The sequence below is a fragment of the Aythya marila genome (assembly GCF_965140915.1).
Source record: "Aythya marila genome assembly, chromosome: 5".
In the NCBI taxonomy this organism is placed as follows: Eukaryota; Metazoa; Chordata; class Aves; order Anseriformes; family Anatidae; genus Aythya; species Aythya marila.
The window spans coordinates 8,352,936-8,497,114 of NC_139046.1; the positions used below are offsets into that span (position 1 = coordinate 8,352,936).

The 144,179-nt window shown below is 43.3% G+C and overlaps 1 protein-coding gene across 3 annotated transcripts; it reads left to right on the forward strand.

Annotated features, from left to right (window-relative positions):
- Positions 1–5,157: 5,157 nt before the first annotated feature.
- JAG2 (jagged canonical Notch ligand 2) lies at positions 5,158–73,245 on the forward strand (the record flags this gene model as incomplete). 3 transcript variants are annotated; one of them, XM_082761610.1, is made up of 26 exons in its annotated part: positions 5,158–5,520; positions 5,745–6,068; positions 29,596–29,650; positions 36,171–36,425; positions 37,561–37,621; positions 47,907–48,037; positions 48,426–48,545; positions 50,811–50,924; positions 51,475–51,588; positions 52,159–52,272; positions 52,767–52,813; positions 53,079–53,252; positions 55,541–55,691; positions 55,957–56,121; positions 56,606–56,719; positions 58,035–58,148; positions 58,537–58,650; positions 59,152–59,268; positions 60,210–60,237; positions 61,251–61,336; positions 63,967–64,080; positions 64,254–64,369; positions 66,075–66,320; positions 66,773–66,904; positions 67,890–68,046; positions 70,956–73,245. In XM_082761610.1, the coding sequence occupies 26 exons, from the start codon at positions 5,158–5,160 to the stop codon at positions 71,426–71,428; spliced, it is 3,999 nt and encodes a 1,332-aa protein (XP_082617736.1). In that variant the 3' UTR covers positions 71,429–73,245. The 3 variants fall into 3 exon arrangements, with proteins under 3 accessions (XP_082617736.1, XP_082617737.1, XP_082617738.1); XM_082761611.1 differs by having other exon boundaries at positions 5,305–5,520; positions 29,596–29,647; XM_082761612.1 differs by lacking the exon at positions 52,159–52,272 and having other exon boundaries at positions 5,305–5,520.
- Between the last annotated feature and the right edge of the window lie 70,934 nt (positions 73,246–144,179).

Here is a 144,179-nt window from a genome sequence, read left to right on the forward strand (position 1 = left end):
AAAAACAAACACAAAAACACAACTGCTCAGTGGATGGCAAACCAAATTGAAGTCAACAATATCATTGCAAAAACCAGACAGACAAAACCCCAAGCCCTGCCTCCTCCTCCTCCTCCTCCTCAAAAAAAAAAAAAAAAAAAGTGCATTAAAGCAAGCATCATGCTTGCATGTATGGCCAGGAGTGGCTCCTGCCTGGTCTGTGATGTCTCACCTCACCCAGCACTGCTCACTGGAACTCTGTGTCCAGTTCTGCACGCTGGGCTTAAGAAAATTGAGGAACAATTGCAGAGAGACCACAGTAGGGCCATAAGAACAATCAGGAGTACATATAAAAAAAAAAAAATGATCTACCTTCATAAGACCAAAATATTATTTTTTCATTACAAAGAAGATGCAACAGACAGGGGCACAGTAGTGGTCTTCAAGTACGTAAAGGGTAGTGGTAGATGGGAAGGGACTATGCTGTGCTCCACGTCCTTTGCAAATAGGTCAAGAAGTGGGATCAAAGAGCACCATACACTTTCTACTGGTTAGCTACTAGAACAGGTTATCTCAGCTAAGAATTTCTATCTGGGGATGTTTTAAGAAGAGGTCGGATACCCATCTGTTATGCAAGAAGTGGGCACTGTTTGTTCTGCCCTGTGGAATGGGATAAACTAGATAATCTCTGGATATCCCTTCTGACCTTATTTTCTGTGATTCATGTACCAGGAAAGTCACAGGTAGAGATTTCTTGCTTTTTTATTATTTTTTTTTTGAGGATGACTACAATGAACTTTAAGAGTGAAGGGTAGCCTTTGGAGAGTGGATACAGCACCATTCAGTCACTTGAGAAGCCTTCTCAAAACTAATGGTTTTCCTGAAAATCCACAAAGGAGAGCCACTAGGCCACTAGGAGAGCAAGAACCTCACTTCTAATGGGGTGCATTGAGCTACAGAAGGCAGATCAGCTGAGGTGTCTTTTCTGTGTTTTTTTTTTTTTTTTTTTTTTTCCTCCCTATGACCCATTAACACACCCACAACCACACAAATCTTAAAGGGGGTAAAGCAAAGCTTTGGCACATGGAAGGAACTCAGAAAGACTCTGTTTGCTACATTTCCCTCATTTTATTAATATTGTCAGCCTTTCAAACCAAGCTCTACAAACCAAAACCAATTGGCTCCTCCAGCTAGATGCAGCACATGCTTCTGCTAGCAGAAGACCAGGCCCCAAAAGCAGAAAACAATCCAGGCAGCAAAGCTGAAGCATTAGGAAGCCACCTTCTTCCTGCACTGGAGCCCCCAAAGAGCAGAGCCAGCTCAGAGCTGGGCAACCACTGGCACAGGAGGAGGTAGTGCCAAGATCTCTGCTCCTTTCCTGGTGCAAGTTCCATCAGGCATAGCTTGACTTTCCTAGCAGGAGGCCAGAAGGAAGACAGATGCAAGCAGCACCTTATACCTTCTCCACCTCATCTTCTCTTGGACTGTACTAACAGCTCAATCCTCATGAAGGGAAACCGCCCCCAGGTCTCTGTTGGAAGACATCTTAAAACAACATCCTTGCAGTTCATCTGCTTGCTTCCATGAAGAGCACGCGTATGCATGTACACGCTTGTTAAACACATCACTTGAACCATCCAAATCCATCAGGACCCTAATCGGTCAAAGGAGAAGACATGTCTTTGCCCTGCCAAGTCCACAGCAAAGCTCAAAATACCTTACTCCAGCCAAGTTCTACAAAGAAGAGAGAAAGAAAAATCCTTCTCCTCTGGTTACCCTCTAGCTCTCTTCCAGAGGAGCCTTCTCCACTTGTGTTATTAGCCCCAGCCCACACCAGCATCTCATAGAGGAAGAAGGAAGAGAAATTAATTCTTCACAGCTGGTTCTGTCCTGCAATGCCTTGCTCTCAGGACAGGCAGCTGTAGCCTTTCTGGCCAGAAAGGGAGGATTAACTCCTACCCTGCCAAGTTTCAGATGGAGAACATCCAAAACGATCTTCTTGCCTTTAACTTTCCCAAGCGGACACATTCTGGCCTGGATAAATGTGATATATACGTCTATATCCATATCCACATGTGTGCTGACAAACTACATCCCCACACCTCTGAAAGTCTCTAAGGCAAGTGGAGAAACCCTGCCTCTTCCTAGCTGCCGTGATCCTCCAGGGATATTTTATGCAAATGATTTAATGAGCATACTTGCAAAGGATTTGCATAGAGGCACAAACTTAACGCAGGCGTGCAGGGAGAGCGCAAAAGCAAAAATGCTGGCCCAGAGGGCTGGGAACAAGGAGGTGCGGGATGCAGGAACTCCACCCTGCCCGGGACCGGCGGCGAGCGCGTCCCTCCCCTGCCAGAGGGACCGATGTTCTCCAGTCGTGTCCCCTGTGCAGGATGAGTAACAGCTGACAGCAGGCTCAAGCCCCCGTTAAAGTCAGGCACCGGTTTCCTCGGCCCTTTCTCCGCTCCTCCCCTGTGCACAGCCCCTAATTCCCACTGGCGACCATCAGCAGGGGTTGCAGGAGAAAGGAGAAGGAGCGGCAGAAGGAGGAGGCGAGGGAAGAGCAGTGGGAGGATACGGATAGTTTTTGAGCTGGATCTCAGTAACCCTTGTTTTGGTGGGGAGGGGGGGAAAGAAAAGAGCCTTGAAATGCATTGACCTGCATGGAGCAGTGGGCAGGAGCCAGGTGGCAGGGGATGCCCCGCTATAGGGGATACCCCGCTACAGGGGACGACTCCCAGCCCCGCTCAGAGCTCACCTCCTGATCTGGCAGCTGGCCTCATCTACGAGCTCAAAGTTCTCATATTAAGAAATGTTTTTGCTGCATTTCCTTAAAACCATCGCTATCTGTGCATAACTGTAATGAAAAAGCTTTGTATACCTGCTGAAGTACATGGTACTCAAGACATAATGATAACCCCAGCAGAGAGCTAAGGAGTTCAGGCTGAAAATGGGGCTGCAGCAGCAAGGAGGATGAAATGAATGTTTCCCTAAGCAGAAAGAGTGCCTGGAAATCGCTGCACCCTCCTCTCTGCTCCTCTGAAGTCAGGTTCTTGCAAGAAAAAAAATAAATAATAAAAAATGGCACCACAGTTTTTGAGAACCATAGAATATTTACAAAGGCACAACCAAAGGACAAAAAGACCATGCAGTGTGCTCGAGGTAACAAAGAAATTCTGTGATACAGCAGGTAACCGAGCTTGGCTCCGTAGAGCCTGAGCATATGCTCTAACTCCTGGATCATCTTTCTTCTGTATTACATTTGCTTAGCTTGGTGATAAAAATATGTCTTCCTCCAGAGGCATATTGACCACATAATGCTGAACGCAGATTATGAGGTTTTATGTTTGTTTATGATGATACATGCAAACAAAATACCTGTCTTGCAAAATATTTTGGCTGCCATCCATCACAAAATAATCATTAGGCAGAAAGCGAGTCTAAGAAACTCCTTCCCTTCAGCCACCAGAAGAAGTAATTAAAACTAAATAGCATTTGCCTGTCCATTTGCAAGCCAGTAAACGGTGCAGCTGGGCATGGTAAGGGCCCAGCAGAGTTTCTGATTAGCAAAACGAAGCAACTTTAACATATCCCATCAAACCAGCACGCTGGCCCTCCCTCAGCTCCCCTTGCCCTCTTCCAAAGGTGGTTATCCCAGAGGTGATCTTAACCAAAAAAAATGCTTGAACGCAGTTGTGTTGGGAGGCACAGTTTCAAAGAGAGGACACACAAAATAATTAGAAGCAATGTTTGCCGCTCCACTTCAGAGAGCTCCTGTTTGAGTTCAGGAGGGATAAGAGGGAAAGTAGAGGATGCTTCCCGGAGAGCAAGCAAGGTGAGTAAGGACGGCTGGGGGGTAGGCTCAGGACAGGGGGGTGATAAGAAACTGCAGCAGCTTGTGGCGAGCGGAGACGTGGGTGGGAAAGGAGACGCAGGTCCGTAGGTGGGGAAGCAGGAAAGCAAGGGGAGCGGGGCGGACAAGAGGATTTCGGCGAGCGGCTAGCCAGCTGGCACACACATAGCAGCTGCTGCTGTGTCAGCCTAGGAGAGTAGCTGCAGCTGCACGCTGGCCATGAATAGCAGAGGAGCAGCGTGCCGGCTGGCTGCTGGAGGGACGGGGGGCAGCCGGGGCGCTGAAAAGGCAGGGGGAGGCTCCGTGAAAGGTTTTCCGCGCAGGGGAACATGACAGCCCTTTGATTTCTGAGCTGTTTGTTCTCCGATTGTCCGCCCCAGTGGATGATCGGTGCTAAGGAGTTGGAACAGGGAGAGGGGGGGAGGGAGAGGAACAGAAGAAAAACCCGAGGTCCTAAATGGGGATCTGGGCTTTGATAGCGTATCCATAGCATGCAGTTGTCTGGATGTATAGCTTTCATAGTTGTCAGCAGGGATCAAAATCACAGGGTGCTTAAACTAAAGGAGAAATCTCTGCTCGCTTACTCTCCTAGCTGCTCGAGCCACCACTGGAGGAGGAGGAGGACATGATCCCACCACTTGGCCATCTGCTCTGCGTACTGCACATGTCACAGGGGGCTCTACAAGTGCTCCTGCACACCCTTTGGGTTTCTACACGAGCGCGGGCACATGCACCCCTCCACAGCTGTGGGTGCAGGCACCACATGTGCTCCTCTGTGGCTGTGCCTGCTCCTCCGTGCAGCCACAGGTGCTCCCACCCCATGCACTCCTCCACAGCTGTAGGCAATCCCACCCCGTGAGCTCCTCCACCACGGCACCCCCATGCACCAAGCGCTCCTACACGTGGCTGTGGGCACGCAGCATCCCACGGGCGACCCCGCATCGTGCATCCCCCTACATCGTGCTCCCACCCCGATCACCCATTGCACACACCTCCTCGCTGCCTGCGTGTGCACGCTCCCACAGGGCTGGGGGTGCACATACCCTATGCATACCCCCCTATAACTGCATATACCCCACAAATGACCCCCCCATGGCTACACACACCCCCCGTGGGTGCGCACACACGCGTGCAGCCCCCGCTGGCGGTGGGGCAGAGCACGGCGCTATAGGGCACACCGTTATAGGGCACGGCGTTATAGGGAGGGGCGGCTGCCCCCCACCGCCCTTTAAGAGCCGCCCGGGGAGCGGCGCTGGCCCCACCCGCCGGCCGCGGGGCCGGGCCCGTCCCCCTCATTAATATGAAGGCGGCGGCCGCGGCGGCGAATGGGTAATGAAGCTGTCACTCCGGCACCTACTTGTTGGGTGTCCCCGGAGCCGAGGCGCACAGAGGGCGAGCGGAGCAGCGGCGGCAGAAGAAGAAGAAGACGAGGAGGAGGAGGCAGCGGAGCGCTCCGGGCGGCCCCGCCGGCAGCCCATGCCCTGCGCCCCCCGGCGCGCTGCGGGCGGCTCCCCCGCCGCCCATGCCGCGAGCGGCCGCCGGTCCGGGTGCGGGTCCGGCTCCGTGGCCGGTGGGCTCGGCGGGCTCCTCTGAGGCGGCCCCGCGGAGCTGCAGGCATGGGGGGCGCCGGCCGCCGGCCCCCGGCCCCTGCTCTCGGCCTGGCGCTGCTCCTCGCCGCCTGCCTGCAGGTACGGGGGTGCTGGGGAGGGGTGGGGGGGGTGTTTGGGCTCCGCGCCCCCTTCTCGTCCTGCTCCGCGGTGCTGCTCGCAGAGCTGTTGCACCCCCTTTTTTTTTTTTTTTTTTTTTTTTTATTCCCTTCCCTTCAGGTGCCCGTCTCCCCCCTCCCTTATTTTTTATTTATTTATTTTTAATTATTATTATTATATTTTTTTTTTCCGGTTTTTATTTTTAGGTGTCCCGCTGCACGGGCTATTTCGAGCTGCAGCTTAACTCGGTGCGGAATGTAAACGGAGAGTTGCTCAACGGGGAGTGCTGCGACGGCGAGAAGAGCCCCCAGAACCAGGGCTGCGCCCGGGACGAGTGCGACACTTACGTGAAGGTCTGCCTCAAGGAATACCAGGCCAAGATCACCCCCGTCGGACCCTGCAACTACGGATTCGGATCTACCCCCGTGCTCGGTGGAAATATTTTTTATTTGAACGGCAACAAGTACTCCCATCAAGGCAGGACCCCCGAGACGGGCAGGATCGTTATCCCCTTCCAGTTCGCGTGGCCGGTAGGTCGCCGCCTCTCCCACCTCTGCTTTAATTATTATTAATTTATTTTTTTATTATTATTGCTGTGCGGCTCGGGGGCGGCAGGTTGCGGGACGCGCTCCATACCCGAGGCAGAGAGGGTGGGGAGCGGGCACCGCGTGTCCCGCTTGACGGGATCCCCGAGAAAGCGCGGTGGTGGTGGTGGAGGCGGACAGCACGAAAAAATTAATTAAAAATAATACGATAATCATGGTAACGATCCCGGCGGGTCGGAGCGCGGGGCTGCCCCCGGCAGGGGGCGCCGGAGGGCGGCGCAGGTGGGGGCGCGGGGCGCGTGCCGCGGCTCGCGAAGGGCGCGCGAGCGGCCGCCCCTCCCGGGGCAATGCTGGTACTGCTGGCACTGCTGCTGCTGGTACTACGCGCACTGCTGGCACTGCTGCTGCTGGTACTGCGCGCACTGCTGCTGCTGGTGCTGCTGCCGCTGCTCGCGGCCGTGCTGCTGGAGCCGCGCCCGCCCCCGCGGCGGCCGTTGGAGCGGGGCTGGGAGGGGCGGGAGGCGCCGCCCCGGGGTGTGTGGGGTGTATGTGTGTATGGGGGGGACACACAGCGGCTGTCCCCTCAGGGATGGGGGCTGGCAGCCGCCGTACGGAGCGCTGGGGAAGGAGGGGAGGGTGAGAGCCGCCCCCCTCCTCAGCGCTGAGGGGGGTCCCGGTGCGCTCCCCGCCCGCCATTTCCTCACGGGGCTCAGCCCCCTGCGCCCCCACGCGTGGGCATGGCATGGGGGGACCCCTCAGGTCCTGGCTGTGTGCCCCCCTGCCTCGGGTGTTTAGGGACACCCCCTAGGGCTTGTAGGGCACCCCCCCCCCCCCAGGCTCGTAGGTGGCCCCCGGGGCAGCACAGCTGCTGCCCGTAGCCATTCTGAGCAGGCAGGTGGTGGAGTGCTGAGGTGTGGGGATGGATGGCCAGGTGCCCCAGCTGGGCAGGGAGATAAGTTATCACGGTGATATCAGGGTTATCAGGGTGATTTATGCTGGCCCTGGTACCCACAGGTTGCATTGAGCACCTGGTGGCTAATAAACGGGGTGGCCCGCAGTGATCTGTGGAGGTGGGCAGGCTGCAGGAGCTTTGTTATCTTGGAAATTGCTGCTAGGAACTGTCCAGGTGGGGAAAATGCTCGCTTGTTTCATTTTGGAAAGGAAACCGCTTCACTACAGACACTTAAAACTTGCTGTGCTACCAGGGACCCTCTGTCCTGATGCTCACACACCTCACATTAACCACCCCATGCAGAGGTTGGGGTTTTGCTCAAATTAGGTGGCGAATAAATTTGCACAAACTATTAATTTCTCTGCACAGATGCTCTGTGTTCTCATTGCCAAGTTGGAGTGTTTTCATTGCCTTTGTTTGTCCAGAGGCCTGTTGAAATAAGAAAGGTTGCTGTTAACAGGTATAGTCAATACCATAAAGAAAACAGGGTGTTTGGAACTCTGCTCTTAAGTTATAAGATCAAAGGGAAAATTAAAATTCTTTCTCCTTTGTTGACCGTGTAATATGGGCTTGGTGAAATCATAAACTCCTCTTTTAAGTAGGAGATTTCAGTAACATTAGCACCTCAAACTTTACATGTTATCTGCACGAGGAAGTAGAGGCAGCTGAAGTCACACTTATAATTCGCTGGTTTCTAGCATTGCTACTTGAAACAGGAGGAGAGTTGGATAATCCTTACAGTGCAGGTCCCTAAGCCCAGCCGTCTTTGTTTTTTACTCTGTTGGAATAAGCACATTCCTACCTTGCAGCTGCCGGATATTGTTGTTCTGTGCTCATCGAGTCCTAAGAAAGGCCAGTTTGACCTCCCTCTTGCAGGTAGATTACCACAGTGTCTCTAGCTTACAATACCATGCCTGCCGTTGTTTCTGGTATTATTGCCCCCAGCATTTTACAGGAGTTGAAGTCTCTGACTGTTGTTCTGCCGTGTCTTTGCAGCTGTTGCAAACCAGCCTGTAATTTATTTAAACAGTGCCACTGCAGTCTAGTGGGTGGCTGGCTGATTTCTGGAAGGTTTACTGAATACTCTCCCTGCCCACCCTTGATTCTAAAAATAAGCTGTGGAGTAGCTGTACTTCTAAAAGCAGTCCGTGTATCGCGCTCTGCAGAGGCACTTAGGGAAAGAAGTCCCTCCTATAGGTTGTAGTTTCTTGAATTGTGGATGTTCAGTCTGATGGGGAATGCAGCATCTTTGTCACAATTGTACATAAGCCATATAGAGTCTACAAGAAGAGGCTTAACAGTAATGTTAGTTTAACAACTTGTTTTTTTTAAGTAGATGGGGTTCCTGGGTTATATTTCAATTACTGGGGCAATTTCAAAATTATCTCTTTGTAACCAAATGAGACAGCAGCATGGATGTAGTCTTTTCATAGAAGTGTGTTCTTCTCTTGTGAAACAAATTAGCTTTGGTGCACAGTAGCCAAAGGACTTAACATATTTTTTTCTAATACTGAAGAATCCTGCCCCAATGAAAAGCAGCATTAGTATATGTGAACTTCTTATGAAACTCGCCTGAGTGGTAGCTCCTTCACTTAAGGATGCTCATATAGTAATGTGCAAATCACTTGAGGGATGTCTGTTTGATAGGACATTGTCCTAAACTAACCGTATCTGTAATGCATTGGCTATCTTAAATATCTGCTTTTTGCCTTTTTTTTTCTATTACACATGGGAAAAATGTACAGCATTTTACTCTAAAAGACAAGTGTTTCTTCTGTAAAGCTGCAGTACCAGAGTTCAGTGACTTCTCCGGTTTGATACAGAGAAGGTTATCCAGCTTATTCCTATTTCCTGTCTCTTTTTAATATCATTAGTCTGATCTCTGATTTGCAAGAGGAGCTTGGGATATTGCCAAAAAGTTCTTAAAATTGCTACCTTGGGATACATCATCCACAGAAATCTGGCAGTGGGAGAGGTTGAGGAACAGCTAGAACAATACAGCTGTCGTCTTCACCCACCTACCTCACATTTTTTTCTTTGCCTCCTGCTGTAAAACTTGCAGCTTAATGCTCTTTTGAGATTGTTAACAAACAAATGATGCAATTAAAGTGTGTGTAATTTTAAAAAGAAGACAGAAGGGTTCAAATAGCTTTGAAAAATAAATTCAGATCGCTTACACAGCTTAGGTTCATTATAAAGCATTTTTTATGGCAAGAAATTCAGACACCGTTTGTTCGGACACTGCACCTTCAAGTGCTTCCTTTTGACCAAATTAGAAACACCTAACATAGCAGTAGTTATCAGTAACAGGATATTACCAAAATTTAAATTTTGGATAAATAAATGAGATTAGACAGCTCCTGAAGATGATGTTTTAAAGGTGTAGGCATTGTGTTGGGTGCATTATGTGGAACCATTTTTAATACATCTTTTCAAGATGGCATGAAATGGAGTTGTGTGTGTGTGTGGTTTTTTTTCTCCACCCTGTTCGTTCCCTCAGGGAATTCACAGCTTTTCCTGCACCATAAATACTGGTATGGCATTCATTACTTCAGTTAATTAGTCATATAGAAGAATTGTTCTGACTAGTCGTGGATGTTGAAATCATGTACAACAATATGCATAATTATCTCCCCTCAGCCCCCTTGTTCTTACTAGTCTGGTGTGACTGACAGTCAGTGCACAAGTACTCTGTTCTCTGTCTGAACTCCACAGGTGAACTTCAGAGTTCAGGGACTTGCAGATAAGTATCTGGAAAAAAAACAGCAGTTTTATTTCTTCTTGATGCTCAACAGGTGCTTAGTTAAGACCCTTTACCTATCTGAGGAAGCGGTACTGGAGGTTCAGGGGGTCCTCACAACTTGCTCTAGTAACTCTGCCTTCCCTACTGGAATTTAGGCAGTTCATTTTTTGTTTTTGTAAGTGCTGATATTAATTTTTTCCTACTTAGAGTGTGATTATTAACACTTAGCTGTACATTTCTAAAGCACTGTTAACTTTCAGGTAGTTAAAAATACACGAAAGTGTTTAAATTTAATATCCAGTCTGCATGGATTTCATCCACATGCAGTCCACATGTGAGTCTCATCCAAATGCTTGGAAGTGTTCAGTCTTGAGCTGAAACATAAACTGGAGTACGAGCCATTGAATATGTAAAGCTGCTGAAAGGATAACTTGGCTGCAGCAGTAAATGTTGGATTTCTTAGAAAGCAACCGTTCCCCCTCCCCTGCCAAAACCCAAGCAAGAATATTTGACCTTGCAGCTTTTATTGCTTAATGGGTCCAGTGCTCTGTTTGGCATTTTTAGATGGTGTCTACTTGAGTATGATCTTCTGCATCAAGTACTGTCATTCCTAATTTGAAAACTTGTGTATATTTTGGAAGTAGTGAGGCCCTGGGAGGCATTTAGCCTTGAAGCATGTTATCTAGATCCTTGATGCCTGCAGGGAGCTAGGTATTCTGACTGTAGGAAATGTGCTTGTATGTTTCTGTTTGGCTGGTAGTGTTACACTTGGTCTACCTTCTGTCTTAACAGAGACATCACTACCCAAGATCAGGATCTTGAGGCTTCGTAATGAAAACATCCTGGATTAGGTTACTCCATGCTCCCTGGTAGGGTAGATGTGCACTCTGTCGCCTTGAATGATGACCCATCGTGACAGATGTGCTCAAATTAGGCGGGTTAAAATTAGACCATTTGCAATTCAGAAAGGTACTTAGATGAAGTTGCACCAAAGAAACGTAACACACTTCATGAAAATGATCAGCATTTCACAAATATAGTATCAAGTGATACTCAGCAGCCTTTGCCTCTAAATAATTGCTCTTTGCTCTGTTGAAACTTTTTTTTTTTTTTTTTAATAAGCACATGCAAGCACAGTCCCAAGCAAGAATTGAGGGCAGGGAATAAAAGTGAGAGCATCACCTTGTGCCAAAATGTAAAATCCATCTGGTATAATGATGTGGGATGCAAGTGCATTATAACCCCTCATTAACAGAGGAAGTCAGCATGGAAAAATAATGTAGTAGAAAGCTATATGTATTGACGAATTACATGAATTATTAATGTCTTATTTGCCAGTAGCCTAGCTCTTTTCCTAAATGGAAGTCTGTGCTGATAGCACAAATTTATTTTTTTTATATCTACCCCCCTTTTTTTTCCCTCCCTGAACTTGCTGCTTGGTTACTCACTGCCAGATTGGCTTGTCAATAGGTTCTGGGACTGCTGTAGTAACTGGCGTGGCAAACTGTTCCTTGTGCTAACAGAAGCACCTGCAGTGCTTGTGTGTGCGAAGCCATTACCTGCCTTGTGTGACCCAGGGACAAATAATGCTGTGGATCAGAAAATGCAGACTTTCTGAATCCGTATTTATTTCCTCAGTCTTGAAGCAGGTCAGGGAATCATATGCTTTCAGCTGCTCAGTACTGTATTTGACTTAAGCTTTTTTGATTGGAAATAAAAGTATAATGAGGGGATGATTTATTATATAACAATATGCCTTCAGGTTTGGGCTATGCCAATGCAAAGAGTAGCTTGCAGGTTTTGCAGTGCTCTGTCTTAAATGAAGATATAATTGGGCGGTGTTTTAGAGACTGGCTGTAGCAATGCTGAGTAGTGACAACTCCAGTTGACTTCAATAGCAGCTGCAGGTGTCACCTCTAAAAAAGAATCAGTGCCTTAATGGTGAGCACTTCAGAACCACTCTTTGAAAAAGGGATTTATTATTGGCGTGCTGCGTGTGCCAGCAACTATTTGCAGCTTGCCCAGAATAGAAAGCCTAAAGACTTAAGTTTCATGTAACTATAGAAAATCTGTCTTCTACTTTTAAGCAGAAATGTTCTTTGCACTCTTAATCTTTCATGCATTGATGTTACTGAATCTAGAATTTCTTATGTCTTTGAAATAAATGTGCCCTGGAGGGTGATATTCTGGTAACTGCTTAAGCCTGTATGCCTTAAAGTTCTGGGTTTTTTTTTTTTTTGAATGTCACAGAGATGGCCAGATAGAAAAAAGAACACTTCTATTTATACCCATTGAAAGCTTCCTTAGATAAACACTTGCTTATTTATAAGGAACACTGAGGCTGAATTCAAAACTTGCAGACAAATAACCTTCCCTCCCAGACGCTGAGAGCTGTGCTTAGACACCTCTTGTCAGCTCTCTGATCTTCATTCCGGAAGGTGCTCTGACCAGCCTCTGGGTGAAACGCTGCTCTCCCCAGCACACGGCCCATGTGGGCATTACAGCTTCCACTGAAAATGGAATAGGTGTTAAAGGAGTCAGGATTACCCCTTGCTAGAGGATGCGAGGTGGAGAAGAGGGTGAGGTAGAAATGGTGTGTGTTTCATTCACCACAACATGATGGGGGCTTTGTAGCTCTGGCTTTGGGCTGTTTGAAGATGTTCCAACTCCTGTTTTCTCAAAAAAAAAAAAAAAAAAAAAAAGACTATATGAAAGGTCTGCTATAGACACGAGTATTTGTAGCTTTAGTCTTCAGTGATCTGGTTTGTCTTTAACATAAGTGGCTGGGGGTGAAACTGTAGTTAGTGTGTTTATATCGGACTTGTGATATTGGGCCTATTTGAGCTGCAGCCCCATCATATTGTAGACTTTCTGAGAGATCCAGTGAAGTTCAAGGAAATCTGTTGGTTTAGGTGTCGAGAAGCATTGTTTTGTAAAAACCTAACTTCTGGGTCTGATGCTACTGCCTGTATTCCCTGCACGAGTCCAGCTCAATTTGAGATAATGCTGCTAGAGTTCAGTGGCTGCCAGCACAGCAGCAGTGAAAAATTAAGCTTCTGTCAAACCGTAAATGTGAAACACCTACATCTTCTGGATGTAAAAAGTGCCAAAAATGGCCTAGTGCATTTTTAATCTGTTAGTTATTAATGACTTGCCTCAAAGTCTTTCTTGAATGGGAGGGATTGTGTTAAAGACAGATGTAAGGTGGATGAGTTGTCTCACTTGGTGGTGTCCCTGAAGGCTGGTGGCTCTCTGGCCCCTCTTTTTGAGCAACACCACAGTCGCTGCGTAGGTGAGATGAATGCAACTCACGCTCTCTGTGTAGTCTGACTCCTTCACTTGTTTTTCCTCTATGTGATGGTTTGTGCGAGTGTGGGCTCTGAAATACATGCAATGAACATACTTTAGAAACTATTAAGTTCATAAAGCAGCTATAATCACATCATGCACTTAGTCATCTGCAGAAGGTTTAGATTACTCTGTGCCCAGAAGCTTCCCTCCCTTCTCTTCTGAAAACAAGGCTGATGTTTTGTCAACTCTGTGTGGGTCCTATTTGCGTTGCTTTCTGTGGTTCGGGGCTGCTCGGCCTAGAGAGGAGGCTGAGAAGGGCAGGGTGTGCTGCTCTCCTGCTAGCACATCGATTTTCTGTCCTGTGGGCCACTCTGCTTCCAGCTGCTAGTAATCCTCTGAGCTGGAAGAAGCTTGTGAAAAGTGCTTTGAAAGGAGAGGAGCTAGCCCAAAGAGTGAGGAATAAGGGTATACTGACACTGCTTCTGGCCTCTTCGTGTTTATCCAGATACTCAAAGGTGGTTGCTGTGGCTCCTGGCAGTAACGCTGCCATTCTCTTCCTCTGCAGCACTCTGATACGCCTTTGTTGGGCTTCATGCCAGAAAGCTGCTCCGGCTCTGGGTCAGTAGGTATCTAAACTTGGTCAGCCTTTGGCTGGAGGTGATCATCAGCAGTGCTGTCATGTTGGTGGCTCTTGTACGGTGTGTTTTGCTGTCATGCAATTGGCGGGTTGCCGTGTAATCTGAGCACCCCATCACCCTCCCTTGCTGTCCCCAAGGCTGGGGAGTGAACCTGTGTGGATGACTAGGTCCATCTGTGCTAGTTGTGTTGGGCACCTGCTGAACTTCCACCAGTATGGTGCACTGGAGCCACTGCCTTCCTCTGCTGTACACCCAGTGAGAGCTGAAGGAACACATGTGGCTGTAGGGTTTACAGTGGCTCCCTGGTGCATCACCTTGAGCCAGGGAGGAGTGGCTCTTACTGGATCAGTCATGGATGCTTGGTGCCTTTGCTTACTATCTAAGGAAAAATTGTATATAAAACTTTACAAGTAATCTTGAGTGGAAACTATAGTATGTGTGTGGATAAGGAAGAACAGTGAAGCTGGTCCAGGACTGAACAGTTAAGTTACTCTTATTTTCCCAGTTACTCAGATTCCTCTGGGTCTGGTAGCTAGAGTTCTGTTCAGTGATGTTTGGAGAAATCCTTTGTGTGCAGCACAATAGATGCATTTCTGCATCTCCAAAGACTTAAATACCACCTCTCTCTGAGAGATAAATGCTCACTATTTACCTGAAATGTGTCTACTGCTGCTTTAGATATTAAACTCTTCTCTTGTAATTATATTCGGGGAATGGTTTATCATTATAAAACACTGCTTGGTAGTTGAGCTATAGCTTGCGCTCATTTACTAAACTTTATCTCCAAGGTGATTTTTGAGAATTGTAGTTAGCTATTACTGCGTATAGAGAGGATGAAAATTGATGATGTATTTTATCGATTGCTGTTTTGGATACTAAGTTAAAAAGCATATTTTAAATGAAGATTTCCTGGTAACTCTCAGCTGAAAAACATAGCGTGGATTTTATCTGTAGTTCAAATCACTGTGTGCTCCTCAGCAGTAGTTAAAATGCTATATTAGATGGAATGGCATCTAATGGGGCATGGCATTTGAAGGCTAAATGACAATCTTAGTCTTACTTGATTAGAGCTTGCAGAGGTTGCTAAGGAACAGCCTAATAGTCCTTGAGTAACCAATTATATGCCCCTTGGACAGATGCACAGGTGCTCGTTCTCTGAAGTTTTTTTAAATCTGAGATAAGACTGGAGTATTAGTACATAAACTGCAATCTGTTTACATCCTGCTTCGGGCTTGAAAGTCCTGATTGTATATATCTTGTTCCCAGCAGGATGTCTTCTGATGTTTTTTGTTCAGTACATTATTATTTGATTATTACTACACTTAAATGCTTCTTGCAGTGCTGCTTCTACTTCCAGATGGTCCACTAGTTCTCTAGTCTGTGTGCTTTCTAGTACTCTGAACATACCAGCTTAAGTAAAGAAGCATCTAAAGTTAAAATTGGATAAACTTAACATTTCCAGGTTTTCGATGAGTAGGCAGTATTAATATTGATGCAGTATCATACAATTAGTAGAAAATGCTAGCTTTTGGTACTCCTTAAGCAGTACATGCAAATTGTAATGAAATACTGGATGAGCTGGCTGTTAACTTAAAACACAAAGTGTAATCATTTTGGTCTTTTTTTTTCTGAGTATGTGTAATTCTGTTTATAATTCTGTAAAGTTGAAATGTCTTATCTTAAAACAGCCTACATTTTAAAAGTTAAAAGCCCTAGCTGCTAGCTGGAGAACTTAAATTCTAATTACAGAGCTTGTTGATGCTTGGAAGGCTTGACTGGCATGTGCTTTAGGCAGGCAGTAAGTTAAATACATAAGAAGCTTAATTATTGATGTATTCTAATAAAGACTGAAGTAGAAGTTAACAGTGTGCAATTTTGGGTACCATTTGCTGTTCTTTCCAATGGCTAAAGACAATTTGAATAGTACCATTTTGGTAACCTGTGCTACTGCTTTAGAGATTTCAGTGGCAGTTCCTTGCTATTGCACCTCGCACAAAGACTTTGTTGTGGTTTTGATAGTTCTAATTTTTTATGTTTAAAAACGTGATTTTCCTTATCATATGTCATGGAGTTTACTGTAACTGGCTGCATGCAATCAGCAAAGTCTCCAAATCAGACCATGTTCGCTTGGGCTGCTAAGACCAAGTATAGCCATCTACAAGCCTCTGCTAGTGACTCTTGTTCTACACAAGAAGTGGATACCATCTCTTCTGTTTATAAGTTGTTGTTTAAACCATATATTTACAATTAGGCCCAAAGTGTTGTAGTGTTGTATTTAAGACCTTTGAACTGAATATTGTTTCCCTGGTTGATCCACAGAGACCAGCAATTTCTCTTTCGCTTCCCCACTTTCTAATAAGTAGAGAAACTGTAATGTTCAGACTTGCATGCTGAATGTTGGCTTTCAGTGACTTAGTGCTCCTCAGGTGTGTTCTGATGTCACCACAGCTTAATGACAAACTTCAGGGTTGTGTAGCTTTTAGTTACTTAACATCTCCTCTTGCTTTCCAAGATAAAAGGTAAAATGGTTGCTCAAATGTAGCTGGTGGCAGCTCTTAAGAGGTAATTCCCAGAATTCAAATACCTCTTTTTCCTAAGTACACAGCACTTAGGAAAAAGTACACAGGACTTACATAGCTGTGGACTGTTGGAATATTACTGTCACCAGGCTTTAAGAGAAGAACATGATGGTGAATATCAGTAGCTGTTCATATCTGCTCCCAGATTGCTGCAACTGGAAGGTAAATAAAATAAGCTTTAACTGGCAGGAGACTGTCTGACTTGTGGCAGCCTGCTATCAGCGATAGTATGTATGTCCCCAAGACCTTGGGATGGACTTTCAAGACATGGAAGTCTGCAAAACTTTGGCTTGCCAAGGGATTTGGACAGAATGGCAGAGGAACTGGTGACAAGTGAAACTGCTAAAGAAACTGAGAATTATTCATTTGTATGCATTCTTGAGTTAGGAATCCTGGTTTGGACTAGCAAAATAAACTTAATATTATATTTAAATAGTTCTTTTAATTTTGATTGTCTTTATGTTGCCTTGTTCTTTTCTCTGTGGATATTCATCCTTACGAAGAAAGCTGTAACATTGCTACCCCAGAGAAGTAACTAGGGGTCAACAATGAAATGAATTTGAGGACTTGCTGAGATGATCTCCCTTTCATAGCTTCCAGATCTGTGTTGGGGAGGGGAGAAGGAAAAAAATGGGGAAGCACTCTTAATTAACAAGTGCCTGCTTTCATGAGTTCCATGTGCTCAAAGCTCTCCTTCCAAAGGACTGCCAATTTGTGTTTTTGGTGATCTGTAATAACAAAGCTATATCAAATCTACTCCACTATACCTTAACTTGAAAAATATGATAAGATATTGGAGTTCTGGTGCTTTTTTGTTAGTGGGGTTGATGGACTTCAGGATGCTATATATTCAAATAAGTACCTTGAATTGTAGACTTACTATACTGTTGTATGCTCTATCTATTTGCTGCTGTAAGCAGATGGTTTTTAATAGTATCTAAATACAGCATAGTGTGATTGGTGCCGAGAGTGTGATTAAGATTTACTGTAGCTACAAAATAGTGTTCATAAGATTCAGTGCTGCTACTGGAATGTGAACCAAGCGTTTGTTTCAGGAACATGTTTATAAACTAGACACTAGTGTTCCTGTGCATGCGTAACTACATGTGCGTGTCTGTGTGAAGAATCCCTGTTTAATCCTTCCTTCAAATCCTGTGGGTTGATCTCTGAAAGAATTTGTGCCCTCTTGTAGTGGGAACTTTTACTTGTCTGGTCAGATTACTTTCATATGGAGAACAGTGGGATATGGATAGAGCTTTGGTTATGTATGCAGTGTCCTGGTGCAAATAATTGAGAAGGATGTAAGGCAAGGTGAGCAGCTACCTATGGTGTTGAAATCAAGGTGTTTCATGTTCTCAGCCAGCTTTCTTAGCATGCATAGAAATTCAAATTTGAGCTGGTGTTCAGTTTGGGGCTGAAATGAAGGAAAGCACAAGCATGTTATGCCGTCTGCCAGAATTCCTGAAACTGTCAGTGAGGAACTCTACAATCAAATGGAAGTTCAAAGTGACCTGATGTATTGCTATGTCAGCTACACAATAAAACCTGGATGTTTCTTCCTTTCAGTGAAGAGGCCTATGGCTAGATCTGAACTCAGAGCAAATACTGTTGGAGGACAATCATGCATCTTGTTTGGAGTTGTATGAATGCTTGGTCAGTCACTTGTTGCCATCACTGGGGGCCAGCTAAGCCTTTGTCCATGTGTCTTTCAAATGTGGCTGGTACTGCACAGCTAGCTCTAGAATTAATAGGATTTAAAAAAAAAAAAGTACCCTAATCTCTGTGCTCCCTTAGGAACAGAGCAGAGGTTGAGCATGGGCCTCTCCTCTTCCTAGGGCAAGACATCCTGTCTCATTAGCTTGAATTGGTTTTGTGGGCACTTGCCTTTTCATAAATGAAGAAGACTGCAGTGCTACCAGCAGCTAATGTTATTTAAAAGGGTTAAGATTAAAATACTCTTTATTCCTAGGAACTTTGCATACGTAGAACTTGGGGGCATATCTATCTTTCCTGTATTTGCCTACCTTCTTAGTATGTGTATTTGCAATACAAAAGAGTGCATGCAGGTGTTCTGTGTTTAGAACAATAATTAAAGTATGTTATTACATAGTTAGTTTAATTCCCTCTTGACTTCAAGTTGAAATTATAATGATGTATGGCTTGAAGTGCCCAGAGGACACTAATATCCATGCCACATGGAGTGCAGAGGGGAGGGGAAGAGCAGTATTAATTACTAGTTCATCTCTTGAATTCTAAATATTAGCATAAAACAAGGCTTGCACCAGCCATTAATGGGTCTTCATAGTTGATGCATACACTTCAAAAGAGACAATCTAGGTACGTTTTCATTAATGCAACAAGAAAGTGTACATATAATGGGGCTTAATTTATCTTGGACTTCTTCCAGAACTTTAAGGAAGGAGTAGGTCATGGATACTTGGTTAATATCAAGTTTGCCACCTTCAAAGGTGGTAGTGAGGCTGAAAGCCTCAACTTAAATCTAATAAAATGCTGTTAAGAGGATACCTGACTGCAGTGTGTTGTGTTTGCGCACGTCTCTTTCTAAAAGGCTTTTTTCTCCATTCTCTAATTTCATCAATACTTCCTTCTGTTCTTTGCTATTGGATTAACTCAGTGAATTTCTGGAAACTCCCAGTGCTGGCTTTGGCTGTGGTACAGAGGGCTATATCTTAATAGCTGTGATGTTTGAAAGTATTTAAAAAATAGTTTTTACATAAAAGGCAAATGTATATTGGAACATAGTCCTGTGACCCTATTTCTAAAACAGTGTTTTCTGCCAAGTCAAAGACTTATTTTTTTTGTCCACTAAATTCAGGTACTAGTGGAGAAACATTTGCTGTGAAACATTCTCTTTGGTGTATAATTTCTGATATAAACTGTTTCTAATCTCAATTGAAAATAAACACCTTGTGTTCTCCTTAAGTAGGATGGAAGGGAAGGCTATGGCTTGAGGTTCTAGCAGGTTTGCTGGGTTGATTCCCAGTGGAGTACGTTTCATTTTCCTTGTGTTTTTTTTCCTGCTGTCTAGAGCATCACAAAGACATGAAATCTGGGGAGTTTACACTGGGCTCTCTTGTTTGAGAGGCAGGTGCCAATGCAAATTGTGCACATATATTGGTTGACTTTTAATCAGATTCCCCAAAGGTTAAGTGTGTTAAGTAAATTAACTGGCAGAATGGCAGTAGTAAGGGTGGCTAATGCCTCTGCTGAGCCCTGGTATGCAGTTACTGGTTGCATTAGCTCCTTCGTGCCCTGTGCTCATCATTGTTTCAACAGATCATCAGAATTAAAGCTAAACAACAGTGGGATGGTTTTAATACTACATTGTTTTGAGGAGAATTTTACTTTGTACATGTGCTTCTTGGTAGTGTAGATTGTGCTTCCACAGCTGCTATTCACAAGCAAAGCTTTGCAGTGCTATGGCATCTGCAGAAGAGAGAACAATTGGGAGAAATTGTCTCTTTTTGAGACTTGTTTTTTCCCATCCCCGAAGCTTTTTGTTGGACACAAGTCCACTCTCCAGTGGGTCTTAGGATCACCTCTTTGGAGGTGATAATAGATGAAAGCAAAAAATCTGTTAAGCTTTTGTTGCAGATTGGAAAGCATGTGGTGGGGTGGGCTTCCTTCATGTGGAAGAAAAGCAGTTTTACTGAGCTACTGAATGGTGTTGAGTTCTGGAAGTCTCTGGAGACTTTCTGTGGGTACTGATCAAAATATTGTTGTTCAGGGTATTTTTTCATTACTGGGCAGTGTGCAAAGGTTTAAATCAAATTGTGAAATAAGATCTCTACAGGTAAGGCTCTGACAGGCTTGGGATGCCCTAATTCCTACTTCCCCACCCTCTGTTCTGCTTGACTTACGTGTTTCCTCAGGTCACTGAAAATTTTCTTACTTTTGGCTCAAGTTATGGCTCTGAAGTCCCAGCCTTGGACTGAGCTTACAGTGACTGATGCTGCTGGGGCAGGTCCAGAGGGCCTTGCAGATGCATCAGAGGGAACCACCTCGTTAGGGAAACTTCTGCAGCAGGTCTCTGACTTTTTTTTCCTTTCCAGCTTTAAAGTTCTAATTGTTTTCTCTAGTTAGCTGGTATTTCTAGACTGTCACAGGTGCTTTTGCCTTCACAGCTCTCTTGCCAGTCACATGAACTTAATCTTCACCCTTTCTTCTGTGCCCCTACCTCAAATACAGGTGGTGGTTTTGAAGGCAGTGTTATTGCTTAGAGTGGTTGTTGAGAGACTGGTAGGCCCAGCTTGTAATGTAGGTGGCACTTGCTGCTTCAGTCACTGTGGAGTTAGTGACTAGAAATGGCACAAGCCTTTGCCTGTGTTACATGGAAACCAGGAGGGAATTGTTTCTGACCGGTGCAAATACAATACTTGAAGTTTGAAGATTGATTGCCTAATTATCGAAGGTATGCTTCTGCGTGAAGGTTTTTGTGTTTCTCACTGTGGCCTTCCCCCAGAAATATCCTGGGTCTTCCATAGTTAAAACAGGGTTTTTATCCTATATGTTGACAGTTTTATGTCAAAAACTGCTATGAAGTCAGTAAGCTTAGTATTTCACTTGACACTTGTCAATTGTCAGCTAGTTAATAAGTGCTTGTTTCGTTTGTGCATTTCTTTTACCTTGTGTTGGATGATAGTATGTTCTGCTTTGTACCACCCAGGCTGCACTTAATTGTTCTTAAAAGACTATCTAGATTACTTTTTTCCCCAGGAAAAGTTTTCCAGATATTGCTATCTCCCTGTTAGTAGCTGTAGCTCAGCGCATCATTTTTTCTGAGTAGCATTTCAGTGTATGTTGCAACATGTCATACAGCTTGTTACGGATGTGCTGTGTACATGGTTTGACTTCTGGAATAGTCCTAATTTGATGTGGCATTTCAGTATTGCAGAAAGGAGAATCTTAATTAGATTTTTTAATTACTACCTCTCAGATGTTATAGCTTTCAAAGAGGAGTTTTGAGGTGTAATTGTAAATCTAATTCAGAATTGTTTTCTGTTTTTTTCCTGTCATTTTTTCCTCAACTATTCCTTGGTCATGATTTTGATTACCTTAGGATAGACACTGACTTAGGCAGGCCTGCACAATTTTACATTGTAAAGGCTTCTTTAATAGTCTCTTGCTTTAATGTCAGCCATCAGAAAAAGTGGAATACTTGTTTTGGAACAACACATCTACTGGTTGAAACTAGATTTCAGGGAATGTAAGCAAATACTTTTGTAAGATAAGGACAGTGCAAAGATAGATAAAATTTTCTTTAAATTCTATTAAGCCTTTTTTTTTTTTTTCCAAACAGGAATCGTTGACTAGTTGTGACTGGTCTCTCTGAAGTGCTTGTGGCAGTTTCTCCTTGGACCCACAAAGCTTTCACCTGCTTCATCCCTAGGCAACCTATGTAACATTGCCAGGCTTTGCATGAAGTGCCATCTTGTCTCACTTCTCTGTTCCTGAGTATGGCTTATGTTAGCTTAACTGGACCTGCAGGTCTTGTTGTCTCGTCATTGACAAGAAAATGGACAGTCTATTGCTAACCAAATCCTGGGCCTTTTGTAGCAGAAGTCTACAGAGCTACATACTTCAGTCCTCTTTTCTTCCAGGCTGAGGAGTTCTGACTAACACTGTCATTGCTTGCATGGGAGTTACTGATCATTCACCTAAGATTAAATTGTTTTTTCTATGCTTTTTCTATGTTACTCTTGATGCATTTAGTTTTATAAACAAATACAAAGGCTTATATACAGGAGGTGTCTAGAGGTGACACAGGCAGAAGGCACTTGCAGTGAGATAGAAGTGTTTCAGCAAAACCAATCAGTGGGATTGGATTGGCATTAAAAATTAATATGCATTTTTTTCTGGAAAACCTTGGCAATAGCAAGGTATTGCAGGACCATTTGTGCTTGAGTCGTTAAGTATTCGCTGATTTATTTTTGCTTAATTCTGAAACTATAAGGGAAATAAATAGTTTGGAAGCTAATCATGTGGCATTTGTTCAAATTTAAGTGACTGCAAATGACTGCTTAGATTTCAGAGGTGGAACTTAATCTCTGCTGTACTCCAGGAGACTTGTATATGATGGATTCAGGGAATGAAGGATGGACTAGGGTGGGCATGAATAACAGATAGCAACTCCTGTCCATGCTTTTTATAGCTTCTATTCTGCAAGACTAGCATTACTGCTACGCATGCAATGGTGAAAGGCACTGGTTTAGAATAGGAATGGGCTCTTCTAGAACCTCTGCAGTGTCCTGTGAAGGTAAGAGTAGTAGCTAGCAGCTTTTCTTCATGCAAATCTTTGCAGGACTACTGGCTGGACAGATCTCCTACAGCTTTTCTAAATAAGAAGCTAGTGACTTGCTTCTGGCACTGTAAAAACGAGGTGCATGCTTCCTACTTAGTGGAGGAGAAGGATGCTCTGTCTGCAGCAGTTCTCTGGTGGAGGGTGCTATGGAAGTTCAGGGTTTAAGTTCAGTACTAAGGTGATGGGAACAAATACTGTGTCTGAGACTTGTCACAAAGTTAAATCAGCTGAGATGTTCTTTGAGTTTCTGCCAAAGGTACTAAGTTACCAGAACCTTGTAGGTTTTTCTGGTAGTTTTTCTGCACAGATGAACAATTTGCTGTCCTGTGATATATCAAGACTGTCTCTGAGGTTGTGTTCTGCCACTGCAGCAGGATCTAAGTACCTCCAAACCTTCACTTGAAGATTTTCCTATAGACGTATCATCTGGTAATGTACATCATGATCTGGTAGTTTGATATACTTGGGAGAGAAGCACGCTATTCTTCTGTTTCACAAAGCCCTGCGTGCTGCCAAATAGATGTTATAATATCCCTTTGAGTTCCTCCTTGAAGTTGTTTATATCTTTGCATTCATATAGATGCATACAGCTGGTTGGTGGTAGGATTCTTCCACCCAGTTGCTGGGTAATTTTCTTCAGCTGAAGGTGGTGAGTCCCTACCTGGGTGTTAAGTATTAACTCTGAGACCATTTCTAACTTACTCACCTGTTGTTGTTTTTATTTGTGCTCCTTTTCCAATGAAATGTCTTAATAGTCTAGACATCTTGATTTCTCCCTGCCACCCCCATATGCACACACACGTGTACACACCCCTCCAGTTTTGACTTTGCTGGTTTGGGGGAGGAGAGGAATGAGGTGTTTAAGCACATGTAGGTGGAGATGTCAGGCTGTTAACCATGGCAGAAAATACACCCCCTCTCACCCTTCCCCACCTCCCCACATTTTGCAGACTTCCTAAAGACTGTGAGGTGGGGCAACCCATAAACTGCTCCCCTCAAAGAGCAGTCAGGCTCCAAAGCTTGTAAACATCATCCTGCTTTTGTGACTTGGCCAAGAGGAGTATAACTTCAGTAATTGCTCTCAAATAGGAGGCTTAAAGTTGCTCAACTGCTTCTGTTCTGTGCTGCCCGTGTTTGCAGTACTCCAGCCCAGCCTTCCGCGCAACGCTCCTGACAAAATGGGATTGTTTGGCCCTGGTTTCCAAAGGGAAGGCTTTTGTTTAGGACTCACCATGCCAATGGTACTTCTCAAATGAAAAATGAGGGCTTATAGGAGGGGTGCTTTTATAATTTTACATGCTGGAATAGCCTTTGCTTGCAGCAGACAAGTTCTTGCATGCAAGCAGGGCTGAAATTTCCTTGAAGTTTTGAAAAGCAGCCCCCTTCTGCCTTCCCTCTCCCTCCCCTCAGAAACACAACCTGGGTGAGTGAGGAACACCTGCTCCTTCTGTAGAGGTCTTCATAATGTCAAGATCAACCTGCATTCTTGTTCTGTCTGTCTGCCCTTAAACCTGTGGCAGAGATATCAGCCTTGGACCTTCACTGAAGCGTTCTTCACTTCTTCCTTCCTCTGCAGCTCTGTCTTGTGCATGAGGAAGTTGTAAAGACTTGCAGAGCTCCTGGGGAAGGAAATGGAACATGTGTGCCTTTAAGTCAGCTTTTTCCAGGCAAGCAGGCTGCTTGGAGGAGGGGGACAGGCTCTTGAAAGAGCAGGGAGAAAAAGAAGAAGAAAAAAATCCCTGGACCTCTATTTGCCTTGTTTTTCTAGGAGTTAAGAAAAGAATCTGAGAGTTGGCTGTGCTGATTGACGTTAGGGACTTGGTTGCAAGAGATATGGGTGATGACTTAACTAATGGTCTAACTTTTTTAACTTCTGGAGTGAGTAGAGATATGAGGCTCTTGCTTGATCTATTTTTGCATTAAATCTGTTAAGTTGTTTGTTCTTGAGTGAGGCTTGAATGGAAAAGGCCCTGACTGGTGATGAGATCCTGTGTTCACAGTGTAGTACTCAGCAGAATGGGATGGTAGTGTGGGCCCTGGGTTTGTTTAGGAGCTGTGCTTTTTTCTAATCTGTAGCAGCTTTCTGGCTTCTTCTGGGGTTTTTGCCTATCTGTAGAAACTCCAGTCAACATGCACGTATTAGAAAATTTCAGGTGAAATTGAGGAATCATTCTTAGAATAAATATTTTAATACACAATAGCTTCTTGTAAAAATCAATGCAGAAAATGACAAATACTCATTTTCAGCTCAACCATAACATTTTCTAAGCATTTTGTGAGTTTTGGGGAGGTTTTGTGTTGTAGAATATAAATTCTGTACCCAACTGAAAGTGCAGTCAGGAGGTTGGTCATCCTACCTGGGATTAAAAATCTGACAAGGCTGTTTTTCCAAAAACACCTCTTGAGTGTTGATTTGCAGAAGTCAAGGTAATAGTAATAGTTCATGAAAAGACACTGCCAAACCAATATTACAGGTCTTGTCCCCCCCCCCTCCCAGAGAGGAGGTCGTTGGGATAGTAACGGGAGTGTTTTGTTTAGTGTAAGCAGTGGAATAATGCTTTGAAGTTGTTTTTTGTCAACACTGGTCCTAGGAAAAACACAACTGAAGCAGCATTGCCAAGATGGTTAAACAGGCTTAAGTTGTATCTTTCCCAACAGGTTAGCATATCTGTTTAGGTATCTCCTGTGAAACGGTTCTTCTGCTAAGCTGTGATTTTTCTGCAGAACTGTGCTGATGTTCTTCTCTGAGCAGTAGCCTTTAGTATGTTGTGGTTTCTGGTAAGCACAAATGCTGTATTGCCTTTAATTAAAGGAGGTGAACTGCTTTCAGTGCAGTATGTACTCTCCCCTTGCCTTCCCCACCCCCCTCCAATCTGTGCCATGGCCACTTCTAAAGTATTAGCAAAATATTTAGAAGATACTAGTTGAAATGAACAAATACTACTTCTTATAAAGTTTTTTCATATGTAAGAACAGACTGGAATGTGCATGTCCTGTTAGTGAGGTGTTAGTCATAAGCTTCAAGTCTGAGTAGTGTGCAAGTCACAAAATAAGCTGGTGTGGTGGTATGTGTGTATATAATATACCCATGAAATGCTATAAAATACGAGTTTGGGGCATTCTTAGGATGCTCACTAGTAAACAAGCTTTTTGATTAATTTGTGAAGGAACGCAAACACTTGTATAATTAGGTAAGTTCTCCACACAGTCTAACTTTTAAGCTAGCATGTTTCTAATGATACTCTGAAGAGCTCGATGATGTCAGGTATTTAGATTAAGTATGGGTAGACCTTACACTCTGGAGAAGAGCTAATTAATGCAAATTCTTTAACTGGTTTCTGAAAGCACAATTTGAAAGGAAAGTTGGCTTGTGCTACAGGAAAGGTGTTTGCATCTTGTGCTGACTGACCATCCACTAGGTAGAGATATGCCTAATGCAAGCCAATGGTAGAGCTCTTATAAACTGAGTATGTCTATTTAAGCTGAAAGTACTAATTGGCACTTATATCCATTAGCCTTAATCAGCCTGTAGCTCTTACTTTGGCAGTCAGGTAGGGTTACAGCATGGATGAGTACGTGGGTATTAGTTTTCAGTAATGGTTTTGATAGTTGAGCTGTAATTGGAAAGCTCTCGGTGCAGCATATAATGAAGGTAGTAACATGGATGCATCTTTATGCTTTTGGTGCTTTTAAAACAAAGTGGAAAATTTGAAAGAATTAAAGCAGATCTAATGTGAGACTTGATGCTTTAGTGGGGAAGAGGAGGTTTTTTGAACTGGAAGGTTAGGGATCTGTTTCCTGTGTTGAGGGACCATAAACTGGAATATGACCACTCATCACCCTATGGCAGAGGAGTTCCTTAAAGCTACTGCCTAGCAGGATGTGAGGAAGGCATCACAAGTTGGTTTGGTCTATTAGAGGGAGAGCAGCCCTTTAATCAGCTTCTTTTCTGGATCTGTTCTTAGGTCTGTCAGGCCCTTCTGGAAGTGTGTAAGTGTGAGCATCACAGAAAGCAGGAAGTTGCACAAGTGAGCTGTCGGAGCTGACATGGGTTTTTCAAGTAAATGAGCATTCGTCTATCAGTTCCATTTACTGTGACTTGAATAACATCTCTAGCTTGTAGTCACGCTTGTAAGACCTCCTAAAACATTGCACTCCATGTGTTTGTCCATGTGTAAATGGCCACCTGATGCCATTTTGAGCTTTTGAGCCCAGACGTAGATGTGAGGAAAGCAGGGATATGTGGTGCCAGTAAGCAAAAGGGTTTAATGTTCTGAGTCTCTATTGCATGTGCTCCCTTTAGGCTTTTTGTAGATGGCTGTATAGCTCTTGATTGCCCTTAGTTAGGAGGGGAAAAGCAAATGATTGAATTTGGCCTGTTGGACCCGTGGCTTGCAGGGTGCTGTCCATGTCCTGCCAGGCAGCAGCACAGGCTCTGGGGTCTGGTTGTGTGGCCAGAAACCCCATTCTTCTGCATGTTAGAAGAAGGGTTGTGGGTTAGTCATAACTCTTTGTAATGTAGTATGTTTCTATAAGGTGTTGCAGGAATGCTTTCAGCTCTAGAGTGTATGCTAGCTTGTTTGGTCAGATTTGCCACCGGAGCTATAGGGCTCCTTATTTTAAGCATCTTTTAATCAGCAGGATGCCCATTGATTCACACCTTTCAGTGCATGCATGTTGAAACAGTGTGCTGCGTGCAGCTCCCTTTCCCACAAAAACTTCCTAGCATCCTAGGTAGAGATCCAGATCTGCTTTCAAGTGGAACAATGGGAAGGCATAGCTGACCAAGACTACAGTGTGTTGCTGCCTTAGCCTGTGTGGGCAGTTAGATGGAATGGCTAATTTGCAGTAGGAAAGACCAGCCCTTAGATAAAATAAATAAGTGGACATCTGGAAGCACTTGAGCACTGTTTTGTACTTCTGATAGAAATCAGTGGAGCACAAGAAAAATGAGGGATGGGTTACAAAATCAGTTGTTAAAAGCAGGGGAGGTGGGTAAAGAACTTGGTATCATGCGGCCACTTGCAGAATTCTGCCTAGGTTATACTTATTTCATCCCCAAAATAAGCAGACTTAGAACTGCCAAAAAAAAACATTAGGGCCACTACTGTACAGTACTTACTTTCTGATATTATTCACTTTACATTTATTTCTCAGGTAACAGTTTACAAGGGTGCCAAGTAGCATTTTCAGACTACAGTAGGATCCTGTCTTGCCTCCCTGAATGTTCAGGTGGGGTTATAAAGTGGGGAGTTGGAGGAAATGCTGCACTACTGTTTGCTTTCCCTAATAAATAATAATAGGGAATTGTGCATATTGTCATCCCTCAAAACTAGTGGCTTCTTATCAATTGATCTTTATCCTTTGAGCCAGAACTGCCTTTGGAAGAGGACAAGAATGCCTCTGTCCAGTGTAGTCACTGCTGAGCTTCTTTGAGCGTAATATAACTATTTAACACTGAAGTTTTATTTTCCTTGCATTCCAGTCACGGTAAATCACTTTTTCCTAATGTCTGAAGCTGAAAGTTCAGAAGAAACTTTTTTCCAAAGGCATAGTTTGTGGTTTACATGTATATATTAATGCAACTAAGTGACAGAATAGGCACCCTATTAAGGACTTCACTGAGTAGACTGGTCCTTTGCTGTAGTCATGAGGGATGTCTAGCAAAGAGCCCTAATAATGCTGCTGCATGGATTTTTTTGGGTTGTAAAATAGGGAGATTTCAGTGTTATAATCAACCTTCCTTGGTGGGAAGTGTGGGTGTGCTAAGCACTTAATGAACTATCACAGTAAAAATGTTCGTCTCTTGATGTAGGAGTCTGAAATAGCTATGAAATATAGATGAATTCTTACATTATCCTCTTCCTAAGAGGGTGTTCTTCATGCCTCAACTGAAAATCCCCAGGTTCATGTGAATTCATAGGTTGTTGTTAGCCTGTGAATTCAGCACACACGAAATTTTCGCTCTGCTGTATTTAATGAGTTTCAGTTTTTTGGTGTGGCTTGCCTCTAAGCACAAAGATGTATATAAGAGGGTTTTAGGATAGTGGTGCAATAACTGTTTTTGTTACTGGTTTTGAATGTATGTGAGAAACTTTATTTTAACTTGGATGGGTTGGAAACTATCAAAGTCAAGATGTTTGACAGCTGCTTTTGTTAAACTTAAAACAGGTAAACATCACATCTATGCATAAAGCTGTATTTGCATTTTTCCCCTAAGTAACCTTAGTATTTAAATGTCAACATCTATCCTACATATTTGGTCATAAAACCAAAGGAAACTACTGAAGTCTTGCTTTAGTGAAGTAAAGCTTGTGTTTCTTTTGAAATAGTTTTCAATTTGTCTGAAATGATGCTTTTATTTTTTCCTCTGAGGAAAATCTACTACCAAACATGCTTTCTCTAAAAATCATGTTTCTGCTGTGTCTTTTTCAGGTCCATTCTTCACAGCTCCCCTTTCATGAGAAATAAGCCTAAATTTTTAATGGATGAAGTGTGGATTTTTTTTCCTAGAAAAAAATATATCTAAACTGACTTGTGTTTTGGGCACTTTCTAAAAAGATGACCCTGATCTTATTTTCAATCTTCATTCACTTGTCTTAAATATCCTATCAATTTCCCAAAGTTCAGGACCCTTCACTTTGTTGAAACCTTTTAGAGCTGCTTCTGAGAAGGATTTCTGTGGCTAAGAAAGCTGAGAAATAAATATAGTGGGAGGAGAAAAATAATAATTCAGTCCTTGGTGTGTGGGGGAAGATGTTGTTGTTTTGCTGTTAGCCTGCTTTGCCCCACAGTTTTTAATGCTGTTATATTTCATGCTTTTGAGAAGATGCCTTCAAGGGCTTTCACATGACAGTAAAGTGGTGAAAATTTAAACTGCTTTCTGTTGGCTTCATTGCAGCAATATCTGCTTATTCCAAATCACTGTTTGTGTGGCCTGTAACAGTGCTTTTTATCTAACTGGTGTCTTCTTTTTTTTCTTTTCAGAGATCGTTCACATTAGTATTAGAAGCATGGGATTGGGATAATGATACAAAAGGTGGTGAGTATTTATGTAAAACTGTCAGGTTTCACTTACTTTGTGCTGTATGTGCACAGATCGTGTGGGGAGAGGGGAGCATGGTATGCTGTTGCAATTAGCCATCCTTCCAAAGCAATGGGAGGATGCAGTCTAAGTAAAGGGTATGTACAAATCCCAGCAGAGAGGGGACTGTATTAGGAATTACCAAAAAAATACTAGTGATAAGAGAGAGAGAGGACCATAGCAAGTGAAGATTGTAATGCATAATCCTTCCAGTTTCAGAAAGTTTAAAAATTATGGTAAGCCATTTTTTTCCCTTAAGGAAAATGATCTGTGCTGTAGATTTTCACTTTTAAATGCTCCTGTGTTCACCCTTCACTGTCTTCTGTGGTAACTTCCATGATCAGGCAAGCAAATAAAGCATTCTTGCTGCCTGTAAATTAAAAAAGCTGGATATCATTGACAGTATTCCAAGTCATGATGGTATGATTCATTCTCCAGTTGTTTCTTTCCTAGTACTGGAAGTTACCTTGTTTCTTGTCTGTAAATACTAATCCTTGTTATCAGAGCATGGCTATTAATCTGAAGGGAAAAGAAGCTTAGTGTTTAAATACTTCAGAAATAATTTGGAGGTGTTGGTTGCTATGTTGTTGCTGAAGTAGAGCTCTCTGATCTTTGGTAATGTTTTATGAACTTGTCTCTCAAAATAAAAAATGTGTAGCTGCAAGTGCTAAGTGAACATCAAACTTGTTGCTGATAATGGACTATTTAATCTTGTCTGGGACTGTTACAGAGAAATATAAGTGTTCAGGCATTGAGATAGCGAAGATTTGTGCCCCAGATTGTCGTCATTTCCTAACTATAGGTTCTATTCTCTGCTGCTTCACTGACCATCCTTATAAAGCAAGATGCACCAAGTGCACACAAAAAAGGCAAAGCTAAAATAATACTGAGGCTATGTTAGAGTTTGAAGGCCCTCTTGAAGATTGGGACCAGTTCCACTTGCGTTTTCCTGGCAGACTTTCTTAACTTAGGTTTTCCTAACATAGTCTGCGTCTAGTGATGAAGTAATTGAGTTTGTAGTTTGTTCCTCAGTCTTCCCTCTGTTAAAATTAAGTAATTTTTGTCCTGTCTAACAGCTTCAGCCTTTTCTAATAGGTATGTTTTCTTTAGATCTCTGGTAATTCATGTTGCTGCAACCCTTCAGTTGGTCCACAGCCTGCTGAATGGCAGTTTACCAAGCTGGACATGGTATTTAAATGAGATCTTGTGTGCTGAGCAGAGTAAGCCTAAGTCTTGAATAAGTTTAGATATCCTACGTAGGAACAGATTGGAGTCATCTTATTTGGATGTTTTTTTGAAGAAGTACTACATGAAGTTCCTTTATTCAGATAGCTTCCAGCTTGGGAATAGTTTACCTAGGGGCAGCTAGTACAGTGAGTATTGAGTATTTGCTCTCCCCCTATTTCTAGGTGGCTTATCAATTCAGGAAATTGTGTAGAAAGGAGTGAGTGTGAGGACCCTATCCTGCAAAGCATGAAATGAATGCATTTAAAAGCTGATTTCTTTTTAATAAACTTAATAATGAACTGTCTCCAAACTTTTTATGTTTGTCCTTGAATCTGCAGAATCCTCTAGCGAATCTGTAGCTTTCAAACCCCAGTTTTAAGAGAAACTTTTAAAATATTCTTGATAAGGGGATAATTACTTTAGGCTTGTGTTGTTTTTCCTTTTTATGCCTTTCAGATTTCTTTAACGTGCTTTAACAAAGCTGTGTACTTCCACTGATGTCAGCTTTTTCCCGAACTTCAAAACAACCTAATGTATAATGTCTTTAGGAGTTCCAGTGGACCATCTCCTTTAAAGAATGGTTTCAATGAACTACAGAAGTCCAAGTGTCTCAAATTACAGTCTAGGTCTCCTGAGAAACTGCCAGTGAAAGGTGAAGTTCCCTTTAATGTAGGCTGCCAGAGAGGTGCTGTTAACTTGCATTACATCTGAAACTGAGAGAGGCTTGTCATGTGAATTTTGTTGTGCTTTTTTAGCCTATAATTTGACAGAGGACTAGCTAAACACATGTCTTGAGGTTAAATGTTTCAGTAGTCTGTTTACCAGTCTCATGAAAGAGATCTGTTGGCTTTTTCTTTCTCTCTCCAAGAGCAGTCTTGGCAGGCGATGCTCCAGTAGGTTTTCCCCTGTGAATCTGACAAGATGCAGGGACTGCTCCTTGTGTTTCTGTATGCTGCCAAACGGGACAGATCAGTAAGAATGCACACCTAAGGGATTAAAAGAGGAACACAACATCTCCTCCAGTGAAAAAAGGGACAATGTCTGCATCCTGGGGGGAGAGGGGAGGAATATCTGTGGAAAGCTGAATTCCCTGATGTGTACTGAACACTGAGTAAACCTCAGGCTCAGGTTTTATGTCTTCTGTTGCCAGTGTGAGAAAGCTTAAAGTTCCAGTCTCTCTCTGAACTGATTGATGGTGCCAAAGTCAGGTTTTACTTCCCTTTAAGGGGATGAGCAAGGCTGAAAGTTGATTGCAAGTCCTCTGTTCCCATTTGAACTTTTGATAAGGTATTATTACAAAAAAAGGTTTTAGAATAGTTCTTTTTCCCCTCTATATGTACCGGTATCCTGTATTCTTCCTTGCAAACATCAAATGCAGGATTGCTTATAGTAGTATTATAGTAGCGTATAGTAGATCTGTGAAGCATGCATCTCAACAACTCGGTCAGGGTATATTTATCCCCTGGTACTTACCTTAAAGTGCAGACTGTAAGAGGGGCTTTAAAACATAGATTCCCAAACTTTTCCTGTGCTTCCTTCCTCCTCTGTGCAGCAGTATTAGCAGGACACCACCAAGCTATGGACTGGGAGTGAAGCTTGTGGCAGTGTAGTGTTACCACTTGTTTGCTTTGTGAGGGTGAAGGAGGGGGAGAGGAAACTGGCTTAGTTACAGAATCACTGTGAAGGGCCTGTTTTCTGTCCTCTGTCACAGCAGTTCTCGCTACTTTCCAGGTAAGTCACTGATTTGGCAGCTGTCTAGTTGTACAGCAGAGGTCTGGGCAATGCTTAACCCAGTGCTGTTGGTATGAAGCAAGCTGGCATCTTCACACGTGAAGTAACTTTCCATTCGAGTGCTTGTCTGCTGCTGGGATGCAGATTGCCTTCCTCTTTCATCTTAGTCTGTAGGAAACTGATCTGTCCTTACAGCTTTAAAACCTTTGCTTGAAAGATGCCGAAGACTGTACCTCCTAAGATGGTACCTCCTGTTCATTTAGGCACAAAGTACATATGCTACTGTGTTAGTCCCTTTGCAAACAGCTACCAACACTGCCTCTTGTATTGCCCTGTAAGTGCCTTGTTGGGAATGTCTGACCTCTGCTAAAAGTCAGCGTGTTGATGAGTGAATTTCTTAATTAAGTGTACTCATGGCTCCTGATAGCAAGGGTGCAATTAAATACTCTTAAGATAAGAGTTCCACTTCCAAAAATCAGATGCTTTGTGAATGTTAATTAAAGTGGGAACTTTGAGCCATCACCTCCTTTTGTGCAAGTCCTCGTGCTGCCGTCTGATTTTCTAGAGAAGTGTGCAGGAAACTTCTTTCATCAAGGAAAAGAATCCTCTTGTTTCTGAGGAGTATGAAGGGGAGGTTATATCAGTTCTTTGACCAGTAACTGGATTCAGTTATGTGGCTTATTGCCTTAGTGAGGGCTAAAAGTACTGTGGGGTTGTGTTGTAAGGTGAGTTTTAATGGTAAACCAGATGCAGGGAGCAAACCTGCCTCACCACAGTAGTGACATGTAGGAGAGAATATCTTCAGAATCACTTTGGCATTGTGGGGGAGGAAGGAGAAACCCTGATAAACATGTTTCACACTACTTGGATTCACTATGAAGTCTGAAGTAAAGCAGAATCTCTTTATTCTCAAATTTTACTATATTACTTACGAATCTAGTATTAAAACTAGATGGCTTGGAGCTGTTTTTCCTGGTACCTTTTATTCGGTGAATTATTTCACTTGCTTATTTAGGCCATTGAGCTCTTTTACTGATACAAACCAAAGGAAAAGCTATTGAGACTATGTTCTCTTCAGAGGAGTTTGTGAAGGTGGAGCTTAATGTTTTTATTAAAAAAAATAATTTTGCCTATTTCATTTCCCCATTTCTTTACCCCAGGTATTAAGATGAATGTTCTGCATAGGTGTATTTGCCAATAGCTGTAATGCTTATTCCAGTTTAACTGGGTTTGATGAATCTTCTTTAACTTAAAGACGTTTGATAAGATTTTTATTAGTCACTCCTGTAATTGCAGGATGTGTTTTTCAGTCCATCTGATGCACTTTGATAAAACCCTTTTTGGGGTGTATGGCTGTGGCTGTTGCAGTCATTTCAATGAGCCTGTGTTGCTGATAGCTGGAAAATAGGTTTATAATGCATACTTGCTCTTTAGTCGAATTCCTTGACCATCCAGTGACTCGGCACTTTTTGTCAAGGCTTTTAGATCAATAGTCATTAAAGAAGAATCATATTATGAAAGGATATTGAACGTAATCATGAAGCTTTTAAAGGTGGTTGGTGGTATTTTAGATACCCTGCTCAGTTGCAAGCAGCTTTCTCTGGCTTGCAGGCTTGTTCAGTCTGCCACTGACTTTGTGCTGCTGGGTGACAGAGGACTTTGCATATAGGAATTTGAGAGTCAAAGAGTTAAAAACAGACTTCAATGTGTTTGTCTAGCCATAAAATGTTTTATGCAGACTAGTCTAGGCAAGCATGAATTATAGCCTATAGATGGCTTTTACCACTTGTAATATTAAAGCAGAGAGATGCTTTGGCTTAATTGGAGAACCTTTCAGTGCTTAATTAAAACATAGCTTTTACCTTTTACTTCAGTATTCTTTAAGAGGAAAGATTTTTATGGTAGCAGCAAGCTTGAAAAAAGATGTCAAGGTAACAAAAGCAGAGCCCACTACTTCATTACCTTTGGTTTAACGGTGGAATGACTGAAAAATTGTTAGTTGAGTTCTCTAAGTACAGCTTTGGTGGCAGATGTACAGGATACTTCTGTGCTCTCAGTAGCTTCCCAGGTGAGAAAGTCACTTTCTTGGCATTGTTTTCTATGCCTGATGTGTTACTGAGCAGTAAGTATGCAGAATGCACTAGATGAATATGAGAGTTCAATATTGCTTGCTATCTCCTTGGCCTGTTTTATATCATTAATAATCTGAAGTTGAGACCCTATCTCACTATCATTAGTCTTTCTGCATGTACAGTTCTTGGTTCTCTGTTTCTTTTAGTGTGTTTTTTAAAGAATCTTCATCCGTTAAAGAAAATGGACACCAAAGTGCTGAACTAGCAATATTATAGTAACTTCATAAATGGGTATGAAATTCATGTACACTAGTGGACTTTGTGTCCCTTTCTTGCCCTGAATAGTGCTTGGAGTTTTCAGCTGCAGCTTGTGGTCACCTAGGAAAAAATAGTAGGATGTTACCAGACTCAAATAGTGGCTTGAGAGCTTCCAAATGAGATCTCTCATCACTGAGGTCACTTGCTGTCTTTGCTTACTCTCAATATTTACTCACGCAACTGCCTCATCTCCTAGTACTGAAGCCATTGTATCAAGATTAAAATACATAAATACAAAGTTGATATTCGTAAAAATGACAATATTTGGGGTTGGTGGTTCCATAATCTTACATTTTAGAATCCATTTGTCCCATGCAACTGCTAAATACTTTGTGCATGTGTGGTCTCAGCTAACAGGCTGGCGGTAGCAGTGCTGCTGCTGTCTGTGTGGGCAGGGCAGGATGCTTGTGAGAGTGTATTGCAGCAGTGGTCATAATTATCTGTAGTTCCACAGGGGATAAGGATAAGCAGGATACAAAGAGAACGGTCCCTTGGTAGTCCTTGGTTCACGTGTATGTTTCTTCAAAAAAGCCACGTAGTAGCTAGACAAAGTATTCTATGAAATACTTGTTAAAGATGTTTTGCCTTCTCTATAGAAAATGATGAAATGGGAACAAGCTGGTTGATGTATGTAATAGTCAATGAAATGCTCTGGTAGGCTTAATTTTACATTAAATTAACAGTATACTAGTTTTTTAAAAAAAACTACTCTGGCACCAGAGAACGTTTACAGTATTATCTCAGCTACTAGATTATGCAGATTTTGTGATTTAAGAGGAACAGAAAGGAGGCAAAAAGAGTCTCAGATCAAGATAAAGCTGTTGGTTGTCAGTATGTGGGTGTGGTATGTTTGGCTGCCTTGAAAAATAAGTTATTTCCTATGGATTATGTTCCAGTTTTTTTAATATTTCCTTTGGGACACTTTTTTAAAATTGGCCTTCCTGTAATGAACTTTGCAAGGCAAAGGAAAACTCAGTTACACAGTAGATCTTTATCACTTAACATTTTTCTTTACTAGGCTTTCTCTTAACCAGTTGAGTACTTTGGATTTGAATTTACACATTTGTATGCTATCAAAATCATCACTTGTTGAATTTATCTTTTTAAAAAAAAAAAAAAATTAAAAATAGGTGAAGACTTGTTAATAGAACGAGTGGCGCATGCTGGGATGATCAACCCAGAAGATCGGTGGAAGACACTACAGTTTAATGGTCCTGTTGCCCATTTTGAAGTTCAAATAAGAGTGAAGTGTGATGAAAATTACTACAGTGCTCTGTGCAATAAATTTTGTGGCCCTAGAGATGATTTTGTCGGTCACTACACATGTGATCAAAATGGAAACAAAGCCTGCATGGAAGGTTGGATGGGAGAAGAATGTAAACAAGGTAGTATTCTTTTTTACTTCGTTTTAGATTAGTTGTATTGTTAATATAATAGAAACCCTTGCAGTAGTTGATACATGTAGTATCAGTGCTGTTGCATATTAATTTTAACACATACAGATGTTGTCCTTTGAATACAAGTCTTTTTCAAAGCATAACTTTTTCTTGTTACTTCCTCTTGAAATCAGTTTGAAAGATGGTGTTAAAATAGGAAAAACTCATCCTTTGAGTAGTGAAGCCCAGGGCAGGGTACAGTGTTTGCAGTGTGTGCTCTTGGGGGTACACAACGTATTTAGAATTCAAAACACTGAAACAACCTTATGCTAACCAACTCTCTTCAGAGGTGATGTTTCTTAAAAACAAAATGTACCATGCTTGTAACAAAGCAAAATGTACTGTTTGTAAACATGAGGTTTTTTAAACAATGATGGTAACAGTAATACTGTAGACTTTTAGTCTTGTAAAAATTCCCGTAACATCTTCACAAATGAAAAAGTTTAAAATTTAATATATGCACAGCTGAAAGCTTTTTGATAGCTCTTAATATGAACAGAAATTCAAGTGTAATAATCTTAATGGACCACTAATCTTCTATCAAATTTTTGTTTTGTCTGTAGTCTCTCAGTGAGTAATTAGTGCTAAAATTACTTGTCATACTTACCTTTCTGTTGAGGGCTTCTTGTTTTTGTTTTGTTTCTTTTCCTCTCTAGTAAAAAGCTGTTAATGAGGGGGAGACCATCTTTAGGATTTAGTCAAGACACATGTATGTGTTCTGAAGCTTGGGATTTCTAGCATAATATTAAATTGATTAAAAAAAAAAAAACAAAAAAAAAAAACAAAAAACTATTTGATAAATGTCAATTCTGATGCTCTTGTTGCAAACCTATTTAATTCGGTAGCAACTTTTTCAGTGAGATACCCTGAGTTATTTTTCACAAAGCTGCTGCGGTGGTGTTTTATGAAATAGCTAGCTAGAAGGTAGGTGTATTGGAACATGCCTAGGGAAAAAATGCTTTGCATAAGCAACAAGTAAGTTACACCACAAAAGCCCTAGCTGAACAGTTCTGGATTGCTGCTATACCAGGGGATATCTGGCTACCCAGACTAACTGAAGACTAAAACTTTTTTTTGTTTGCAGCTGTATGTAAACAAGGATGTAATTTGCTCCATGGGGGTTGCAGTACACCTGGGGAATGCAAGTAAGTCTGCATGCTTGAATATTTTACTTCCAAGTACTGATATTTCTATTTTTTTTCTGTGTACGCTGCTACTCTTAAAGGGCTTACTTTAAAATTGAAGGGTCTGTACAAAAGCATGGATGCTACTAGATATGAAGTAGACATCACATGTAAGATACTGTTCTGCAATGCTGTTCTATTTCTGTGCTTATAGGACTTGAACAGATATGCTTCCTGCATTTATCAAATGAGAACCATCCTTTTTTCAAAATCCTTAGGAACTTAGATCTTGATATAAGGTTTCTTTTCCTTTTAAAAGGGTGACTTGCTCTTTAAGAATGGCTATTACAACTACGAAATGCTCCTAGTACTAGAACACTCAATGTGTACATCATCACCAAAATATAATAGACTTTTTCTCAAAGAAGCTTTGTTGGGTAGTAATGTTATAGTAGCAACTGAAGCGTCAACCTAAACTTTATACTCTAATTGAATGTTCTTGGTCCCTGGATATGAGAGAATGGTGTCTGAAATGTTTGTGCAACTTTGTGATTAAGTAGACTATGATAGCAGAGAAGTGCTGATTGTTTCATTGTTGAAGTTGCATCTAATGCAGTAGGTCATGGAGAAACAGGTGCTATTTTTATGCTGCGTATTGAAGAAATGAGACTGGTCTGCTTGCAAATTGGTGATTCTTTGTTAGTTCTTAGCTTAAAACTGACCAGAGGTAAAGTTATATCGAGTCTTTGCTTGGGATGATATAAAACTAATGTCTGTCAGAACCCCTGAGAGCTGACAAATATCATTGAGTCAAGCTCTGATAGTTTAAGGCGATGCTGATTGATCCTCCTCCTAGCAAACAGTGGCCATCAGGGAAGTGGCAGAAGTTGGATGCAGGTGTAGCCTAGCTTTGTTTGCAGGGTTTGAAGTGCTGGTGTTTGAGCTGTGACAGCTGGTGAGAACAAGTCCCATTCTGCTGGAGAACTGGAAGTTTCTGACAGTAGGGTATGGCAGATAACAATTCTAAATCATTGCATTGGAGTGGTTTTATACTGCCCTGAAATTTCAGTCAGATGCTGCTGGTTTGTGGAAGATTGTGTTGTAGGTCTTGAACCTGACTGCAAATTCTGTGCTAATACCAGTATGTGAAGTACATTGGTGTTGTGCATATGGTGTTTTACTTCTGAAGAGCTAAGAAATCTCCTTTAAAAAGATTATTCAAGGCAGATATTTATCTAAATTATGGTTGTGTTTTTGTAAGAGTATTTTTAATGGTATTTAGAATCTCTCCGTGTTAAAAATTTTGCTTGTGGTTTTAAGTATTATGAGTCCCTCTACCTCTTGGTGATCTTTACTTAAGTATTCCTTTTTTTTGAGCTTTCCAGGAACCTTGAATCTATGCTGAACTCTGCTTTATGTAGGGTTTTTGGGAGCCCTGTGCCTCTCTGAGTCTTAGGAGCCTGTGAATGTTTGCTTCTGAAATGCAAACAGCCTTTGAATGAAGATGAACCATCTTAAATGTAAAAAGTTGTGGTTTGGAGTGCAATTTCATTGTGAACTTTCATTTCTCTCAGTGGTACCGCATGTATCAGGAAGGACAGAAGTTGGAAAGGTGGAGGAAGGTTTCAAGAGTGGAATAAAAAGCCCTTGAAGATGAAATCTGGGTTCTTGTGATACCTTTTTTTAAGGTGTCTGAATAAGGAGTCTCATGAGCAAAGCCTTCCGTTACAGAGTCTCACTGACATACATGAAAAAGCATCTAGTGGTGTAAGTCTAGGTGCTTCTTCTAATCAGCCCAGATGACCAAAGCTTATAGAAGCTTCTGCAGAAGGACTTTGACCAAAAATCTCACTACTTCGTTGGATGGATTTTATCTGAAAAAAGTACTGGGGGGAAGAATAAGGGACTTACTGGTCCAGATGGGTTGTATGCTGTTTACTTTCCTTGCTTCTTAACACAGGTCTGCTGAAGCAATAGACTGGTGGTCAGCATGTTGAAGGAGAATACTGATTTTTCTATATATGGCCACTGTATTTCCACTATTGCAGAAGACTCATCTCTCTTTAAAAGTGATTTGTTTGCTGGAGCTCTGTCCCACAGATATCTCTAGTTTGCATTTTGTAGTGGTTACTAGGCTATGTTAAAAGTGGAACTTCTAACCCAAATGGATAATACTTTCTATCGAAAAAATGATTCTGAACTAAAAATAAGTAAGGCTTAGAGACGTGACCTTTATCTTCAGCAGTACAAAGGAAGCTGTTATTTAAAAAAAAAAAAAGTTTGGTGCTATTGAATCATAATCTAGATTGCTCCTTCCTGGTTTTTGGACAGTTGCCACTGTCATTTAACAGGTGAAAACAATGTCCTTTTTTTAATTCAGAAGGAAAATGAAAATGTGAGAAAAACATGGGTGTGAGATGTATGGAAATCTACTGGTGCCAATAGCTCCTTTGTTGCCAGAGTGTGCAATGGCATTTATAAATAGAGTTGGAAAACGATTTCCATCTTCATCTTGTATGAACATGCAAATAACTTAAGCAGTGGCTCTGAGGCATCAGCCTAACTCTCGTAGCCAGGCTCTACCCTCTGTGCTTTGATTTTTCCAAAGTAATTTAGAGCTGTTCTTGGATTAAATGTTCTAGCAAAAACAAATATTTAATATAGCTAAATGACTGCAGACTGCTAATAGCTGATAGGCAATTAGCTGAAACTGGATCTCATCAGTTGAACAAGTTCAGGTACCCATTGTTTTGAAGAGGTTATGGTGAAGTTGGCTATTTCTTTGCATTTTCATCAAATAAATTAAAAATAGCAGACCTTATTACAACTTAGTGTAGGAAATTGTTTTGTGGTATCACTGAGTCTAGGTGATAGGCTTTGGGTTATTCTGAAGGCAGCTCGGAAGTAACTTGATGAAAAGCGAACAAAACGACATCCTTGAGGAAAGTAACTTAAGTGAATCTTTCAAACATAGGAAAACAGTCATTTTAAAACAAAAAAAAACATGAACTTTATCAATATCCATGTTCCATATTTGACAGCTGTGAACTTTCTGGCCTGCAGTGGGAGGCCAAATGGTCTTGTTGGTTGATTGACTTCATCAAACGAAAGCACTAGGAAAGACTGCTGAAGCAACACTGCCAAGCTGTAAGAATTGATGCTTTAAGTATGTTTTTGCATCATTTTAGGTGCTGCATTAAACTAGGTAAAGAAGAATGTAGTTATCTAATGACTTATAACTGGGTTAGGCTCAATCATGTTAGGAAATTACCAAAGTGAACATAGAGAAACCACAAATTGACAATCTCTTTCCTTGATTAAAACTGCTGACTGGTACCACTCTTAAACTGTCAGTAGGCTGCTTAACAGCTTAATCTTTTACTTCCTTGTGATCTAGAGTGGTATGGGCTTGGCAGACGTTCAGTTATGCCTCATGTCTGGTCTACGTTGTCGTATTCCTGCTGGGATCGTGTGTTTTCTGATGCCTCTCTCCTTTTCCTTTTTGTCTTTGAATGCTCAAATGTCTTTTTGAAGCAAAAAGGGGTCAGATCTCAAATACTGCTCTGCTTGTGCTCAGCTGCATCTCTGGAACTATGGTAGGCCCTAGGTTATGTCCTGGATTTTTTCCATGCAACTGTGATGCAAAAGCTTCTTCAGAATATGTAGGCTAACTGAAATGAACGAGAACTGAGGTTGTTGATAGTCCTCTAACATGAATTCATGCAAGCTGAGCAAAGCCAGCAGACGATGTGTACAACTTCTGAAGCAAATTAATTAATTAACTTCTGTACTTCAGGCTTACTGTAGAATTGCTTTTGAACTAATTGTGGTAAAAATTTGGCTTTACAATGCTGGTGTGATTTATTAGTTTATATGGAATCATGTACTTGTTTCAGTAGGGCAAATGTAAGACTTCTCAAACTTGCTGTCCCAGCTCACACCATGCCTTCTGTAGTCTTATATTCAACTTTAGTCCTTCAACTTTGGGTTACTGTGTCCAGAGGTGCCTGCAGGTGCTGTGGACCTCATCCCAAGTGTTTGTGTGCACTTAATCTGTTGCTGTAAGGGCCAGAACAGGCTCAACTATCTTTCGGTGTTTTCCTTCAAGACATGCAGGGACAAAATCCCGAGTTGCGAAATAAGCTACTACTACCTGAGGTGTTGGGAATAATAGTGTTCTGGAGATCCTTTGTTAATTGTTTGAGGCTTTCACAGTCTTCCCTTCCTTTTGAGTAGGAGGCCAACTGATATCACTAATCTCTTGCTTGTGTTTTCATAACAGTTGGATGGATGATGCTGTTAGCATTGGTACTGGGGAGCTCTGCTTAAGCTACAGAAAGAAAAAATGGATTCTAGTAAATTCATGCTTGGTTACAGAGGTCTGGTGAGGCAGTTCGAAGCAGGTCATTATTGAAGCGCTCTGTGGAGAGCTAGCAAGAGATCTTACAGGACTTAAAAAAAAAAAAAAAAAAAAAAAAAAAAGCCTGCTTCTAAAGGTGGGGAGGAAGTAAGAGCATGAACTTCAATGCTAGTTAGCTCAGATTCAAAATTCTACCACTTCCAAACACCTAGAAAATGCTCACAGATAATGAATTCCTGAATAACCAGGACTTGTCAAGAGCAAATCTGAAACAACGTGGCTTCCTTCCACAGTGGCTCCACAACATGATATTCATTGGTGAGAAATCTCCTAAGCTGAGCTAGAAGTCTTGTGTGAGCCGTGCACTAGCTGCCACACCGTCTGACCTTTTCAGTTTCTGCAGTGTTGGACTGACTGTGATCCTTAAAGTGCTGGTGGCTGTTGCTTGTTCCTGCAGGAGTGGGCTTGGTACCTGAACATCTGCTCCCATCTCCTCTTTCACACCAAGATACTTTATCTTGGTTTCCAGTTTCAAAGGGTTTGCGAAATTATTACTGTTGCTGCTCTCATCATATAAATGCCTGTTACCATAACCAGTATGATTGTACTACACATCTCGTGTCCTAGTGGTAAGCTTCCTGGGGGTGCTGGCAAATATTTAAAAAAAAAAAAAAAAAAAAAAAAAAAAAGGCATATTAAGTTAGAAACAAAGTATGGAATTAATTTTTGTCTTAATTGGTCAAGGAACTGAAGCACATTCTGCACTGTGCATTAAATGGGTAGTGGATAGAAAGGCACAGAATATATTCTGGGTACTACTTGCCAGTAGAACGCAAGTGAGAGCAGGGAATATGAACATGTACAATCTTAACCTATCTGGTAGTAGGTGGTGCAGACAAATTAGAACAGTAGATTAAAAGCTTTATTGTTGAGAACCTGATATCCATGCTAAAACCACATCAGTTTTGCTTTTAGGCTAACTCTAGTCTGTTCCAGTGGACTGAATGCATGTTTGCAGCTGGAAGACATGAGGTGTGCTCCTGGCATACTCTGTCTTATGTTACCTTAGCTTAACCTGAAAGGAATCCAGTTCCTTTGTTCCAAAACAGCTCTGATGTGAACCAACACACCATCAACAGGAATGATCAGGCAGTTCACTGAAAAGCATGTTCGTGATAGGAACTAGCACAAATGTAGACACACCCTTAGATCCACTTACTGCAAGTTGACTGAGCAGCCTTCCCCATGTGTTCCGGGTAAACAATGTTGAACCATCCTCTCCATCATCTTCACAAAACTAAGTAAGGTATTGGAGCAAGAATGTTAGCTTTCAGTGGTTTTATTATAGGAGAAACAAGTTTGTAAGGTTTGCATTTTTCATCCAATAAGAGCTCTGGGAATGAGAGTAAAAGTAGTCGAGCTTTTGGGTAACTGAAGGATTTGAGTATACTAATGAGCATCTTTTCTGAGTCACAGAACTGCTATCATGTCTATTTCAAAAGTAGGAAAGGGGGAGAATGCATTTCTGTGATGTTACCAAATCCTAGTGAGTACCGTACTAGCTATAATACCGAATCTGGATGCTCATAGTTGTAGGATCATCTAACAGACCATATTGCTCCATGCTATGCAACGGTCTCTTGAAGCATTAAACAGACTTTCTTATAGTTATTTTAAGTAAATAACTAATATAAAGCTATTGTTCTGGCCTATGCAACACCATCCTGTTCACGTCATCAGAAAATTCAGTGGTTTTCCATTTAAGAGGGTTATTTTTCCCCCACCCCAAATGATGCGTTTTGCTTCTGTTCTTAATGTCACTGTTTTGCTTCATTTTCCTGTGTTCAGTTTTTGGCCACAGATTCTAAAATCTGTGTGGGAGAAGCTCCCTGCAAAAAGCCTGCTTTAAAAAAAAAATAACACGTGTAAATCACGTCACAATGATTTTTCCTCCTATGTTTATAGGATATGCAAGATACCGGTAAGATGGTAATTAAAGGCTTGTACCACTTTGTGGATATCCTCCCGAGGATTTATTATTATTTTTGGGCTATGTACTTTGACCTAGACTTCAGAAGTAGTTTTGATTTCTTTTTGTGCTGTTGGTGGTGTAGGTCTACTTACACATCAGTTGCCAACTAAGCTCCCCGTAGCTAGATGTAGAACAGAATTTATTTAGGTATCCTCTTAAGTATCACAAGCTTTTTTTAAAAGGTTAACTGGAGTAGGTTAGTGATTGAATGAAACCTTGGATATGCAATTTTTCAAGTGAACATCATGCAGGAAGTTCAAGACTCTCAAATAATAGAAATGATTGAACTAGGAGAACAGGCCATGCACCAAGGTGGTGTAAAACAGCTGAACAAATAAAGTTGGCTGTTGAGAGCACTGTGGCTTCTTGGTACTTAACAGACTTCTTTTTGGATAAAGAGTTGAATCATACAAGGTGCTGAGGGACTGTTTTTTGGACTTGCAAGGTCTGGGTACATCGCTTCACCTTTCCATATCACTTCTGTAACTGCCCTTGGAGGATTATCATGGAACTGTGGAGAGCAGAAAGAACCTCTGGAGTCCTCTAATCCCACCTTCTGCCCAAAGTAGGTCTGATTAGACCAGGTTGCTCATAAATACTGTTAATGCTGGCTTGCATACAGCAATATGGAATCTTTTGAACACCTTGTGGCATCTGATTCAGAAATGCTCAATTTCAATGCTCTAGCTCTCACTGTATAATTAACACAGATGTCTTCAGAGAAGGACCAGTATCAGTTCTTTCCTTAATTATAAGTGTTTTAGAAGAACATAGAACAAGCGTATTTCTGTAAGGACAATTCCTATTTTATGGGATTACTATTTTACCAGTTTCGCTTCTTAACAGCCCCAGGGAAAAAAAATATATATTTTTCTTAGCCTATGAGTACACATCATTGAACTGTGCATAGTGACAGGTGTTTTTGTGGGATTTCTTGATAATACATTTTTACCGCTTTACAAGCACTGTAGAAGATCCTTCTTCATCCTGGAATTTAGCTATTTGAAGCCCCACTTGCTTATTTTTAACTAAGCATATACTATGAGTTGAATTACTGGGGCTTTATCTAATTGTCAAGAAAAACTGCTTTTTCCTGTGCAGTTGCAGTTTGTCTAATCTGAAGACTGAAATGTTATCTCAAAGCCTTGCTAATGTTAGCTTCTGCCACCTCCCTGTCCCCAGCCTTGTACTTAAATTCTTGTTTTCTGTTGCCACCAGACATTCATTTAAGGAAAATGGAAGCCATGAAGCACATTTGTAGAATTATCAGGATCTTTTCTGCAAGTTCTCAGTTTCAAGATGACTAGCAACTCTTCTCTTATTCCTGTTGCACTCCGTGCTAATCCTGACCTGAAGGAAGGCTTTGGTCTGGGAGCAGATGCCTGTGCTTCAGCCTTCCATCAGGAAGTAACTAAACTGTAGCAGTCTATTTATGGTAGCTGCTTTTGTACTGCTAATGGCCAGCAAAGGCTAAGATTAAGTAAGCAGTCTCTGATTTTGTTTTGTGTTTGGTTGTGGAGAGGAGTTGGAGCAGATGAAGTCAGCAGAGGGGAAGGACGAAGGAAGTAGAATCTTGATTCCAGTAAGGATTTTCTTTGTCCGTTGTACAATGGGGATCTTTAAGTTCTCTAAATTTGGCTTTATTATCTATTCAGACGTGTAAAATATAGGATTGCATAAGCTTACAACAAGTTACTCTCAACAGGGGTAGGGGATGGGAGAGGGACCGGTGGATGGCTGCGGAAGAGGTAACTTCAGCCTGCCATTAGCTGTGCTAGTAGTTTCCTTTTTTTTTTTTTTTTAATACAAGTGGTCATTACTTGACAAGGAATTCTGTTTTTTGATAGATATTGTTACTTTTACATCTGTACCTTTTGTGCTTCTATTTCTCTGCTGTGTTTTGACTTTGATCTTTATCTCATATTGCAGTGTGCCCACTTCTGTATTGGTTTTGTTTTATTGATCCCATCTTGCTTTGAGTGAGATGAGGTTTATTAAACGTTATCTTATTAGAAGGAAGTGAAATTAAAGCTGTTCTAGCACCTGCTAATGTAGGATGCGACCAGACTTCCTGTTCAAGAGGAAATCCTAATTTATTCTTCCTTGTAAACCGAAGGCTGATCAGCTTACCACATAGTAACCTTTTGACTTGTAAACATTGTGTTCCTTTGATTGGACTGCCTTCAGCCTGTAGAAATGATTTCCCTCGGGCTCGGTGGTAACTTCAACAGCAAACTTCATATTCTTCATGTTGAATATCATGAAAAAGCAGCAATCCTTTCCTGATGAACCAATTCTAATGTTGAGTCAAACATACCTGCAAATTCAAGGAGGTGTTTAAAATGCTCTCAAGTTTGAAGAAGGTGGCTCTATTTTTCTTTGTGCTCCTAATCTTCAGTGCAGTGTTAAACAAAGAAATGTTATCTATTGGATATAGAAAACAAATGGAGTTATTATGATTATCTGCTGTGTGATGCAGACTTTCAGCCCTTGAAAATGCTTGTTACATGTGGGTGGGGAGTTGGCTCAGGCTGGGATAGTCATGGTGAATCACTGGCAGTAGTGCCAGGTTTGGCATGGATGCAGATTTGGGCTGGGGCCAGTAAAGTGAGTTAGTGCTTTTTTTATTGTTTATTACCAGCCCCTGAAAAGACGTTTCTGTCCCTGAGAAGGAAGGAAGAGATCAAATTTAGCAGGAGCAGTATTTGTTTCCTCTTACTGCTAATACAACAGAAGAAAACCGCTTCTAAAGTATGTGTGTTTTCCAGGCATGTTCTCCTGACAGCTTAATGTAAAGAGGCAATCGGCTGCCTCTGGACTGCATGGATGATTGAGGCTGTCCTGTATGGGTCCTGCAACTCTGGGGTTGTGAATGAGGAGGAGATGTCAGGAGTGAGAATTCAAAGTAGTTCTAGAGGTTTATGCAATAAAATAATTGTCTTGCAAAGATCTGCAGTGGGATTCCTTCTGCCTATGTAAATAGCAGAAATTTAATCTGCTGTCAGCAGAGTCTGGTCTATCCCTCTGGGGATTGATACTGCTTACTGAAATGGTGGAATGATTCACAAGGAAGCAAGACTTAGTTATTCCTCTTTTCCTTCCTTATTCCCAAAAGACGTAAGAACTTGTCTGCTTTTTATGGTTCTCAAGGCATGGTGGTAATAGGTGAGCTATTTTTAAGAAAAAAGGTTTCTAATGCTTTTCCCCTGACAGGCATATCTCCACTGGCATGTGTGTGCCCAGCTCCCATTCAAAGTGTTTTTATGCATCTTTTTGTTGCTAATATAGCTCTTGAACTGTTTATAAGAAATACTTTTTTATGAACAGGCAGAAATATTTCTTTTAACCCAACAGAGTGAACTTACTATTTCTGTTTGGTTAGAATGTGTGTGAAACATACTTGGGGGGAAAAAAAAAAAAGCCTGATTTTTTTTTAAAAGACCTAGGCTTTTAATACTTACCCTGTAGTATAAACAGTTGCTTTGTTAGCATAATTCTGGGCACTGCTACAGACAACATAATCTAATGCGGTTCAGTAAGCCTGCAGTCTGCTTTTTGAGAAGTAGTTGTATCCTTCTTTATACGCTGATCACTGGTTCTATCCCAGTGTGAGATGACGCAGAACATGGGATTCCTGTGAAAGGACATACAGATCTATGTGTAGCTCTCAGCACGCATAGTGCCTGCTGTGGTTTGTTGCCATGGTGTGTAATGTGGTTGAGCAAGATGAGTTCCAGTAAAGGTTCTCAACAGGACTAGTACGTACCTTCTAAATGGCAGAAATTAAATGATCTGTTGTGCATTCAACAGCTGATCTTGTTTTTGAGGATGGTAAGTGTAGCGTTCTAAATACCTGTAATGCTGATAATTAAGCATCATGTTGCTAACTTTTAACATGTGAACTTACATCTTAGGTGTCATTATGGTTGGCAAGGACAGTTCTGTGATGAGTGTGTCCGCTACCCAGGCTGTGCTCATGGGAGCTGTAATGAACCATGGCAGTGTAATTGTGAAACCAACTGGGGTGGCCTGCTCTGTAACAAAGGTACTTAACATTAATTTACAAAAAAAAAAAAAAAAAGTAAAGTTGCATGATTAACTGATAACTCATTAACCATTTCTTTCCTGCTAGTGAGCCACAACCTGAGTGTTTCTGTCCCTAATTCTTTTATGGCAGATGTTACCTAAGCGTTGTAAGTATAGGAAGCTCAAGACAAAAGTCTTGGAATGATCTGGACTCCTCTAACTTATGCAGTTCTCTTCTGCTCATCCTTCCCTGTTAGTGATGAACTGACAGCCTAGCTAATGGAATATGGGGCTGATATGGGTGAATGATATTCAAGCTAGAAGGGCATCCGTACACCTGACTAGGGACTAAAATGATAATATTGAGATCTATGTCACCCTATTAATTGATGCTTTTCTCTGTCCAGATCTGAATTATTGTGGAAATCACCATCCCTGCCTGAACGGTGGAACCTGCATGAATACTGAACCAGATGAATATCGCTGTGCTTGCCCAGATGGTTACTCTGGAAAGAACTGCGAAATTGGTAATTCTGGATATTGCACGTGTTCTGAAACAGTTTTTATTCAGAGCTATGCTCTAGTCAGCCTGATGGTATTCTTTTATGTTCATTGTTGTGCTTTTTGTGGAGTGGAGAGACTGAGGTCTCTTCCAAAAATTAGCTTTATTTCCAAAGGGGGATATGTGGAATACGAGGGCATGCAACTTGTATGCCAACTCTATCTTGTCTTTGTCTGGCTATTCAAAAATAAAAAAGCCCGCTGGAAATGACAAATTCTGCCATGGTGTCTGTTGGATTTAAAAAAGACCCAGAATGTTTCCTTCCCCTTGGCTTCTTCACTTTATCCAAACATGAAATTGATCTGTGGTCTTCTGAACATGGGTTAGAGGTGTATTTTTTTTTTTCTGTCACTTGCCTTCTTGCTACATTTTTCTTGTCTTTTGACTTGCTTGCAAACCTGCATCTTATACAAGTTGCAGACTGAGGGAAGTAGTAGTCATAGGCATTTCAGTTTTAACAATGGTCTGGTGGGGTTTTTGGCCAAATTTTTAGTTATCTGAATGTGTTGACTGTGATTTTTGATTAACTGAAACTTCATATTAGATGTCCCATGTTAAAAGAATTCTGACACTTGGATTAGCAATGCAGTTGTTAACCACTGTGGAAATATGCTTGAGCCCTTCTGTAGAGTCACCTTGAGCATAGTCTAAACGAATGGATAAGTGTCTTCCCTGTATCCACTGCCAAAGTGGGAGAACAAATTTAAACATTTCAACTGTACTTCTGATGAAGCCTGCCTTCTTGACTACAATCCAACAGATACTTTGCCAATGTGAAACTGCATCCTGTCTCATGATGCTACAAAGATAGCTCATTGTCTTTTTTCATGCACACCTGTGTGTGTGTTCCATGCAAAACCCAACATTTTTATGTGCTGTAGACTGTTCTGATATTTGGAGACTTTTCTTTGATTTCTCTGTATTTGATTGGATAAAGGGACAAGTGTGCAATACTGTAACTTTATATTTCTAATTTTACTCAAAGGTTTCATGTTTGGAGAAGAATGAAAAATCTTGGGTGGTCTTTTTGTCCACTCGCAGTATTCAGTTGGATGTTCTACAGTGACATTTTTCTTGCTGCAATGGATTGTTAAATCCTTTATTTTTTATTTTTAAAATGCGGTATTAGTTTTCTCATGTGAATTTTATTGTTAATTACTAGTGTAGATGGGAAGAACACAATTTTTCTTCCACTTAACCTGTTTGGGTTTTAAATTCACTAAATTCACAGAAGGCTTTCACATTTCTCAGGATATAGATCTTATTTGAACTTCTTCAAACTGCTATGTGATATTTGTGATGCTATCAAGATGTGAATTTTGATTCAGCTGGTGGAACACACTGCAAATTTTTGGCTAAGATAGATGAAATACTGTCTTAGCTTGCCCTGAAAGCTGTAGAGAAGAAACTTGGCTCTCTGGATGAGGGGGTGGTGATAAAGTGGGGATACATTTCACAAGTTCTATACTAATTATTAGCAGTAGATTGGATTATGAGTTGTTTTAGGCACTAGTATGTAACAGCCAAGACAAAATGAATTCATTTTGAGTTAGATAATACACCAAAAAAAAGGCCTTCTTAAAACATAACTACTATCAAAATAAGAAAGTCTCACCTAAAAAAAGGATTACTTTCTACTTTCCAAAAGCTTTTCTTTGGCTTCTGAGAGGAATTAGTATCAGGTGATAGCATACTTGTCTTTTCTCAACTCGATTGATACTTGCTGCAGCTTCTGCAAGTGTTAGGCAGCCCTACGTGAAGTAACAGCAGGCAGCATGGCCTACAGAGAGCAAGTAGCTCTCTTCTTTGCAGTTTCCAATGAAAGATATTAGAATGAAGCTAAACAGACCTTTTGATACTTAAACTACTGTTCAGACTTGCATGCAACATATCTGTTTTGCCTCACTGAAGCTTTTTTAAAAAAAAAAAAAAAGAAGGTGCTGAAGCACTCTGGAGAAAGAAAGAAGTATGTGGCTGGAAGCAGTAGATTAATGGGGAATTCTCCAGCTGCTTGATATAGAGGTATGGGTGACCTGTCTACCCTTAGGCTTTCTAAGTCTTAAAATACGATGTACCCTCAGTAAAATCATGTTCAAGTCTCATTCTGTAAATCTGTCAGTCTTTCTGTATGTGGGAGACAAAGGCTCCAAACTTTACTTTTGAAACATGTAAGTTCCCTGTTTGATATTGGAAGAGTATTTAGCAATATTTTTTTTCCCTTTCTTCCCAGCGGAGCATGCTTGTGTATCTAATCCCTGTGCTAATGGTGGAATTTGTCATGAAATTTCATCAGGCTTCAAGTGTCACTGCCCATCGGGGTGGAGTGGACCAACATGTGCTATTGGTGGGTATGCATTTACTGGTGGCTGACCCCTTGGGTTGGAAGGGCTGATGAAGCTTGCTTAGTAATTGTGCTCTGCAGGTATGGAATTTGGTGGTAGCCTTTTGCCTCACCTGGCTTTTAACAGCTGTGCATTGGGAGACTCAGTAAAGATTAAAAGTACTGTGTGGCCTGCACTATTAAAATCAATATGTATTTGTTGCAGTTTAGAAGTGCAAGTTAGCAAAAGCATTGCTAGATCATATTACGGACTTGTAGATTTTTTTAGATGTATGTGAAGAAATGCTGTGTTGCCAAAGGTTCTAGGACAACTTCTAATTGTTTAGCTAGACTAAAGCAAAATAAAATGGATTCATTTTATGATATATAAACATGGACATGAAAGATTCTCATCTTCTTAAAGTAAGATAAGTTCAAGTAAAAAATTAGGTCGGAGCTGTTAGTCTCTTCCCAAGCTTTTGTACACCATCCCCACTCCCCTTGCAAAATAACTTAAACCCAAGTTAAGCCGAATTTTAAACCAAGTAATGGAAGGCATGCTCTGACTTCACAGATATTGATGAATGCGCATCTAACCCTTGTGCTCAAGGAGGGACCTGTATTGATGGTATTAATGCATTTGAGTGTATATGTCCACAACAGTGGATTGGAGCGACGTGTCAACTAGGTAAGTAACTACCTTCTATAGTGAAGGCCACTGAAGAGTATTAAATAATGAGCAGCTCTGTTTCTGATATGATTGTTATTGAAATAAGCACCGAAGATGTGTGCTGTTATTGATATCTTAGATCTTCTTTAGGTCTTTAAAAACAAACAACAACAACAAAAAAGTTTCAAGTGAACCTGTAACTATAAAAATCCCAGATTAAGCTTGTTTATAATAGTTCTAGAATGCCCAATAACTTCTCTGTCTCCAAATACAGCATTGGTGATGGTAGCTCCTACTTAATGGTGGCAGAAAGTGCTTATGCCAGCTTATGGAGGCAAGGATGGAATTTGCCCTGACTAACATGTTACTTTTTTGAGTTTAGGCAAAGGGAAAAGTAAGATAACATGCATGTGCTATTATAGATGAGCGTGCATTAAAAACCTAGGGTATGTAAATAGCTTTAGTGCCCTATCAGCGTATTTAAGATGAGCTGCTGATGCTTGGATTGCATGGAAACTGCTTGGTGCTGCGGTAATCTGTTTCTGGGTTTGTTCTTTATTCTCTTCTTTCTTTTATCTTCTTTCACAGATGCTAATGAGTGTGAGGGAAAACCCTGTGTTAATGCTTACTCTTGCAAAAATCTCATTGGTGGATATTACTGTGACTGCATTCCAGGATGGACAGGAGTAAATTGTCATATCAGTTAGTATTTCTTTAGTATTTATGTTGTATATAGGATGTTTCATTCTCTTTTTAAATGAGGCCTAATAATAATAGAATAGATACTTACACAAGGGGAAAATAATCGTTGTCTGGATTTTCTTAACTTCTAATGAAGTAAATTGAAAGTACCATTAGATCTAGAAATGTAACAGGTGTTTTCTAAACAAATCTAAATTTATGTAACTCTAATTGTCTTCCTAGAGCAAGACTACTCACCCCTGATTCTGAATATCATGTTCACTTTAGAATACTTTTTAGCTGAAACTTTAGATATGAGATTAGCTGATACCGGTTGATTTAACTTCTATTACAGAATTCTAAATTCTTTAAAATAAGACTATCTTAAGATGTCGAGCGTCCTTGCTTTACATTTAAACATTTTTTGAAAATAATTTGTTCTGCTTTTTTATTCTAGACTTCTATTTTAGGGCTTAGTCTTATAAATTCTAATACCTTGCTTATTTTATCCATAGATATTAATGACTGTCATGGACAATGTCAACATGGAGGGACTTGTAAGGTAACTTTTGATTACATACCATGTTGAAAATAAATTTTGTTCTGACTAGTTATTCTGTAGTTCGAACTGTAGATGGGCTAAATGAGGCTGCAAGGTAAGATACGTTGAAAGCTTGCAGACTCTGTCCACAAAATTTTAACAAAATGATTTTTGTGGTGTTAATGCTGTTCACAAATTCAGAATGTGGAAACAACTTGAATTCTTCTGTGTAAGTTTTATCAATAAACAAGTCTTCCCACTTCTTGTTCATTTCTCCTCCTTGTAGGATGAAGTGAATGGTTACCATTGCTTATGCCCTCGTGGTTTCACAGGAAAAAACTGTGAGACAGAAACAAATGAGTGTGAAAGCAATCCATGCCAAAACGGAGGCCGCTGCAAAGACCTAGTGAATGGGTTCACTTGCCTGTGTGCACAGGGCTTCTCGGGAGTCTTCTGTGAGGTGAGGCCAGTGGTGACACTACTGCAGTAGTCTCCATGGATTGAATTGAAAGAAACGTAACTCCAGGTTTAAATAAGAGTAATGCAAGGCCTAAGGTGTTACTGTGTGATATAGGTGATACTTGACACTCTCAATAAGCAAACTTGTTCAGTGCTGTCACAGTGCTTATGAAACTTGAAGGTGCAGCTTGATAAACTAAATTGGTGCATATAGGTGTTGAATCTCCTAAATGTTTTAAAACTGTAAGTATTCCTTTGTTTTAAAGCTGTAAGTATTCCTGAAGCTTGAAATGCTTTTTGAAATTTTCAAATCTTCAGGAGCTGTGTCCTCTTGTTACATTAAATGGTTTAGACCTTTGACCTACTAACTCTGAAGTATAAAGCTGATGTACTTTTCAAGTGATCCTATTACTGTTGGCAGGAATAACCACAGGCAGGTAGATACATAAGTATTGGCTCTCAGATCTTCCAGTTCTACATCGCTGTGGGAATGTGCAGTGCTATTACACATTAAGTACTCAGATCTTAAATACTGAATGCTGTTGATAACTCCTAATGAAAATACTTAATGATAATGAAGATCTACTTCTTCCTAGGGAGGATGCTAGTTTTTTTTCTCAATATGAAATTATATTGCCCAAGTATGTACTTTCTGGCTTTCCTAAAAAAACAAACGTAGTTGGAAGACAGCATCTACTGAAAGCATTGTATTAGAAGCTTGTTGGATTTCTTCCAGAATTTTTAATGGAGGACATTGGAGTGATTTCTGCTACATGCTGAAGAATGTTTATTTTAATGTATCTGTACTGTCTTCCTTTTATTCAAAATTAAAAAGGGTTACAGATACTGACCAGTTTAATAAAACTGGTGTAGTACCTAATAACTCATGCCTTTTCTACGTAAGGATTGTATCTTGGGTGCTCTACTTCTTGCTGGTTCATACCATAATATGTAATTAAAGTTTTAGTAGATCTGTTCAAATAATAGAGGAAGAATTGGCTTCTTGCCGTGTGTGCTGCAGGAAATATCTACCATTGATTCCAGATGCTAAAGTACCAGCTACTGACTTGCATTGGGAAGGGGAAATTTATACTAATGGAAGGAAACAAATGGAAATGTATGATAGTTAGGTCTGAGAAAGATTCTCAGATCTCCTATTTTTATAGTCTGCTTTAAATGTTTTATATGAGTCTGCTAAATAGCTGGCTGAAAATCTCTCAATGGCAGCTGGAATTGTACATGCTGTGCTGAATTAATGCTTAGACATCTGGGGTTCCTTCTGTTTTATTTAGGTTTGAATTTTTTTTAAAAAAAACTCTGCAGTTGAAAAGAAAGAGAGTGGCCAAATACGCTATGGGACTTGATCAGACTTCTGTAAGATTGAGTTTTCCTTTCTCACAAGATGTGAAGAGGAAAAGACTGACTCGAGGGCAGGAGTGCAGTCTGTAAGAACAGTTTGGGGGAAAGAAACTGATATAACAATATAGTCTCAGTCATCAATGCAGCCTCAAAAGCTAGTTTGGGGTGTGACCAGTGGTGGTCTTCTGTGGCAGTCTAAGATGTAGAAGCAGAATTGTTTTCCTAAAAGGATGAGTCTGTTAAAGGTTATGTTATGAACACTGGGTTTAGTGTTAAGTTCAAAAAGCAAATTCTAAGAAGTGTTCAAAATGCACCTTGCATTTCTGTGTGCAAATCAGCATGCTAGATATTTGTAAGGATAAGGCCCTGGCCAACTTAGTCTAACGAGGCTTTTTGCACAGGAGGTGGGAGTAGCTATCTCCAGAGGTTTCTTCAAAGTTGTGTGGTTCAATAACAAATTATGTGTTAGTTAAGGTGGGAGGGGAACTGAATTGCTCTAGAGAATACATTTTTGGAAGGTGCTGTGCATTTTAAGTGTCTTGTAGAGGCAAGTTAAGTGAGCTGCTATCTAACTTGAGTTACAGCACATAGCATGTGGGTGTGAAGGGCAGAGAAATGATGGATAATGATCTAGAGTAGTCACACTGCGATCTCTTAATGACACATTCTTTGCTAAGTTATTGTGAATATGCTTATTCAGCCTCATGCAAAGGGATATCTTTAATTGGAGAATCAGAAGCCCTTTTTAAAAGCCCTTCATTAAAGTTGAAAAAAAAAAAAACAACTGAAGTTTCCTTCTGTATATGCAGTGTAGAAAATCCATAAACGTGAGGTTCTCTGTAAATCAGCTTCCTCTGTCTCCAGCAACATACTTAAAGCTGTTTATTTCTGGGAAACGAAGCTGCTGCTGCTAACTGGTCTCTCTTACAGATGGATATTGACTTCTGTGAACCTAACCCTTGCCAGAATGGGGCTAAATGCTATGATCTGGGAGGAGATTATTATTGTGCCTGCCCTGATGACTATGATGGAAAGAATTGTTCTCATCTCAAGGACCACTGCAAGAACAATTCTTGTAAAGGTACCTGCTCCTGTCCAGAAATTTGTCTTAATGGTGGTACATAGAAAAGTAGTATTTCTGAGAATAGCATAATGCAGAATTATTTTATTGTACATGGACCTGGTGAAATAGTGAGAAGAAAGTGCTTGTAGCAGTGCTCGGTTATAAAGCGGTAGAGAAGTAACATAATTGTTTTTAAAAGTTAACTGGTCTTAAGGTCTTAATTTTTGGATAACTTAAAGTGATATGGATTCTTATGGTTTGATGGTGTACTTCTCTTTCTTAGTAATAGACAGCTGCACAATAGAAGTCTTCACTAATACTACCCAAGAAGGAATCCGTTTCATTTCATCTAATGTTTGTGGGCCTCATGGACGGTGTATTAGTCAGCCAGGAGGGAATTTTACCTGTGCCTGTGAAAGAGGTTTTACTGGAATATACTGTCATGAAAGTAAGTGGGAGTTTCTTTTAAAATATATGTTTTTGATCTAAACCTCCTTAAAGTTTGTTTTTGCTTTGAAGCTCTACAACATAAAGTAAAACGTGAGGATTTTAAGAGTTGCAGAGTGTTGTTTCCAGTGTATTGCTTCAAGTCCAATCTCTTCTGGTAAAAAACTGTCTTTTGTAGTGGTTTGTGCTTTCCTCTGTGAATGAAAACTGATCTTAATGCGAATGTGTCTGTACCTACTACTTAGGTATTTTTGAACGTTTTTTTTCCAGGGGAACTTAATGCTCTGGTTTGTCTTGATACGTGAGAGAGAGAACACATCTAGAATTTTTACCAGGCTTGAAAACAGATGCTATGAGCTGTTCTTGTGCATGTCAAAATGGAGAATAGCGTTTTTTTCTTAGAAAATGCCTAGAAATCATTCAACCTAGTTTGTTTTTGTGTATGAAGAAAGTCTTGAGCAATAATTGTTGACTCTTTGTCATAGACATCAATGATTGTCTTGGGAAACCTTGCAAGAATGGTGGGACGTGCATCGATGAAGTTGATTCATTTAGGTGTTTCTGCTCAAGTGGCTGGGAAGGAGAGTTGTGTGACACAAGTGAGTATTGCTATGCATTCCCCTGCTAAATACTACAGTTATGTTGTAACAATTAGTGACATTTAGGATATAGCTAATCCTGCAGTAGCTTCTCTGTTCTATGGTAACAGCCTACTCAGTGTTGTTTGGTGAAGCATTTTCAAGATTTTATAGCAGCAGCTCTAAAAGATTCTGTTCTTTTGATGTAACTATAATCTGATGCTTTGGTTATAGCATGGGACGTACCTCAGGAGAAAAAAAGTTCTTCTGAGGAGAAGCAAAAGTGAATAGAGAGCATGCTAAAAAAGACTCATTCCTCTTATTGCTATAAGCATATTTGCCTCTTAGTGTACTTAATGTACATAAGTCTGTCCTTTATCAAATCAATTAATATGCATCAGTTTCCAAACTTGGAAAGCTTTTTAGCTTTAAACCTGTGTAAGTTATAACGTGCTTCCACCTTACTGAAGGAATCACAAATCTAACATTCTAGTCCTTTGGTAAGAAAAGAACTGCTGAAGTCTGAAGTTTTACTCGATGAATATTGCAACTTAAGTGCTTTGTATTCTGGGCTCAGTGGGAGCAGGCCTTTACTCTTGTTACCTTGGCTGAGACTTCTTGGGCTTTGGCTAATGAAGTGTACTAGATCAAGTTTATGGTTGTTAACTCAGAGGAAACTGCAGCTGATTCTTTATTAAATGTGATATCTACTCTGAATGAAGTTCCTTCCTAAAACACGAGGACAAGGATTTGTTGAGGCTTACTACAGGATGTCTGTCAATTCAGATGTGAAATAAAGGCTGAGAAGCTTTTGATAGCTATCACTTTCAAGAATTTGTGTGGTTTAGTTGAAGGTTGTTTTGGAATAATTGTTTTAAGTATTGAAACTTGTCTTGAGTAGAAAGCATTCTCTCTAGAACTTCTGTATATTTGTGTGTATATACATGTACACATGGAGAAGCGAGCCTTGTCTTGTGGATGGCCTGAGTTAGGGCTTCTTTTCAGGATATTGTGGTTTCTACTCTTAAGTTGCATAGTAGAAAGTTCTAAAGTTCAAAATGCAGACATTTGCTGGAAAAAGAAACTATGGTGGCTCTCTACTTAGTCATACTGCTGATTTCTAAAAGATACTTTTGTCTTAAGTTGTCAAAGTGTTTTGTAATTTGTGTTTATTAAAAATAGATTTTCCTTGCTTATATAAAGATAACTGCTTAACAATTAGGAATGCTGTTTTCATAAATGCTATGCAGATTATTTCCTTTATAAAGAAACATTTTGTGTTCTTTGTCATGGCCCTGGCTAGGCTAGATCAGCTAATTTGAATAACTCTTTCTAGATTTCAATGACTGTTCTCCTAACCCATGTCATAACGGTGGCCGATGCATTGATTTGGTAAATGACTTCTATTGTGAATGTAAGAATGACTGGAAAGGCAAAACTTGCCATTCACGTAAGTGTTCTTTTCTTTGATCTTTAGTTTTCTTTCTTTGCATGAGACTAGAGTTCCTGAAACTTAAAACAATCTCAGTGAAATAATAGTCGTATTTTCATTACCTCTTCCAGTTTCCCAGCAACAAAATGGAATTTTTAAAGAACCTATTCTTTCACAAACTGTAGTGGAATAGTCTTAAGAGAGGCCCTTAGATTCCACTATTTTTGGCTTGCTTACTCTAATACAGCAAGTAGAACTATGCATTTCTAGTACTGTTGCATTTAAATGTAAAGTCTCTCTAAAAAAAAAAAAAAAAAGTAAACTTGTGAGTAAAAAATACCTGGCCTTCTAATTTCCATTAGCCTGGACTTGATTATTTTTAATTGTTTTTATTGTAAACGTGTAGGTGAGTACCAATGTGATGCAAATACTTGTAGCAATGGTGGAACGTGCTATGACGATGGAGATACATTCCGCTGTTCGTGTCCTCCAGAATGGATTGGAAGCACTTGCAACATTGGTAAGCTCTAAATTGTCTATGGACAAAGGCAGAAGCAGAGAACAACTTAAATAATACTTAATCATTTCGTAAATGGGGAAAGCTGTATTCTAGTTGACTGTCAATGCCTTTCCAGTTGGATCATGACTGAGTTCAGGGTAGTTTATTCCCTTTTCTAGAAAAATTTCTAGTCATAAGCACCAACCAGTGTTCACATCCTGTGCAGGCTGTGTATCCCAGCTGATGTGGGATACTACCAGAGTAGGAATTTAGCAGTGTTTGAGGAATGCTTACCTTACATGGGGGAAAAATAGATAATTTATCTTGATTCAATTAAGCATTTGATTTGTGATTGTGAAGGTAGGTAAGAGATGACTGTGCGTGTGGCTCTTCTTAGAATCTTTTCACCTTCTTGTAAGTCTTGCAGTGCTGACATAAGTGCTATTCAGGTTAGTGATCTCGATATATCCAGATGACGGATATATTTGTTGTGCTAAGTAGATACCTTTTCTGTTTTCAAAGCTAAAAACAGCAGTTGTATTCCAAACCCTTGTATGAATGGTGGAACATGTGTTGGCAGCGGAGACTCCTTTTCTTGCATCTGCAAAGAAGGATGGGAAGGACGTACATGCACACAGAGTAAGGCTTTTTCTTCTTTGCTCTGTGATACTCAAAGTGTCTAGCAGAGTTGTTAACTGAAACAAAGCAAGTTTATTATGTTTAGCTGCCAAAATATCTGAATCACTCACAGTAAATATGATGCTTGACTAATGAATGAAGAATTTGCCGTGTTTCTTTTTGCCACTATTCTCTGCCAAAATATGACATCCAGCCTCTTAGAGAAAAATAATCTTCGGGATCAACTATCTCTGGGATTGTTTTGCTCTGTATATTTAATAATGAAAAGTATCTGGAAAGTAAGGTGGTGGTGCATATTCCATCATATACAGCTACTTTCTTTGAGGATAGTTATTAATTGCTTTGACTTGTCAACACAATGAATTAGTTAGGTGGAACAAAGCTTGCAGCTCTTCTTTTTTGTTTCAAGGCATAACAGAAGAAGTCTACATCTGAGATCTGTTTTCACTTTAAGTTTACCCTGAAATTGCTGTTGTACTGATGTATGCCCTAATGAGCTGTTTTAAAGGTTACAGTACCAGTGTAACTGCTAACAAATAATTCAGAATTATTTATAATGTGAAAGATTTGCTTAAGAAATCTGACTGTTGCATACATATGTATGAATTGCTAAAGTAATAAGAATCCTTTAAAAAGCTTTTAGAGGCTGTTTGAGCTAGGAACTACTACTGCAATAATGTGTTTTATTCCTGTTACGTTGCCATCATTCTACTTACCAGTCCATGGTGTTGAATATGCAGAAATTGTAAGACTTTATGACTAAAATGAAAATGTAAGGTATTTCTTAAGTCTCTTAGGTCTAATTGAACTTTTTTTGCAAGCGTGTGTGTAGAAGGAATCTTCTTGAACTTTTTGCTTTCATTGTCTTTTAAATTATAATATTGTATGCTAGAAAATGTCAGTTATGTTAGTCTGATGTTAGTCTATTTTCTTTTTTATAGATACCAATGACTGCAACCCTCATCCATGGTAAGTATGAGAATTACAATTCTATACCTATTGTGAAAATAAGACAGCACAGTAATATGGATTTCTATTCTAGATTAGAACAAATTCTGCCCTAAAATAATTGAAGCCAGCCTTTGTAAGTCTTAAAACAGTTCTTAGTTGTGCCTTATCTATTTCTTCACAACAGCAAAGACCACAGAATGATCTTGAGCTGATTCATATATGAACAAAGTATTTCAGTGTAGTTTTCATGCCAGAACTGACTGGTGACTTACTATAGTGTGAAATGAATCAGACTTGATAACATCTCAAGTATCTACAACTGAGTTTTAGAATAAGAATTGAAAAATAATCAAAACTTGTTAATCTGCAGCAAATAGTTTTAGACAAATATAAAAAAAACTTACAGTTAGATCAAATACTCTGTATAAATGAGTTTTTAAAATAGTAATTTTGGGGGGGGAGATATATTAGGAGTGTTAAACATAGAAGTTTGTTTATGGCTTAAGAGGAAAAATACTGACACGTGGATTAAGCAAACTATCTACCTTATCTTTCCCTGTTGTCAACCTCTGATGCATTCAGTAGGGGTTATTGCATTTCAAATAAATTCCAGAAGTTCTGGCTCTGTATTAGCTTTTTAGGGCTGCTTTATCTCCTTGAGATCTGTTGATGTTCTTCCCCATGCATGCTTTTGTAGATGTTGTTGGTTCAACAGGTAACTTACAAAGCAGTTTTATCTAACAGTATGCTTTTTCAAATGATGAAATAAGTTGTTCCCCTGAACAGCAGCAGCAGGTTTAATTAAAGCTTTAATTAGAGACCACTGAAACAATAGCTTGAGTCTAGACTAGTATTATGAATTAGGGACTTTGTAATTCTTTGAATAGTGAGAAAGTCCCATGAATAAAGACGATAGAAATTTGCATTTGAACAGGCAGTGTGAGGAACCTATGTTTTTCGTTCATCTTTAGACTTGTGAATGTAGCCTGAGAACAACTGGTGTAGTTATGTGTTTTTTTTTTTTTTTACAGTTACAACGGAGGTATCTGTGTTGATGGTGTGAATTGGTTTCGATGCGAATGCGCACCTGGATTTGCTGGTCCTGACTGCAGAATTAGTAAGTAAAGTACCTATATGAATAATGACCTGAAAGGTTGCACCATTCCAGCACACAAATCAGAAAGAACCCTTAAATCCTCTTTGCATTAGGTCAGCTGAATTCCAAATAAAGAAGTCAACTGGGTCAGTCAGGCACTGGTACTCACCTTGCAAACAATGGCAGTTCCTGTTCCTTTCTTTATTTCATTAAATGCAACCAAAGTGACTTGGCTTAAATTGTACTTTGTCGCTGCTTTTTGTCAGGCATTTCTGAAGGGTCTGGAGTGTTGGTTTTATAGGAGTTTATTATGATCTAGTATTTTTCTTGATAAGCAATTCATCATTAAAGATAACGCATTAAGTGTACCATTTAACATTAGAAACTAAAAAATTAGAAACTAAAATCCACTTGGATATCTCAAATGAAAACAAAATATGAGGAGCACATGAATACAGGTAGTGGAGCACAGCATTTTGCAAGAAATACGATAAAGGCTCTTTCAAAGCTATAAAACTAACCTGTTACATGGCAATTTTCACTAGAGGCTGAAAAACAGGAGGAAACAAAGGACTTGAAGACTACATTTAAATGTTGTGGATGTGTGTATGTCTTTTTGTGTTTTTAATTAAATACTTCTGAATACTACTATTTTGATCTAAATATATTTACTCTATTTTTATATAATTTTACTTTGGGTAGATCGGACTTTGAGGCTATTACATCTACTGTAGTTAGCGATCTCTGGATGTAGAACCAGAGAGGGCAGATAATTATGTATGTATAATTACATGCAGACACTCAGGGATGTTGAACTGTCCTTTTTCCAGATGTGAAATGCAGAGAGGACTACTTGTAGTCAAAGACAAATGCTGTGTATTTGTAATGGGGTTGCTGACTGCTTTTTCCTTGTTTAGAAAGTTGTAAACAAAGGAAGTAGCTCTAACAAATACCTATTATGGGATGCTGATAACAGTAAGAATTAACAGCCATTTAGATAGTCTTTAACATAGCTTGAGTAGAGGAGGAAGGAGTAATCAAACGCTGTAGTTTAGATGCTTCTGAATTTTGCTGGTACTTTGTCATGGAGTGGTTCTGAAGGGAGCTAGAATAGAACCAAAAGCTCTTTGGCTCATGTTCATTTATGTGTTGTTGTTTCTGTTGTCTATACAGGTAACAGAAAGCAATTGTGGTGGTAATGAGACTAACTCTAGTCCTGTAAACACAGAAGATGAGCTGATAGCCTGTATCAGCTAAGAATTAGTGTTTAAATAATTTTTCTGTGGGATTGGAGTGGGATTTCAAGAGGGGGTTAGGCATTGGAACTAGCTGTCCAGGGAAGCAGTGAAGTCACCTTCCATGGAGATACTTGAGACACGTGGGCATGGTGCTTAGAGATGTGGTTTGGTGGTGGACTTGTAGTGTTAGTTGATGGTTGGGTGTTTTCCAACCTAAATGAATCTATTAAACTTTTGATATGTGTCTTGGGAGAGAACAGTTAAGGTCAAAACTGAAGCAGCTGGCTGTAGCTTGCAAATTGGCAGGTTGGTTTTTTTACTTCTATTGGTAGACTTTTGCATAAATTAGTGTTATTCACTTATCCAGGATGACAAATACTTTGTGCATCTGAACGGGCAATGCTTCTTGCTTCACAAGTCCTAGGAGAAGTGGCTGAGGGATCTGAGGTTATTTCTCCTAGAGAAAAGGAGTTGGGGGTGGGTGCAAATTGTGCTATGCAGTTACTTAAAGGAGGCAATAGTAAGGTGGGGGTCAGGCTCTTCTCCCAAGCATCAAGTGATGAGATTAAGGGAAGTGGCCTCAAATTGTGTCGGGGGAAGTTAGGTTTGGATATTAGGAGAAGAGAAATTCCTTTACTGAAAGGGTTGTGCAGTGTTGGAACATGCTGCCCAAGGAAATGGTTGAGTCACCATCCCTGGAGATCTTCAGGAAATGTGTAGGCTTAGGACTTAGCAGCATGATTGAGTAGTGGACTTTAGTACTAGATTAAAAGTTGGGTTAGATGATTTTAAAGCTCTTTTCCAACCTGCATAATTCTATGATTCTGCCTTTTTTCATTAGATTTCTGTAAGTCTGTGAATCCTTGAAGGCTGTTTGAGATGCTGTTGTGCTAAGTATCTGTGTACTAAATGAATCTACTTGCTATTTCATAGTTATTGGGAAGTTGTATCAAATGTCTGTAACAAACTATATTTTTCTTCTTCATGGTAGATTGTATTGCTGTAAGAAACTCCTTTGTAATTTTCTGGGGGGACACTGTTGAGCCAATTTATTGTTTGTTTCTTGCACTATGATAACCTCCTGAAAGCATGTGATTTTCTAAGTCTAAATGGCAGACCCTAGGACTACAGTCCCACATCCTGTTCTGACATTAGCTGTGTGTGGAGAAGACATTAGCACCTACAGCTGTCCAACACCTCTGCTCTGTAAGATGAGTCAGCATAAGATTGCTGCTTTGATTACCAAAGTTTCAATTAGGATGGAATTATAAGAATAATTCCAATTAAGATGATTAATTCTAAAGCCAAACTCTTGCGTGTTAGAAAAGCAGGTATTGTCAGATTACATCCCAGTAAATGTTTGATTACAATGCTTTATGTTCTTGCTGTTGAGTTTTCCTATTTTCTCTCTAGATATTGATGAATGCCAGTCTTCCCCTTGTGGATATGGTGCCACTTGTATAGATGAAATCAATGGATACCGATGCACTTGTCCCCCTGGAAGAGTTGGTCCTAGGTGCCAAGAAGGTATTTCTATATCTACGTATCAACCTCTGCCCCCAAAAAACAATTGGGTACAATTTACAATTGTAGTTAGTATAGAGTTTATATGCGATGGTCTGAATAAGCAGCAAGTTTTTTTTATTATTTAAATATTTATAGTTTCAGTGACTGAGTTAAGTGCCTGTTTCTTTCTGTAGTGATTGGAATTGGAAAGCCTTGCTGGCTTAAAGGAATGACGTTTCCTCATGGCAGCAGGTGGGATCAAGAATGCAACAACTGTCACTGCTTGGATGGCCGTATTGACTGCACCAAGGTAGTTATTTTGACCTGCTTTCTTAAATCCTTCTGGCTGAAACATACTTCATGTACAAGTTAGTATTTCTTCATGCACAAATTAGTCTCTTTTCCATCAAGACTCTTGCATAGCACACCCACAGAATGTCCTTTTCTGTCTGCAAGGACTTCCCGTAAAAACACCAACGGGATTGGCTTTACAATGATAAGCTATTGTCCTACCCTCTACCTGCTAGAACAAGCTCTCTAGAAGCAGACAAGCACTTTTTTTTTTTTTCAGAAAAGTAAATATTAATGGGAATGGAATAATGATCCTTGAAATGATTTTAGAAAAAAAATAATCTCTGCCAAAGCTTTGCAAACATGGTATTAGACTTAATTCCAAGAAACCTTAATTCCAAGGTAAAGGATGTGGAGGAAGAAAAACAGTTTCTTCAGTGGGCAATCTTTGCCTTCGTGTTGTCCTTCAGTAGACTGATGAATTGACTAATTCTAATCTTTGTATATTTATTATGGACTATATGTTTGTGGTTGTGACTTAGAAGCCATATGACTAGCCTAAATTCAGATAGAACACGTTAGTGTATGTGCTGCAGACCTTTCAGCCATGCTGTGATATCTCAGTGGATTTGTGGTGCCTGTGCAGCTTTACATAACAGTTGGAGAAAAACAAGATCGGTGCTGCTTACAAGTTGTAAGACTAGGTGGGTGGTTTGAGATGAGCACTAACAGTACTTATGACACTGCCTCACCTGGCAGTCTCCCAGGTGTTTCATTGGAAGCACCAGTTTAAAAGCCTGGATCTTGCTGATCTGTTCAGCCTTCATGGTTTTTTATTAGGTAGGTATGCCCTGTAGGCTAGGAAATAACTGTATCTTGCATGTAATAATTTAAAAATACTATTTTTAGTCTTTATGGTGTTGTGAGTTTGAAGTTTGAGATGCCTTCAAAGGGGAACAGTACGTGATGGCAACTACAACTGCAGAAATATGCTTCCTGTTGTGGAAGGAGACTTAAGGATGCGTATAGGGTGGCAGCACACAGCTTTGAGGCAAATAAATGGTGCAGTGATTACAAGTTACTCATATTGTTTGGTTCTTTCATGTGTAGTGAAATGAATGTTCTCTTGCTGTTAATGGTGCTTTAAGAAATCCATACATTAATAAATGAATAGATGTATAGCATTTTATATGCTTCACAAAGGTGCATTATAAAGTGGAGTGGTGTTTGGAAGCTTGCTATCCCTCAGTAAGTTGGGGGTGCTGGCATACTATTTTCTTGGAAGAGTGGTCAAAATGTCAGTGGTTATTACTGATCTGTCATTCCTTAATGTCTTCAGCATTCTGTAGCAAGGATCTTAGTATAAAAATTGAAGGGAAATGAAACCTTGGTGAGGTTTTTATATTCTAGAAATAAAAAGCCTAGATGACTAGCTTAAAAAAGTCTGAACTTCCATATGGTTTGAAATTATGTGGGATTAATCTGGAAGCCCCTCGGTGTCACCAGTATCTTGGGTAATCTTTGCTCAGTTTACTCTTTAGTCAATACAAAACATCCACTCTTTCTGGAAGAGCAACTCCATCTTCTACTAAGACTATAGTAATATCAAAATAAGTACTTTGCAATTAGTAGTAGATCATGACCATCTTAGTGAATAGCTTATTTGATTTTGATGCATAAGACCAATTAACTGTAACAGTACTTTTTTTGTTCTGAATTTCTAGGTGTGGTGTGGGAAAAAACCTTGTCTGTTACACAAACACTGGGATAATTCAAATACCCAGTGTCCCATGGGTCAAGAATGCCAGGAGAAGTATATGAAATGTTTTCAGCCACCGTGTACTGACTGGGGAGAATGCAGTGCCTCTGAACCTCTGCCTGCCAATATCAAGTGTCTACCTAATTCAGGATACTTGGACAATGACTGTGCTAGGATTACTTTAATTTTTAATGGAAACAAAGTCCCCCAGGTGAGAATAATTATTAATCAAGTATGGGAATATGTTTTATACATTTCTATATTTAATATATCTTCCGTGTTGGGGAATAGAAGATAAATATTTATAACACAACTTGCTGTCATCAACTTGCAAATTTTATTCTTAGACTTCAGTTATAAATTTTGCTTTGCCTAAAGGGCAAGGTAAAGTTAGGGTTTTTACTGAATATATATATATATTTTAATTTCAAAGAAATAAATTACTTCTTACAGTACAAGCTGGGTTTAGACTGTACTAGGATAGTCATATAAGCTCAGCTTCTTCCCTTCATTCAAAAACTGTTCCTCACTTTTCTGCCATTTCTTGCCTGCCTTATTTGTCCCCTTCATCAGGTCTCAGTAACCGCAGAAACTGTGGAGGTGTTTATTTTGTGCTAATTTTGACTTGAACTAAAGTCATGTGATCTCCATTGCTTCTAACAGGGCACTACAACTGAAAATATCTGTTCTGAAATTCGATATTTACCAGCTACTAGGACTGTTTCTAGGGACAGAACTTTGATAATATTATGTGATCTGTCATACTCCACAGAAAATGCGGTGGAAGTTGCTATTGTAAGTATGAGATGTGTGTGTGTATATGTGTTGTCATTAGTTTGAGCAGGGGAAGAGGTTGTTTAAGCTTGTTTCACTTCAATACAGATGTTGCAATCTGTGGCCTAGGCTGACTGTACTGTGATTTTGTGATCTCATGGAATTTCCTATACTGCTAGATATCTGGATTACAAGCTTCATTAATGACAGAAGGTGACCACAATCTGCTGATAAAGTCATTCTGAGGACTAATTCAGCCTAAATTAGTGAACAGGTGCCTACCTGCTCTATCAAATCTTGGGCTTTTGACCTTCTCAGTGGGGAGATAGTTGCAGGTGGTTGGATTTGATCTTTGCAGTGTAAAGAAGTTGGTACTTGCCATCTAGTATGACTGCTTCAGGATGTTCACTAAGCATAAGTGTTAAGTTGAAGACGATACAAGTTAAGTAGGTGCGAGTGATTGTTGCCATACTGAGCTAAAGATGTGCTTTAGAGGCATTTATAGCTCAGTCACTCAATGCTTCTCTATTGAGTAGTTTCCAAATAAAGAATTAATTTTCATATTAAAGTGTTTGTCAAGGCAGAAGCTGGACTGTCTCTGCCAGTATTGTAAAGAACATGCTGAGCCATGATGCAAGAAGTAAACGGTATGGTATAAATAGAGCAGACTGTTATTAGTCCAGGCTTCTATCTAGATAATCCACACGTCTTGAAGTGCTTCAAAGTATAACTAAGTTTAGCTCAGTGGTGTAAGTGACATGGAAGTCAGCTGCATTTTGAGATATGCTGGATTAGCAAGTAGGCATGTTACCAACCAAGCCTGACACTGCATCTGCAGTTCAAATAAAGGCATCCATGATATTGCTACAGAATATTTAAAGGTTTCTAACTTCTGTCAGGTAAACTCAAGCCACAGAACTCAAATAAGATAGAGTTAAATTTAAAAATTGCAATGTTTTGCCTAGGTGACTGCAGTAATTGTTTTTTCACCTTCCCTGCCTTTTAGTCTTTTGTCCCACATCGAGATGAACAAGACAATAGTCTCATACAGAATGCTGCTAATACAATAGTAAATGCCATCACCAAGCGGCAGAACAGCACTGTTATGTTGGCAGTAACTGAAGTTAAAGTAGAGACCATAGTTGTTGGGAATTCATCATCAGGTAAGGTTCCCAATGCACTCATCCTGTGTGTGTTCAAGTGTTTTCTATTCCTTGCTGTCAGTGTCTTGTCTCTGTGTGGGAAAATGGTAGACCAGGTTGTTTCTTCAATTGCTATTGCTAACTGAAGAGGAAAGTGGCTTTAAGATCAAGAGTCTGTGCTTGTGTGCTAGGTTAAACTTGATACCATGTTATGGATTATGTCCCTACCTGCTATTGCCACTATTTCTAACCCCATTTTCTATCCTAAGCATACCTTCCACCAGATCAGGAGTTCTTGTTTTCATATCTTTTCTGATTTTCCTACATTAACCTTAACCAAACCTCAGACCTTGGTGCTGCTGCACTATAGAAACTGAAGATGTGAGGTACTGAAAACATGGGAACAGGGGTGGATATAGTGTGATACCAAGTCTCTTCTGAAGTGCTTATGTATTACCTTAGCAGGAGTTAGATGTCTAGGATCTTTCAGTACTTGACAATGGTAATACAAAACTTTGTTCTCCTTCATGTTTATCAGTAGTGCACAGCTGGTTTAAACTGTAACATACCTTCCCCTTAACAAGGGTATGGTGTGATTGGAGATACCTTCATCTCTCAGTATTGTCTGTCCAAGAGATGTGCCAAAATGAACAGTTGAAGTTTTGCGTGCCTGTGTTCCTTGTCCTTTTCCTGTCTGGGGGAGGCAGGAGAAGGTTTTCTGAAGGACCCCTGGTGGGCTGCAGTTTGATTAAAGAGCTTCAGAGTGGAAATCTTACAAATGTTGGAGACCCTCCCAACTTTCTTAGACCTCCCCAGATAATCTTCTGGAAGATCTTCCAACCATAGTCAAAACAATGAGTAAATTGCCTGGTTCCATTTCCTTTATGTTTTCCCTTTAGGGGAATGCCTTTCATCTGTTAAAGCCTTGGCAAATGTAGTATTTCCTTAGCTCTTCTGAGGGAGGCTGGGAGGCTACTAGCTTTGTTTGTCATGAATAGAAATGTCATAGATGATAACTGAGCTGTGATTCTGAAATACTTCAGCTTCTCTGTTCTGATTGTGCATTAAATTCTGGGGAAAGAGTTGGGATTGTTTTACTTCTGCATCAATGAAATCCAAAGATTCTCTGAGAAAGTGCGAAGTCTTTGACTTTATTCTCAAGCACTAGCTGTAAGATGTTTCTAGACTCATTTCACTGTGGATGCTCTATATTGACCAGTGGACCCCAGTTCTTTAACTGGACTCATGAAGAAGTAAACTATAGCCTGGTCTCATGGTCTTTGGTTTGTTTTATTTTTACCCTCTAATTAGACACCTTTAATTAGGTGTGGCAGGTGTAAACCTACCACAAAACATTGGTGCAAAGCCCTATATCTTTAAGACTGATTTCTGTGGGATGCTCAAGTGTCCAGATGGAGATGATTATTTAAATACTTCATCAATTTCCTCTGGCTTAAAAAAAATATTTAAATCTTCATTTGGATCTTATGGAGACTATTCTTTGCATAAGAATCTTTTTTTTTTACTTGAAGCTGGTATGAAGAGCTCCTTTTCTTAAGTTATTCCCACCACCACATTCATGGTTTAGACTGCTTATGGAAAATGGAGAGAGAATAACAGTTATTGTTAAGAGCACAGTCTTTCACTAGCATGCTAAACTATGACTTTAAATCTCATGAGGCAAACCCCTTTCCTGGTTATTCATCTTCCTGTACAAGAAGGAAATGTTTGAGCATGTCAGATCATGCATACCATCATCTTTCACACTAGAATATGTTCAGAAGACATTTTAAAGTTGGAATGAATGACCATGGCATTGAAGCAGTCCCCTGTACAGCAACTTGCAGGTTATTCTGTAAGTAACTGTCTCAAAACTGCAGAAAACTTGTATTTAGATTAGAGGCCAAAATTGTAGTTCGGACTGTGTGTGTCTGCAGAGCTGTTGAGCCATCCTGTCTTTATAAAAGTAAAGCACCTGATGTCTCTTACTACTTACAATGCATGAATTCTTGCTTAGCAGAAAAGATATTCTGTTCTAGTAATAAAGCCCTTGAAAAAGACAGACAAATAACTGTCAGATCTTCAGAAATTGTTTCCCAGAAGAATAATCCATCTGTGTGGCTTGGACAACACTAATGGGATTTTTGATAGGGGAACTGGGGGAAAAGCAGTTGCATCAACTCCTTTTGCTTACTCATTGAGCAGTGAATGTTCTCGTATCTAGTGACAACATTATGATATATACCATATTTGTAGGAGAAATTGAAGTAAGAATTTTACAGGGAAGTAAAACTGGTGGACCATCCTAAAGACTGCCTGACTGATTTGGTTAAATATTTAAAAAAAAAAAAAAAAAAAAAAAAAACACAAAAACAAACAAAAACATTCAGGTAAGAGCTAGGTAGCACATGAATACAGGAGGACTTGATGGTAAGGAAATCTACTGATAGGATACCTAGCACTGGCATTTGCATCAGAAATATGCTATTTCAGGGGCAAATTAGAGGGATGATATTCTTCATTCTGCTTCCTTCCTACAAAAACAGTTTGTTTCTTTTCAGAGTCATTACTGAGGTTTTCTGGGCCAACTTGGCTTGGGTACTTGAATGAAGATGCTGTTTATATAGGAAGCTTGTCCTTTCGAGGGGAAAAACATCTCAGGTGTTCCCCCATCATTAAGCAGGGCAAAGTCTAACTTCACTATTTTTGTAAAGAGTCTTTCTTGACAATCTAATGTATTCAGATATATGCTGTTGTGCAGCAATGACATCCTCCTTTCTTCAAAATCTTTCTAGGACCTAACAGAGTTACTAAAAAATCTTTCTAGGACTAATCTAGAGCTTTGTATGGATATTTCTCTTGCAGTTGCTCAGTGCTGTATAACTAGTTCCATTAACTCAAGACTTTGCTTTTTTTTATTTGCCCTCTAGATTATTTGGTTCCAATTCTTTGTGCGGTATTTAGCATTGTATGGCTGACCTGTATAATCATCTGTGTGTGGTGGACTCGGAAGAGAAGAAAAGAGAGAGAAAGAAGTCGTCCTCCCCGAGAAGAGGGTGCCAATAACCAGTGGGCGCCTTTGAATCCCATAAGAAATCCTATAGACAGATCTTACAGTAACAAAGACATTCGTTATGAATGCAAAAACTTCATATCTCCTCAAAAAAGAACTTGTGATGCAGTAGAGGAGTATGTAGAGTATGAGGAAGAGGAGGATGAAGAGGAGGAAAGAGATGAGGAAATGGACAAATTCCTCTCTCACAAACTCGCAAAGCCTTTGCCAACAAAGGCATCTGATACATCAGAGAGCAGTCCAGTAAAGAAATCCCATCAAATAGGCAAAATGGACAACAGATCTGTAAAAAATGTGAATGCATCAAACTTTGAAGGCAGTAGAGACTAATCTGTATTTGGAATGTAGGCAGACTGCGCCTACGCTTACTGGGGAGGGGAAAAATTGACATCTCCACTTTGCATCAAGGACTAAAAATATCTGGAGTCAAATGTTCATAGTTTCTTTATTTTGCGTAAAAAAAATAAATAAAAATAATAATAAATAAAATTTATTTTGTTTCTTTAGCCTTGTATAAATTATTCAATGACTGTCAGATGAAAAAATGAGTAATCTTTGATAGTTGCTATTTTTGTAAAGTTTACTTATAATACACTCGCTGTGTGGCAGAGGAGAGGTTGTATTTTCAATATGTGTAAAGTTTATTACAAAAGACTGTACACTGTTTACAGAATGTATTTCTTTTTATTACTTGCTCTAATTTAATGGTGGCTTTAAAACCTCCTGGTTGAGGAAATTGTGAACTTTAAACTGCTTTCTTGACTTTGAATCTCTATTAATGGCAGCTCACTGCACTTGTTACGTTAGTAGCTTCTGTAAGATTTTTTCCAAATTTGCCTTACACACTTTGTAATAGGAACAAAAAAATTATAGAGATCTTTCAACTGTGGTTTAAAAGTGGCCTTTTTATTTCTGTTGAATTCCTTTAGAATTGCAGTATTGAAGCATGTGACAAGTGCCTTGAGATTAAACTTTTTCTATAGCAACTGTCAAAGACTGCCATATCAATATAGTAAAATTGTGAGAACTCTAGGTTCCCCAACTGACACAGTTTATTTTCTAATAGTGAAAGTGCTTTTTTTGTAAATATGTACATATTAAATGAATCACTCTGTATATTTGATTTAATAACTTAAATATTTTGGTCTTTTTTTTACATGTCATTCCTTTTAATTTATGTTACAGAAAAGGAGGTTTTATGGCAGTTTATAAGACTTTTTTTGGTATTATGTCCAGATTAGAAAATGATGTTAATACAATCAATGTTAGGAATCTGTTGGTCATTTGTATTTACATAGGAACATAACCACTTACATGTAAATAGATCCAGAAATGTTTGTTTATCCCCATGTTCAGCCCATCTCAAGAACACTAACGGGTGCATCTACTGTACAGTACCAACATAGTGAGGCATTGTTTTTTCTTTTGTGAATATGTTAATTACATGTGGTATTACTTTTTTGCGTTTAAATACAGGCCTAATGAAGGGAACAATATTTTCCTCAATCTTGTTTCTGTTGTGCTTTATTCATCTTTTGCTCTAAAGAAAAAAAAAAAAAAAGGCTGGCAAGCTCAGAAGATGGGAGTACCTCGTTAGAAATGGTTATTTGTAATGGAAGACTTGTGCATTTTTTTTTAGGCTTTATTATTGCTATTACTGGGCAAACTGTACATTTATTTTAATTACTGAAGAAGCATAACACTACATACACCTAGTTACCCTACCAGTGAGAGGAGCGGATGTTTGAGTGTAAACTCTGGCCCATGAACAATGTAAACATGAATGTTTTGAAATCAGTTATTTTATACAGGAACACACGATTTGCTTTGCAGGATCTTCTGTTTTAGTACATTTTTGTTTGACATGTTCTTAAAAAAAAAAAAAAAACTTTCAGAAAAGAAACTATTTATTAAAGCATTTTATAATGATGTTTGTTGTAACTTTTTTACTTGTGCTGAATATTCAAAACTTATTTTGATAACCTGGTTTAGGAGTTAGTTTAGAAAAGGGTACTATCCTTCTCATGTTCCCCAGTATAATCCTGAGTATTTAAACCAAAAACACTTTTTTTCTGCTACTCTTGTAACTTTTTGTACTGTAATGCTGCTGTCTTCCATAATCTAATAAAATGATTCCCTCATTGTGTGTAAGATACTTCACATTGTGTTTGCTTTGGTTACTTGAAGCTCTGATCTGATGAGGCAAAATGAATGAGGAGTGAAAGTCCTGATTTAATACCTGGTACTTCCTCTAACCTTCGCTTATGGCCTTTGTTCGTGTTGGTATTTCCTGAGTCAACTTGGCAGCGTTGTCCTTTGCCCACTACTACACAAGTAGCCCTTTGTGCAGGAGGTGGTCTAGAGGCACAGATACCTCCTACTACTTAAACTGGGATTCTCTGTGCTGCCCCTTGCAGAGTACAGCGGCTGGTTTTGCTGGCAGCTATTGCCCATGTGCCTTTTCTAGAAATGTCTCTCTCTCCCAGCTGCTGAGCAGAGGCTTGTCTAGTGGTATCAGTTTGCTTCCTTGGGTGATAAGAGGGCTGTCAAGCATGAAACAGCTTGGAACACTCTTGCCAAAGTGATTTGGATTTTTTTTAACTAACTCCTTTCTATGTTCTGTAACTGTTCAAGCTCTAGTCTTCTCATGCTCCAATTTTAATTAAGTAGGTCTATGTCTGTTTCTTATGGTGACTTAAATGACTTTTATGACAAAAACCTATATGAAAGCTGAACTTTTGTACAAGGAGATATGGAATATAAATACTGATTTTTTTTTTCTTTCTATCAGCTACCAACCTCAGAAACAGCATCCTAGAGACTAGAATTCCAGTCACCATAGCTATTTCATTATTTTCACTAGGGTTTTTCCTTAGGGCATTGGCTTGTCTTTATCTTGATGAGCGAGAACTGTCTCTAAGCTCTGAGAGCTGTTTTTAAGTTCCTGGCTACAAAGTCAGTTCTCAAAATCAAATTCTTTCATTACTTTTTGAACTACCTTTTGATTTCCAAGCTTCAAATATTCAAACATGTCTCCTGTTGTTGAAGAAGGGCTCATGGGGCTGTGGAAATCCAAAGATGAGGCAAGGAACCAACATTTTCTCAGCTATTACTTTCTAAAATCAATTTGGGGAAAAAAACTAGTGATTGTCATTAGCTCCCTAGCAATAGTGGGAGCGATGAAATTCATTGTTCTATAAGATTAGCTGAGGCTGCAGTATTTGTGAGTACCTCCTGCAGAGAGGAGTCTTTGATGCCATGTACTGAAGATAGAGAGAATGCTTCTTGTCGGGAGGTCTTTACATGAATGTGGATAAATGTGGTGGGTGTTACTGCTGTATGGAAATGGAGAAATAATGGATCAAAATATGTATAGTAAGGCTGTTGTGCAGGAGTGAGCTGGCTCACTGATCCTGAAGATGTTAGCTCTGTTTTTTAATATATTATTGAATTGGTAAATAAAGTAAATGGGTGACAGTTTGATGTCAGACCTGCAGTTGGCTCATCAACCATTCTAACCAAAGGCTCCGAGTGTCCCTGATGGTTGGTATCAGCCTTCACGAAGATTCCAGATCCTGACCCTTGCTCTCACATGGCTTTGTGAAACTAGCATGAATATCAGTATTACTTGTTTACCTGCCGAAACCAAGAGTTATTTCATGCTACCCTCATATGGTGACCAGCACAAGCTATGTAGCATGGGGTGAATAAAATAAGATGATGAAGAGGATGAACAAAAAGTAAACTGATTTGTAGAGTTTACCAAGATTTTTTACAGATTTTATTTCTATGCATGCAATTTTAATTGCATGCCTTCTCCCCATGCCTTATACACGCTTACTCTGTAACTTTGTTTCTTTTTGACTTTTTACATGAAGTGTTAAACTTGTGCATCTCAACTTCTTGCTGGTGCAGGTCTTCTCAGGTGTGCTAAGCATTGCATTACTCCTGAAAGGGGTGTTGCAAGAACTAAGTAATGAGAACAACTTAGAAATAGGCACATTTGAGATTTTTTTTCTAAACTTATGAGTAGTTCCAGGCTAACTTTGCTTTTTCAATGCTCTCTGATGCTAATCTGAAACACTTGGTGAGTTTGATCCTTTTGGCTGTTTTTTTTTCTTCTTTGCTGGACCGTGTAATTAGTCCTCTTGGGATCAAACTGTGCTTGGATGGAAAGTTAACTTGTATAGCAAAATAACTCAGCGCTTCCCCCATATGCTTTTCAGGAACAACCTAGAAGCTGAAAGGCATTTTAGTTGCTTCCTTGAAAGCTGCAGAGAGTGTTAGTTGTAGTGCTGGATAAGGGGCTAGGGGCAGCGTGGACTTAACTTGTGTGGGCATTGAGTTTGATTCAATGAGGTTACAGGTGCAGTCTGTCTCATTGGTTTTGGGTGCTAATGGACTATTGTCCTTGGGATGCAACAGAGATAGGATGAGCCTGTAGAAGAGTTCTCAGACGTGCAGTAGCATGGCAGCAACCTGTGAACCCTCCTGGGTAGCTGGACTGCCTGATGTGGGGATGCTAGCTGTGACCTTTGTGGGATTTACTGTGTGGGAGGAGGATGGTGGTTGAGAAAGGAAAAATAGCAAAGCCAGTGGTAAAGTTGACATTGGGATCACTCCTAGTAGGAATATCGGTTTGGAAAAATTCTGTGCTTCTTGCACTCATTCTGTTTGGTGCTTTACAGCACTCTCTTCCTATATAGCCTCTTGTTATTTAATTTATCGTGCCTTTGAATAAAGAACAGACATGTAAAACAGTAAAGGAACGAAAGGTCCTCTTCAGAATGAGTTAAGACTAAACACTTTCTATGCTCATGCCTTTTCTAGCGCCCATGCTTACACACAGCATCTCTATGCAGATGTCTGTTTACAAGTGATTGTTTTCATCACGACAGGGACTTAAACTAAGTGCAAAAAATCTCTTCAAACACTTGATTGTAAACATCTGCCTACAATCAAATGCTCATAAATAACGTAAGTAATATCCTTATCTAGGGTATCTGTTTCTACAAGCATTGCTAACTTCATGATCTAATGGGTAAGTTTTTCACTTGCAGTGCTCAGTAAAATCTGGGGGTAAGAGGGAAGGACTCAGTTGTTTGCAGAGAATCAGCACGGTTTGCACAGAGTGTGTAATTTCCCAAAGACTGAACAATGCTGTTTGATGTCTCCTGTAGCTAGTAACAAACGACCCATGGTTCATACGAACAACCTGGTCCTATAACTATGGGGAGTGTATCACATCCTTCTCAACAGATACTTTGCAATATCTTCATGAAAGGAGTATGCGTGTCAGCTAGTCAGAAGGAAAAATTATCAGTTCTCTAGAAATTCAAGTGAGGAACTTGTTTCTTCCCTAGTGTGATCTGAACAACAAAACAAAAACTGTTGTAAAAGTTTCTGTGTGGGGGAAAAAAAAGTCATGGAAACCTTAAATAGTGTCTAGGAGGCTTTATATTTTTGTTCATATTAATGATATTCCATTTATATTGTTCTTTATGACCACAAATAGATACAAATAATATCGGTGTTTCTGAAATCCAAACTAAGCTTTCCCTCCGTGCTGGACAAGGCAGGAGGGTGACTGGTGTAAATGTGACAATCCTGTAAGGATGCAAGACCAGAGCCAGGGAGTCGTGCTCTGCTTTCTGGAGAGAATATTGCTTTCAAACGTTCTGTCCAAAAAACTAAACCCACAAACCCAACCCAATGCAAATCCTTTTGCTCTGTTGGGTGGGGAGAGACTCGTTAACTTGTAGATCTGTCTCAGCTGCTACCCTATCTGTTCTCCCACCCATCTGAAGGAGTCTCGGGTTGGAGGGGACTTCTCCCTGCGGCAGATCTGCTGTGCCGATAGGCTGTGTATTAAAGAAGGCTGAGCAGGGAGCTGTGGAGCAGGTTTGGAAACTGCTGTGGCAGCGGCATGTGTAAGACCCTTTGAAGGCTAGGCCACCTGGCTGGAAGCATAACGATGGGTGTAACCCCACCTACTAATTAACAGAACACTATCTGTGGGTGGAAGTAGAGTCAATGAACAGCTGTACAGGCTCAGATCAAAGGTCCATCTAGTCTAGTGTCCCGTTTCCTGCAGTGGCCAGCAGAAGATGCTTAGGGAAAGCACAAAAAATCAGCAAATACAATGTGAGTCTTTCTCATACCCAACCAGTTTCTGGCAATCGGTGATTTAGAGGCTTCCTGGGGCAGAGGTGTTTAATAGTCATTTCTTCTCCATGGCATCATCTCATCCCTTCTATGCTCTAGGCCTCCACAACATCCTGTGGCAGCAATGTGTTCCACAGTGGCAGTGTGAATTCGGAGCAAATTCTGCTTATTGTGGACTTGTTCCCCTGTAAGGTGCTGTGAATCTAGCAAGCAGTTGATCCCTTCCCCGCAGTCTCCACAACATTTGGGGTTTACAATGCAGACACCCTTATCTTCCTACGTCTTGGGATTCAGAGTCCCAGCCTTTTTGGTCTCCACATGCAGAGATGCTGTTCCACATCTCCAACCTCCTGTCCTCTGAAAGCTCTGTTCTTAGTTGTGCTCTGCCACTTGAGTTGGGATGACCAAACTGAACAGCAACAGCCATAGCAGATCAGTGCTGTTCCCCACGTTATTCAAAACTTTTCTTAAAAATCACAGGTATTTACTTTTTGGCCTCCCCTGACAACGCAGATGATATTTTCAGAGCTCAGCAATTTGTTGATTTCCCTTACTAGCAATCTGCATTTCCTTGTCTCCACTCTGCTTCTTGCATCTGCACAGCTTTTCCCAGCTTCCTCGCATGTGATGGAGTGGGAAAGCAAAAAAGGCTCCCAGCAGCTGAACAAAGATGCAGTATTTGCGTGAGGCCAGTCACTACAGTCCTTTGCACTGGCAGAATTAGCACAGAAATGAGACAGTGGAAGTAGAGGAAAATCTCCATACTGGAAAGGCAGAGCATGGCATTGGTTTATTCATTCAACATTTAAACAGCCAATAAAGCACTCCTGAAAAGTGGGGTGTCTACAGCCCCACATTTACCACCACATGCCCAAAGTGTCCCCATTCACATGGCACCGTGCTGCACCAACTGCCTTTGTGGTTTGCTGTTCTAGGAGAGGCGAAATGCATGATCTCAGTGAGAAGGAAGAAGGGGTGGGTGGCTGTTGCCACATGCCCCACCCTGGGCAGAAACACGATGCTATAAATCTTTTTAAGTAGTATGTGATAGCTGTTGGAGAGAGGGGGGATCATCCATCCTTTTGTACCCACGTTAGAAGCAGTCCCAGAACTGACCTCGCCATGGATTAGAAAATTGTGGGACAGTTTGCATCCATTTCTCCTTTTGCCATGTGGTTTATCTAGCTCTTCTCTCTTTGGTGGTCCCTTTGCTGATGTATGTCTACGTGGCTGGGCTACAGTCCCAAATCCTCCATGCATTACTTATGAAGCGGTATAAGGGGGCATGAGAAAGGGCCATTTCGTGCAGAAACACTAAGCCAGACTACACAGGAGATGTGCCGGCCAGCCTTTGCTCTGGCCAAGGTGATGTCCTGGCTGAAAGACCCCTGGGCAGGGCTGACCTCTTTGTACGACACCAAGAGCTCAACCGCTGCAGCACCATCAAACCCCCACTCCCCAAAAGGCAAACGGAGAGGTGCAGTAGCATTTTGATGGGAGGCGGAATACGACCTTGCTGGAAATGTTTGGGTGAATTGAACGGTGAGGGCCTGGTCTTCCTGCACCCCGGAGGGCAGCTGCAGGGTTCCTGGCTGCAAACGTGGTGGCACAGGGACAGTGTTTGCATGCAGCCCCGAGGCGCCAGGGACGCTTGGCTGGGAGGTGCTCTGACAGCCCGCTGACATTGCTTTCAGTACCGATAAACCCGCGAGGTTATCTCAAGTGCAGCCATATCCTCTAGAAAAGCCAGGAGGAGAACCTACTTTGCACTGTGTCACCGTGGATAAAAACCTGCTAATGAGCAGCCCCGCAGTGGGAATGGAGACCCAGCACCTTCTAGGGGCATCGCGTGGGAGCAGCCTGCGTGCGCGGGTCCCGCGGTGAAATGCAGCAGAGGGATGACATGGCCAACATTTTCCAGCCCGGGTGTTTAAATTTTCCTCTATATTTAGTCCCCTAAATGAGCGCTTTGATTTGCAGTGTTTCCAAGCACCTGCTGCTCCCATTGACTCTCTGGTGGTCTATATGGGTCCCAGCAATCCTCAGAGCTAAGCTGCTCCATCTACATGCCTAAATTTGGGTACTTGGGTTGGGAGCTGCGGGGTGCTATATTCTGCTGGGGTTTGTGTTTCTCCTGCTGTAGGGTATGGTGCTAAACTGGGGTTTGTGGGCAAAGTGTTTTCAAAACTTGGGCTGCTTTGATTTCCTGGCTTTTGGTTCAGCTTATCTGAGTGATTAATTATGTATTGGAGCAGAGAGCAATGAAAACTTCTGGAAATAAAAACTGAATGAGGACAGGCTACTTTTCGCAAGTGGCAGGTGCTCGATGTGTGCACAGCTCTGCCACCGCAGCCACTCTCTCAAGCAGGGAGATGCTCTTCACGCTCAGCCACCACAGACCTGGGTGCAAGGGGAGCAGTGCAAACGCTGAGAATGTGCTCTGAGAGCCACCATCCCATTGTCCAGGTGCCCAGGCAGCTGTGACAGCCCCACAGGACACCACCTCGTAAGGATCCCTTATCTGGAACAGGGCATATTTCTGCCTCTTGTGCTCCATTCCAGGGCAAGTAATTTGTGAACCTAGGTAAGCACTGAGAAGCATGTCCAAAATTTGGTCCCTTTGTAATATCCTGTTGTTGCTTTCCAGAGAAAAATACCAGCAGACATTCAAGGTTACTTCCTTGGCATGGTCTGTGTGTTTCAGCCCTGATTGTATCTGCACTACTGAGACATTTCCGGACATGCTCTATCTCCTCTGCTCTTGCATCACAAGTTGAGCAGTAACTTTGCAAGCTTTGCTGCAACAGACCTTTCTGTCCTGACCATGCCCCTGCCTATCTTTCAGAGGCTTGTTTCCAGCCACATTCCCTCCTTTCTGCTACTCCCACTTGCCCAGATTGCTCCTCAGATACTTCTTCACGGTGCTTGATAGAGGCTGGATGTTGAGGCAAGTCTTCTCCCAAAGCAGGAGATGAAGAGAGACAAGGATGATGAGATGCCCACACGCAGGAGCTGGAAAGGGCCATCAACTTTCTTGCTTCAGGGCAAATGACATCTCTTGAAGATGGTTTTACAAAGCCACTCTCTCCCTGCAGGTTAACTGCTCCAAAGCTGCCTCTGGACTACATGGCTCTAGTTCTCTTGGTGGGAAACCCCAGGATCCCCATGTGCCTGGCTCCTTGGCTTGGCACTGCTCTCATATCTCATTCAGACCCTCCAAAGTGTGGGTCCGTGTTTGCTTTTCTTCCTTGCTCCAGGATGCTTTTGCCTTGAGATTTGTTAAGGAGATGTCTCCATTCCCAGGCCTGGGCTTTAGCAGCAGGATCCAGCCCCCAGCACAGAGCGCGTACTGTGCATGATGCTGCAGATGAAAGCTGCTGCTTGTTTACAAACTTTCATCAATTAGAAACCATTTGCTGCTCACATACTGTATGTATTTTAAATTTTGTGTTTAAGTCAGCGCTGGTGATTTAGGAGTGCCTGCTTTGTTTTTTCTGAGATACATATGATAATTCCCCCCACCTGTTAAAAATCTGTTGCTAATATTTGCTGTCAGTTTTTTTTGTTGTTGTTGTTGTTGTTTTTTTTTTTTTTTTTTTCCTGTTAGTATAGCCAGAGGCCTGCAAGCGTTTATTTAAGCTGCAGCTGTTTATTTCTCATAAATCACACAGGAAAATGTTTTGTGATCAAGCTGGGGTGTATCGAAGTTGATAGAAAGTTTCAGTTTGGGTATTCCAGCAGTGGAATACCCAAACTGAGATAGCACTCTTCAGAGGTGCTATCTCTACCGTGCAGCCCCAGACCTGCAGAGGGGAGAAGCTGGCATCCCAGTGCCACTTTGTGGTCAGTGTCCTGAACAGTTGCAGGTCAGCCAACTGGGGAAAAATCTTATTTGTTTCATTTGTTTGTTTCCTAAGTTTATTGTTTTTGTAACTTTCCGGTTGTTTTATTTCTATTCTTTTTGTTGTTGTTGTTGTTGTTCTTTGATACTCTTTTTTTTCTTTTTCATTACAAGTATAGTACTTGATCTCTATGTGCACACTTTTCAGAAAATTGGGTCAATTGGACAATCAGATTTACTTAGAAAACACCAGGTAAGCCCAGGATGACCAAACTTCCTTGCCATAAAGGTGAACTGACCCAGCGGACTTCCAGGGAGGAGGAGCACACCCACACCTGCACTTCTCCTTACTAAGTGCATCCTACCACAATCTTATCTGTAGTATTTCCCATAGTAATATTTGTCTGTCCATACACTGCATTTTTATGACATTCAGAGTTTGCAGAGATCAAAATGTTTTTTCCAATGGCTATGAGCTGGAATGCTGATAAAAGTTTTCCCACGTAGGTGTCTCTTTCTCCCATACTCCTGGACTTTCCCTGCATTTCATACTTTAGCCAAGGGCCAAGCGCTGACCCCCTTTCCTGCTTTCACACCTTGGAAATCACCAGAATCATTCATGATTTTCTGCAATGTGTGTAATTTTTTGTTGTTGTGCCTTTCAGAAGAATTTTAGAACAATTCAAATGAATTTGGGGATGCAGTCAGGAAACATAATCTCGAGTAAGATATAAACAAGAAAGCCAAGTCCTTGTTGTATCTTCCGTACTATTTCCATCACCAGTGTATTTCCTCTCTCAAATTGCCTCTCTCCAGAGTCACACTCTGCCAGAGATAACTAGGTGGCGGTGAGTGAAGAAAGGAGCGGCATTGTCTACGGCTTTGAACCATGAATAGCCCTTGGAAAAACAGCACCAGAGAGAGATACAAGTTCATGTCGATAAAGCGGGTTGCCAAGTGACAGAAGGCTTGATCCCCTTTCACTGAAGCCAGCGGCGAACTCCCACGGATGTCACTTTTATCACCGCTCCCAGCCCATCTTGGGCAGCGTCCTCCGCCACCACCAGGACCCGGCCTGGCTGAGCATGGCCAGGGGACTTCTGTGGGGACAGGGATGGCTCTGCCTGTGTTCTGGCCCAGGCTGGCATGTGCTGGGGCATCCTTCTGCTTATCCATGGTGGCAGCCACCCACAGGAAGCCAGGTGGATTAGCTCAGGTTCAGCACGGCCGGCACATCCTTTGGCTCTGTGTTGTCGAAGGAGTGAGCCCACACACACGTTCAATACATTATATGTATAGAGATCACCTCCGCAGGGGCCTCGGCCGGGCCTGCCGCCGGGCCCTCACCGTGTGACAGGAGGGCACAAGGCAGCTTGAAGCCATTTTGGTCGCTTCCCCACCAGCCTTTTCTGCCCACACAAGACATGAAGCATTCGGGTGGCCCTGCAGCAACTGCTGGCACTGAGGCCATTTGTCAAAGCCCTGCTAATGTCGGCCCACAAAGGGAAACTGCCGTATTGCGGTGCCTCCCAGGGGGGCTCGATGAATAGCTGAGCTGTGACAGCCTAATGGGCTTGGGGGGGGTGGGAAATAGGACGGGGCACGGCAACAATTCACCGGGAGGCGTTTGGGGAAATGTTGTCGCAGCGATGAGGAGCGCGGGACGGAGCAACAATGGCTGCAGTTTACATTGTGCTGCACTGGCGTGTGATCTGCTGCCAAGATCAACCCGGCGGAGAGGAACTGAGGAATAACACGAATGGTGTGGCAAGAGAGATACCCTACAGCATATCCTGCTCACTCTGCCTTCGCCTTTGAGTCAGGAGTGAAATATTGGAGCCATTGTGGTGAAGCGAGGCTTAAAAATAGAAGGAAAAATCACTTTTTATTTTTATTTTTTTTCCAAGGGGACATTAATTGTTTTTAAGTTGTGCTACTTCTAATTTGAGTCAAGAAGGAAAACACTTCAAGGTATTGAAAGGGCCAGAAAACATTTCACTCATCAGCTGTGGTGTGAGGGCTGCTCCTTATCTCCATTGCCATAGTGATGCTGCTGCTCTGGCTGTTCCTGATGGGCTTCATGCTGCTCCCCACCTAAGGGTCCGTGCTCAAAATCCTTTCATAGCAGCCCTGGTTAAGACCACAAGCCCTGCAAGAAACAAGTGCCCAAGTCAGCTTTGGGGTTCTGCTTCCCTGACAGCACTGCAGGAGGGAACAGAGTGGTGGTGGCCGGGGGTTCTGTGAAACTGTCTCCAAGGCAAAAGCTGGAAATTGTGCTCTGGCTTGCACTATCCAAACCCTGGAAGGAAAGTCTGGGGAGTTACAAAGCTTACATTTCTCGTAGCATTTTAACCTCTTTTATTTGTTTGCTTGTTTGTTTTTATTATTTTATTATTTTTTTGTTGTTGTTGTTATGGCGGTTGGCTGATAAAGCTCACAGGTCCCTGGATGTTCAGAAAGCCACTTCTGCATTAATGTAGGATGAAGCAGACCATCATCAGAGCTGCTCACAGCAATGTGGGTGCTGCCCTGGGATGGCTGTGGATGGCTTCCAGCCCAACCCAGACCTGCTGCTGCCCTTCGATGAGTGACTGCTGCCCCACAGGACAGGGCTGCTCCGTACAAGGCAAATGCTGTGCTGATTTGTATAAATATAGCACACCGCATTCTTGTCTGAGTTTACCAAATTCAGCCCTTTCCCACCGGCAGACTGTGAGAACCAGGAGGGTCATAACTTTAATGGCCAGAAGGAATTGCTAAATCTGGATTAGCCCAGATATTCGATCACTCAGCTCAATAATTTGAGTTCCAGAGGTTGTTTCACTAGGGATCAAATTGTTTGGCAGACGAGGAGATGGAGTACCTGCTCCTCTTTGCGATGATAACTGGTTGCCATCATTGTTCAGGTTTGTTCTTTCCTTCTGGTTCAAATAGGCTTGACCCTTAAGTGGTCTCGGACCACTTATGCCTTTGCTAATGTTAAAGATCCTATTAGCACTAATGTGTATGGCATAATCAAGTTATCTCTCAGTCCTTATTGAAATTAAAGAGAGGCTCAGCTTCTTAACAAACTGCCTCTGAGGTGACCCTTCCTCCTCCTCCTTGTATTACTGCTGTGCTTCTTACATCCATGCTGGGTAGAGTATATCCCTGGTACTCAACATCAGAAAACATTAGGAAGATGGAAAAAACAACCTCCTATTGACGTGAAGCCTGAAAAAAATATCCAAATGGTGTTCAGAGATGGCACGTCTTGATAAAGGTGATGAAAACACAGCATGGGGGCAGAGAAAGAGCTCAGGGCCTGGTCCACCATGGGGATGGGGGCTGGCATTCCTCCTGACCTGCATCCCTGGCCAGCTGGGACACTTCTGGTGGTAGCACTACCAGGAGCAGTCAGGGACACGAGGTGTGCCATGTGCTGGAGGAGCACACTGACTCAAATGCAGGCTCCCGTCTTTAGCACAGTGGCTTTTTAGACGCCCTTAAAAAGGAAAAGGAGAAAAACACCCACAAAGCCCACATGGAAAAAATGGGGCAACATCTGAAATCTGGACAATTCATGACAGGCTTATTTTTTAGGCTCCAAAGTATGTGGGGAAGTGCTCAGCCCACCCTCACTCAGCAGTGACCTTGAGTCCATGCCCAGCTGTGAGCACAGGGGAGAGCTATGGCTGAAAAGAAGCTTTTTGCAGTGCTTTGCTGACTAGTAGGGCTTAAACCACAGCAAAACGACTGCTCTGGAGCTGTCTCCAAGGGCTAAGTCTGGAGTAAAGAAGCTCAGGAGGTAGGACTTCGCCAGAGCAGCTCACTGGAGAAAGCGATTTCCTTTTCACAGCACTTTCTTTAGCTCAGCATCCAAAGAAAGCCTCCTGTGCAACCTTCCCTCTCCATGAAGCCTGCAACACAGATGGTCACCATTCTTCTTCCCTCCCAGGGCAAAGCAGGAACAGAATCTCACATTGGCAGAAACAAATGCCACTTCTTTGCATTTCCCATCAAAAATCACCTGAAATTCCTACCATGAGCAAAATCCACCCCCCAAAAAACACCCCACCCACAGCCTGCAGAGAAACCCCCAAGCCATCAATAATTCCAAGGAATTCACAAACCACTCACAAAGACCTCGCTCAAGTTCACCAGACAAAAATTCCTTGCTGGGAATTATTAGCTCGGCTGGAAGTAAGCATTTTCTTGCCCTCTGTGCAGTGTTGCATCTCAGATGACAATTTAAGAATCATTTGCCTACAGCTGGCTGACTCCAGAGATGAGCAATTTGCCATTTCATCCACCTATCTACACAATAATATCACTAAAAGGAGCCCCAACATGGGGTCTGTTTAGTTATCAACAAAATTCCCCTTCAAAACGTGAAGTCCTCACATACCCCAGGACTACTCCCACCTTCCTGCTACCCTGCTGTAAATCATTCAGTCCTCAGGAGAAGGAATATTTGGTACTTGTTGCTTTTGATCTGGGCAGGAGACCAAGTGATGCAGCCTCCTCTTGCAATGCTAATTGAATACCTCAGTGCAGCCCATGGCTTGCAAACACAAGACACTTGTCTTCCTTATGACTGATTAATAATAAAAGAGAACCATTTGAGGCAGAGGAGCGCAGTGATTCAGCAAACACTCCAGCAATGGCCTAGAAGGCATTAATCAGCTCTTGTGTCGGAGTCGATGTGTGCAGTCGTCTTGCAAACCGAGTTTATGGCTGCAGCTTCTGTGCACCCCTGAGTCAGCCACCATTTGGAAACCTTGAGAAGCCAAATTTCCCAAGTGACCTCAAGATGTTTTCCCAAATGGGGAGTCAGGTGCAGAGTGTCTGGAGCCCACACATCTGCAATGGGACTGGGACACCATCCAGCTGTAAATCTTCCATCGAGTAAACCAACCCAAAAGGTTCTTCGCGCAGGATCTCATCCAAGAAGAAGGAAAATTTACAAAAAAAATCTATTGCATCTACTGCATGAGGCCATTCTTTAGTGCATCTTCTTCCTTCTGTCTGTGTCCAGCTGAGATACCTGCTGGAGAGTCATTGAGACCTTCTGAGAGCACCTGCTTGGGTGCCCCCAGGCTTGCTCCTAAGGTCTGGGCTCACATTTGGGGCTGTAGACAGCCATGGGGAGAGACCACTGTGTCCACAGCCCTCAAATTTTGGTTGTGCAGGTTGAAAGAACGTGTTCAGGAAGTGCTCAACAGCCCAGGAATTTGGGTCCCCTCTAATCTGAACTGCACTGCGTGCAGGGCCTGCACAGCTCCTGGGCTGCTGTCCCCTCTGCAGAGAGCCTCCTCCTTCGTTTATTACTCAGGTCTGCAGGGGAAATGAGTAAAGCTGCATGGGATGAGGATTTCCTTTGAGGGGGGATTTATGTGATTTCAAAACTTCTCTGAGTTTGAGATATTGGTTCCAAATAGAAAATAAATAAGTAAATAAATAAATAAGAAGAAAAAAAAAAGTTTGAAATCTCCTTCCAAGGGATCAAGGGGGATATTGGAAGTCAGAAGAACATTCTTCATCAGTAAAATCAATGTTCCTCATTCTAGTCTCAGTGCCTTTGAAACCACAGTGCTCTTTGTAATAGAATATGCATTAAAAATTAATGACAAGTTGTTTTGGGAAAGAAAAAAAAAAAAAAAAAAGTCATACAGGCTCTTAGAAAAGGCCAAGAGAATATCTTGCCCTTGGCAGGAGAGTGCCAGTGTAGCCTCTTGCAAAGTGACTTTTGGCTGAAAGCTATATGTTCCCACAGAAAGTTTCGATTTTTTGAAACAACAGCACTTTCTTTTTCTTTTTCACGTTCTTCTTCTGACAGGAAAGGACTCAACCTGAATATTTGCAAGCAGCTGTCTAAATAAGCTATGTCAAAAATGTCTTCTTGTGACACTGAAGAATGAGCAGAAGTATTTTCGGTCACTGAAGCGAACATACTTCGTATCACACGTTTTCTCCCTGTGCTTCCTCCGGTGCCTTTCCCAAAGCTGCTGGGCAGTACACGTCTCTGCTTGGGAATTTCATCCCAGAGCTTTTGCTCCCCATCCAAACCTCCTGCTGCAGTTGCAGCCTGTTCCCTCCCCTCTGCCCCAACATGAGCTGATTCCTCCTTCCTTCTTTTTGACAGCCTGATACCTCCTCAGGGATCGCAGTCCACAAAACATGTGTTGATGCCCCCAGGCAAATTTTTAAGTCCCTAAATCCCCTCTTAGATGCATCAGTGATGCATCAAACATGGTTCAACAGCATGGCAAGCAGAAGACCCTCGGTGAGAGCCAGGGGTTGGACACATCCTTTCCTTTCTGCTGTGGTTTGCCTTTCAAGATGAACAGGAGCATCCCAACATGCAACTGATTATTTTTTTTAACACTTTTAGACATCTGCATGGGAAAAAAAGTCCATGTCTGTGCTTTTTTTTCCTTTTCTTTCCCCATCCTTGTTCTTGTCATTTGCTCACCGCGTCCCCCAGTGGCGTGGTCGTGCTGGCCAAGCTCTGTGGGCACTGGGCTTACGCTCATGCACAATGCGACAAAGGGACGTTGTAAAACCGGGAGCAGAAGTGGTGTTTGGCCCCCCGACCCCTGACCCTCGAACAATTTGGTTAATGATTGTGGTGATCAGATACACTGGCTCAGCAGTGCATCCATCACCAGGCTGACAGGGGTTCAATCCCACACGGGCGGGGAATGTGCAAACACATTCAGTCCCGGCCCCTCCAGCCCCCGGCATGCCTCCCCCTAAATCCAAAAACAAACAGAGTGTTTCCATCGGGGTGAGATCTGTTGTGATTTATTATGAAATCATATACAAGAAGTCTCTGTAGGTGCCGGTGCTGCCCTGCATGCGGGTGACGCCTGTGAGATGCTGCTTGGCTAATCAAGCTCCTCACCCTGCACTGAGGAAAACCAAGCAAGCAGTGCTTGCTTTTCCATGATTGTCTTTGCCCCTTTCTCTGCAATATTTTGATTGCACTGGGTTAAATCCTACAGCCCAAATAATTCCCTAAAGTCAGCAGCCTGCAGTGCTGAAGCTTACACCTTGCATCTGTGCCATGTCAATGCCCTGGCTCTGCACTGATGCCTCTTGTCCCAGCACACAGTGACCCCCACACTGTCCCATTCCTCCACCCCTGTCAGTACGTTATTCTGCAATAAATCACAGCAGTGTTTGAGGGAAAAGCTCTGTTTGTTCTTGGATTTGGGGGAATTGGTAAAAATACTCTTGGCCAGAGCAGCCCCCAGGGCACTGAAGTGAGGAAGAGAGCACTGGTGCTATGGCAGCAACAGCCCAGGGTCCGTATGCCCAGAATGGGACCTGTCCCAAAGCTTTCCAAGGTCTGTATTTTTGGGCTCTCCAGATTTTTTTAACATTTAACAGACTTGGGCAGCAGGCTGGCTCAGGGCACGTCGCAGTGCATACATTTTCACATCTCCCTGGTATTGAAGAAACCCCTCTGGAGCAGGGGATGCATCCGAGCCCCGGCCATTCAGGAGCACCAGGAGATGAGCAACTGCTGAGCAGGGTGTGCATTAACCAGCCCAGTGTGCTTCTGTCTTGCACAGCAATTCATTCAAATAAGTCTAGGCTAATAAGTCTAGGCTAATTATTTTCTCCTAGATGCCATTGACTAAAACAGACTGCCATCTATGCTCTCTTTACAGGCTTATGGGTAGCCAAAATCCTTTTTATTGGGGTTTGCGACGTGGCTGGCTGCACTAATGCTGCTTGAGAGGGAGAAGCTGGCCCCAGCCAGGGTCAACCAGGGAGAAAGTCAGAACAAATGCACCGATGGGCAGGTTTTCCTTCGCACTCTCTCCCCTCCCTCCACACTTTTTTGGGGTCCCTGAGGAAGCCTTGTATGGCTGGCGGCACTGCAGGGAGAGTGGCCAGGGTAGCGCAGCTGCACCTGAGCCTCTGACCCCATGCTTTTGGGGTCTTGTGTAGGGCCGTGGTAGGGGAGCTGTGCTGCAGCACTGTGCGATAAGGGCAGATAAGAGAGCTCCTGCTGCGATCCTGGCATGACCAAACAAGTTTCCTGATCCCGTACCTACGCCTGCCGCTCCTTGAGACAATACTGTTATCCCTGGCGGGAATGCACGGACAAGCAGGAGCAAAACAGCGCCGCAAGCGCTGCTGCCCTGGGGAAATAAACATCCCTGTGCAACCTTGTTCCCTGCCAGGGGCTGGCTCAGGGGCTCGAGCTGAGAGATTTCCTCAGGAAATCTGCCCTGGTGGGGCAGAGAACCCTGACTGCATCAGGCTTGGAGGGGTGGGCAGGGGGGAGTGCAAAGGTGGAGTGAAAAGGGAACGGGATGTGAACCAGTGCTGGAAATATGACAAAAAGGGTACAGAGGAACAGCGTCTCTTTGCCCAGCTGCAATTTGCAGTTGGATGCTACAGGGGAGCGGAGGCTCCCAGCAAGGGGGATGTCCTCTGCTCCACCAGCTTGTCCCAGCTCCACCATGGATGCCCAGGGCCACCACAGCAGGAGGGGTTCCTGCAGCCCCCTTGCCTGATATCCCTGGCCAGCAGCCGAACCTCTTGTTTTTGCAAGCTCACTGCTTCTGTGCTCATTTAATTGTAGTGCCTAACCTGCAGCCTGGACAAAGGGCATAACATCACCCCAGGGCGTGCATGCAGCGTGTACAGTCAGCACAAAGGGGCAAATAAAGGCCTGTTCCACCACGGTGTTTAGCAAAGGCCACAAGAAAGGACTTCCCAGCTATCTCTGAGGGTTCATTTGCATTGAGACAGCCAGTTTGTTCTCCAACAGCTTCTCAGTGCCACCCCAGCATCTCCCCAGAGACATTTCAATACGTACCACTGGCTAGAACTCTAGTGCAAATCAGAGTTCATCAGAAAAAAAAAAAAAGCACTTCTTTTTTTTTCTCCAATTAAGAGTTCATTTGCTTAAATCAAACGGGATCACCAGGAGGCTTTACTATAATTTCTTCAGGCTAGTTTCTAACCCACAAGGCAGAGAGAGTGCCTCACCCGGAGAGAAACTGCTCTGGTGAGCATCTCGGGCATTTGCACCTGAGCTGCGGTGGTTGGACATCAGTGCTGCAGAGCAGCAGGCAAGAAAATGATGTGTCATTTGGCCAGCTCAGACCCAGGAGATGAGAGGTGCATGGAAATAAAACCCATTAGCGATACACTCAGACATTGGTACTGATTTCTGTTTCCCTAAGGAATCTGCTCCTTCATCTCCTGATCCCCATCACTGCAGTATTTCTGCTCATATGGGACAATAAATATCAGAGAGATCTACAGGCTCATTGCTACCTTTATTTTTTGGACTCTGTTTTCCTCTGCTACTTTGGTTCAAATTATTTCCAGGATTACTAGATTGATGTGAATGATCACCCACCGCTTTTCTCTCCCAGCAGCACAATGTGTCTCTGGCTGCTCCACATTTTTACAGCTAGACCAAAGGCAATATTCCCTTTCTTAAACCAGCCATGACAAGAGCGTTTGCCCACTTTTATTTCATCACCAAACACTTTTTCAGTATGACATTTAGCATCTGAGCTAAACGTTCATCTTACTTTAAGTTCACCTTTGCAAATGCTCCTTCTCTAACAGGAATATTTTAAGGACCACTGCCCCTGATGTCCTGTACTACGTCCTACACTTAACAAATTGCTCTGTAAAGATCATAAAAAGCCGAAGCAGCTTTGGAGGAAGATCCCCTATCTCAATGCACCCTGAAACAGGTGAAGTGACTAGAGGAGGAGGCACCAGGAAAGCTGGAGGCTGTCTGAAGGGGAAAGTCATGGCAATCCCCATAGCCTCTGGCAGGCACCACAGCTCTCAGACGTCCCGAGGTGCTGTGACGGATGAGGAGGTGTTGCATTATCTGGGCTGAAACCACTTCCCCACCTCTGGGGAAGCCCAGCGCCTCTGTGAATCATATCCTGAGGCACACAGACCGGAGCCCAGTGCTGTCTGCTGCTGCATCCCTCTGTCGGGCCAGCCAGGCTGCTCCTGCAGCAGGGCAGAGGACTTGTAATGCAGAGCAAACGCTCAGCAATACCCAGTCCAACATCACTGATCCTGCTAAGGAAATTCCTTCTGAACAAGGTTTGTCTCCCTTTATCTGTAAGAGAGTCTCTGGGTATAGCAGGCTTGCTCTGGAGGACTGCTCCATCCCTCATCCTTCCCCTGAGGGGTGGAGACATGAGGCTTTCTGCCTGTCTTCTGCAGTGATGCAAAGCCTACATTTCAGGTTTATTGACTGCAGATACTAATTCTAGGTTTGATTTAGTAAAGTTCTTTTTTGTTCCTAGGTTTGATTTAGTAAAGTTCTTTTTTGTTCCTATTGTACCCACTGCCCTCGAATTCTTGCTTGGCCAAAAAGCTGCTTAATTCTTAAAAAAAAAAAAAAAAAAAAAAAAAAAAAAAAAAAAAAGTACCAGTGAGATCAGGAAACATCCTTTCTTTCTTTTCAAAGTCCTGGGTAACAACATCTCTCCAGGCCCAGAGGTGTACACCAGAGAGACCAGGAGGAGCTAACAGCAGCCAAGGAACTTGGTGGTTGTTTTTTTGGGGGGTCCCCACAGCTCAAAGGTCCTGCTCCTGCTCACAGGGAGCCTGTCCTGCGGAGCTGTCCCCTTCTTCCCGCCTGGACAGGACGCACACACTGGAATCTCATTCATGCATCTGCTGTTGCACCGCTGCTGCCAATCCAGCCCAGGCTTTAGGAGAGGAGAACATGATCGCTTTGCAGGGCGCTGGTGGAGTCACCGCACAAACGGAGAAGACCATCTAATCCTTGCATTCCTACAGGAAAGAAAGCCCCCAGTGAGCTAAACATACATGGCCAACGGTGGGTGTTATTTTTAAGCCTGAGAGCCTGAAGGCAAGGTTTAAAGGTGAGCCTAATGGCATTTTTTTCATGAGCTGTCTTAAGTCCCCTTGTCTCTGGCCTGGATTGCGTCAGCCAAGTGGGGACATACTTTGGTGCGGGAGCTGTCTCATGGTGCTTTAAGCTTCCATGCATGGCTGGAGCAGGCAAACTGAGACAGGCAGCAAATGCTGGCTTCCATCTAGGCATCTTGTCACCCGGGATTGACAGAGCCTGCAGAGCGGCCTCACCGAGGGATGAAGACACCTGCCTGATGCTCCATGATGTAGCCACCTCCCTTTCTGAGCCGCCCCATCTCTGGGGGCAGATGTGCAGGGCACTGCTGTGGGTTTCTGTGTGCACGATGATGTTAGCTGGCATTAGCTATTAGGTTCCTATTTGATGTATTCTCCATGCAAAGCAGCTGTAGAGGCATGAAAGTGGTCCCCAAAACTCCACAATTTTGGCCAGACCAATGTTTTCATATTCTAGGCGATCATTTCTGACAACAATGCCATTTTCTGTGAGACTCCTCCACCTTGCTCTGCCATACCTGTTAGGTATAGCCAGCTTCGACTTTGGCAAGATTTCACACCCCAAAATGAACAAACGCTTTTGCTACAGCACAGGCAGCCCTTGCTGGAACAAGAAGCTGTGAGCGTGGCTCCCAGCCCACTGTTTGGGACTGCTTCACCTATATGCACACCAGGAGGGCTGACACCTGAGCCTGAAATCCCCGAGTCTCCTGACCCTGTTGCTCTCATCCACATTTCTCAGTGTAGAGAATATACAGAGCCCTAAGAAGAAGAAAACAGCCACTGAACACAGACCTGTTCAAATGAGCTGTCCTTTGTGGTGCTCAGGACCCTGAGCACCATAATCTGCCCCAGCTTCTTTGTTTGAGCATCATTCAGGCTGTGCAAAATGATCCAGTGTATTTGTACATTGGCTGGACCCAGCGGTGGGTCAGAGGAAGCACCTGTTTTGACATCTTCTTCTGACTCCCTTGGAGCAGAAAAAATATGAGAGAGAACACACAAGCATCACATGGGGGAGAGGGGACCACGTTCCTAGCAGTTCTTGCTGCATTTCCCTCAGTAGCACTGCAGAAAATAGAATACACTTCACGAGAAGCCACTCCATTTCTCTGTAATTAGTTGGGCCATGATGATGAAAGTGAAATCAGTTTAAAGAAGCCAAACCAATCCTCTTAGCCACACGATTATGAATGCCCTGCCTTCCTATCATCTCATCATCAATAGTTTCATTAAAATAATGACTCCTACCACCCCCCCAGCTCTCACTGCAGGTTCTCCTCTCCCGGGCTGGCGACTGTGCTGGGATGTGCCCCTGATAATCTTCTGCTATCCTGAGAGCCTGGGGAGGCCGGGGGCCATGGAAAGAATCCCAGCGCTCCCATCTGTCGAATTCCCGGGCGGCAGTAACCCGAGCCCGGCCGGGGAGACGCGCTGCCCTACCGTGCTCCTGGTCATGCATTATTAAGTGAGCGCCGAGAGAGGGAAAGGCACCAGCGAGAGGGTGAGTGAGCCTGAAAAGTGGAAAAGTCAAAAATCCAACCCTGAACAGCCTCAGCAGCTGCTTTCGTGGGCAGAGCTGACTGGACTTGAGACAACGGCGTGACAGCCATGCTGACGGCTTGGTGCAATAATGTGCTTTTTTTGCATTTTTTTTTCACACCAATATTTTAGCTATTTTCTAGAAAGGGAAGGAGCCTGTGGAATGAGCCACCATGGGCACAGCGTGCCTAAGCCATCAGCTCAAGCCAACCCGTGCCCCACATCTGGCCATGCAGGTGCATCCTGCACCCAGACAATCTGCTGCATCGTGAAACTGCAAGGAGTGAAATTCTTCAGCAGTGGATGAAGTGGGTGCAGGGTCTGTCCTCTGGGGTCCATCACCCGTGGAGGTGAATGAGATTTGGGGTGGGGAAGGAAGGTGGACACCAGATGTGTCGATGGCAGGGGTGTGGAACTAGATGATTTTAGGGTCCCTTCCAACCCAAGCCATTCTATGATCTGATGTCTCCTGCCTCTGCCCAGCTGCTGACTGCCACAGCAACACTGGGAAATGGCCCTGAGCTCACCTGTGGGGAAATGCCACCCAGCAGTGGGATCCTGGGCTGGAGCTGCCAACCTGACCAGGCATTCAACCCCTATGCTTTTCCTGAGCCTGTTTGCAGATGTTTTTATGGATGTTTTGGCCAACTTTCTCAGCCCAGTAGCAACAATTCCTTATAAGGAGAAACAGGAACACAGAGGATCTTAATGTATTTCTAGCATTTCTACCATTTAATGTATTTCTATATTTCTATTTAATGAAATACAATAATTTTGGCAGAACTAGCCCAGTGGGACCAACAAACCCCCTGTGAACCCAGAGCCCGTAACCAGACAGCCTGGCTCGGGCAGAGCAGAAATGGCCACTCCTGCTATTTGCAGAGGAGGCAAAATTGCAGAGGGCCAAGTGTTGCAAAACCCCGGGCTGTGCAGAAGGCTCTGCAGCGTGATTTATAGTTACCTGCAAAGACGTGACTCAGGAGCTCAGGAATCCTGAGCCGAACAAGAGCCCATTGATAAGCCCCACAACTCTGCCGGCCAAACTCTTGGCTCCCCCCCAGCTGACCCCTGGCAGTGTCCTGGGCTCGCCCCAAAGGGCAATGTGCAGGGGAGAGGCACCGAGGAGCACAGCGGGGTCTGCCGGGGCTCCACGTACACCGGCTTCCATCAGTGGTGGATGGACCAAGTCCATGGCTGGAGGCAAGCAGCTCCATCACTGGGCAAGGGGCCTGTAGGAAAAAACAGAGTAGAAAACAGGTAGAAAACAAAGGCCCTGCTGATGGTCTTCTTTCAGGGTTGCTTTCTTTCTGCTTGTGCTCCTGGAAATGCAGAGGTGCACAAATGGAAGAGGACAAGTCAGTAGGCATTTATGAGCCTTGGAGAAGCTTTCCTCTCACTCAGGTAAACTCCGAGTTCTGCTCTTTGTGCGGCTGCAATGATTCATTGTGCTGCCCTCTCCCCCAGAGGCGAGCAGAAATAAACAGGAATACTTTCCAGATTCTGCCAGGACACCCTCCCTGCCTGCCTCTTTTCCCTAGCGTTGGTACGATTTTCTCCAGGCAGCTCAAATTGTTCTCTCTGAATATGCAAACTCCCCTCGTGCTTGGTTTGCTGCAGCACAGCCTGGCACACAGGCTGTGTTCCTGCCCATCAATACATGCCTGATAGACAGCTCATTTCCCCATGTGCCAAAAAAAAAAAAAAAAAAAAACTCCTCAGGTCCCCCAAATTTGTCTTTTGCTGTCCCTGGAGCCAGAGGCTCCAGCGGGAGCAGGAGCCCGTTTCATGCCACGAACCCAAGCGTGTCACCATATGCTGCCTTCTCTCCCCCCCGGCTTTCCTCCCGTCCCTATCTGCTTCATCGCAGACAGGGAGCGGATCACGGCAGCCATGCGGGCTGTTTGCACAAAGGCGGAGGTAATTCAAGCCCCGGCGTGAGCTGTTTTGGCAGCGTAGCCTAGGCACCGCTTGTTGTTTCAGCTGACCTCTTCCTCCGTGCCTGCCCCAGCCTCGCTGGCTGCAGGTGGCTCTCGTTGCCACTTCCCCCCTGCTGCATTTATTTAAAGCCATTTTCCTGTGACTTCCTTGGGGATGGAGCATCTCCTGGCCTTAACGGGACATCTGAGGTGCCCACAAAAGGTGCTCCCAGTTTGCATTCAGGGTTATTTTTGAGTCCTTGCATGGCCAAGGGGTGCTGGGTGAGGCAGGAGGTGCTGCCAGGGATGCTGCTGCATGCAATGCATCCATCACGGCTATCGGTGCCTCCACCCTCTCACGCTGAGGATGGGCACCGTGGTTCAAAGGAGATTTTGACTTTCTCTCACCTAACCATCCCCTTCAGGGGCGAATCCTCACAGGGAGGCACCCAACCTGTTCTGCCTATCCTTCGCACGCCCCAGGCAGGCGCTCTCCAGCTCTTCCTTCCTAGGGACTGTATTCCAGAAGTGCTGCCATCAGCCAAAGTCCTCGCAGGGAGGTTGCCGGGCCCCTGACGGGTTTAGGGAAAGTGCGGGGTGAAATTCCCTTTCACTGCATGCCTGGGTTCGGTCTCCCCGCTGCAAGAAATTCCAGGATGGAAAGCAGTCAGATCAAAGGCAGACGATCCCAGCTGAAACATGCACGATTTGCATATTCCATTAAAAAAAAATCAAAGGGGAGGGTGTGTAAAATATTTGCGCCCTGGAGCATATACAGTGTATGCCCCAACAAGATGCTCCATGTAGGGCTTATGCTTATTTACTCTGATGCCTAATAACAAAAAAAAAAAAAAAAAAAAAAAAAAAAAAAAAAAAAAAAAAAGAACAAGAGACTGTTGTAATTTTCACATCCCAAAAGATTCTGGCTCTCATATGCAGACCATCTCCTTGAAAGAAGCACAGATACCCCTAAAAGGCTCGGGCTGACATTTGGCAAATTGCTTACTTTTGAAGGTCAAACTAAACACATTCCTTGTGCAGTGGGAGGTCCCCCATTGATAGAAATCTTTATTGCTCTCGCTCTGCCGTTGCATTTACACTCGATAGGCCCCAAACCCAGGGGAGGTGAGTGAAGGATACATGCGCCTTTCTCTGCCAGACTTTAGAATGGCATTATGAAGAGCCAAAATGGCAAAGCTGAGTTTGTTTTAGGCTGATTAAAACACGGGTTGTGAATTTAATTCTGCTGCTGGCTCCGCCGCCAGCCAGCTGTATGATGGTGACAAGGTCACGGCTCTGTGACGTGGTTTCTTCATCTACAAAAAAAATGTTATTGATCCCTCTTTGGGGTATTTTGAGATTGGCTGTTGGAAAGACTGCTGCCTGAACGATATATCAATATTGTGAGCATTAATACTCTTTTTGCCTTCTATGACTGATGTGGTGGTCATTGAGATTGCTGGTCCACGTTGTGCCACGCAGGTATTTGAACACAAATGCGTCCTCCTGTAGAAGTGGGGAGCTGTGACTTGTGTTGCTTGTCCTGAGCCCAACAACTGTGTCTGTCCTCCTTCCCTGCCATTTCCAGAAGGAAAGAAGAGGAGAGGAGAGGAGAGGAGAGGAGAGGAGAGGAGAGGAGAGGAGAGGAGAGGAGAGGAGAGGAGAGGAGAGGAGAGGAGAGGAGAGGAGAGGAGAGGAGAGGAGAGGAGAGGAGAGGAGAGGAGAGGATGGAAAAGCACTACTGGCAGGGGCAGAGCATCTCCTCCTGCCCCAACCCTCCCTGGGCTGCCCTGACCCTCCCTGGGCAGGGGCACAGCCGTCGCTCTGCTCCTCCTCCCTGCAGAGGTTTTCCTTCAGAAAGACGCTGGCTCCCTCCCATTGCACTCCCCTGGCTGCAGCAGCGCTGTATTGATTTGCTTAAAGGCAACGGCCGAGCCCCTCATCATTTATTGAAAACCAGCTGGGTCGTTTTTGCTGACTCCCACTCCTTATGCAGCTCACATTAACAGCAATCGAGTGCCAGCAACAAGACATTTTTGAGAATACAATCCCTCTCACAGAGCATCTTCCAAGAAAAAAAATAATGCGCAGGAAGAATGCACCTTGAGACATCAAGCGTTTTAGCTTTGGTTTGTTTGCTTTTTCCCAACAGCCTGCCTTTAAGGTACATCATTTCTGGCATCAGGTTTCCTCACGTAGAGACCATTTAAGTACTTAAGGTGCTCTCTATGTACTCAGCCAAATGTTTTGCCAAGAAACCTAGAATTTCTTTGCTTTAAAGGCATAAAGTCTTCCATCTGAGTCTTAATTATAGGGTTGAATACACAATGAAACTGCAGCTAAGCCCCTACATGCATGGAATGTAACACCACTTCACTGCGCCTCACCTGAAAGACAACTTGGAGAAAAAAAAAAAGCCACAAATGAGTAATAAACTGGAAGGACACTAATAAGAAAAGAGAAAAGATTTAAAAAAATTTATAATAATAATAACCCTCCAGTAAATAATTAGCCTTTTTCAGATTACACTCCTGCTGATAAAAGACAAAGAGCTCCGTCAGGAAGTGGCTCTGTCCGAGGAGCCTGCTTCTAGAAAGCACTAAGACCTTCTGCTCACAGCTTTGGGAAGGGGAAGTCTGAACCCGTCTGAGTTTGAAATACTCCGATGTCAGGGCTGCACCTCTCCCAGACAGCATCCTGCATGTCCCCAGGGAGGTTTGGGGAAGGATGAAGCCCCCAGCCTCCCCCAGGAGGAGGAAGCCTGGAAGCCTTCACTGCCAGGACACAGCCCCGGTGCTGCTGAAGACCTGCAGTGCTGGAGGTGGTGGGAATTGTTCCTGGGTTTCTGCAGGGGTCATGGTGGCTCTGGGGACATGGCAAAGCTTGATGTTCTTCCAGGGATGCCCCGGGGCAGTGCTCATGGCCATGCTGGGGGCAGCCCGGAGCATGGTGGCACCATGCTCACACAGTTCCCTCCTGCACCATTGTCGGGGTTGTGCCATGTGGTCCTAGTGAGATAGCACACCAACGGTGAGCGGGATTGCTCAGCCCCAGGGAAGAGGACAGGGGGTCTTTGCTTTCCTTCCTGGCAAGGAGAGGGGCAAGGCATGGGGCACAAAGCCCTGGAGAGTTGGGGTTGCTCTCTGTGCCTTGGCCACAGTGGCCACCTTTGTATTCCCACCTGATGGACAACAGAGAGCCGACCAGAGGAGCAGAGGTCCCCTGACACATCCCCACCATGACGGGGTCACCGTGGGCAGAGCCCAAAGGACAACGAACAGGGGGTTTGAGAGAAATGTGCACTGCATTTCTTTGCAGGGGAAGAAGCCTCATCAAAGCATACCTGAAAGGAGGGAGCATTCTTCACCCGGAGTGTATAATCTTCATTTTTAACCTGTAATTCTTTTCCCCAATGAAAGATCAAATTAGCTGCTTTAGCTCCTTCTCTAATTAAAAGTTTCTCTTTTTTCCTTTCTCCAAATGGCAAATTCCTGCAAATTCAAACAAGTTATATCACCTGGCAGAATTAATTTTAGGTCAGGACATGCCTGTCATTCCAAACAAATTAGATATCTGAAGGGGTGGGTTTAGCCACATTTCTGTGCACCAACAATACCGAGCGGTTGCGATCCACGCCGGGCCAAAAGCGGTGCTCTGCAGGCGACAGCAACCCCTGTGCATACCAGCACCTGGCTGAATCGAAGAGTAAACACCCATTGTACCAGGGCCCGGGCATCTGCTGCCATGGGTCTCTGAACCGGTGTTTAATGACCTTGTCAGGGAATGTGTGTGCTGTACTCTTACATTTTTAAGAAAGCATAATAGTGCTTTTGTCTTCTGTTTTTTCCTGTGCGGCAAGTTGCAGCTAGTCTTCAAACCGAGCTTAAAAACTTCACTTATTACCTCTGGACAGTTGTCTTGCCAGTTCTGTGCTGTTATTACTCTTTTTTTCCTCTTCAGCTGGGTGTCTCAGAGATATAAATTTATTTATTTATTTATTTATTTATTTGCTGCAGTAATTGATAGTTTGCAAACCAGCTGCATGCCCGTGTGTGTATCTGCAGGCTCACAGCCTCAAGTTCATTGAACAACCACACGGCAGGGGTGTAACTTCTGCTCAGAGACCTAAAATGAGTGGCAATGCTCCCTTCAAAAGGCAGTGGTGGTGTTTAGCATCCCCTTGTTCAGCCAGGAAGTTCACTAGGTGGCTGCCTCTTGACATGTGCCAAAGTCCAGCTAAATGAAAGGCCAACCAGAGAAATGAAGGTTTTACAGGCAGGGAGAACACTGAAAATGCAAGATTCAAGACCAAGGCCTTTCTGTCCTCCCCACCCGGAGGCTCAGGAGAACTTTTAGGGCTCTCTTTGGCTGTGTTTGTCTCGGTGTGCAGAGGACATGCACAGGGATGTCACAGCTACAGGATGGGAAAGACGATGTTTCCAGTGCCTGAACCTGCCATTCAGTCGCAAAAAAGTACACTTCATTGCATATAAGATAACAAACTGTGCACATACATCCAGAAGGGTGATACCGAAGCTTCATATAAATTTCTTGGAGTCTGTCATTAGGATTTGGTGGTTCAAGTGGATGGTTGGGGTTAAGAAGTAATAGGAACTGTTCATTTGGAGCAGTTAGAAAGTAATCAGGGTTTTTGATGACTATTTCACTGCAGATTTGTCATAATTCCACACTTTTTTAAACCAGTTTTAAATACTGGAGGACAATGTTCTGGGCACAAGAGTAGATGCTTTAGACCTTCACACGGCTGCTGTCTTACCAAAGCTCCCTCACAGTCATGTAACCCATTTTAGAGAAGGATGCATCTAATTGATTGTAGTAATTAATTTCAGGATGAGATGAATCCTGTTTGAAGCCATTGATTCTAAAGAGACAACAGCAGACAAAATGGTAACCAGCTAGGTGGAGGTGTCTGGAGCTAAGGAGATGAATTTCACCCTAGGTGCCATCTAAGTGTGGAGCAGGTTTACCAGCCAACTGCTTTTGCTGCAAAATTTGTAGGAAAATTAGTCAGGGAGCTGGAGGAATCTGGCTCTGGGCAAGGAACATTATCATCTCCTGGCAAGAAGAGAAGGCTCTGGGAAGTGAACAATTAGGAAGCGGTATGAATATTAAAATCCTAATGGCTCCTAAGGTGCCTGTTAGTTCTGCTGATACCTGAATGGAATGGGAGATATGCAATGGGCCTTCCTGGAGGAGATGAGTAGGAGGAATTAGGGAGCCTCTGGTAAACTGAGTTTCCTTCATGCCCTCTAATGCCTCTCAGAAGCCATCATCCTGCTGCTGGGTTCCTCTTCCAAAACCACCTGAGAGCATCCTCAAGTGTGCTGGTGTGAGTGGGCTCCCAGGTAAACCTGAGGGTTGTGAAATTTGTTGCAATGAAGTCTCAGAGTCAAACACAGGTGGTAGAAGGAGGCAGACCTGTTTGAAGAATACTTCTCCAGCTGCCAGATAACCAGCGCTGTAGGAGACCATTGGAATCACGTCAGAGCATTAAGGCCAGCAGCTCAGGCCCTGCACAAGTGAGGATAACGCTTCCTATCCCACGGCGCTTGCAATTGAAACATAAGAGCAGGGGCAACAGGTGGACACAGATGGCCAGGCTGGAGGGAAGCACGTGGAAAAAAAAGGAAACCAAGAAATGCACGCAGTGCTGATGGAACTGCCCATCCCTTTTGCTGGGATTGGTTTTGCCCATTTCTTTTGAAGCTTTGCATGAAAATGTTCACATGCTCCATGTATGGTACAGATAAGGCTGGAGGCAAAAATGGATCACCTATAACCACAGATTCTGGTGTGGACAAACACTGGCCATGCATAAGGGCCTGCGTCCTGTACAGGAGATCCCAAATTAGATATTTTTGTTTAAATGACACTACTGCCCTTACAGCTTTTCTCACCAGCTGTCCTATGGAGGACTCTGTTCTATATCCGTTTGTTTACCTACTCTGCTGTAGGAACCGTTCCTACGACACCTCCTGCTAGAGAGAGGACCTGCAAGGCTGAAACCCCGCACTCCTTGGTTCGGAAGTTAATCATTCATCTTGATGGGCTAAAGCCTGAATTGTTTTAAAAAAAATGCACAAGCAAGAGCTTCCAGAGAGCATATGGGGGGCTTCCTGACGAAGATGGCAGCTTTGGATAATGATTTCCGAAATTCCCCTGCCTGCCAGCACGTTGTGTGATGGATTTGAAATGGAAGCGTACAGCTGCTTTCCTTTGTTAGCTACCTGTCTGATGATAAGCCTCTGGGACCCCTGGGCTTGCTGTAGCAGGCACTATGCAAACATATAGACAGGAGACAGCCCAGAGTTTACAGTAATATCACAGGCTGGGCTTTTTATTTTATATTTTGTTGGCTGTTCATGGATAAGAGCTGGGGAAAGGTTGCTTGCAGCTTCTTGCAACTCAGAATCAAAGGGCAAGGCCAAATGCAGGAAAATAAATCTCCCACTCAGATGCTCCTCCTTCTGCATTGCTGAAATTAAGTTGGTGTCCATTATGAAGTTCAAATTTTGGCAGGCTTTATAAAGGCAATGAAAGATTGCTGCACCAGCAAATGCTCCAGCAGTGGGATCTAATGCTGGTGTAACATCTTTGGCCAGCAGACAGATGCCCATGGACTGCACCATGGAGACCAGCCAGATTCAAGAGTGACACAAGACTTCCCTTCAGCCCTACTGCCCTATAAAAGCCACCTCAGGGAAATGATACTCATGTGTAAGCATCAAAATCACGTCTGGATGCATACAGTGACCCAGCAAGCTGCTAAAGCAAATGCTCTTAGGATTGATGCTTCCCAGTGCCATCGCCCGAGGAACCACTGGAGTCTGCTGGCAAAGTAATTCTGGAGGGAATTACCTGGGGCCAAAGGGGAGAGGGCTACAAGGAACAACCCCCATCTCCATGAAAAATTGAATGCTGTGTTGCACTGCCCTGCCGCTGGGTTGCACTTTGCTGTGTGAACCACCCGTGAAAGCTGTGACATTTTAGGTGTGCAAGTTGTAGGTGCCCCATCCCTGGAAGTGTCCAGGGGCAGGTTGGATGGGGCTTTGGGCAACCTGGTCTGGTGGGAGGCGTCCCTTCCCTCAGCACGGGGGTGGGATTAGATGATCTTTAAGGTGCCTTCCAGCCCAAACAACCCTGTGATTCCAAGTTGCCCCAGCTCTTGGGGCTGCTGGGTAGCACTCAAAGATACTTGCCTGGCTCCCTCTGCAGAGCCACTAAGAAGGCACCCCAGAGGACCATGCACCCCATAGCCCCAGGTGTGTGGGTAAAGCCCCTCCCAGTGAGCCCCAGAGATGGAATAACACCCAAAATCATGCTTCCTGCCTATAGACAGAAAGAATCTGCTCTGCTCAGATATCTCCCTGTTTTCAATTTGCAGTATTTCATTGGCACCTACTCCTCGAGAGACTTCTCCATCACGTCTGAGGCTTCGAAGCCTGTGCAGTAAAGTCTTGGGGATCTTGCAGCCCGGGGATGACAGCCCAGGGCTCAGATGGGACCAGCACGGTGCATACGTCGTGGCTAGCTGCCCCTTTTCAGCCTCTCACAGGCTGCCACCTCACGGGGGTTATATTTAGCGAGGCATCTGCGGTGACAGTCATTTTTTCAGTATTTAGGAAATGCTAGTGCTCTCTTCTGGTTGGCTGCCAGGTGCTACTGGGAAACATTTGTTGGGATTATTTTCGGCGCTCCCACCACCAGAGCACCCATCAATCACGCCTGTGGAGCTGCTTCTTGTCCGCCTGGACCACGGCAGCTTCGCAAAGCCCTCCTGCCCCTCTGGGGTGGGGGGAGCATGAGCACAAGGAGCTCAAGGCAGGCATGCAGATCATTTTTTAAAGAAATTCCTGTCGTGTCAGGCTCAGCTGAGCCCACCCGGCCCTTCTGCAGAGCCTGGGGAAAAGGGTGACGTTTAAAAGGAGAGGGCCCAGGCTGGCGGTGTGCTGTGGCTTCGTGATGGAGGCTTCCTCCAAAATGGTTCCTGGGAGGAGAAGCGGGGTGGATGATTGAGGTGCTCTCCTTTCTCCTGGGATGGCTCACAGCAGAGATTTTAGCGGCAGAGTTTTTCTTTGATTCAGATCAGCTTCTTCCAAGGAGCAGCTCCCAGTTGGCTTCCTGCAGGGGAAAGCAAAATGCACTAAATAATCGCTCGTAACTACACGAGGCTTTGGAGGCCAGCAGAGAGCGGCGAGCTTTACGAGCGCTGTTATTACCAAATTGATATGCTCTGCTAAACCCCTTATTTTCTTTGAAATGGGATTAGATTTATTTTCAATTAGACTTTTTTTTTGGCCGCTGCAGCGAAAAAGAAGCTCGTGGCTCAAGCAAACCCTGCTGCTAGGTGTTGACTGGCTTCCTCCCAGATTGCAACAGCATTTGCAGAATCTGGCCCAGCCTCCGCACCGGGGTCAGCCTGGGAATGTGCCTCCAGGGAGGCTTTTTGCCCTCACCAGAGGGCTCAGAGCTGACGGCGAGTCCCAACAGGCTGGGACTGGGGGTGCCGAGCCCAGGCAGCCCGTTGTGACCTGGCCACCACCGCTCCTGGGCTTGCACCTTCCCTGCAGCCTCCTAGGGGATGCTTTGGGGACACACTGTAGGCATGAAAGCTCATTTCAGGAAAATCCACACCTGGGGAAATGGGGAAGGTTTTCTGGGTGGCCAAAACCAGCACAGCCTCTTCCCAGACCGGCATCTCCAGCAAGGAATACAGCCGTGGCATGCTCTGAAGCAACCACTGAGGTTTTTTCTTTTTCTCCCAGCAAGGCTTTCTCCTTTCTGACCACTTTGTGCCTCAGTACTCTTAAAACTGCATTTTAATCTCTGTGCTTTGGTCTGCCTCACAATTATTTTTTCACTGGTGTATATACATTTATATCAAACTGCCGGTAACTATAACAGTACCTTGTGAATAACGTCGTTAACAGCTACAGAGTGATGGCTGCAAATTAAAAATGATTTACGGAGAAAATCTGGACACTGTTTGGAAGAACTGATAAGATAGAGAGTTTTGCAATTGGTGTGTGAGGCAGAAGGCCTGAAATTTCCCAATTACATTGCTGGTGATGGATGGGTTCATCACTCTCCCGTGTTTTATCTCTTGTTTCAGCTTCTGCCACGTGTGGGCTCAGAGAGCATCTTCTCATTAAATTGCTTACAGAAGTTTTTAGATTTCCTTGATGGAGGTTTGTTGATCATCCTGCATTACATCTTACGGCAAAAGCAGACAGGGAACCGCTGGTTGAGTAGCTGGGGACGAGGGGTCCCGTTTGTGCCAAGAAAGACATTAGATACAAATCCCCCACAGCTGATGTGTTTATGATTCAGTTGGGTTCGCGATGTCCCTTTAGCCACGTGTGGTGTATGCCATTGTCACAAGCCAATCACACCACTCTTATTCCTGACCAAAACCGCTGAATCACCCCAGTCACTCTCGAAAACATCCCTGCAAGTGTCTGAGCAGTATCCACATCAGCTTTCAACACCTAGCACTGACTTCATCACCTCCCTTTTATTCCATTCTTAAGAGAAAAGAAGGAAACAATTCTCACCTCTGTCCTGGGCACAGACAGTTGGAGGGGTTTTAATAGGTGGAAATGTCCCTGCTGAGCCATATCCCATTAGCCTCAGACTGCCCCTCCGTAGCTGTCATTCCCCCTGGGATATTGGCAGGATTATCAAGAAAGCAGTTTCTTATCAGTCTCTCTCTGCCCCTCCTTGAATGCAGGGTTATGGAGATGGCCAGCTTTCTTCCCAAGGTCTCCAGAAATGAGGGCTCTGCAGCTCACGTGCACTCTCACAGAGGGATGTGCAGCCTGCTGACGACATCTCCAAATCCTACAGGCTGGCTTCAGTCACCATCAAGCTGCATGTGCAGTGCGTGCTGAATGTGTTCAGCGTGCTGTGGATGCCTGGGAGCTGCCATGCACACACGGTGCAGGAGATCTACACCTGGTCAGGAAGCTCAGCGTGTGTTGGAGGCCTCAGAGCTCCTGCACGGTGCTGGCTCCTGGTGCAGCCGACACCACAGCTGTGCCCTGCCTGTGGTGCACACCGTGTCACGCCCACTGCCGCGTGTCCTCAGCCAGGGCAAACCCACTGCCCTGCTGGAGCTGCAGGCTTTGAGTAGCCCCAGCCAAAAGACCTCTGATGTGAACCTTTAAAACTCCAGGAGATTTATCTTGTTCTTGCAGTAGAATCATAGAATCATTAAGGTTGGAAAAGCCCTCCGAGATCACCTACTACCAATGTCACTCACTAACCCATGTCCCTAAGCACCACGTCCAACCTTTCCTTGAACACCCCCAGGGATTGTGACTCCACCACCTCCCTGAACAACCTGTCCCAATGTCTGACTGCTCTTTCTGAGCAGAAATGTCTCCTCATTTCCGACCTGAACCTCCCCTGGCACAACTTGAGGCCATTCCCTCCAGTCCTATCGCTAGTTACCTGTGAGAAGAGGCTGACCCCCCAGCTCCCCACACCTTCCTTTCAACTGCCATTCCTTTCAGGCAATTGTAGAGAGCACTGAGATCTCCCCTGAGCCTCCTCTTCTCCAGACTAGGAGTGTTTCCTAAATTCAACGATCCTAAATTAAATGAAATATTTTGGCTTGCAGGCATTTCAATGTTGCATTCAAAGCAAAGTGCTCTGTGCCTTTTTAGCTGGGCCCCCTTCTTCGGTGCAGTCCTGTGGGAGGAAGCAGGGACACAAGGACATGGCAGACCCCAAACCCACTTCTCTCAGCCATGGGGACAGCAGTGCCCCTTACATCGTCTGTCCCTGTGTGGTGCATACACAGGACTCGTGAGAGACCACACTGAGAAACTGTGTCATGAATTTTCCCCTGAGTGGATTTTTACATCGCTGACAAGTCCCTTAACACAAAGCCTATTATTGAAACTATTCAACTAAAATACACCAGTATCAGGGAGAAATTCTCTGCCAGTATTATGGGTGGCAGAGGCAAGACGTGGGTTTGCACAAGTTTCCCTATTCAAGGGAACTTCCCCACAGACTTCAGTGGGACTTTCACATGGGTAAAAGTACAGGATTCATCCATCACGGTGAAAGAGAAAGAGGTGATACTTTCATTTAGTTCTCCAGGTTTCATAAGGAGAAACTTTTTTTTTTTTTTTTTTTTTTTTTTTCCTCACATTAAATGACTTTCACTTCAGACCTACTGAGCTAATTTCAGGGAAATCTCTGCATGTACGTGTGTGTGTGTGTCTGTGTGTGTGTTGTGTGTAACCCTGGTGACTGACTGCTCTGGAGCCTATACATACGAAGACTTCAATCAAGATTAGTTAAAATGTAATAAATCTAAGTAGGCAGACGTGGTCTGCCCCGGCTATTAATAGTAGGAGCGGGGAACTCAACAACTGCTGGTTGCTCAAAGGGCTTAAATGGATAAAATGAAACAGAAGGTATACGTTTTATTATAGGGTGTCACAGTGTTATCAGATGCATGGAAATCATCCTTGCAATGCTACTGCACCACTAAATCTTGCATGCAGGCTGAATGAAGAGGATTATTTCCAATATCCTTTTGCCCATGCTGCTGTCACAGCTTTTCCATATTTGACTTTGGGAAAAGAAGAAAAGGGTTTGCAAAATGAAGAGTCATGGCAACACCGAGTGCTAGCACCAAATCAGATCAGATCAGTTGGTATGTCAGAAGAAGCTACCAAGCCATCAGTATTTGGTTTTATATCAGTTTCAAAGAGAAGAAGAGGTAGATAAAGATCCTCCTGGCAGGCAGGCTTATAGCACTTACAAATGTAAGAGAACAGGCAATTTGATCAAGTATGCCAGAGGGACTGTGCATTTAGACCTGGATTTTATTTTCATCTCTTTATACTGCCTGACTCCAGTCTGGATGCTTTTCTTCTTAATCCCTGCCCACCTTTAGTCTCCCTGAGGCAGTGGGGCTGCCAGTTTGGCAGTAGGATTGCTTTTCAACTTATGCTTATTCATTTACACCCCAACGTGCCCAATCTTCTTCAGATATCACTAGAACTAGTAGGAAAAAAAAAAAAAAAAAAAACAAAACCACAAAGGAAAATCAAAAAATGAAAATAAATCACAGCTTTGTCTTGGCTCTTTCAGGAAAATGACAAAATACACTATAATGCTGGATCTTTTGTTTGACTGCAGCTATACCACTTCCAGTAACACCTATCAAAGACTTCCAAAGCTCCCTATTTTTCTTTCAGCTTCCAAATTCATTGTATTATGAAGGATGGCAAGTCATAATGCTGATGGGGAATTTTCCTTTTTGTTGGCACAATATTAAGTCACATCTGCCTTGCTTACGTTTTCGTTATGGACCTAGAAGTCTAGTTTCTACTTAGTCTTCCATTTTGTGTATAGATGTATATGTTGAGACCAGTGACCCTTTCAAATAATGTACCTTCCTGGTAATCTACAGCAACCTTAGGGAAACCCAGCAGTGGGAATTAATGGAACAGTGGGAAACCCGTAACAGTTGCCTTGGAGAAGAGAGGTTTGCCTTGAAAGGCTATTTGTTCACTTGACGGGCTCCATCAGACATGCTTACTGACACGATAGTGCATGCCTTGGCTGTCCTGAGGGATGACTCTAAAATAAAGAGCCAGAGTTAAGCAGCTGAGGCCCAGATGGACCGTGGGGTACCTGTGATATGGACACCTCGCTAAGGTTTGTGCTGCGTGTTGCAGGGAAACCTTTCCAGGGCTGCTCCATCCCCATCTATCATGGCACCTACATCCAGGTACAACCACTATCCAGATCTGCCAGCTGTCCAAGGTCATGCAAGGATCAGTGGATCTTCAACGTCGAGTTTCCCGTCATGCAGCAGTCTGAGCAACAGCAGCAAGGCAAAAACTGGTTGTCCTTCTATAGACAGATGGGGAAGCCCTGCCGTGCCCACTCTGTGGTGGCAGACTGTCTTCTCTGCAGCCATCCGGACAAGGAAAAGCAGCAAGCATACAGCATGTGTGAAGGCAGGCAGCAACAGCTGAAACTGGAACAGAGAAGCAGAGGAATCCATGCTAACTGGAACTGTTATGCTGGATACAGGGGTTGCATTTATTTGGCAATAATAGTCAGATGTCAGATATTACAAATTAGTCCCTATATGAAGAAGATAGATGCATGAGAAAGACTGAAATTTGTATTGGAAAAAAGTCATTAAAAATATTGATATCAATATCAAAATGCTTGAATTATAGTTTTCTTCCATATTTTTCCCCTTTTACTTGTCATTCCATGTCCCTTTGTTCCTAACTTGTCACTCAATGTCACATAGATTTTCTGATAGCTGAGGCTGCATTTTCTCTTCACTTTTCTTACAATCCTCTGTTTGCCTGTCTTGTTTCTCTTCAGGTCACAAATCATCTGATACAATTTTAGCCATCTGAGGGTTACATCTACTTACTCTAGCCAATCTTCTGCACTAAATTTACAGTGGGCAGTGAGAGATCCAGCTGGCGATTTATCCTCTGCTCTCTAGGAAGAGGCAAAAGACAGAGCTTAGCTTTCACTGGACATTTAATGCTAAGACAGTGAAGAAAGAGGGTGACAAGTGCTGTCATCTGTGACTTCTGGATAGCAGCTTGTTATGGGACTTGAAAGGGAAGAATAAAATATAATAATACAAAATGATCTCAAAGAAAAACAAAGTGAAACCAAATTTCTGCCAGAGAAAGAAGTTTTTGTTTGTTTGTTTGTTTTGAAGAAATATTATACTTAGAAATACTCAAAACTTCCTAGAAATACAGAGTTTAGGAGAAAAAGGGCATTCTAAGCAGAAAATAAAAATCAGATTTAGAACAATTATAGACATTATTTATTGAAAACACCTCAAGATGTGGTTGGATATTTTATGAAATATTTGTAGCAAGAACAACCTCTAAGTTAGAGCAAAACCTCTGAATTAAATTCAATTAAGAGCCATAAGCCACGGAGCAGGTGTGCTGTATAGCAAGGCAACTCTGACGCAGGCTGAGATGGCTGCAGTGACAGCAGAGGAACATGACATATGGATCGGAAACATATTTTATTTAGAAACAAACAAACAAAAAAAGATAAACCAAGCCAGTTCAGGTACTAAATTTAACATAAAACTATCCAAAACTTGAAGAAAGTTCCACTATTTTCAAATAAAATCAGATATGTATAATTCACCATGTGATTTTTTCAAGTGCTTCTATCTTCACTTCCCTGTCTGTCCCAAAATATCACTTAGCATCTCTTCATTTCTCCCTCTTTGCCTCAGTTAAAAGATCAATTGTAATCTTCCAGCTGTTTTTCCTTCCTGAAATTTCTACTTCTGTTTTCCAACATCCTGTTAAATATCCCTCTCCACACATACACACATTTTTTAATAAAACTGGGGGGAAGAAAAAGGAAGAACAAGGGAAGGTTAGGAAAAAAAAATAATAATTTGCAAATGCTGGCTAATGAATGATTACTATTAATGCTGGGCGCATTTTGATGCCACAGGGATGCTCCACTCCCTACACCCTGCCCAGTCACTCTGTCCTTTCCAGGGGCAACACAGCTTTGCACAGATATTTGCAAATGCAGTTGCAGGGAGGTGACAACCCGGCTGAGCTCAGCACATCCTGCCGTGGGATGCTGCGGTGGGTGTGAGATGTGGCTGTAGGTGGTTTGAAGTCCCAGGGTGTTTTTCAGGGTTTTTCAGGCCAAGCCCTTTTCTGCCGTCTCCCAAGGAGCTCTGACCTGCAATAATCCTCAAAATTTGGAGACCAGTCCCCCAGAGTGGTGTTCTATGTAACACCACCTCTCTCACACTGGTTTGCCAGCTGAGCCCCGGTGTTATTGTGTAATTGCACCAAGTAAGAGCAACCTCCTTTCTTCTCATTTTACTAGTAATTTATTCAGCTGGAAATTACCCAGGCTGGAAAATCAGTATATCCCCAGCTTCTAGGGACATGAATGTGCAGCCCCTTCTGCACACAGGGGTTTAATTTACTTCCTGATTGCTGTGAGCTGCAGTGATAGGAGCTGCACCAGTGTAATCATGACTGAGGTCAGGCTTACTGTTTCCAAGCTGCTGCCCACGAAACACATCTTTTGCCAGTGATTTTGTCAGAAAGGCCATGGAATGGAAGCATTTTTGTCTTCTAAAAGCACTAGCCTTGTGATGCACCAGGGATACAATTATTCCAGGCTCATTGCCCCCTGTGAGCATTAACTGAGATGCTCAGACCTAGTCTGGAAAAAGAGGAACTCCTTTATTGAAGTTCTGCAGATGGGAAACCGAGGCACGGAGTGGCAGTGTGAGGACCAAGCCAAAGACTGTGACAAAAGCCAAAGTCTGCCAGCAAGGATTTTCTCTTGGTTGAGTTGCCCTGACATCAGAAATTGTCAGAACTGGCAGTAAAACAGTAATTATTGCTCCCAGGACATGCTTTCATGATCCTTCTCCTGCAAAGTATTTCCCTTCGTGCTGATGCTGGAGCTGAGGATTGCTTGCAGGTGACCAGCAGATACATGTGGCAATTCAGCAAAGCGTGCTGGGTTGGACCCTTGAGGATTTTCTTGGTATTCTCCACTGCCACTGACAACCTTTTCCCTCCCCACTGCCAACCCTAGGTCTTTTTCCTCACCTCTGCATGGGTAAATCAAGGTGGTTTCCTCACTTCTAAGCTGTTTTCTGTCTCAAAGTGCCTTTGTAAACACAAGAGGGATATTATAAAAGTGCAAAATATGAACATATGCTAAAGTCATAAAAGCAAGAAATGGAGAAAAGAAAGCAATGATTTATCTGTGTAGAAAGAATAATTTAAGCAACATTACCAAGCATAGCTTCAGGACATGTCTGATGACTCTCTTCCAGGTCTTTACCACCACATCGAACTGCTCATAAATGATGTATGCTTTCAACCTTACGTACCTCTCAAGCTGCAAGTAATCTGCAACATCAGTGATGCCAATGTCATTTATTTGTAGCAATGTGATTTTAGTTTTCAGATAAAAAGCACAGTGCAACAAAATCTGCCTGCAGCTGGAATAAACATGTAAGTTGCTAGCTCCTAAATTCACCCAAAGGGAGCAGTTTAAGGTAAGGTTGTATTAGTGTGGAGCTCATGGCACAGCAGGACAGAACCCCTTGAAAATGAAAATAAAAAATACAAATCTGCCCTCTGTATCATCTGTTACACTGAGTCTGGCCTCTAGTATTTAAACACGAAGAAAGCAGCCCTGTGTGATTTTTACTCCCAGGCTGGTTCTTTAGCTCAGCCCACAGATATTACTCTCTGTCAAATAACTCCTATGTAATTTGAACTTCACTGTCAAATTAATCCTCTTTTTTTTTTTTTTTTCCTTTTTCTTTTTAGAGGACAACCTGATGGAAAGAGCCACAGTCAGCAGGTGGGCTTGTGGCAAAGAAAAGAAAGAGCAAGGATCAGTTATAGCCTTGAACATGGCTGCTCAGCTATGTATCAGATAACCACCAATTCCCTTAAAATCTGTCACTACTCAGCAGTTGCTATGTGAGGGTGAGCACAGGGCTGTTCATTCGTGTTTGTGACCGGGCCAGGTGGGTGATGCCTTTAAAGGAGAAGTGGGAGCAGGGATGCACGGGGAGCCAGGATGAACAGCCCGGTCATTTCTGCTAGAATAAAACCTACCTGCTGGCCCTGCAGCTCTGGTGTTGTCTGCAAAGGGTTTTTGCAAGGGGGGGTGACAGAGAAGCAGAGCCCTGTCACAACCAGGTTGTGGGTGCTAACTTCTAGGAGCCTTTTCCTCCCTTTCAAATTTGCCTTTTCAGGTTGGCCTGGCTCAAAGGCTTCATGGCATGGATATTCAGCGGGCAAGGAACAGGTCTGAGCTGGGAAGTGCTTGCCTTCTTCTGGACCCAGCTGCATCATATGTTTCTGTGCATTTCTAAGCAGGGGGAGTGACTTCTCCCCTCCCACCAGCACAGCTGCATGGACATCCTCCTTTCAACGCAGCCCCTAGTGGAGGGCACAGGAAGCTGAGGGCTGCCTTAATTGCTCAGGCAAAAGTATTGCCGGGAAATAATTTAAATTGCCACCTTAGCTGTGAGGCTACATGAGGAGCTTTTTGATGAGAGAAAGAGCATGCTGGTGCCTCATCTCTTCTACTCAAAGGATCCCCTGATTGCCTTAACGTGGTTAGAAATCTGGCTGATATGGCCACTGTGGTTATCTCATCAGACCTTTGTGTTCACCAAAGGAAACCAAACTCATGTCTTTACATCACCTCCTGCCATCTCACCTGACAGCAACTCTACTTACACCACCAAACCAGCCAGTGGAAGAGACTGGTCAACATTATCAGGTATGAAAACAACACTTGGGAACATCAAACTCACAGCTGAGTTGTACATGCACAATCTTTCCAACATCCCCCCACTTCATCCAACTTCTTGTGATGTTCATTTGTCAGGGTTGTACGAGGATTTTCACTGGGCTATCAGAAGGGTTGATCAGCAGCCAGAGGAGTGCAGAGGTGGAAGGGCTGGGAGCTGTGGAGTGACATCCTTGGCAGTAATAGTTTGGGCAGAAACAACAAACCTGGTGTCACTGTGTGAGCTCTTTGGTACTGCAGAGCTAGATGATCCTGTAAATAAATAAATAAAATAAAGCAGGTAGTTGAATGAATGAAGAAAAGTTGAGCAGCAGGCATAGAAAGAAAAGTGCAATGGAGCACATCCCTTACAAGGCTTTCACAAATGAAGCTGCCCTCATCCTGGGTCCTTCTCAAGTGCATTGCAATCCAAACCTGATTCACAGCTGTTCTTCAGCAGGCCTTTCTAAATCATGAAGCAAGACAAAGTCCTGCTCAGAGACCAGTGAAGAGCAGAGGCAAAACAAACACAACATTTTAATGCCAAGAGACGATTAAATTCTTCAGTGCCAAGAAATGAAGCAGTCTTCAGAAGTCACACAAAGCCTTGAGACAATGCAAGCAAAGGGACTTGTGGCTGCCACTATAAAATGAGACAAAGTCAGAGACTGCTCCCAGCTGCTCTCTTCATGTTCCCCATCCTGGCAAGCCACCTCAACAGCAGAGGAGGCTGAACAGATGTCTGCCTGCCTCAGCCGTTGCATTTTTAACTCCACATGAGTCAAGACCCTTAGGTTCCTTCTTTTGAAGATGGGGTGTAGGTACTTGTATCCCTTAGCTGTGTATAAAAATACATACCAAGAACCAGACATGGAGTTACAGGGCAGTGACTCACAATTGCCTGTTATTTACTAAATATTTTTATGGTATACTAAGCAATTATTATGTTCTCCAGTGCACTCCAAGGGGAATTATTGCAAACACATTTTGAGAGAAGGTGTCTGTCCCAAAGCACTTGGAGTCTGGACAGACAAGGCAGACAGAGGGTGTGGAGGGATAAACAGAGGGGCAGAGACGTGATTTGCATTAAAACTGGGACTGACTGTCCTGATGCCCCATTCCCTGTCTGATCCTTTGGCCACTCAGTTCTGGTGTTCTATTATTCCTGTCCATGGAAAAAGGTTAAGTGAAATACAGGGCAAAAGAGTGTCACCAACAAATGATAGGGACTTGCACTTGGTGCCTATTTACAGGAACAGTTATTTCAGAGACAATAGTTCCCATAGTCCTCTGCTCCATGAAAACAGGTTGGTTGTCTTTGATCCCATTTTTTATTTTCTCTCTTCTGCCACAAAGAAATGGTAGTTTACCTGCACAAGATGGGAGATTGTTTGCAGCAGTGCTCTAGGTAGATCCTGTTGTGTTGGCATGATGGATTTGAAAGTTAGATGACAACTGAGCATCAAAAGTCAGCCTAAATGCAGTATAAACCGAGATAATTTAAACAGATGCTGTTGCTAGAGGTACTACACGTTAGCATTGCTGTGCATGCTCTTGGTTTGGGGATGATCTTTCAAGAAAGTGTCCTACCCTTTGCATTTCAACATACTCTCCTTCAGGCATGTTTTCTGTGTTTAGTTGAGAACTTCTCTGCTGGATGCTAAGCAACCTAGTAAAAAAGATCAGTTTTAGTGTGCTGGGTGTAACTTAATATACATGCTGCTGACCTTCACGTGATGGGAGGGAGTTTTTGAGGATGTTGAGATGCTCAGTCCGTGGATACACATGGACACATTCACAGCCTTTCCCCTCTTCTGTGGCAAAGTGAGGTCAGTGCCTCAGGGATGTCCTCTAACAGCAGAAGGGGCAAAGAACAACCCCCTGTTTGCTCTCCCCAGCCCACAGCTGTGCAATAATATTCTTAGTTCAGTCAGGGGCTGATTCTGGGGCATGCACCCATGCCGTCCTGTGAACCTGGGGTGCTCTGCATGCCTGCTGTGTCTCCATTCCCACTCTCATGTTGCAGAGGTGCTATTCTAATGTTTCCCATTTTATCAGGAGACAACCACACCACATGCTCTCAGGGCACCGTGAGACTGCGGACAGAGGGTGGAAGCAGAGGGGATTACATCTGCTGCCTAGAAACCTTGAAAGAGGCACTGGAAACACTGGAGCTATAAGCTAGAATTCAACACCTGCCTCCAAGAGCTCTCTGTTTTGTCTATAATTAGAATATTTGTCCTTGGACAGCTCTGCTATGCTCCTGAGGAAGAAGAGTACTGAGAATATTGGAGGGCACTGTAAGAGCCAGTCAGCTCCAGGAAACAAAAATTTTTGTGTCTTAAGCTTTAGTGGTCCCTGTGACATTCAAATGACTGTCTAGATATTGTTAAGATATCCAAGTTCTAGGAACACCAAAGGATCCAGACACAAAGTAGGTAAGAATTTAAGCTCTTTGGAAACCACCTGAATTTTATTCCTATAGACAGGAAGCAAGGAGAGGAGGCACTGATGGCTCATGCAGATATTCTGGCCCAGTGAACGTACTTCCTACAGCCTTGTCTCCTAATCTCCTAAACCCACAAAAGTGTGGATGGACAAAGGGGAGGGGAGCTCTTGTGGGAAAGGTGGAAGAGGAGCACATTGGCCTGGTGGTGATGTGGAACCAGATCTGTGAAAGGTTTCTTGTCCTTGGGGCTATTTTGATGTGGATACATGTATTTATGCATGCAGCCAGATGGGAATTTAGGAGATACACCAAACTCCAGAGGAGCTGTTCCTTGCTGTGGAGGCCATGGATAGGAAAGAGGTCTCTCCTGAGGATGGGAGGCACAGTGTGTCATGGTAGGACCTCTGAATGGTCAGCAGGTGGGCTCAGTGGAAAGGAGGAGGTGGATCTTGATGTTCTAAACCAAGGGAAGGTGGGTTGAATCTCTCAAGGAATGGAGTTAAGCAATGACTGCAGAGGTGAGGTTGAAAGGGCAGCAGTCAACAGAAGCCAGAGGGGTGCAAGGTGGTTGGAGAAGGCTCTCTGTTGTGAGACAGAGGGAAAACAATGCGGGAATAAAAGGCTTGAATCTCAGTCTTCAAAATCCCTCTGCTTGTACTGATTAATGTCCTCTTTCCCTGAGGGCTGGACAGGGAGGGACCCTGCCACTCCACATCAAAACGTCAGCGGTGTCCCTTGGTGCCGACCCCTGTGGATCTCCGGAAGAGCCGTGAGGGTGTCCCAGCAAAGACACATTTACAGACACGGGGGAAAAAACCCTGCAGTTGTTCAGCTGATCTTGGGTCATGTGTGGGACCTGTGCACCAGGTGAACCCCGCTCTGCCTCACGCAGGACCCCCCCCGGATGGTGAGAAGCCATCTGAGCCCATCACCCCTTCGCTGCCACCGGCCGCGTGCCAGTGGGCCTGCCTGGCCTTGCAGCTGTTTTATCATTTTAATTAAGCTCTGCAAATGTGGAGCTGTTAGGGCAGGATTCATGCTTCTGGTATTCGCTCTTGGCTCTGGCAGGGACGGGCTCTCCGGGTGCCGGGGAGGGGCACTGTGGCGCTGGCGGGGCCCTGGCGCGTGCCCACCAGCTCTGCCAATGTTCCCTGGGCCTGATTCCTGCTGGTGGAGAAACGGGTGAAAAATTAGGCCTTGTGAACTGGCACAGCGCCGTGCAAAGCTGTTAAATGCCCCTCTCCATAGGAATGTGGGGGCTGAACGTGGGGTTGTTTTGCTCAGGCATGGTGGGAAGTTGTTGTGTTGCCTGTAGGGTTCCCCCTCCAGCCCCCGTGGTCCTGGTGAGGCCCTGCCTAGCATGGAGGCAACATGTCCAGGCCTGGTTTGCCTCCCCAGCCCCCTCCATAGGGGCCATGCCTGTCCTCTTGGTGTGCCCATGCTTTCTGGAGTGCTTCCTGCAGGCACCAGCTGTGTCTTGGGCAGGCTCTCCTTCCTTCCAAGACAACATGAAGTCATCCCATTAGTGCCAGAGTCACCACTTCAGCACCAGCCCAGGGTTCAAGTGGGAAGGGATCCGGCTCTGTGTTACACTTCCAGCAGCTCCTCAGGAGCATGCCTCTCTGTAGCTGAAAGAGGAAGGATTTTGCTTTGTTTCACTTTTTGAAAGCAAAAGATCTCAGAAGAAACATTTCAGATATAGTAGCCTGACTAAACTTTGCATCCGTGCAGTCACAAAAAGTGATGAACGGGTAGAAAACTGCACAGGCATTATCCACATGTGCAGTTTTTTCCCTTGCTTCCCTAGAGGCAGCAGGTGATTTGTTACAGCAGTGCAGCACATGCTCCTGCAAGAAAGGGGAGAGACACGCAGAAATAACAGACCAAACTCTCTCCATCCCCATGCACAAGAAAATTTGGAGAAGCATCTCTGGATGAAGTTAGTTGAGCTGCTACAGCTCTGTGCCACGGCAGCTGAGATCGCAGTTTTACCTAGCACGTTTCTGAGCACTCTCAGCAGCAGTGCTGCAGTGTACCTTGGCACCGTGAGGAGATGACGCATGGGAAGTGTGCCTTCTTCCCTCATGTGTCATGTTCATCCCCGCACTGCTCTGTTTAACCTCCCAGGGTTTTCTAGATACTTTGTTTGATTTTTTATTGCTGATGAAGGATTTATTTTGTACTTAGCGGCATGATTTGGCTTTTAATTGTTTTCTCTTCTAGGAAATGACTTCAAACCTGTTGTTGTTTGAAAAGTTAGAACAATTTCTTTCCCATTGTGTTTCCTCCCTTCCTCAAAATAAATGTCATTTATAGAACACCGGTCTCTGCACCCCAAATTATAATTGCTTGTACAAACCTGTCCATATCTGTCAGCTGTTTTATACAAGAATCAGAAGTGTATTTAAAGAAGAAGAAAAAAAAAAGGATAAAAGAAAATGAAGTGTAATAAAAAACATAGCTGAAGGGTTTTGAGTGGTATCTCCATATCAAGACAAGTTACATCACTTGTGAAAACATCAGATATATTCTTACAGTGCTACAGTCATTATCCTTATTAGCAGTGTTGTTATTAACACTGGAACAAGCGTCAGCTCAGGGCCAAGGAAGCAGGGCCACATCCTGCAGCATGCACAGTGGGGGGCCTGACCTGGGCCAGCAAAAGTAAACAAACTTATATAGAAAAGATGAAGGAACCATTTTGGTAGCTGCATTTTTTGAAGAAGTGTTTTTGAGGAGTGTTTTAGAAAACCCCTTTCTTGTTTCTCTCTGTTGCCTTCACGTGCTCTGCCTGTCTTCTCACTTTCACTAGGCAAATTCTGCCCATTTATCTCAGAAATAAGACCAAACACAGTGAATCAGGTGGCACAAGGAATTAACTGGGTTCTTAGAAAAGAGGGAAGTTTATTTATAAAACTTTCCCCTAAACAGAGTGTGCTTGAAGCCTGGCAAAGCTCTGCCCAATAGCCCATGGGAGAGGGATGCACTGAGTCCAACTTGACCTTCAGCCACCAACACCCCCCCTGCAAAGTGCCATGCAATCTTCCTGCTCTCCCAGGGACCATGGAAAAAATAAAGTGCTTAGATAAGGGAGTTGCTTAGATTCTGTCTGTGGCAAAGAGGAGAGGTGGACTCCTCCAGGAGGGCATCACATCCTGAGGAGGATATTGAAAAGAAAGTTCTGCTTCTTTTTGGAGGCTCCTGGCTTACTCCACCAGTGGTAGAAAAAGACCAGTCTGACTCAACATGTTCCCTTTAAAATGGGTTACTCCAGGTGGGTTGGCAGAGCTCAATCTGACCATACGTGGATATTTTTGTAAACAAATTTTGAAGGAAAGAGAAAAAAAGGAAAACAAAAAGAAAAATGAAAAAAAAAAGAAAAAAAGAAAAAGAAAAAGAAAAAAAGACCAACCCCCTTTCCTATGAAGCCACCCACTTTTTGCATGCCAGCTGCTCCATTGCCTGGAAGCTTTCCAGACAAAGTGCAAAAAAGTTTCTGGATGAGCTGCAAATTAATTCAGCAGCAGTTCATTTGTTTCCCTTAGCTGCATGTACCAATCCCAATAAAGTTAACAGATGATATTTGCTACTTAGAATAGTTTATAAAACACTACAGGAATTATTTATACCCTCCCTACTCTGCATGCATAAAGATTTGATTTGAGTTTCAAGAAATCAAGATCTCCAGCACAACTTAAACCCACTCTTGTGAAAGTTTCATAAATTACCATCAACGGAGCACACAGTACAGCCTTACTTATACCACGCCAGCTGGTATCCAGGAAGATGGCTTTGCCACTTCATCAGAGGAATCACACCAGTATTCACACAGAAACAAGAAAACAGAGAGAAACTGATGTTCATATTGTTTCTCGTGAGTTGGGTACTCAGCTGATCTGTGCTGTTGGAGCTCCAGTGGTATCAGCAGTGCCACTACAATCTGCCCCCAGCTGAGGATCCACCTGATGAAAAAGTAAGAAATGAATTTAACTTAAATGTCAGCATTTTACAAATAAGCTTCCAGATAAAATCCATGTATTCCTCAGTAGCACTATGACTCATCTTTAGAGAGATGCAACACCCCACTTACAGGCCAATTAGGAGATTAATTTATGTATATATCTGTAAGTATGGATGTAGATGCAATTTTATGGCTAGTATGTAGACAGAAGAGGAGTACCATAAGCCCAGACTGCATTACTGGCAAACTCTTTGGCTCCACCAACTCACCATCAGAAATGTCTCTTCTCCAGATCAGCCATCTCCTCTTAAAGTACTTTTAACCCATCACACTTCATGGTTATGGGACAGCATTGGATTGGATCATTCCCACTTAGTAGCTAATAAGATGCAAACATAGAAAAGTCTTTCTATATGTACATTGAACTATTTTGCATTCAAAATGAGATGGACCATTTATCTGTCAGAATGGTCCAGAGTTTACCTACAGCAAGACGAGATTCAGAAATCAGCCTTTCTTCAGCCTTCAAAAGAGGACAGATGATGCTTCTGAAGACTTCTGAGCAAGCTCTTTTCTGGAGAACCCCTTTGTAAAGTGTTTTCATGGGGCCTACCTGCACTTATACTGCTGTCAGTTTAACTTTGACCCTATGAGAAGAGCTTGCAAAGGTCTGTAGCTATTGAAGGAAAACCTGATTTGCCTTTCTCCTCCATCCTACCTGTGAACTCTGGTGACACATCTCTCTGGGAAACCTTGCAGACGACAGGCGAGGTGACCACGAGTACTTCAGATCAAATCTGGAGATGGCTGCCAACATTACCAAAGGCATAAGCATCACCAAGCAGTGATCTTTGTGCAGGGAGCAGTGAGTACAAGACATCCAGTACATTTAAGTGCCAGGAAGTGCCTGGCATTTGAAGAATTTGTGTACTCATTGTTCACATGAACAGGCTCCCAGGGAGCCTGGACACCCAGAAACAGGACAAGCACTGTGGGGGTTCACAGTCCAGCCATATCACCACTCTGATTTTGTCAGTCAGATACTAGTCGGTTTGAATTGAGGGTCTTTTCAGCTTGCATGCAGAATCTTAGCTTCTCTTTTCCTCAGGTCCTCTCTACATTCAAACCAGGTTGAGTAATTGGAGGGGTGAAGCGGGAGTTAGCTAAATAGCTCTTGACTTCATACAAAGCCAGACAAAACAGTGCTTTTTTCTTTGTATTGTTTCAGGGAGCTCCTGTCCCACTGCAGGGGTCTATGGTCTGGTTCATACGGAGCCCCTGAGCTACTGGGTTTGTTTCAAAGACTGAACGCACACTTTGTGCTTGTACCTTGTGTGGTGAAAGGCTTGGCATGATTACAGCAGTGGCAAGTGCAGAAGGCACTGCTCAGAGGGAAAGTCTGTCTCTGCCCAGGGGATCAACAGCAATGGCAGCACAAAATGGCTAGAAGACAAACACTGTGCTAGTTGCTGTTCAGGACTTGTTGTCATGGTGTAGGAGTTGCCTTGGGCATTTCAGGGCCCCCAGTGTAGGTCAGAAGTGAGACCCCGAATGATTTTGAAAAGGAAATTTTGTTTTCTAGCACAAACACTCTCAACTCCTTCCTAAGTATCTTTTCACACCCAAACCCTCTTCCTGCCCCACTAGTACACTGCCATTCAGCTGCCACCTCCGTGGTGCCATCCTCACTCCCAGAGCACATGAGGACTGTGCCGTGAGCCCTGCCTTCCCTGCGAGCACGTGGCTGTGCCCCATCCCATCATACAGTCACATCACTGAACCCTAGGCATGGAGGCATGCGAGCAGAGAGGTGCCTGGGAGGGCAAAGAAATCCCATGGACCTTCAGATGCATTGTCTGACACTTTCTGGGCTTTACTGTTTGTTGCAGTTCCTTTGCAAGGAGCAGTAGAGCAATGATGTATCTGAACCCTCTCATTACCCACAAGAGACAGACCCAATCATGAGAAGAAGACATTCTGCCTTTTTTCTGTCAAAAGTATCATCACCCCCCTTTCCTTTTTCTTTGCAAGACTTCCAGCTTCCAAAAGCTGTCCAAGTCTTGGCCTTAGTGATGGGAAAGACAAGATGAGCCAGAGTATCCAGTTTGTCTCAGCTTCCCCCCATCAAAACTTTCATTTTGCAGTTTCTCTCCCATTTGTTGAAGTCCAGATACCTCTTCTCCTTTGCTATCCCATTCAGCTGTGGTCTGAAGTCACCACAGCCCTTGCAGAGCACAGACCATTGCACTCAGTCATGAAACAGGAATCATACTGGATGAGGACTTCGACCAAGAGTGGCATTAATTAGTGGGAGGCAGCAGCACATTTCTGAAAGAAATCTCTCTTGGTAGGAATTGGTGCTGATGTGTCCCCTTGAAAAGCTTCCTCTTGGTTAGAGCCTGCAAAAGTTGTGCAGACTGGATGTGATTTCCAGACAAAGGCTGCGCAACGCCCAGATACTGAAGATTGTTGATGGCTTCTAGAAAGGGTTGAAAACAGCGTCAGTGCAGCATAATTATTTGCAACACAGGCCAATTTCGACGCTCAGCACAATACAATTTCAAACAATACGTGATGAAAATTAATTTCCAAGTCTGCTGAGAGGCTGATAACATTCCTGGTTACACTGCTAGTCCCGCTGGTGTACTCATTTTCAAGTAATCATATTAGAGGCAGATGTCGCACAAGAATGTGACTCCGCTAACCATTAAGAGACATTAAGCTCCTTTGTCTTCTGAAGCAAGCTTCCATGGGATTATACTCAGCACAGTAATTTAAAATTAAAACAAACAAACAAAAAACAATAACAATCCTGAAATTATTTAGTGGGATATTTCTTTAATCTTCCTTGTATGGAAGAATCCAAACTAATCAGGGGTAACGGGACACTCCTCCCCAGGGGTAGATGGCCATGAAGTGCTAGCTCACATCCATTTTCTGTCGGGCTGGGACATTTAGTGGTTATTGGTATCTTTACAAATCTCCCTCCTAGGTGAAATCGCACTCTCCTATTCTCCTGCCAAAAAGCAGTAGTCATTTCTGGTTTTCAGGGGGGTTCTTTTCTTAAATGAGAATATACAGATATTCTCATCACTTTAGAGATGCTTTCAAAACCCAGGTGCAGAGCTTTGGCATCAGCAACCTCCCCAGAGCACTTTATAGCACATAAATCTTGCTCCCGGTTAATCAAACACTGCTGGAGCTTGCCAAGGAGCCATGAGAAAGTAACACACTCTCCCTCCCTTCCCACTTATCAGAGGTTGCTGTTGCTTCTTCAGAGGCAGAGTGATTTTTTTTTTGTTTTAAACATGACTTCAGGTTTAGTAAACTATGATGACTTCATTGAACACAGTCATTTTCTGTGCAAAGAAACTTCTGTTTTTTACATTTTTATTTTTTTTTTTTTCCCTAGAACTGCCCTTGGCCAGCTGCTCTTCTGCCTTCACCCTACTCTGGACCAGGCCCTCTCACTCTCACCTTTGCAATGATTTATGCTGTCTTTAACCTGTTTCAGTCTTCATCAAGGCTGGAACTGCTTTTCAGCTGTGGTCAGGGACAATCACACTTTTCTCCCAGCCAAAGACTTACCTGAGCACATAGCTGCCTTCCTGACACTGGAGCAGAGCAAAACGCAAGCAGGTTAAATGGGCTAGATAATGTGACAACCCTTCTGTTGTGGTCCTTCATGCTCCCAGGGTTGTGTGGCATGACACAGCTAAGGTACATAGCCTTTTGTTGATGAAGACCTTTGCAAGGGTGGGAGATGAGGTGGCACAACTGATATGAACATTTCCCACCAAAGGCTCAGCACCAAGGTTAATGCTGCAGGTGCCAGACAGGTTTACAAACAGTGCTGCACTGCAAGCTGAGCCATGAAGATCCAGTGGAGAAGACTGTGTCTCCAACCTGCCAGAAAATCAGGGCTCATGCCTGAAGCAGGGACTGTGTAGAAGTTTATTCAATCTCCTCCTTAGATGTAGTTCTTACTTTAATGCGTAAAGGCATCTTGTCTTGATGAAGTTATGCAAAAAAAGTTCTTCACTAAAAGCCCAACCCAGGATTTTCTTTCTCATCTGCAAAGCTGAGATCAAAAAGGACTGCCTGCAGCCTGAGAATGCATTTCCTTAAGGAAATGGGAAGCAGAGAACAAGCCCCTAGGTTGGATGGGGCTTTGAGTAACTGGGTTTAGTGGGAGGTATCCCTGCCCATGGCAGCGCGTTGGAGTTGGATTGGCTTTAAGGTCCCTGCCAACCCAAACCATTCTGTGATTCTCTGATTCTGTGCTGATATTAATACTACATATCAAGCACCTCTGAATTCCAAGGGGTAAAAATTAGCTGCTGCGTCTAGGTTTTCACAAGCTTTTTTCCCACCCTGCTGGCTCCAAGGTCAGTCTGTTGCACTTCTGCTTGGATCTGTTTTAATTCTGGCCTCCGAGCGCTGGTTTCTGTGTGCAAGACATGGAAGCCACACCCCAGTGTATGCTACTCCCAGGCATTAACAGCCTTGTGCTAAATAAACACACAGAGATACTTCTGCATCTGGTTTTATTGGCAGCAGAAAGAGACATTATACGTCTCTGGAAATCTGATAAAGCACTGACATATAAATCCTGGATTGCAAACATTGCCAGTTTAACTCCATTGGACTGAATTTGCTGCAATGCTTAAGGCTGAGAATAAGATTTCTTACTTTTTCTAAGCACTGTAAAGCAATTTTAAAATTAGTATTTGGCAATATCTACACATTTCTGCCCTGAGGTAATAACCCCCCAAAGTCAGTTTCTGCAGTCTGACATGCTACCATAGGGCAATGAATTTCCATTTCTTCTGCCTTATTTGTTGACCATTGCACAAGCCTGTCTTTACTCCATGCATATTTAAGAAAGTTGGATATTTGCATGGTCGGGGCCCAGGCTGGTGCCTATGCATTTTTGCAGTCGATGCAGAATAACTTCCTGTGGTACCCCGATAAGTGCCTGCATTTCTCCCATTTCTCAAATTTCTATCATTACAGCTTGTGTTTCCTTTCTTCTACACTTTCTCCCTAAATTCCTTGGACTAGGAAATATCCCTCTAAATATGCATCTAAGGCTTGCTGCAGTTCTCGGTTAAATTTTAAGATGCTAGAAAGAATATGATTAAATTAAAAGTATAAATAAAAATATAAACAAATCTGCTGTAGGTTTTGTCACAATGATATCTGAGATCATTTGAGCATGTTATATATATGTGTTTAGCTCTTGTTTGCAAGAGCTGTTCAGCTGGCACTGAAAAGAGCCAGCGATATGAACCAGTGCTTGGATGCAGGTAGGAGATGCAGCTGAGCTGGGGGAAGAGGAGCAATACGCTCAAATCACATTCAAGTGAGATTTAATACTTGGAACAGCAGCCCCTTGCTAAAGAAGAGGACTGTCAGACCACGTCTCTGTTACGAGCTGTGTGCCCTGATCCAGCAGCAGACTGACATGTCTGGTGCTGTGTCCGGGGTCCAGAAACGTGCCGTTCCCCACTCCCTGGCAGTAGCCCGTTGGAGCCCCTTGTAGCTCAGCACGCCCTGTCCCGCAGTCAATGTTCCCATCATTGTCCCCGCTGCCATCAAATCCCATGGGTAATGTTCCCGTTGTCCCCCCCCTTTCCCCCCACCTCCCTCTTCCCTGTCCAGCCCACCCGCAGTCACCCTTTGAAACAAGGTGGCCAGGAGGGCTGCAGGGATGAGGTGGCTCTGGCAGCATTTTTCACATTCGCTGGGGGAAATTAATGTGATTTGGGGAAACCTGGAGCAGGGATGGGCTTGAAGGATGAATTCACAGAACAGAAAGCAGCAGAGATGGGATCTTAAGTGAAAAGAGGAAGGAAACTTTGTCAGTGGAGCTCCAAGGATGAGGGAGATGGAGATTTTGCCAAAGAGAAAGATGGAAAAAGAGTGGACTGGGAGTGAAAACAGAGTTTAACTTTGGCCATTGCTGACAGTGAGTCCTCATGAAGAAAACCATGTGAGCAAGCAGGACATGAGAATTTCCCTCCTCAGGGACCTCCCTGGCTGGAGAACCCATAAGGATCTGGCTGCTTTAACGGGCACACAAAGCTTGAACCTCTTTAAAACTGAATGTTTCTTCCCCTGTAGCACACATCCCTGCCCTTTTTAAGAACTGCAAGTGTTCTGGCAGGAAACTCGCCTCCCTGCCACCAAAACTCAGACATCACCTTTCTCAGCAGCCAGGCCAGACTACTGCAGCAGTGGTGGAGGAAGCCACTGCTGAAATACTTGATTTAGCGTGTTTAAAGAGACTTCATCAAAGATAATTATAAAAGTCAAATCCAGCAAAGGGTAATCTTTTTGTTTAAGTGCACAACATTTCATTATTAGTGGTATAGCCATTGACAGTGCATGTATATAGGCTATGTTTAAGGAATGTATTATCTATATGTTAAAAAATCACTCGAAGTGTTATGGAAAAAGAATGTCTACTGATAACATTGACACAAGCAAAGCTGTGAGTACTCAACTGCTTATCTTTGCTTAAGTGTCCTCTTAGGAACACACATCTTCATATGCAACTTAATTCACAGGCCTTAGGTATAAATGAAATTTGCCCCCAGCTCTTTCTTCCATTTGGTTATTGCGGATACTGGGCTGGATTCTTTTCTTAGCTCCTTGATTGAAGTGGATGCATCTATCTGTCAAATCTGCACCTCTTCTGAAGAAATGTTGCTAGCACCCTCTCCTATATTTTGTTATAATTGAATAGTTTCTATGTTTTACTTTAGTAAAAGGGGAGATTTTGTCCCTATGTTGCATTTATAGTTTCTAAATGGGCCTTTGTGGTTAAATCCTAGAGATCAAATTCATTGTAGAGCAATGATATACAACCAGGCTTTGTTAAATAAGAAAATACGTTTTATACTTGTGTGTAAGAGGAATTTGAGGGCAAAATTCTTCTGTCTGGGTCACACAAAATGGGGGCAAATGAGGTGCTGAAAATGTACCTTGGCCAGCGTCTTGGGTGTAATTATGTGATGTGTTGGTTTTGATGGTGAAGCTAGCTTCAGATGTTCCAGTGGAATAGAAACATTCCTATCATATTTAATAATTTTATTTTCCTCTAAAGGATGTATGTCCGTTAAAAAGGTGTTTTTGTTGAAACAGCTTAATCAGTGTCAGATACTAGGACAAGGCATAACAGAGGTTTCCCATGTGCTCTGTGGCCCAGAGGAGAATTTTGCCAGGCTGGGTTGGCCGAGGCGAACGGCAAGTTCACAAGAGAAAGATGAAAATAGCTGCAGTGTGTAATTATCATCCCTGAGCTCAGTGGGTTTAACACTTTACACCAGCACCACTTGAGAAACAGGGAGGGTTACTGGAGCTGAGTGTGAAGTACATGAACCTGAGCAGTGTAAATGTCACAGGAATAAAGCCTGTTTGGGAACCGCTGTTTTTTCAAAAACGAGCCTCCTGTCTTTGTTTCTGGACATGACTAAAGTGCATCTACCAGTACGTTCAAGTGTGATTTTTTTCCCCTCTGTCTTTCCCTTTTCTTTAGATAAGAACAGAGCACAGGTTATTCTAAGCTTGCAGGAAATGACAGTGATATTAATCACTGATTAATCAGGATCTCTAACAAAGCCCCGCTCTGCTGGATACTCACATCGCCATGGTATTACAGGTGTCAGATCTGTCATTGTTCTGCTAACAGTGACACATCCCCATGCTTCCCCCTTGGCATCTTGGGGCACTTTGCAGCCCCGATGAAAGCAAATCATGCTCTGCTGCCACCTCTGAAGGGCTGCTCCTGCTTTCCAGACTGGAGGTAGAGGCATGGAGACATGAAATGACTTGGCCGGATCACATGGGATCCCAGGGAGAGCCAGGAAAGGAACGCAGGTCTTCTCAGTCCTGGCACGGGGAAGGAACTCTGTTTCTTATAAACAAAATAATTCACATACCTGACACGAAAGGATGTATCACGGTGATGAATGTATGTGTGCATTTATGTGCATGCAGATAATACATATATAATACTTGTGAGATATATAATACTGGATGTGTAACTCATTCAGTCTTGGCCAGAAAGAGCTATTGTAGTGCTGGCTGAACAAATTTATGCAAATCAGTCACTAGCAAAATTAATAAGCTTTACAATATTCTTCAGGCAAATCAAATGCTTCTGGAGCTGTTAGTCCTGGAGCCCCGACCTGGAAAAGACGTTATTATGGAAAACTGAGTCTTAACGGATCGTGAAGGTGTATGAAGAGAGAATATCTGTTGTCTATCTCCCTGACGCCACCACCCTGGGGCTGTTCTTGTCCTAGACCACCAGGATTAGCCTGTGAGCCAGGACCTGCCTTGCACAGCTGGTAGTGGGCTTGGGAGGTTGTTGCTTTAGGAGGATGTGGAGGCAGAGAGTGTCTGCAGGGCCAAGGGGATTAGACAAACTCATAAACAAATGGAGCAAGCAGGTATGTGACCTCTAATGTCTCAAGTTGGAACATGGAAAATTCCAGTTCGATATAAAGCAAAGTATGTTTACAATGAGGGTGGCCATACAGAGCAAGTTGCCCGGAGAAGCTCAGGGATTTCCAGTCCTTGGAAGTGTACAAGACTGGACTGGAAAAGTCCCTAAGCAAGCTGATCTGAACAGACCCACTTTGAGTTGGACGGAGTGGTCTCCAAACCTAAATTATCCCTTGATTCTCTACCTATGGATGCAGGGGGAACACAAGGGGAGCACCCTGCAGAAAGGGTCAGGCTGTGTGCCAAAAAAAGCCCACCGAAGGCAGCAGGAACACCAATACCTGGTTGTGCAAAAGCTCCGTAGGTCAGCGCAGGAAGCAGAGGGCACTGGCTTGGTGGGGAGGACGAAGGTCTCCACTAATGAGCCTCTACCCAGGAGAGGGGGGCTCCCTTTGCCTCCCCAGACCTTGGTGATGCCCAGCAGGATGGCACAGTGGTGGGAATTGTGTTATCAGGCATGGGAGGGAGCAGGAGTGCACGGGGCATGCACGAGGCACGCACACACAGCAGGATGCTGGCACCAGCTCGCAGCAAACACTGCTGCTGCTGCAACTTGCTCCCAAAGTGCTTCCTGCTGCTTGTAGGTGTCTCATGCTGTAGGCACGGCAGCATTGTGCACAGCCAGTATGGGGCCACAGTCCCAAAACCTCTTTGTCCTTCTCAGCAGATGGCTGCAGGCCATGCACTGTCCTTCCCAGCGACTCCACCTCATTCAGGAGAAGGGCTGTGGGTTTTTTTCTTTTCACTTCATTGCTTTCTGCCTGTCCCACGTACTTCTGATTTCTCTGTTATTACCACATGCCTGCAGCCAGCAACAGTAAGACATTTTTCTGAGACCACCAACCCATCCATTCGCAGTTCCCTATTTGCAAGGTGACCAGGGGAACACCTTGCTGGTCTACAACATGCCCATGCCCCTGGGTTGCTGTGGTCTCAACCCACCTGAGGTTATGGGTGCACTCCTGCACATTCCTTTTCCTGCCTAGCTTCAACCCTAATACTCTATGATCCAGATTCAGTCTTGTATGGCATTTCCTCTCCTGATTACCTGTTCTTCCTTTTACCTCTCACTCTTTCCTCCACATCTGGCTCACTTTCTCCCTGCATGGCTGGTCTTGCAGCAGGATGTGCTTGCTTTACGCTCTTGCCCAGCCTCGCTCAGGCAGTGCATGTGGCCCAGTCCGCTCAGGTGGTGGCCTTCAGGACTCCCATAATAACTCAAGCCTCATGACTTTTAAGGCCAATTTCTTTGCTCTTCTCTTTGGAGAGTTTCCAGCCCCAGCTCCTTGAAACAGAAGTACTGCCAGGATGCCTTCCTTGGGTGGCAGATCCATGGGAACCCCTGGGGTTAAACTGGAGCCAGCTCAACCCTGCCACCAAAAGGTGATTTCCACAGTCATGGTGCACCAATTTCCTGATATTAACCATGCTTTTACCTGGATTTTTACCTATATTACCAGCCCTACTATGGGAAGTCTAGAAAGATCTGATATTTTGGCTGGGCATTAAGTAAACATTCAAGCAAAAACAAACAAAGAACAAACAAACAAAAAACATGTAATGAGCTTGGCCCACCGCTTATAAAAGTGGAGGATGTACCCAGCTTGAATTACTTGTGGTCTCTGCACCACAAACCCCTTCTGCTAGCTGGTATGCCAGTGCTCATTTATGCCAATATGAAGAGTTAATGATGACACAAGATGCATTAACGGGAAAGAAGACATTGGATTTCAAGTGTCTGTTCTGGAACCGGGAGACTGTTTTAATGTTTTGTGTGTCTTCCTGTCCTGAAATATTCCAAACACTCACCTCTTGTTTGCTGAACACTCTGAACAATGCACGTGTAGTTACAGGTTGATTTCATAAATCACCTAAAGAACAAGATGATCTTTCAGAGCAGAAGGGACAATTTTGAGGAAGTTTATTTTTGAAATGGCAATATTTATTGGCTTAGTACTTTAGACAGAGAAAAACACCTCAGATGTTGGGCCTGAAAGCCACCTGGAAAATGTTGGAAAAGGCCTGTGTTCAGCCTGTGAAATTATATGTATCTGTGTATGGGTGAATGTACATCTATATAGATATGCGTGTGTATAGATATATAAAAACAAACAAACAAACAAAAAAGAAAATGGGTAAGACCTAATTTCACAAGCCAAGTAAACTCCAAAGCTCACATTTAATTTTAGATAAATGCACATTTTGGAGCCACTGCAGAGATATGAAGCTAACCCAGAGCAGGATGGATAAGCAGTGACAGGACGAGTTCCTCCTGCAGAGGCTCTGGTGGAAGGGCTGCATCGGCAGGGCCCCCAGGTGTGGATTTGTATACACTAACAACAGGACCTCCATATCTGGTCCTGTGTCGCACACAAGCTGTGTCAGCAAAATGAATCTTGAAAGTACCTGCCTAATGCTGATGTTATCTCTCAGGAAGATTTCCAGGGTTTGTCTTTGTTCTGACGGGCTGGAAACCCCAAATTTCAAATTATTGCGAGGGAAAACTTTAGAAAACAAACAAACAAAGATGACCTATGCTTGCTTTATTTTAATTCAGTCTATTGATCTGATTATTTTATATTTTACAATGTTTCCATTTTCCAGTGTATTACATGAAGATTTTCTTACAATATGATACACGATATAACAGTATCAAAATGAAAAGCTGTTCTATGCTGAAAAAAGCAAATTGCTTCACTCTCCAAAAAGTGGAGTAGATTCTTTCAAAATTTACCTGTAACCTTTCTGCTGGATTTCCCAGGTCTTCCAGATTTTAATAGAACCAATTAGTCTCACTTTGCATTGACATTTATCTGCCTGGCCCAATTTTTAAACATTAAATATTTACAGAGTAAAAGACATACCTGATGGCCAGCAGCTCCATGGAGACACGTTCTGCTTGTAAGGTAGGTGCAACTTCTCTCTTAATTGCAGAAGGCAACATACCATTGCAGGAGCTTTCCAAGAGATGCAACAGACTCCCTAACACTTGTATTCAGCATTCTGTAAACCCAGATCAGATAATATTTGAAAAGCATGCCTTGCATCAACAAGAAATTATGAGGGCAGTGCAGGAATGGTGAAGTGAAATTCCATAACTTGTGTAAATGGTAGAAAAGGCCTTTCTTGCCCCATCTCAAGCAAAGATTTTCTAATTCTGTTCTGAATTTGGTAAAAGACATGTGCAATGATTTGTTGCACCCATTAGCCTATCTGACAAACTGCCTTATGGTTCAGAAGAAGTCTCTATAACAGATACAGCACAGCCTGCCTGCATGCCGTGTGTATAAATATATATTTATTTATTTACGCAGGTGTGTTATTTTTATACATTTATATAAGATCAAATTAATAACTCAAGGTGTGATAACTCTGAGTTTTGCAAGCTTGGCCACTAACCACAGGAAGGGTTCAGCAGCTGTGATATGAAGTGGCTTCAGCTTATAAAAGAGCATGACAGCTCATGCTGTTCCCACTGGGGAAGGTGATGTCCTCCCACTTCACACTGCAGTTTCTGTGCAAGTGATAAATTGGTGCCCTATGTTTGGTCTCTGTCATGAAGCGAACAGAGGAAGCAATTATCATCGCTGGTCTCTTGTAAATAATAATGAAAGAATCCCCTTCATTTTCATGGACTCTTCAGTGTTTGATCACCTGCCCCTCTCGAGTGAAGTGTCCTCTTGCCAGGGGCACATCATGGGGTCTGCTGGCCATGCTGAGAGCTCAGCTCGGCTCCAGCTCTTCTGTACCCACAGACAAGTCACCCTTGCTATGAAGAGGTCCTGACTTGTGACATCTTTGCTCTGAAAAGATTTGTTGCAAAGCAGTTGCCCAACAACCCCTCTGACACAGAGGAGAAATGTTGCTGCTCTCCCCCTTGATCCACCACGGATCCCCAGAATTCAGATCACGAGCAAACCCAAAAAGTGAGGCTGCTGTCTTTCCTAGTAAAGAGAATGAGAGAGAGAAGTCATATTTCCCTAATTTTAGCCAGCCACATCTGTCTTCAGCTCTTTCCAGCCATTGTTAGTGGTCAGTGACATTCTGAGTTTGTAAGCTGGCCCCAGCTGTGGTCCTCCTTCAGGCTGCTGGAGTTCAGTATACAAAAACACACATGGCTTGGCCAGGATTTTCATGCTGATACTTCATTAAGGGGCCAATTGCTGCACTTGGTGTTTTCTCCAACCCTTTCTACACACTCCTACAAGATGTCTGATCACAGCAGCCAAGCAGAAAAGCAAGGCAGGAACTGAAGACAGGAGACAATAGTTTACACTTATTCCCCAAAATAACAGACTTCCCCCAAATCAGTTTCCTTCCCATTTTTGTACTAAGGATGTACAGAGACACACCTTGGGGTGCAGGGCTAAAGCATTTGTCTTGTATTTGCCTGCCCCACTGTCATGTCCATCCCTGCCTTTGGGCTCTTTCCAAACACAATATGTCACGACCCAGGTGCAACAATGCCCTTCAGTAATGTGCACTTTGGAAGAGGAGAATTTAAGAGGTCGGGAAAGGATGGGTTCTGACACAAGGAGGTGTGAGCTGCCCTTAAACCTCCACTGCAGGCAGAGCCCTAGCCCTGGCTCCTTCTCTTGCACCATGCCAGCAGAGCCCAGGGCCACTGCCTGCAGCTGGTCCTCACCAAGGGAAGCAGCTGTGGCTCCAGTAGTCTCATGCTTCCCTCCTTGCTACTGTCTCCTTTTACCTTTACTGTTTCTCTCCTTCTACCTTGAGCACTGGCACAGAGGTTGCCCAGAGAGGCTGTGGAGTATCCTTCCTCGGAGATATTCAAAAGCCTTCTGAAAGTACACGTGGACAGCGTGTGCTAGGTGGCCCTGCTTGAGCAGGATTGGGACCAGATGACCTCCAGAGCTCCCTTCCATCCTCAGCCATTCTGCAATTCTGTGATTCTGTCAGCATTTATTAGAGACCTGTGCCAGCAGCAAATTGTCATCTGCCACCAGCTCAGCTGCCCTGCCAAGTGGGTGGTGGGTGGGAGAGGAGCCCAGCCCCTCCACCCCTTCCTTGTCCCTCTGTGCTGCTCCCTGTCCTCACCAAAAAGGACATTTTTTGCTCCTCGGGGCCTCCCAGAGGATGGTACACACGTGTCTCATTGCAATCTTGGACTAAGAAAATGTGAGGGGAGGAGAAGAACAATCGGGAAGGAATAGGAATGAGAAGAGGGCAAAGAGCCACTAAACAAACAGATCCGTGGCATCCAGGCATGCGGCACTTGTATAGTTCCAACCCCATGGCCAAATAACTTCAGCTCTCCCAGGCCTTGGCCGTCATCAGGTTGGGGGAGAGAAGGAGGGGACAGAGGGAATAGTTTCACAAGGACGTTCTGTTCTTGAGCAACTTCTGTGCAGGTATAAACATGATTTCCTGCGGCACTGATTGGTACATAAGTCTCCTCGCACAAACAGGGCTGAATACGTTTGTTTACTGTGCCTGATGCAAGGAAAACTTCTAACATGTATTTTATTTATGAGGTGCAGTGATACTTTTTGTCTGCACGAGGGAGGGAGGGAATTGGATGCCTCTTCTGCACTCCTAATTTGAATGGCTGAGGACTGGGTTTATAGATGTGTGTGGATAAATGACTTAAAAGCTGACTTGAGAGCTATACAGACTTTGGCTGTGTCAGATGATCAGTAAAAGCAAAGGCAAGTGCCTACTGCTGGGTACATTCACAGACCCTACAGCTTTCCCGAGTGCTTAACTGTTCTTGAGAGATGCCTGAATGAAAGCAAAAGTGGTCCTGAAAAAAAAAAAAAAAAAAGAAAAAAAAATCTGAAAGATCTCAGTCTTCCTGACCTGTTACAACAAGAATTTTCAGCAGAAGTAAAGGTCAGTGGGAGAGGAAATGTCATCAACTTCCTAAATTAAGGGAGCATGAGTACAGGAACAGCAGCATGGACAGGACAGCCCAGTGCTCACGGCAGAGCTTGGGACAGCAGAGCATGCCCACAAAGGATAGCTCTGGGCAAACTGGGTCCAGACCTATGGCAGGACAAACCATCCCAAGTGGCTGTGAGAATTCCTCTCCTTCAGCATTTTTTCTCTCCCTTGTTGGTTGGGTATGGGTGGCATGAAGGAGGGGTCACCCATCTTGAGTTCTGGGGCTGAGAGCTGGCTCTGCAAGGGGAGGAGGGGAGATGCGAAGGAGAAGATCTTCAAAACTTGAGGGTTGTACCATTCCAGTCATCAGATCCATCTTGCCTAGAAACCTCTTTCTTGGCCATGACCTACTGGTTGTAGCGCTTCTGTATGGCAGTTGTGCAGGTTGATGAAGTGCTGCTAGCCTCTAGGACTGTATGGCACACTTAATTTCTGGGCTGGGACCTGTAGCTCTGTAGCCCTCCATAATTTCTCCTGCTGTGGTCTCGTGTTGTCTCCATGAAAACATCTGACCTCTCCAGAACCCTGTGGCAAGGATTTCCAGGAGCTGTGAGGAGGGGACAGACGTTGTGCTGGCATAGAGGCAGGGAGACCTTGGGAGAAGGGGCTGGAGGATATTTGTCCTGGGTGGGCACAGATGCCTTTTCTAGAGGCTGAGGAGAAGGTGGTTGCTTCACCAGAAGACACCAAGAAGAATGGAACTGGGAGTAATTGTGGGCTAGATCAGAAAATAATGGGAAAGACAAGGAAAAGAGAAACCATCCAGATGAGGAGCTGGAGAGCAGCTGGGGCTGTCTGGGCCTGAGTACAGAGAAGGAGGTGGAGACGGAGTGGGATGAGTTTTGAAAAATAGCGTGCGCTGAGCAATGTGCTGCTCCAAAGTGAGTCATTTCTAGGCAGTTTGGGTACATCTGCCCTGCAGTTACTTCTGTGAGTATAGTAAATGATTAGATGTGCTGGCATGGGCCGTTCTGCACAGGGCAGGTTACTATAGCAGTGTTTACCTTTATGGCAAACAAACATCCAGTGCGAGTTACCTTGGGGACGAGCCTCCCTGCTGAGCAATAGCGATGTTACAGCCCGGCCCATATCTGAGCCTTCCCTTAGGCCCTATTCCCAGCAGGATTTGATAGAAATAAGGGTTTATTAATCGCTTTAGGAAAGAGAAATGCATGTAGCCTTCTGCTGACTTGTACTGGAGCTGGATGGGGTTCCTGTGCAGACCAGTTCATTCAGACATGGAGTTTTGGGGAGGCAGATGCTATTTGTGAAGATAGGTGGAATTTGCCAAAATTTTGGCTAAGCCAAACACAAACAGGTGCTTTGTAGAGGTGTGGGCTGGGGAGTGGGGATGCAAGTGTTTGAGGAAGATGATGAAAATATTTTAAAAAATCTGAATTTTGAGATTATCCTCCTCCTTTTAAAATTTTCTTTAGAAATTTATATATATTTTTTTATTATTATATTTTTTTTTCCAATCTCGTCCTCTTCCCATAGTTCCCTCCTTACAAATTTTTCTTAAAGGTTTAGGTAACTTGCAAAGAAATCACTTCCTTTTCATTAGGTCCAAATGGTCTAAGGTTTCCAAAGTTGCTTTATCTTCCATCTCACAAAGGCGCAGGAAAAGGGATACACCATATCATGTAAGTGATGGCAATGAAGCCTGATGCATGGTGGTCAGCCTGGAGCTGAGCCCTTGAGGTTGGAAGGTGCCTGGATTTGGAAGTGGCCGTGCTCTGTAGGAGGGGGAAGAAGCAATACATGCACATGACACTACCACAACAGGGTGAGGAAGGACACATCTGAGGGTCTGGTCTCTCCCTGGGTCACACAGGTCCATTGTATTACAGCTCCCGTGTGCTTGTGTGTAACTTCCACCCCGACGTGCTGATGCATGTGCAGCGAGGGACCTAGACACAGCACGAGGCACTGGCTGGTCTATATATACTTGCCTGCAGGAAGCATCAAATTCACTTCCCCAGCAGTGTTTCTTTGACTTAACCGAGGAACGTCAGTGGTGACGCAGCGAGGAGAAGTGCCTGGCTGCCACCACCATGCCCAGCGTGGGTTACCCAGGCTCCCCAAACTGCAAGGGCTAATTGCATCAGCTTCCTTATTGCAGAGACCTTCCTTCTCCCGGCAAGCAAATGGCCTGGTTTCATTTCCCCCCCTTGAACTATCCCAGTCTCTGAGTCATCCTATCCACAGAATTCGGGGCGAAATGTAGCCCGTCACATCCTGCTTTTTATTTGAAGAAAACAATGAGCGACAGGTCTGCCAGCAGGGTCCTAATGCGGTGGGGTAACCACCACCAGCTCTGAATGAGGGCCAAGAGGATGTGGCCAAAGTCACTTCAGGAATCAAGAGGGCTTCTTCGGACACAGAGATACACGTGGGCTTCCAGACAGGCCTCTTACTTATAGCAGGGCCACTAATAGCAGGGGAAGTTTGCAAGGCCATTACCACCAGCTTAGGCTATGATGATTCCTCCAGAGTTCAGCAGGATGCACTGATGCTTGCTTTTGGTTTCCACCTCTCCGACTTTGGCTTCCAAGTCACATCTAACCACTGGGTTTAATTGATTTGCATGATGCTCTTTGTCCCTCCAGTTTTGCTCCACTCTTCCTAGGTAGTTCATTAACTGATAAAAAATCACCACACATTTTCTGTTTTGTGTTTTGTGTTTTGTTTTGTTTTTTTTTTTTTTTGTTTGTTTGTTTTTTTTTTTCAAGGTAACATTAATAGGAAGAGGGTGGCAGGCAATAGAAAAATTGATGTACAGTATGTTTTTGTCCCTTAATTTACTTAAAGATTTGTATACATCTCAGTACCCAGGTACAAGTATGATCTGATATGTATTGTCCACTGCAATGTGTCCGCTTCATTCCAGCCATAGGAATAACAAGAGAAATTTGCTGTCCATCACCAATAAAACGTTCTGCAAATTCTATCAAGATTCTGCATCTTCTGAGAATTACAAATATATCTTCTTATTGTGAGCCACTAAAAAATTCTCTTTTGACAGTCTGATTGCTTAAGTCACAAGCACAAATTCCAGGGCAAGGTTATTTATCTGGTTTCCTTTTGTTGATTATTTATTTATTTATTTTCCCCAAAGCTCAGCTTGATTCTCAAAAGGGTATGTAAGCCATAGCTAAAATGTCTTTGAGTTAGGTAGTGGAGACTGTGGCTCCAGTAGCTGTTCAGGGATTTTGCAGCTGTTCTCCAGTAGAGATGTGCAATAACCATCCACAGCAGCGTTCATGTATTTTCTTTCATAGTGGATGTTAATTTATGACCTTGCTTAGAACTCTAACGCTCAGCTGGTTTGCACTGCACCTTTTTTTGTTACACATAGACAGCATTTCCTGAATGGGGATGGCAACTGGATATGGGATTGCCTCAAATCCCCAGTGAGGTCTGCTGCTCAGAAATTCCTCCCTATCCCCAGCTAGGTCTTTTGTCACAGAATATTATTAGTTCCCTCTAAAAGACTGGGAGAGTAACCTAAGATATAAAGAGAAAAAAAAAAAAAAAAAAAAAAAAACCTCAAATGCGAGGGAGAAAATAGAAAAGGCAATGGGAGGTTTATTTCTGGTGAGAAGGTGCAGACTGGGCTATGCCAAAGGCATCATCTTGTCCCTGTTTCCTTGGCCCACGAGCACTGCCAAAGACCTCTTTGACACTGGCCCCTTTTCCCCAGAATTATTTTTTTGCTTTCCTGTGAAAGAAGTCTTCAAGTAGTCCCACATGAAATGGGTTATTAGAGCTGCAAGAACTGTTTTATTTGATCTGCTTTTTCAAACCTTTACTGGTTTTCTGAAACTCCCAGCAGACCAGAAACTAAAGTCATTTCAGCATGGTTTGAGTGTTTGGTTAACTTTTTCTGGTTTCTAAAGGTACTTTCTACACTTCTTGGAGGTAAGCACATGCCCAAATACTCCGCTGAATAAATTCCCCCATTCTTCAAACGCGGGGAGCAGACAACCACGATAGCACAGTGTTGCAGAGACATGCCAAAGGACCTGTTCTTGGGCTTCAGTTTAGAGCAGCCTTCCAGAGCTTCATCTCAAAACCCAGACAAATCTCTGGAAGGTGTTCTGACATGTATTGTAGCAATAAATAAATAATCACATGGCATTTTATTACACCATCAGAACTCTCTTTGCATGGGATACCAGTGACTCTGGGTGAAGCCAATTCTAATTACAGATAAAAGGTTTGATGCATGAAAAGAAGCTGGTATTTACACCCAATTATCTGAGCGAGGAGAGATAGGGATGTGTTTCCTTTTATCGTTTTCATTAAATTTCTTTTGAAATTAAAAGACTCCTTGACTTTCTGAAGATGCAACAGTCTTTTCAACTTGCCGTCAGTGAGATATAAGTTCAGACACTGGGATTTCTCCCCTCTCCCTCAGCTCCAGCGGGGCATTGCATGGTGCTTGTTCATGCAGTTTCTTGCTTACCATCTCTTCACTGAAGTCTAATCTCCAGGATTTGCATTTCATGTATTTCAGGTCTGAGGCCAGGCACCTCGTATTTGTAAACCAGCTCTGCCTTCACATCAGCTAACATAAATCACTTTGAATGAATGAAACCTCCGTGCCTTTGGGCCCGGTCACAATGGGTTCAGCAGCCTGTGGGTAGATAGGGAGGGGTTACGCAGGCCTATTGCATGCTAACAGAAGGCATTTGGACCTAAAAATGCTATTTTTGACCCCGGAAGACCCTCTGTATTTGTCCAGAATGAGAGAACATAGTGAGGGGATAGGAACCATCCAGGTGGACATGTTATCCCAAAAAGACCAGCTCTCTTGGATGGGGGAAATCAGGACCTTAACAGCTCCACGTGCTGCTTGCAGTCCGGAAGACCTGGTCTTGGTCACTCTCCTTCCTCCCTTCTGAGCCCAGCCTCTTGCCTTGATCTCAGAATAGGTCTTTCTTCTTTTCTTCACTTCTCCAACTGCAAATTGGGGATGCTGTGCGTAAAGCTCTCTGAAATCCTCTGCAGGGAGGTGCCACAGAAGTGGAAAGTATTAGCTATCAGTATCCTTGTTAATATTCTGCTCGACTCTGAGTGAAGTCACATAATCCTGTGTTTGGGTCATCACTGTTTGTTGCTATGGCAATGTGTGTTATCAGATAGTACAAATTCAGTGTCTGAGGATATCTGAGGAGGGGGAAAATCCTTTGTTTGAATAGACATTTGTGTAGGTGGCAGAAAACTTTGCCAGAAAGAGGAGAATTCACCTTTTTGTCTTGTGTTCTCTGAAATTTACTGGAATGAGTCAATACGAGCTCCCTCGCTAACCCCCCAAAAGCCGGTATCTCTTACATGATGCACTATTCCGAAATGACTGCACATGCTGGGTGAATTTCCTGCAGTCATATGTGAGTGCATCTGGTAGGATCATTAACACTGGAGCAGAAGACAAATGCAAAGTATGTGCTTGACCATATGGGTGAACGTGAGCTGCTTAAGAGTGTGCACCGTAATGGAGATGGAAAGTCTTACGAGAGAAGATAAGTATCCCCGCATCTCTTTGGTAAGGGATTAAGGCAGTTGGTCTTGCGGGAGTATTCATAGAGCCTAAGGCCAAAAGGGGCAGTTAGGTCACCTAGGCTGACCTCCTGCCTGTTACAGGTCATGGTATTTCATCCAGTGACCCCAGAGCTGAGCCCTGTAACTTGCGTTGAGGCTGCAGCAAAGCTTCCAGCCAGACCAAAGAGGCAAATGCTGCCAGCTCCCATCCCACTTTGTTCCAGTTTGTAAGCACTCTCACTGGCAAGGTGCAACTGGTAAGGGTGGGTGAGGGTCAAACCGAGCTTGCTGCAGTGGGTTCAAGCCACCAGAATGCTGCTGGCATTGCACTGCCCTGCACCTCAGTCCCTTGAGTCCAATCTCTTTGGGTAGCTCACTGTTTGTTTCTGCTGTTCTCTATTGCACCTTTACAAAATCTGTCAATATTTTTTAAATTTGTAGGTCTCCAGCACATGTAGGTATGCACTGCTGGTCCCATGCATTGACTCTTCAGATACAGATAGTCCCTCCTGCTATATATTCAGCATCACTCTGATTTCCAGACCTTGCAAATTCCCTGAACAAAGGCTGCAGAAAGAGAAAACATGGTTCAGGTTTTGATAGTGTCTCTATTTGAAGTATTTCATGGCCACGCTCTTATCTCATGCTAAGAGATGAAACACAAGACACACCTTTATTTCCCTTTGGATCTCTGTATTGAGTGCATTCCTCTTCCTTTACCAGATTCTCAGTAAGATTTTAATTCCCTGCTTCACGGAATGCTGATTTCAGACTGAAAGCAGGGAGAAATGTTCCTAAAACCAAGCTGGCCAGCTTGAGTTTTCATAATTGTGTCTTTATTTTCAGCTGCTCAGGTAGGCTGTAAAAGCTCGGTAATTCTTGGGGGGAAGCAGCCACGGGCAGGCAGGGCTGATAAGAACTGTTGCCTGAACATCATGCATATACTATTTTTAGCAGGCAAACACCTGCACCCAGCACTAACAGAAGGCTCTGGCAGTGAGAAATGGCCAACTCATGAAAATATGTATGTGTCTTTGTATGTAAGTATATATGTGTGCATGTGTATTTATATATTTTTATATATATATATACATGCATGTGTATATATACATATATATTTGCCAAGATTTTGTTATGTGAAAAATATTTCATCCTGGAATGGAAAGTTCTAGTGAAATTCTTTACCTATAGAAAGGAATACATGTTGTAGGGTAATTGTGTGTCATGCTCTAGAAATTTCCTGTCTGCTAAGAAAAAAGATACAGATCTTTTCTTCCTTCCTTCCTTCCTTCCTTCCTTCCTTCCTTCCTTCCTTCCTTCCTTCCTTCCTTCCTTCCTTCCTTCCTTCCTTCCTTCCTTCCTTCCTTCCTTCCTTCCTTCCTTCCTTCCTTCCTTCCTTCCTTCCTTCCTTCCTTCCTTCCTTCCTTCCTTCCTTCCTTTCTTTCTTTCTTTCTTTCTTTCTTTCTTTCTTTCTTTCTTTCTTTCTTTCTTTCTTTCTTTCTTTCTTTCTTTCTTTCTTTCTTTCTTTCTTTCTTTCTTTCTTTCTTTCTTTCTTTCTTTCTCTCTCTCTCTCTCTCTCTCTCTCTCTCTCTCTCTCTCTCTCTCTCTCTTTTGTAATAGTTTCAGGTCTACAACTCAAACAATAAAGATCATGCTGGGAATCTGAACAGAGAGTTACTATTCCTGAATCTCTTTTACCATGGTGATTTTGCCATCAGAACTGAAACCACCAATTATGGGTCTGAATCATGAGATGAAAAAGGATCTACTTTGTTTTTCCATCCAAATCAACAGAACCTGCAAAGCTCTTGGTACTCATAATTGATATTAACATACTCCAAGTCACATCTAAAAATCAAGCAGATACCCAGAAATGCCTAAGTTGTAGCTCATGGGGAGCAGAAATGATGAATTAAGACCTCATTCGCAGGAAGCCACTTTTGGACACTTTGCATGACCTACTCCAAACTACCCCAGTGCAAAGGTGTGTCTCCATATCACTGGGAGTCTGCCCTCACAGACTGCCAGTATTCAGAGCAGATATTACAGACGCTCTTAGGAAAAATGCTGGGGTGAAAAATCAGTATCTGTTCTCCTATATGCTGGGGCAATGCAGGTGCATGTTTTCTCACGTGACAAGCTGTTCTTTGCAGACCTCAGCTTTTCTCTTTGTACAGGCCACAGTTCTGATGGTGCAGGATGGTTTAGCAAGTGTAATACAGACATAATTGTCAGGGCTGTTGAAGGTAAAAACCCCAGACAGGCATAAAATAACACACAACAGACTGCCACATAATTTTAAAAGTATGTAATACATACAAATTCTGTATGTGATTGCCACAATATACACCACTCTCTAGTAAAACTCTATCTAATTAAAAAAAAAAAGTTACAATTCTGTAGCTTTATTTCATGCAGTTTTCCTGTTCAGGATTTGTGAGTGTTCATATTGTCCTTTTTTCCCTCTAGATCAACTTTTGATCATTTTGGCCATATTCAATGAACAGTTGGCAGAACGGGAGGGCTCTCAGTTACCCTAAACTCAGAAAAACTTTGTGAATACTTGTGTCCACACTAAGAAGAGAGAAACCTCCTTAGCTTGCAGGGGAAAACTGCAAAATGACCCGAACCACAGCCGGCATAAAGACTGTCTACAGGAGATGTTCAAATGACCCAGCCATATCCACATCTCATGATTTATTAGGCACAGGAGTCTTCTGTCACAAGACATGAAGCCCTGGGCAGCTCGGCTCTGTCTTTCTGCTTGTTTTCAAACCTCTGGGCACACATCAGATGCCAACATGAGAAACTCAGCCCGCAGCTCTCAATTTATGAACCACATCAACAAGGCTGGATTCTTCTCTTACACATTTCTTTGCTGAAATCTCTTCACTTTGAGCCAAATGCAAAGCCTCTGCAGATCTGTCCTGATGCTACCAAGCCTTAGCATCAGCCATCTCCTACTGGGCATCAGATTCTTTTTGCAGGGCTCTTGGTGTCAATGAGTGCCAACGACAAACCAGAGTAAACCAAGGGGATGTCACATGCTGGAGAACAAAGCCCCTGGATGCTGCCAGCTCCCCTGTGGGCTGTTCCTAAATGCTGCTCTGCCGTTGGGTAAGGAGTTTATTCAATCTCCTGTTGATTAGGACATCTCTAGGGTACATTCAAAGAGATATAGGCATTAGGACCCAACAACAGACACAATTTTCAGCCCAGGGCTGGGCAGGAAGCACTGGGGTCTAGTTTGGCAGAACTGACTAGTAAAACCCATAGCTAGCAAGCACCACTCCGACCCCTTTGGGGAGCCTTACTGTCTGACTGCAATACATCAGACCTCTCCTCCTGCCCTAGAAATCCTGCCCTGGCCTTGCTTCTTGGCTAGGTGCTGTTGCCCTGGGGACCACGTACCCCAATGTTTTCTGGCACAGCTTCTCCATGCAGCAAGACCATGCCTACAGCACATGCAGGTGACCTGCCTCATGTACTGCTGGAGGTTTCTGGCCTGCTGCTGGCTGCGTGACTTCAGTCTGCTCTCTGCTTGTGTACAGACACGTGGGGATTTTCCAGAAAAAAAATAAATAAATGCCCCTTGCCTGCTTTTGGGCTCCCCTTTGTTGGTTCTGTATGGTGCCAGGTAAAGCTTAAGGGTTTTAACTGAGCAAAACAAAAATGATGGCGAAATGAAGCCATGGGTATACAAAGTATGACTGATTGCATGTTTCCTGCAGATACCCGAAGGCAAAATTTTGTTTTTCATTCACCTTGGCTGCTCCAGGATGCCTCCCAGCTCACACGCATCTCAGCCTGGGCCTTTGCGGCAGCACTGCACGATGACACTTGGTCCCTGGTGGCATCTTCCCTCTCTCCTCCTCCACTCACTTTTCACCCTCTGGTTCCAGTCCCTGTTTCCTGGCTCCTTTTCCACTTGGAAGCACTTCTCCACCTCCCCCGGCCATATCTTCCTTGCTCCTTCCACTCCCCCCAGCTCCAAACCTCAGCCCTTTCTCCCACATCCCGCAAAACCTGCATCCTCCTCCCTGCTGGGACAAGCCGTGGGGACAAGATCCTCTCCAGCCCTCTCTGCTGCAGTCGCACCAGCAGCTCGCTCTCTGAGCCTCTTCCTTCCGTGCACTTTTCTTAGGCTGGGCTCCCTTCTCCAGCTCCCCCCCGCCACCTCCGGGGGAAAAAATCAGCGCTCGCCCTGCCTCCAGCCTTGGGACGCCGACTTCCTCCTCCGCGAGCGGCCGCAGCGGCTTCCTCTGACCGCAGCTGTCCCAGACACTCTGGCTCCGCGGCACACCCTCCACGTGCACAAAAACACTCCACCAGGGCTTTGCTTTCTTCTTCAAAACTCCAGCTCAGCCCAGCAGCCGTGCTGCTGAGGAAACACCTGTAAAGCGTGCTGCACTGCCGGCACGGGCAGCTGGCTGGCTCCACCAGCACCATGACCCGCTGCCTCGCGAGTCCCATCGGGGACCACAGCACTTGCTCGTGTCCTTATGTATCCTGTGCTACGGCAGGATACAGTGCCTGTAGGGCCTCCCTGATCTGCAAACTGCATCTGTCATTTGTTGCAGAGGGCATTTCAATTTTTAAGTGAATCTGCATCCAACTTGGGGGGAGCTTGCACAAGGGACGGGGAGTATCCAGCTGGGGTCAGTGCCCGTGGACACGCTTGGCCAAGGGCAGCAGGGAAGGGCAGGCAGTGCTTTTTCCAAGAGGCACAAGCTCATCTCTCCTGTGGGAGCCTGGTTTGCCCAGCCATGGTGCTGGGTGCTGTGACTCAGCCCCACACAGCAGCAGCTTGAGCAACAGAGGGCAAATCCCCCCTGCCAGCTGCTGCTGCTGGAGCTTGCTCCAAGGCAAGCTGCTCCGCACTCACAGCCACCCTGCACAGGGCTGTCTGGGATGGGGACAGCACCCCTCTGTCCCCGTGTGACCCTGCCATTGCCACAAGCATGGGGACTGCTCACCCGAGTGAAGGTTGCACCATCCCCGACGCCTGGCCTGTGTAGCTG